This window comes from Arachis stenosperma, chromosome 6 (genome assembly GCF_014773155.1).
Source record: "Arachis stenosperma cultivar V10309 chromosome 6, arast.V10309.gnm1.PFL2, whole genome shotgun sequence".
In the NCBI taxonomy this organism is placed as follows: domain Eukaryota; kingdom Viridiplantae; phylum Streptophyta; class Magnoliopsida; order Fabales; family Fabaceae; genus Arachis; species Arachis stenosperma.
The window spans coordinates 14718978-14863156 of record NC_080382.1 but is presented as its reverse complement, the minus strand read 5'-3'; the positions used below and the strand labels follow the sequence as shown (position 1 = coordinate 14863156).

The window sequence follows — 144179 nt, the reverse complement described above, 5'->3', positions numbered from 1 at the left end:
AATGAATGGGATACCAATATACCATTTCAATAGTAACTGAAAATTCCCAATTATTAATATAGTGTTTACTTGCATTTCACCACATGCAGAGTGAATGGTAATGAAATTTAAAATTCCCTAATTATTTGTATGTGATTCCCAGAGAACAGTGACAATTTATGCCGCAGGTACCCTTTTAAATCTTGGTGGTATGTATGGGATTTTTTGCATGCATTCCTTGGATTGATTATATAATAATACTGTGAAAGGTTTAATGTCCAATCATCACAGGTTAGGTTGAAAATGATGTGAAGGCATCACGGGAAATTATGTTGTTTGGAAAGTTATAATAGGATTAGGACTATGCTCCTTCTTAAACCAACACTTCTTCCTTTTCCCCCTTTTTATTTGAAGCTAAAATATCATCCACCTACAAGCATCTTTCTTCTGTATTTCTTTTAAACACTATATATTCATTTGGTGAATATAACATATTGAATGTTGTTGTTAGAAAAGGACTCCTATGGTCTGCATTTAATTTATTGCCCTGTTACTAAAGGTACCTTTGCCACCCTCAGCCAAAAAGGAGTTGGGAATGTGTTACATTTTGGTCTAGAACCGTCCAAGGAACAAAATTCGAGAAATGAACCCTTTGATTCTAGATCCCAATTCTGAGTTCATCGAATGGTTCTAAACCAAAACTCCGCATAAACACATATCAGCAAGTATCATCTTCTAGCAAGTTGTCTAATGACTAACTTGATTTTCATGTTAATTTTAGTTTTCACTACATTGTCATAGCCATAAACCAGAACCTTGTTTAACAGCTTGGATTCTGATTTCTGAACACATTAAGATACTTGCATGACAATCCAATGCACCTTAGTTTGGTGCACTTGAGTAAACAATAATCACATAATCAATTATGGAAGAGTGTGATGTTAAACTTTCAAACTACTATGATAGGTAGTTATCTACTAGTTAACAATGTGATTGACCTACTTGATGCTAGTATATCTGCTATACACAAAGAGGTTACAGTTTCTTCTTTTTTCTCTCATGATGAACAAATGTGATGGATTATGCAGAGGAAGCTGGAAGAGAAAAGAGCAAGAGCAATGGAGAAAATGCAAAATGAGGTAGCAAAGGCTCATAGGAAAGCAGAGGAGAGAAGGGCATCAGCAGAGGCTAAAAGAGGAACCAAAGTTGCAAGGGTTCTTGAGATTGCTTCCCTCATGAGAGCTGTTGGAAGACCCCCATCCAAAAAATCCTTCTTCAAAAGTTAAGCCTTATAATGTTTTTGTTTATTTTATTTTATTTTTTGAAACAAATTTTTACACAAAACAAAAACAATAATAATAAAAAGAGAGATGATTATGAGTGTAATAGATGCAAATAGTCTGTGAGAGCCCCTTTTCCTTTTTCAATTAAAGGGTGCTAGAGGGCTTGCAATGATCAGCAATATTTAAGGGAAAAAAGAAAAAAAAAAGAGAGAATAAGGAGATATGTATCATATTATTATTGTATGAAAAGTTAAACCAATTGGAGTGTTTTTGAGTGATTGATTACATGTGTGTATGAATTATGGTGAGTGGTGGTGACATGCACATTTGAATTGTGCTTGGTTAAACACTCTCTGCTTTTTTCCTTTTTTGTGTATAAATTAATAATAATAAGTTGCTTCTTTTTATTGTAATTAGTTGGTTTCCATCCCTCACAATTTGCAATAGCTCGCACCATACCTAACTCAGCCAGTAGCCAGTGCCCACCTACTCTAAAATATTTAGATTGGGCCTTGTCATGTTGTCATAAGTTTCTTGGCAAGAATAATGCTTCTTACACGCATATCTCACCTTATATTTATATTTATATAATTTGATTAATTTCTAACTAGAAGCCTTGGAACTTGGAGGAGAATGTCGCATATTTTGGTTTCATTCCAACATTAAATCCAAATTATGTTGCAGTTAGTGAGAATAAGATTAGACCTCTGACATCTTACATAGAATGGAACAACAATGTTTTGTTAGATATAATCATTTATGTATTTTTTTATCGTCTTACATTTTTAAAAAAAATAATTTCATAATTTGGTATTATAATTTTTATAACCGAAAGACATAGAATTGGATTATTTGTTAATTTTAAAAGAAAATTTCAACACAAAACAAATAAAAAGAGATAGAAACTTTATGTAAAATTCACGCAAAGTTTTAGATTTTTGTATGAAGGATGTATTAGATATAATTATCATGTGTCTGTTTTTATTAAAAGTTGTTTGCTTTTTGAGAATTAACAAAAAACAAACTCTAGATTTTTTTTTTATTAAAGATGTTCTGACATCATGAAATTATTTTTTCTAAAATGAAACTTAAATTGATAAAAGAACGTGCATGAATAATTATAATTTTAACAAAATATTAAACAGCAATAATGTTGAACTTATTCAGTGAAAGTTGCACATTCTTCTGTCTTTAATTGTTTATTATCATTATCATCTTTATATAATTGGATAAGATGCCAAAACAGTAAACACAGAATGTAACTGAGAATTTGTATTTGTATGTGGTGGTGAATCACGAGCAGATTGAAGGGATTTTCATGGTTGCTAATCTAGAAAAAGATTGGTGACCAACAATGGACACAATGTCAAAAATTATGAACAAGGTGGTTAAATTCCACCACCACCGTACAATTTATAATCACCACCAACAATTCTTGACCATGACATGACATAATGGTCAACATGTCTTTCTCAAAGAAAAAAAAAGTTGTAGTATCTAATATACTTTCCCATGTTTTTGTTCTGTCTTCTTCCCCGTGAATGAAGATAGAATCCGAGGTCTTAGCCATTCTTGTAGGATGTTATTGTCCCTAGCTATTTCTACTTATGTTAATGGATCTCAAAAGATTTTGCCTTCACTCACAAAATTATGTTCTGTTTGTCTAATTCATACATGGATTTGATGAAAGATTTGCTACAATATTGAGTTACAAGAATGAAATTTAAAAGGTGAAAACTCAGGTGCAGTTGACTTCACGTGAAGTTGATGTCTGAGAGCCATTAGATGATTTGACTGATTTGACTAAATTTTCATCTAATGACTCTCGGATATCAACTTCACGTGAAGTCGACTTCACTTGAGTTTTCACCAATTTAAAAATACTATTTGTATATTAAAATTAATAATTTAATTTATTTTTAATGTGTATTTATATTGAATTAATTAATTTCATCATTGAATTATGAGGACATCCAAAATTGGATTATGTTTTTATTACTTTAAAAATTTGATACAACTTTGCTTCAATGTATTATAGATCATAAGTATTATAGTTTTTAATTAGTATGTTACTCTGTAATTGATTTCTAATCCTCTATCTGATACTTGGCATTGGAATCTTAAAATTCTTTTTGCTGGTTTGAGTTAAAACTCTCTAAATTATTTATATTATTATTATTATTATTAAATTTATTTTCAATGTCTTCTATGTACATGTGAGGTTTATGGATACTAGTAATAACTAGTACTTCCTTTTTGTTGATTCCGAAGAATACACACTGTAATTGCTGGAAAACTCACATAAAGAATTTACTCTATAAGTTTGTTTTTTTCACATTCCCAATTTTTCTGCATAGAGATCCATGACACCAGCTTAATAACTAGGGAACATCCTCAGATGAAATCTATTATTACTAGGATGTTGATAGTATAATATTCATTGATTATTGAGTCCAAGGCTATATACGTAACATTCTATATAATCTGGAATTTGCGTGTGTAAGTCCAACATTATTCAATAAAGCGAATATTGAAGTAAATTAATAGTAAAAGATTAATACGATGAAAACCATAGAAAGATGCAATACTAATACATTATTTTAAACAAACTTTTGGCTATTAAATACATGACTTATTAATTTATCAGGTTTCATATATAGTTCCGGATGAAAAAATATGAGTAGGTTCAGGTCAAACTGAAAGAAAGAAATTCTTAATTCATTTGCTCATTATCTACAAAGATTAATTTGTGGTGAATGTTATAATGTCTTTAATATTGTACCTAATTTATTAAAAAAAGACAATAAATAATATTTAATAAATTTTGAATATTTAATTTAAAAAAAAGTTAAATAATTTAGATATCAAAATAAAAAGTACTATAAAATTCACCTTAATTTATTTGGTTTTCTGAAAGTAAAATCATGTATTATTAGGATAAAGGTTTTTTGGATGATATGATGAGGCAACTTTCTTAGCCCACTAGAGACAGAAAAAAAGGTACTAAACATGATTTTTCAACATGGATCCATTTAAGCTGCATAATAGTGAGTTAACCACTTGTTTTTCTTCTCTCCTCTCTTTTCTTTGTCCTTTTTTCTTTTCCTTTTTTTTTATTTAATATTTTCTTACTTTTTATGATTTATATTAACATTATTGTTTTCATTTAAGGTTTGTTTAACTAGAATTCTTAGTTACCAATGAGTTATAATTTTTATTTTTATTTAAAAGTATCGAATTCGAATCTCATTTCTAATTTTAGAAAGAAAAAAAACTCTTAATTAAAAAATAGATAAATAAAATATCAAATTAAAAATATATTAAAGTTTTCAATAGGACAGAACAAATATGAAACTTTAAAAACTTCTATAATATTCTTAATTCTTTAAGCACATCAATAACATTAAAATAATTATAATATACAGTTCAAGTAATAATTGTTTAGGATATTTAAATATAATATTTTATGTTTAATTCTTTTCTAGAAGACGTCTATCAACGAAATTTATAGTTAACGTTTTACTTACTAAAAAGTAAACTCAAACAAGAATAAAAATTAATAATCATATTAGGTATATATTAAAAATAATTGTTAAAATTTATTATTAAAATAAAATAAAATACAAAATAAATATTAAAATAAATTAATATATATATATATATATTTGTATATAAATATGTAATGATTAATTTTAGTAGTTAATTTTAGTATATGAATAATATTTTAAAAAGATTAATAACTGATAAACGATAAATAACACAACATTAACCCCTAGTTATCTAAATCCATGGTAACATACATCAAGGCTCTTTTATTTAATCTCAAATAGTGGATAAAGAAGGTTCCATGAGGTACAATTTTGTCAACATATATTAGGAAAAAAGCAACCCTAAACCCACAATAAACAATAGAAAATAGAGAAGGCAACATATATAATGTGGCATGGTGTGTGGATTTATGCATCATGGACTATGTCAACCTCATCACTTCCATTGGTTTGACTAATTACACAATTGACTTTTAAATAATGGTTTAGCCAGCTTCTAGATATATAAATTAATTAATATTAATCATTATCGTCATCATCAATTGGGATTATTCTTCCACGTTTGTGGTTAACATTAATTTCTATTTACTTGCCATTCTTGACTTGGCTCACGCTATTTGCATGTGAGAGTGATACTAATAAATAAGCCTTAATACAAATAATTTATCCGCTAGATTCTAATTTCAACTTTTATCGCTATCTTTAAAAAAAAAAAAAAAAGTTATATAAAGAAATGGATAAGAATCCATCGCATGAAAAGTACTATTACATTTTAAATATTGTGCAATTAATAATCTTATAATTAAGAACAACGATGTCTAGAAAAATCTTTGGTCTCGTTGAAGGAATTGTATCCTGGTAATTTTCTAGAACAATGAATGACTTACCACTATCTCATCAAATGATTAGTTACTAAAATATTATATAAGGTTAACCATTAATTTAGTATTCGAAAGATTCAGTTGATAATTTTTAAATGATTTAAAAATAAGAGAAAAATAATTAATAATTATTATATTTTTTATAAATAACAAAAGTTTTTTATATTTAATAAGAATTTATTTATTTGTTTTTATTTTTTACGACCATATTTAAATAAATATATAAAATATCTAAAAAAATTAAAACAAAAGTTAATTTCTAAATTTTTTCCTTTTATTTTTTAAAAAATATCGTAATTTAGAATAAAAAACATTTTAAAAAATTTACTTGACATAAAATTATTAAATTTTAAAGATAAAAAAATCTTAACTTTTAATAATAGTAACAAAAATTTATATCAAAATCTAATTTTTAAAATTTTTTTAAATATATATTTAATATCTAGATTTTTTATGTTCTTAAATCTTTTAAAAATTTATTTACTCTTAACATCTTTTGAAAATTTGTTTGTGAGAATCTTTTTAGTATTATTTTAATAATTTATTCTATTATTATATATAACATTGCACCATATTTTTTAGACTAAACAAATTAAAATGAGGCAAATATTATAACACCTGAATGAAAAATTGAACCCTATATATTCCTTTTTTTTTTTCCAATTCATGAAGCCAACAACTTAAATAAATGGTGCATACGTTGAATGATTTAAATGAAGGCACATGTATGATTGTATAGAGGGAAGGTGACCAACATCCTTTTTAAGTAAGATCTGTGATAGACCAAACATCACCTGTATTGTTCAATCAACGAGACTAGGGTGGTGCCGAGAAACTTGAATATTCGTGTGTATAAAGTCAAGAGTTTAGAGTTTTAGTAAGTAACTTATACTACATTACTTTCGGCAGTGACATGAGATAGTTAATTTTAGGGGTGTTTGTGGATTGGATATGGTCAAAAATTCGATTCGATCTGCACAATTTTTATTAGATCGGATAGGATATGATATTCGCGCTTTTTAGTGCCAGATCCGATTCGATTCGCACATTTGCAGATCGAATCGGATCGAATATCGGATATATCCGCATAATTAACCCTTCTCTTTTTAATCATATTTTTATGTAAAAAAATTCAATAAAAATATTTCTTTTATACTTTTAAACTTATTTATTCCTAAAATATTTTTAATTAAACTCTTTCTAAATAACAAAAATAAAATAATACAATATATGAATAATAATTACTAACTAAAACATACAAATAAGTAAATATAATATCAAACATATATATTTATTTATTTTTAATTATTATTGTGCGGATCTACAGATCCGCAGATTGGATACGCGGATGTAGAACAGATATCCATGATCCGATCTGATCAATTTGCGGATCGGATCATATCCGTAATTTTTTAATCGGATGCGAATATTTACCGCAGATCTGCAGATACGATCCGATCCATGAACACCCCTAATTAATTTATTTGTCTGTTTAAATAAATATTAAAAATCTGAATTACATTTTATATATATAGTAATTTATAAATTTATAATAATTTTTTAATTTATTGAAGTAAAAAATATCATTTAAAAAAATTATATTATGTAAAATGATTTTTTAAAAAATATAAATTTTCAGTTTTAGTTATAATTGAACAAATTCAATCGGTTTATCAATTTTTGCTTATTTTATTCATTTTTTATTAGTATATTATGTTCGATTTTTAGTTAATAATTGAAACAAATAGTAGTTTGGTTTGGTTTTTGATGAGTTTGGAAAACTCTAATTTAAATTTGACGATGAACAAACATTATTGAAATAATTGATTGCAAAATTATTAATTCTGATTTTCATCAAACATATGTTAATTAATAATTTTGTGATGCAGGTTTACTATTGGGCCGAAAAATAAAAGAAATGTTGCAAGTCCAAATCAAAATTTACACTCAGCCTTGTTGAATGTTTCCTATATTATATGGCTGAATTGATTGTTATATTACTTGGGCCAAATTGAACTATTATTACTACAAGCCCAAATTAAATATTGTTGATACATAATCCAAGACTTGGTCTGAAACCAAGTTTAAAAGAAAGCAAATATATTGCTTCTAGCTTCCAATGGAATCCACTTCTAGTGGAATTCAAATTTCATTAAAGTAAAGTTAATACATGCATTGGAAACATGAGAGAGGTTTGGTCTTTGATTTGATGGACATCATTAAGCTACACATTGCTCAGCAAAGGGAGTGGAAAATCAATTCACCTTTATTCTCTTTCATTACTTCATTAATTATTGTTCACAACTTCTCTCTCTATCACTTCTTTCTTCCCTTCGGTCATATCACAGGAAACTATGGAAGCTAAGTTGAGCTACCAAAAGAAAGAAGGAGCTACATGCATCAAGACCATCGAGCTGATAGCAAGAAAACATAAAAATATAGTGGCTAAGATCTACAACCATGAAAGGAAAGATATGGTCAAGAGATCTCAGCTACTCCATACCAAAAACGGATGAGGAAGATTTTGGCCAGCAAGGAGAAGATCTTTGGGATGACTTGTCTCTGTTTTTGGGTTCACTCATCACAGAAGGTAGCTAGGGTGGCTATGTGAGGAAGGAAGGAAAAGTAGAGCAGATGAAGCTATCATCATCATGAAGCATCAAGGGCCAGAAATTCATCTTGGAGAGCAAGCCAAGGATGGAGCGCTCAGATTGATGAAGATTGATGACCAAGGAAGGACTAGAGGTAATTGCATGTTGGATTTTGCATGGGTTATCTCTTCTCTCTCTCTCTGGCCGAACCAGTTTGCATGGAGAAGAAGAAGTTGACTTGGTTTTTTGTTTCAACTGTGGAGGCTTTCCCCTTCTATAAAAAGGGAGAACAGCCACGGCTTGAAGCAAGGAGAAAGTGTGAGAGTGCAAGGCACATGGTTCTCAGAGCTACCTGAGCTAACAGTTTTTCTTCTCCTTCAATGTATTCTGTTTAATATTTTCTGTTTAATTTTGTCATGTCTTGAGTCTCATGTAAAAAGGTAAACAGTGAGGTTTGTATAAAAAAGCCATAAAGCGAAAAAAGACAGAGAGTACAAAATTAAAAGAAAAAGCCATAGATGTCCTTAGAGTTCATTTGTTCATCTATGTTGTGTTTCATGATTTTGTGGGAATTTTCTTGTAAGTTCGGTTAGCACTTTACAGTCTGTAATCAAGGAGATTATAGTGAAATTTCATCATTATTGTGATGGAGACTGGATGTAGGCTGCACTGCACTTAGCAGCTGAACCAAGATATATCTGGGTGTAATTTTCTCTCTTTTCTACTCTATTTCTGTTTCTACTGCACAGGAGATAAAACCGAAAAATATCTCGTGCCAAGTGACGAGATAAAAATAAAAGTCTCGTGGCTAGGGACGAGACAAAAATAAAAAGTCTCCAGAAGTTGTTTCAAAGACCATCAAGTGTTACTGAGCAAAAAAGGGGTTAAGATTCAACCCCCCTTCTCTTAGCCGCTGAAAACCATCAATTGATATCAGAGCTTGGTCTCAAAGAGATCAAGCTTTGCAGCTTGGAGAAAAGATCCAGATGGCAGAAAGCAGTGGCTCAAATCTGGTGTCCTACAACCTTACAGAATGACAGTCAAGCAACAGACCGCCTCTTTTCAATGGGAAAAACTATACCTATTGAAAGGAGAGAATGAAAATCTTTGTGCAAGCAGTAGACTATAGACTCTGGAAGATCATCCTAGAGGGTCCTTAATTTCCAACTAACACAAGTGCTGAAGGAGTAGTCACTTTTAAACCAGAAGCAAGCTGGACCAAGGAAGATAGAAAGAAGGTGGAACTAAATGCCAAGGCTGTAAATCTACTTAACTGTACTATCAGCTTCGAGGAATATCGACGGGTATCACGATGCACAACGGCAAAGAAAATCTAGGACAAACTGCAAATCACTCATGAAGGAACCACCATTGTAAAGAAGACTCAGACAGATATGTTAAACAGAGAGTATGAAATATTTGCAATGAAGGAAGGAGAATCCATTGATGAATTGTTTGAAAGATTCAACATCATCATTGTTGGCTTAGATGCTCTGAAAATTACGTATCCTGATTCTGTGCTTGTGAGGAGAGTGTTGAGATGTCTCACAAAAGAGTGAGAAACAAAAGCTTTAATTATTTTTGAGAGCAGTAGCCTAGATTCCATGACATGTGATGATTTGAGAGAAAATTTACTTGCTTTTGAAAACACTTATTTGAAAAAAGATTCAAAAAAAAGGAATTGCTTTTTCTTCTGTAACTAACCCCCTGGATGATAAATCCAGTGATAATTCCTCTGAAAATGAGTTTGTGTTGTTTGCCAAAAAATTCAAGAAAATGGTGAAGTTCAAAGGGAAAGGCAAAGGCAGCAGCTCAAGGAAAACGAAGAAAGACCTAAGTAAAGTAAGTTGTTACAACTGCAAGGAAATTGGGTATTTCAAATCTGATTATCCCAAGTTGAAGAAGGAGGGGAAGCCAAAAGGAGGAAAGAAGAAGGGACTGATGGCTTCATGGGAGGACTTGGAAAATGACTCAGACGATGATGAAGAATCAGAAACTAAGTCACAACCTTGTCTCATGGCAGATCTTATAGATCAGGTAGTCTTTCACAACCCTAACACTGAAGATCTTCATCTTATGATAGACCACCTTTTTGGAAAAATAAGATGTTTTCTATTTGATAACCAAGATCTTGAACAACAAATTATCATTCTTAAAACTAAAAATGTTTTTTTCAAGAAAAAACTAAGGGAGGCCGAAACTGCTTGTAATATTGTTGAAGAAAATAAGCAGTTAAAAGCCCAACTTAGAAGTTGTGAAAGTGACCATTCTATTGTTGCATATGTAAATTGTTTTAAGGAGAATGAAGAGTTGCTGAAAAAGTTTAAAAATCTTGAAAATGACTTAGCCAAATTTACTCAAAGTTCTGAAAATTTAAATCAAATATTGGCTAGTCAAAAACCACTCTTTGATAAAGCTGGTTTGGGGTTTTACAAATCTAATGAGAAACCTTCTTTTGAAAATAGAGTTTCATCTTCTAATGACACAAGGTTTCAAGATCCCACCTACTTTAACAAATCAGCAACTCCAAGGTTTTGTAGACTATGCAACCGAAATGGACACTTTCCCATTCAATGCTTTTTTGGTGAAAGAATGATTGGTGACAAAGTTTACAAAGTTGTTTTTTATTACAATGGCTTGGGTCATAAGAGATGTTTTAACATGAAAGGATCCAAGAAAATTTGGATACCTAAGGTCACTTGAGCTTGTTGTGTAGGTGTGCCTAGCATCCAAACGGAAGAAAAATATGTAGTACATGGACAGTGGATGTTCTAGGCACATGACCGGAAAGACAACTTTCTTCATAAAGCTTGATGAATATGATGGAGGACTTGTCACTTTCGGTGATGATGGTAAAGGAAAGATAGTGGCCGTTGGTAAAGTTAGTAAAAGCTTTTCATCTTGTATAAATGATGTTCTTCTTGTAAATGGTTTGAAACATAACTTACTTAGTGTAAGCCAATTGTGTGATTTAGGTTTTGAAGTTGTTTTTAGAAAATTTGTGTGTTTGGTTGTTTGTGAAAAAACTGGGGATATTTTATTTGAAGCTAAAAAATGCAACAATGTGTATGGATTAACTCTTGAAGACTTGAAAGAACAAAATGTAACATGTTTTACCTCTATTGAATCTGAAAAATGGCTATGGTATAGAAAGTTTGGTCATGCTAGCATGTACCAAATTTCTAAGCTAGTAAAGAAAAATTTGGTTAGAGGAATTCCCAATATCAAATTTGATAAGGATCTTACTTGTGATGCTTGTCAATTAGGCAAACAAGTAAAATCATCTTTTAAACCAAAAAATAGAATTTCAACCAAAAGGTCATTATAGATGTTACATATTGATCTTTTTGGTCTAATAAGAACTCAAAGTCTAGGAGGTAAATACTATAGTTTGGTAGTGGTAGATGATTACTCTAGATTTGGTTGGGTACTTTTTCTTGCTCATAAAAATGATACTTTTCATGCTTTCTCAACCCTTTACAAGAAAATTCAAAATGAAAAAGATTTAAAAGTGGCCCATTTGAGAAGTGATCACGGAAAAGAATTTGAAAACCAAGACTTTGAAAAATTCTGTGATGACTTTGTAATTACTCATAATTTTTCATGCCCTAGAACACCTCAACAAAATGGGGTTGTTGAAAGAAGGAATAGAAGCCTTCAAGAGATTACTAGGGCTATGTTATGTGAGAATGAGGTTCCAAAGTTTTTATGGGCTGAAGCTGTAAATACAGAATGTTATATTTTGAATAGGACCATTATTAGAAAATGGTTAAAGAAAACTCCTTATGAGCTATGGAAAGGAACCCCTCCAAATCTTAAGTATTTCCATATTTTTTGATGCAAGTGTTTTGTGCTTAATAACAAAGAAAATCTTGGCAAGTTTGATCCAAAATCACATGAGGGCATGTTTGTTGGATACTCCACTACTAGCAAAGCCTATAGAATTTACCTCAAAGATCATAGAACTATAGAGGAATCCATACATGTTACTTTTTATGATTCTAATTTAATTCTCAGTACTGTGATAGATAATGAATCAGATTGTGAAGAAGCTAGAACAAGCAAAGAAAATCTCAAGTCTATCCAAAATGAAGAATCTGCCAGTCCAGTTTTGTCTCGTCAGAATAGAGGAGACATTTTTATTTTGTCTCCTGAGCCATCAAGAGAAACTGAAACAGTGAGACCCACAGAAGCTCATCAAAGCTCAACACCAATCCGGAAGCCTAGAAAATGGAAGTCCATGAGGGGTTATCCTCATGACTTTATCATTGGAGACCCCTCTCAAGGTGTAACAACAAGATCCTCAACCAAAAGGCAATCTGAACCAAGCAATTTTGCACTCTTGTCACAAATGGAGCCCAACAATGTCAAACAAGCTCTTGAAGATCCATCATGGGTGAAAGCCATGCAAGAAGAGCTTGCTCAATTCGACAAGAATGAGGTTTGAACACTAGTACCTCATCCGGATGGTAAGAAAGTTACGGGTACTAAGTGGGTGTTTAAAAATAAACTTGGTGAGGATGGACAAGTTGTTCGTAACAAGGCTAGATTAGTGGCCCAAGGTTACGATCAAGAAGATGGTATACATTTTGATGAATCTTTTGCTCCAGTAGCTAGAATGGAAGTAATTAGGTTGCTTCTTGCCTATGCTGCCCATAAGGGTTTCAAAATGTCTCAAATGGATGTTAAATGTGCTTTTCTTAATGGCTTTATTGATAGAGAAATGTATGTGGCACAACCCCCCGGTTTTAAACATAAGGATTTTCCAAATCATGTTTTCAAACTTTCAAAGGCTCTTTATGGCCTTAGGCAAGCTCCAAGGGCTTGGTATGAAAGGCTTAGTGCCTTCCTATTAGAAAATCAATTCCAAAGGGGTACCACGGACACAACTTTATTCATTAAAGCATCTAATGATAATATTCTTCTAGTTCAAATTTATGTGGATGACATTGTGTTTGGATCGGCCAAGGAGTCCTTGTGTGAAGAGTTTGAAAAACTCATGACTAGTGAGTTTGAGATGAGTTTAATGGGAGAGCTAACTTTCTTTCTTAGTCTCCAAATTAAACAAACTCTTAGTGGTACTTTTATTCACCAAGGAAAGTATGCTAAAGAGTTAATAAAAAAATTTGGCTTAGAAAATTCCAAACCTATGGGAACTCCAATGCATCCAAACACTAAACTTGAAAAGGATGATGATGGAAAAGATGTGGATGAAACAAGGTATAGAGGTATGATAGGATCACTCATGTATCTTACATCCTCTAGACCGGACATTGTTCAAAGTTTGGGTGTATGCTCAAGGTTTCAATCTCACCTAAAGGAATCCCATTTTTTAGCCGTTAAACGCATCATTAGATACATTAAGGGAACTAGTGATTATGGCTTGTGGTATCCAAAATCTGATGATTTTTGTGCAGTAGGGTTTTGTGATGTAGATTATGCGGGAGATAGGGTGGATAGAAGGAGCACCTCCGGCATGTGTTGCTTCCTTGGAAGCTCACTTAACATGTGGTCAAGCAAAAAACAAGCTACATTGGCTCTATCCACAGCTGAAGCTGAATATATTTCTGCATCTGCATGTTGTTCACAATTAATTTGGCTGAAAACGCAATCGAAAGATTACAAATTAAAGATCAATAGTATACCCTTGTTTTGTGATAACATAAGTGCTATAAATATCTCAAAAAATCCTGTTTTGCACTCAAGAACAAAACACATTGAAATAAAATATCATTTTATTAGAGAACATGTGCAAAAGGGTATTATTGATATTCAATTTGTAAAATTTGAAGACCAACTTGCTGACATTTTTACAAAATTCCTCTGTGAAGACAGATTCTGTTCACTAAGAAAAAGCTTGGGAATGATAAATTTGAGTTCTATTGATAACTTGTGAAATTTTAATTCTGTTCAAATTTATCTTGTGGGAAAGCAGGAAATAAAAATCAGAACGTGTGGAATGGGCTTTGATCAAGGGGGAGACTGCGCAAAAATTAATTCTCATAGGCCCTACCAAATCTCTTTGACCCCACCATGACCGTTTTGTTAGTTCCTCATTTTTTGAAAATCACAATCCCTTTGTTGTGTCATCAAATCTTATTAGAAGAGGATGGTGTCAAATCAAATCTTTCCTTCTACCTAATCCCTTGATTCTAGGAAACCACCTTTTTTAGTTTATTTCAAATAAATGGAAACCTCCTTGGTTAATAACCGTGCCCTTTGATGGTCATTAACTCCCTCCACTATCTCTTTCCAATCAGCATTTAATGCCCCTCTAACCTCCCTCCACTCACCTCACCCTTCGGCCTTCTCTTCAACTTCCATCTCCATTCATCTTCTTCACATCATGAAAAAGAAAACGGCTCTAAGAAAAAGTAGCCGAACCACTCTCCCAAAAAGTTCACCATTCTCGTCACCCCAAACTCACACCCATATACACCTCCACTCCACGTCTTCTTCTACTCATACACCTCCCTCTAAACAAATCGAGACAATGCGCCAGAAAGTAATCACCCAGAAAACTTCAGGGAGAAGAAAAACTGGAAAGAACAAATAATCAAGTGTTGAAGAAGAGGAAGAGGAATCTCACACATCACCCCCCTCCATCACCACCAAAGAGGTCCACTCCACATGCATCTGGAAAAAGCTCTCAGAAGACAAAAAGCTTCATGTTACACGACACCAGAGAACCTGCAAACTTGGAATCACTGGATTTCAAGAACAAATTTCATAAACATCACTCACACTATGATCCCTCTCGGTTCTATTCTTGTGCCTTTTACGAATTCCACAATGAGGTATTAGAAAAACGTCATCATTGCTCATCCTATTTGGTGAATCTTGACTCTCTGCCTGCTAAAGGGATCAATTTCACTCTTTTGTTTGATGCCCTGAAGTGGATTCCCCTGCTCCACATTAAGAAACTGGTTTACTTGGGGCTGGTCTGGAAATTCTATGCGAATATACGCCTGATAGATGGCTCAATCAATTCCTATGTAAAACGTATTTACATGACTCTCAACCCTCAGACCATAAGCGCTGCTCTAGGGTACACGGATGAAGGATCAAAAGTATACATGACTGACAAATGGGATGACCAGATTGGAGTCACTCATCAAACTGTTCTGCAACACATTTGTGCAAACTTGTCTGGCTTAGATGGATCAATTCCCACTCATAAAGCTCTCGGTCCTGAGAATTCACTGCTACACCGGATCATCACTCACATCCTAACACCACAAAGTGGTTCTCACCACAGAGTAACGGTTTCTGACTCTATTATTCTCTTTGCTCTTGTTACCTCTTCTCCAATTTCCTTTGCTTATCTTATGATTTGTCACATGTGGAAATCGGTTAAAAGTACTAAAAAGGCTAATCTTCCTTATGGAATGTTCCTCACTAGTATCTTTGAGTATTTTAAAGTTGATTTAACTAATGAGGCTGTTGAGAATAAGGTTTCACAGATCAAAGGAGGAGGAGCTTCTGGTAAGAAAAGCAAGCGCTCAATGCCTTCTGAGCCGTCACTCAGCAACCTTGAGAGTCACCCTGCCGAACCATCTAAAGTGACTGAATCCATCAGGAAAGTCCTTAATGAATTCCTTAATATGTCCAAGTTAATAGTTCAATCACATAAGGTCGCCCGAAAGTTAGCATATGAAAATGAAAAAGTTTGGCAGAAATGTCAAGAACGGGTGAGCTTGATGATTCAAAGCTTTGAAGATGAGATGGGGACAGAGGACAAGGATGAAGATTCTGGCTCGGACTACAACCTCTCAGATGATTGATGATTGTTCTTTCTTTCTTTATTTGATATTGGCTTCTTTAGGCTCAATCTTATTTTGTAGAAGTATTGCTTGATACTTGCTGATCTATGACATTATGACACACTCTTGGTATTTTATTCTGGATATTTTTTGTGTTGCCAATGTACTCTTTTGCAGGTGCCCCTTGATGCCAAAAGGAGGAGGAATGGGCTGAAAATTGAAATCATGAAAACAAGGAATGAAATCCGTGTGGATTTATGATTGTCCTTGTTATAAATATTGTGTTTTTTGAAGATTATGTTTTATAATGCTTGTGATGTATTTATTTTAATAATGTGGCTGCCTGGTTGTTAACATGTATTCTTGTGATTGAAACAATGGATTTATCTTGATGAATATGCTTGCTACTATTGGAATAGGAATATTCTGATTCATCTTGGTAAACATGCTTGCTGAATACTTTATTTTTGGTAGTTCCTTTAAAGCATTGGGTATGAAAATAAATGTTAAAAATTGCTGTGATCATTCCGTGATTAAAAATATTTTCTCACCATAAGTATGTTGCTCTGATTTGATTGGAAACTATTTTTAAAACAACAATCTTTTTTCAAAGATATTTTTGGTTAATTATGTTGTGTGTTTGAGTAGAAAATCAAATTATTGATAACAAATGAGTTTTGATTATCATTCAATTCTGCTCATAAATTAAGCCATTCAACATCTTACATTGGATATGTTGAATAACATTGTTGCTTTAGGCTTGATAAAATTGTTACAGGTTGGAACTTCCCTTGGTAAAGAAAGTATATATTAAGGGGGAGTCATGTGACAATTAGAAAAGGGGAGAAATATAAATCTTCAAAGGGAGTATTCTTTACTCAAAATCTTAAATTTCTTTCCATTTCAATTTTAATAATGTTTGTCATCAAGGGGGAGATTGATGAGTTTGGAAAACTCTAATTTAAATTTGATGATGAACAAACATTATTGAAATAATTGATTGCAAATTTATTAATTCTGATTTTCATGAAACATATGTTAATTAATAATTTTGTGATGCAGGTATACTATTGGGCCGAAAAATAAAAGAAATGTTGCAAGCCCAAATCAAAATTTACACTTAGCCTTGTTGAATGTTTCCTATATTATATGGCTGAATTGATTGTTATATTACTTGGGCCAAATTGAACTATTATTGCTACAAGCCCAAATTAAATATTGTTGATACATAATCCAAGACTTGGTCCGAAACCAAGTTTAAAAGAAAGCAAATGTATTGCTTCTAGCTTCCAACGGAATTCACTTCTAGTGGAATTCAAATTTCATTAAAGTAAAGTTAATACATGCATTGGAAACATGAGACAGGTTTGGTCTTTGATTTGATGGACATCATTAAACTACACATTGCTCGGCAAAGGGAGTGAAAAATCAATTCACCTTTATTCTCTTTCATTACTTCATTAATTATTGTTCACAACTTCTCTCTCTATCACTTCTTTCTTCCCTTCGGTCATATCACAGAAAACTATGGAAGCTAAGTTGAGCTACCAAAAGAAAGAAGGAGCTACATGCATCAAGACCATCGAGCTGATGGCAAGAAAACATAAAAAATGTAGTGGCTAAGATCTGCAACCATGAAAGGAAAGATATGGTCATGAGATCTCAGCTACTCCATACCAAAAATGGATGAGGAAGATTTCGGCCAGCAAGGAGAAGATCTTTGGGATGGCTTGTCTCTGCTTTTGAGTTCACTCATCATAGAAGGTAGCTAGGGTGGCTACGTGAGGGAGGAAGCAAAAGTGGAGCAGATGAAGCTATCATCATCATGAAGCATCAAGGGCCAGAAATTCATCTTGGAGAGCAAGCCAATGATGGAGCGCTCGGATTGATGAAGATTGATGACCAAGGAAGGACTAGAGGTAATTGCATGTTGGGTTTTGCATGGGTTATCTCTTCTCTCTCTCTCTGGCCGAACCGGTTTGCATGGAGAAGAAGAAGTTGGCTTGGTTTTTGATTTCAACTGTAGAGGCTTCCCCCTTCTATAAAAAGGGAGAACAACCACATCTTGAAGCAAGGAGAAAGTATGAGAGTGCAAGGCACAGGGTTCTCAGAGCTACCTGAGCTAACAGTTTTTCTTCTCCTTCAATGTATTCTATTTAGTATTTTTCTGTTTAATTTTGTCATGTCTTGAGTCTCATGGAAAAAGGCAAACAGTGAGGTTTGTATGAAAAAGTCATAGAGCGGAAAATGGCAGAGAGTGCAAAATTAAAAGAAAAATCCATAGATGTCCTTAGAGTTTCTTTGTTCATCTATGTTGGTGTTTCATGATTATGTGGGAATCCCCTTGTAAGTTGGGTTAGCACTTTATAGTATGTAATCAAGGAGATTATAGTGAAATTCCATAATTGTTGTGATGGAAACTGGATGTAGGTTGCACTGCACTTAGCAGCTAAACCAGGATATATCTGGGTGTAATTTTCTCTCTTTTATACTCTATTTCTGTTTCTACTGCACAGGAGATAAAACCGAAAAATATCTCGTGCCAAGTGACGAGAAAAAAATAAAAGTCTCGTGGCTAGGGACGAGACAAAAATAAAAAAGTCTCCAGAAGTTATTTCAAAGACCATCAAGTATTACTGAGTAAAAAAGGGGCTAAGATTCAACTCCTTTCTCTTAGCCACTGAAAACCATCAGTTTTCAATTTTATTTTTGAAAAAAATATTGCCGATAATAAAATAAAATTTGCATGATTTTATCTGATTCTGTTATAAATATTTCATACTTCACATTTGTTGACACAATTATAATCAGAATTTTGTAGAATAATTTTTTTATCCACTTGATTTTACACAATTTTGTCTTTTATAATATATTTGATTTTAGCTTTGACAACGTATTTGTTGACCGGATAAAAATATTTATCTGTTCTCTATCGGTGAACTTAACACCGTGTCTTTTGTTTTTATTTTTTTCAGAACAATGAACTAGAACTAAAAAACTTTTTTCATTATCAATTTGTAAATTTGTGAAAACGACAATTTACTATCATCTTACTCTCTCCTACTAGGTATTTATAGACATTTTTTGCAAACATAAATCACTATAGATATATCGCGGTTTATACATATTACACATTTATGAAGAAATCATTCGAGAAGTATAATAATTTTGCTTTTACGCAACTTAACGTAATATATATTGCTGCACCCAACTACAATTTATGTTCGAACCTTAATCCACTATACTCCTATCGCAAATCTACAATTTCTATAATTATATGAAAGTTACATTTGCATCTTTAATGTATAAAAATTGTATTTTAGTAATATTAATTTGTAATTAATTTATTTTGATAATTTATCCGAATATATAATAGGAATTGATGTATTGTTGTTTTGTTTGGAAAGAGATAAAACAAAAAGATAAAAGTATCTTTTATCATTAATATTTACGATTTTAAAAATATTTTATTATTTAATTATATTTAATTTTATCTCAAATATTTTTTATTTATTTCAAAATTATTTTTGAATATAAATTTTATGTAAAATATTGAAATAAAATAAAAAAATTTTAAAAATAGTTTTGATATCAATAAACGATATTAAAAATAAAATAAAATAATAAAAATATTAAAAATAAAATAAAATATTAAAAATATTTTTAAAAAATTAAAAAAATTATACATTATCCTAAAATAAAAAATCAGGTGGGTAAGTGGGTTGGCTTATAATAAGTTAATAAGTAATAATATCGTTTGTTTTGTTTGACCTAATTAAAGGTATCCCGGTATCCCATTCTAATATGAGAATATAATAATATTATTATTGGGAGTCAAAATCGTCGAGTTTGACTGACCTGTCGCCAAAGAAATTGGATTTGCATTTTAGAGGCTTCTCATTGCTTTCTGCCGTTAAGTCATTTTAATTATACCTTTTTCTCTTTTTTCTCTTTTTTATGTGTTGTAAACCTCTTTATCCTTTTTCTTTTAAATCATCATCTTATTGAATCTCCAAAATACCCTTATTGATGTTTTTTTTTTTTTTGGATGAACTTAGATGGGACATCTACTCTTCTATTTTTATTTTTTCAAAATTATATTAACCTCTTTTAAAACTAATCTCTAACTAATGATTGCATAGTGTGATTGTCCAAACATGCTGTAATTAGTCTTTCAAATTTGACTCTACCCATTTATTGAAAATAATTGTATTTCAAAATTATTACAGAGAGCATTATTCTTCCATCTTTAATATCACAGTAATATTAGAAAAATAAAAAAATTTAAATTTATGTTATTTAATATTTATTAATTTTAATAATAACAAATAAATATTAAATAAAATAAATTTTGACTGTTTTGACTAATTTTTTTAAATACAAAACATTTTCATCAATATTAATACTAGTAATTTTCAACCTAACAACCTGTTATGGCTCCAATTAGTGATTCAATTAAAACATTATTTGTAATAATTAGTAAAGAAGCACACTGTAATTTTGTATGTAATTCTGGATAGAACAACTTAAAGAAGCTTCTTATTGAAGTAAAGAGACTTTGACCCCTTTTTTTGTTTGAGTTTTACTAAGTTATATTTTAAGAATATATTTTAAAGTACTATAAAAAAAATATTTGATTACAAATTATTAAAAGATTATTTTTTTATATTTTAAATACATTAAAATTTTAAGATTTTTTTTATTAACACTCTTAATATATGTTTTTAGGACATAAATTAACTAAAATTTTTTTATTAATATTATTGTTATTATCAAATGAATGGGGCTAGCTATTGCTCAATCTATGACAAAAAGTATCAACTTAATTATCATAAAAAGTTTAAATTATTGAAAATGTCAACACATTTGATCAAGCCATGGATGAGAATGTTCTTATTCCATACATTTTTAGTCAACACCTCTTTAATTTCATTGTATTTGTATCCTTCATCCACTCATTGTGGGAACTTAGTTGGAATTTGAAGTGACTTATTGTTTATATCATTAATGAAATAATCAAGAAATTAAACTAAAAAACAAAGTTATTCCGTGTGAACTTCTAGAAGGTCTTAAGGGTAGTCTTTTTCCAATATTGAGTATTTCTGTTATTTCAATATTAACTTTTCAATGAAGACATAAACTTAGGTTCCGGCAAGGCAAGGATTATGATTAGCTATAAAATTAGGTAATGATGCATTATTTAAAAATTCATGCTTAGAATAATTTTTTAAAACAATATTATTTTTCTCACAACATTTTTTCCCCATTATTACTAGTTGAAGTGAAATTAGTAGTACATTATATTTAATATATTTTTGAAGATATGTCATTGATAGTCACGGATTTTAGTCTTAATATTTGGATACAAACAAGGAAAATATCAAAAGAAAATGGAAAATGATCTATAAAAATGGCCGAAATGTTTTTTATACTATATTTTTACAACAAATAAATTAAACACAATATCTTCTCGTTTATTGAATCTAGATCTTTATCATAATATATTAATATCACGTGCATTTTTGAGCCCCCAAAATTTTTTTTATGTATTAAGAAATTTATTTTAATTTTAAGTATATTATTGAATAATAATTTTTAGGTGAAAACTCAGGTGCAGTCGATTCTATGTGAAATTGATAATTGAAAGTTGTTAGATAAAAATTTAGTCAAATCAGTTAAATCATCTAACCGCTGTCAGTAATCAACTTTATGTAAAGTCGACTGCATTTAAATTTCTACCTATTCTCTAACAACTTTTGTCATTCAAAAAGAAATATTTTTTAAGTAGTGAAAGAGACAAAAGAAAAAAGAAATGCGCCTAATTTTATTTATTTTTATGTTAAAAAATCTATTTGGTAGAAGTTTACAACACAATATATAAAGGAAATTAATATTAAATAATATATCAGTCTAACACTTGTTTATACATCAATCACCTTATAAAATACTGATAAAAATCCCTAAGACTGTGTTTGGTGGATAATTAAGAGAAGAAAAGTAATTTTAGAGTCTAACTAAATTCTTTTTATTGACAAATTTTATAATTAAAAGATAAATAAAACATTTAAAATTCCATAAAAGAAAAATATTCCATCCAAAATTCCAAACATACCCTAAATGTATTTTAATTTTTAACCAATAACATCTTTTGCTATAAATATGAACTTTACAAGTGAAGGGAGAAAAAGAAAAAAAAAGAAAAGAAAACTGTGCAAAACTGTAATGGCACAAATGAAATTACACACACAAGGAGAGGGTAGTCAATGGAACTAAAGAGCTTGCACTCACCCACACTAAATTAAATTACCTTATAAAAAATATAAAATTAGTTAGTTAAAAAAAACAAAATTAGTACATCACTTAAAGCAAAAGATTATTTCAAAAAGAATAAAAAAAGGAAACTTGTTAATCCTAGTTTGAACTGTAATTGTTTAGGCATAACAGCGTCATTAAGCTTCCAATAATAAGAAAAACAGAAAAAAAAAAAACAAAAAAGAAAAAATCTTAATTAATAAGAGAGAGAAAGAGAGGGAAAAAAAGAGGGAGAAGAAGAAGAGGAGGAAGAAGAAGAAGAACATGACAATGGACGAAGTCTCTGCGAAACAAATTTGACCCTTCAACCCCAAAAAAAATTCCAAACCCTCATTTCGTCCATAGTGCCAAAAACACGCTTAATTCCTCAATTCCTCATCATCGTTAATTCCAAAACCCTTCCTTTTAAACATTCATAGCCCCTTCTTCTCCCATTTCTCTCTGTTCCTGTTCCTCAATTTTCCATTCGTTTTTCCCCTCTTAAACCTAAATACCCAATTCGAAAAGTCATATTTTTTAGCTCAATCCATTAGCTCCATTTCTTCAATTCCATTCAAAGTAGAAAATTTAAGCTTGAATTAGGAGCTGGATCTCGTAAATTGACACCACCCTATCAACCTTGACCTAAACACCGAGACTTTTTTTTTTGTTTGAATTTTCCATGGGTAACTGTTGCGGGACGCCGTCGACTCTCCACGATGGAGAAAAGGCCAACAAAGGGAAGAAGAAGAAGGAGAAGCAGAACCCCTTCGCAGTTGACTACGGGAACGGAAACGACGTCGTTCGTGGCTCGAAGCTCGTCGTTTTGAAGGACCCAACGGGTCGCGAGATCTCGCAGCGTTACGAGCTAGGTGGCGAGCTGGGTCGTGGTGAGTTCGGAGTCACGTACCTTTGTACGGACAAGGAGACTCGCGTGGACTACGCGTGCAAATCGATCTCGAAGAAGAAGCTGAGAACCGCCATAGACATCGAGGATGTGAGGAGAGAGGTTGAAATCATGAGGCACCTTCCCAAGCACCCTAACATCGTTTCTTTGAAGGATACTTTCGAAGATGATAGTGCAGTGCATCTTGTTATGGAGCTCTGTGAGGGTGGTGAGTTGTTTGACCGTATCGTTGCCAGGGGGCATTACACGGAGAGAGCCGCTGCGGCTGTTACCAAAACCATCGTTGAAGTTGTTCAGGTATGGATTTGTTGTAAAGTTTTTATTTTTAAATTGTTTGCTTTATTGGGGTTTTGGATCTGGGGATTTTGGTGTTGTGGATGGTGTTAATTATTTTATTTTATTATTTTAAAATTGTTTGGGGGAAGTGAGGATTGTGATTTGTTTAAATGATTTAGCTTGTTTTGTTCAAGTTAGGTCCTTGGAATTTGGATAGTGATGGAGGTTAATTGAGATCTGGTGGTTTTATGCTTCAGAGATGCACGGAAAAAAAAAAAGCGTCTATCTGTGTGGTTTTAGAATGAGTTTAGTTGATTCATGTGGTTCATTAATTTGTTTAGTGCTAGTGCTGGTGCTAGGAGAGTTTTATTTACCTCATAATGGGTCTACTTGATCCAAATTATTTTGGTATCAGGTAGATTCTAGATATGAGTAGTTTGGAAGGAGAAGAAATTGTTGACGGTAAAAGTGGATGGAATAAATTGATTTGGCTTGGGTGCTTCTGATGTTATAATGGACTTCGGAGTACTTTTGGCAGCGGCCGGGGGTGAAGGGGGATAGGTTTTTAATGATGGTTACTTAGACTTGGCACGGACACAATACAGTGATGGAGAAGTACATAGACATGGACACTGTTTATTCCTTTTGTACAACAAAATTACATTTTTCTGATTCTGTGTTGGTGGTTGAGCTTGGTGATTGATTAGTGGGGTTGCATTTACTATTAACATTTGGCAAAGAGCTAGCTTTTTAAGCTCACTTGTTAGACTATAATGAACAGTAGAAGTACTATGTTTAGGACTTTAGGTTGCATGCATTTGGAGCTTAAACTTTTCGTGTTAAATGTTTTGGCTGGGTGATTTGTCTACTCTGTTTTTTGGCCCGGGGACATTCTCTTTCTATGGTGGTAAACCAGGGATTTAATTGTGAACCTGTTATGTTTCAGATGTGCCACAAACATGGTGTGATGCACCGGGATCTCAAACCCGAGAACTTTCTGTTTGCAAATAAGAAGGAAACAGCAGCTCTGAAGGCTATTGATTTTGGATTGTCGGTCTTCTTTAAACCAGGTAATGTTTCTGGCTAGCAAGTGAATGAATCGCTCATCAATGTTGTTCGATTTTTTTAGTTACAATTTGGGCTAAAGTTACCATTTTGTGCAGGGGAAAAATTTAATGAGATTGTTGGAAGTCCATATTACATGGCTCCTGAAGTACTAAAGAGAAATTATGGCCCAGAAGTAGATATTTGGAGTGCTGGAGTAATTCTATACATCTTACTTTGTGGTGTCCCGCCATTTTGGGCAGGTTAGTTTTGTCTTGTGATCTCTGTTTCTTGGTTTTTCAGCGACAGATCTTAATGGTGCACTTTAAGTCACTGTGGAGTTCATGCAAACATTATACAATGTCAACAGAAAAATGTTGTGAGAAAAATAAATGTACCTTTTTATATTTCATTTCAGTCAAGAAACAGTAGTTTTTGTAGTTATTAAAATATTTCCCTCTACCCTACAGCATCCACCTGGACTGTGAAAATAAGGACAAAAATGTCAAAGCTGTATCTTGGTTACACTTTTTTATTCATTGTTGATCTTGGAGTCATTTGCATTGTCTAACTCTAAATATAATACACTGGAAGTTCCAGCTAATATGTTGAAAGTGTCCATTCGATATCAACTTGATTCGGCCAACTCTTCTTTTTTTTTTTTTTTTGGGGGGGGGGGGGGGGGGGGGGGGAGGACCTAGTCCAATAAATTCTTCTACAACAATTAATCCAGTATGGGGGAAGATGTTTCATTCAAGTAATTATTATTTCTTGCTTATTTTTATTTCTGATTAATTTGGCTTTCTAAATCTTTTCTTCTCTTTTCCTCTTCTGTAAAATGCAGAAACTGAACAAGGAGTTGCACAGGCAATTATACGATCTGTGGTTGATTTTAAAAGGGAACCATGGCCAAAAGTTTCTGATAATGCGAAAGACCTTGTGAAGAGGATGCTTGATCCTGACCCTAAGCGTCGCCTTACTGCACAAGAAGTGTTAGGTAATATATTGTTGATCATATACAATGCTTTTGATAGGCGACAGCATACAGATTCTGTTTTCTGCTCACCAACAAAGGCGTCTTTTCCCTTCTAAAATTCTCAAGATTGAGATGCGTTGTGTATGGATGGTAACGTAATTGTTAATCTTAATGCAGATCATCCATGGTTGCAAAATGCAAAGAAGGCCCCTAATGTTTCATTAGGAGAAACTGTCAAAGCAAGGCTCATGCAATTTTCTGTAATGAACAAGCTTAAGAAGAGAGCTTTGAGGGTAATGTTCTCAGTTCTCAACAATATCACAATATCAAATACCCTCTAGGAATCATCCCTGAAGTGTTATAACGATAATTTACAAGTCGTTCGTTATTTGATGGTCGATATTGTGTGTACAGGTGATTGCAGAGCATTTGTCTGTAGAAGAAGCGGCTGGAATAAAAGAGGGATTCCAGCTCATGGATACAAGCAATAGAGGCAAAATTAACATCGATGAACTACGAGTAGGGTTGCAAAAACTAGGCCATCAGGTTCCAGAGTCAGATCTCCAAATTCTTATGGAAGCTGTAAGCTCACTATTTTACCCTTTAACTGGGGTATTTGCTCCATGGTTGGCATGCTAAAAACAAATAAGTACTATCTCTTACAACTTCTAACCTTTGGGGGATTGATTTTACAGGGTGATGTAGATAAGGATGGGTACCTAGATTATGGAGAGTTTGTAGCCATTTCTGTTCATCTGAGAAAGATGGGAAATGATGAGCACCTTCGCAAAGCCTTCCAGTTTTTCGATCAGAACCAAAACGGATATATTGAAATGGAGGAGCTGCGCAGCGCCTTGCATGATGAGGTCGACGCAAACAGCGAAGATGTCATAAGTGCAATTATGCATGATGTGGACACAGATAAGGTCAGCAATACATCTTCACATTCTGTCTTCGTTCTGTTTCTTGTGCTTAAAGATTGCTACTCGTTCTGTTGAAACATGAAAATGATAGTCCTTCACCATTCAAAATGGACATATTAGTTGTCTTGTACTCTTTCTGATATTAGTTGTCTGCATGAAATTGCAGGATGGAAGAATAAGTTATGAGGAATTCGCCACGATGATGAAGGCCGGCACAGATTGGAGAAAAGCATCGAGACAGTATTCGCGAGAGAGATTCACCAGTCTCAGTCTCAAATTGATGAAGGATGGCTCATTGTCGTTAAACAATGAGGGTCATAGATGATCTGTAGACATAATGCCAAATTTTAATTAACCTTTGGAAAGGAAGAAAGAAAGTATGATTAAAGTTTTTTTTTTTCTTTTCTTTTCTTCTTCAACTCTACCCCCTTCTTTTATTTAAATTTACCTTCTCTTAATTGTAATTCTTTTATGTATTTTTGTTACATATCCTTTGAAGAGAGCCCTAGTTTGGGTGGAATAGGATACTTATTGCCCCAAGAAGTGTCGTGTATGTGGTTTGGAGTATTGTCTGTTTTTTTTCTGGCTTGTTGAGTTGAGGGTGTGGTGTTATGGTTAGGGGAAACAAACAAGGAAAACAAACGAGAACATTGAATATTGGAAGATTATACCAAAGTCTTCAATTGTGGAATGTAAATATCTTAAGTTGTTCACATTTTATGTGTCACATGCATTCTTAGCCAACTCCATGTTTCTTTTTTAATTATTGCTTAAAAGGAAATGAGAGAGCTATGAGCTTATGAATTGTTTCTATATATTTCTTTGACCACAAATTGCTTTCAACGGTTAATATCACATATATTTAGAAGCAATTTTCTTATCTGATGTAATTGAGTAATGCGTGCCACTTAACTCTTAATTACACATTCACTAAAACTATTTGGAAGGGGTTGGTTTCACCTTGAGTTGAAGTTTTTACTTGATTTGTATTAATTGATAGCATTAATATTAAAGACAGACCGAGTAGGTTTGGTGTATTTGAAGTTAGTGACAATTTGTGTAAGTAGGTTTGGTGTACTTGAAACTAGTGATAATTTGTGTGGTGTTGCACTGTTGTGAATTTTTTTAGCAGGTGTAGTGTATGAGCTTGTGATGGTGGCCATTTATAGATTATCCTAGATATGATAAACGAATATTTTAAAAGTTGGACAGGGTTAATAATAAAAAAGGATCATTGGAAGAAGTAGTTGATAGGTTTTTCTGCTATTGTTTGGATATTTGGTTAGAAAGAAATCAAAAGATCTTTTTAGAATAAAGCGTTAGGAATTGTCCATCTTGTTCAATTTTCATTTAAAAGCTACCTGGAGTGTTTACAAAAAAAAAGAGTCTACATGGAGTAGAGTTGTGTTGATGACAATGTCAGAAAAGGAATAAGAGTTATAAATAGTCTTTTATTCTTGTTATTTTCATTTATTTTTTTTTGTGTGTAGTAAACAGGCCTAAGTATAGAAAAAAGATTACACACCTAGGAAAAAGATTACACACTAATTATACGAGATAGAGATGTCTCTTGTTCATCATCTATTAATAACTAGATTACTTCTTTAGTTCTTTAGGAGGAATATCCCAAAAGTGGAGACCTAATTCTAAATTTACACTTTTTCGTGTTAAGTAATCAGCACACATCGATTACCTTCTCTAAAAATATTCACAAAATGAATATTTAAATTCTTGTCTTTTCATTTGTTGATATCTCTAATTAAGCTATTTGAATGGTTATTGAAGTTTCTTTTGCTGTTGAGCTGATGTCTGTGATTAAACCATTTAGATGGTTATTGAGGTTTCTTTGCTGTTGAGCACCTCTACCTTGTTGTGTTAAGTTTTGCGTTTCAAACAAAAAATTACGATATTCGCTTGGTACACAACTCTCGTTAGTTTTCGAAGTCCATTTATAAACTAAGGACAAATAAAAACAAATGCATCTTCTCAGTTTGCTTAGGCAATAAAAGGAATTTGTTGAGTTTGTTGGGCCCAGCCCCGGTTGTATACCAAAAATAAATTCATTTGTTGCACTAAATTTATGAACTCTTTTTTTTTTCTTTTTTTTTCCGGGGTCGAGGGAATGGTTCAACCAAATTTCTTTGAATATCTGTTCCAATAAATGCATGTTATGGGTTGGTTGATATGAAAGTTTATTCAGCACAGGATGCTGTTGATAAAGAAAGTTTTTTATAACTTCACCAAGATAAAAAAGCCCCCCCCCCCCCCCCCCCCAACTTTATAACAAATAAAATATCACTCCTTTACCAAAAAAAAATATCACTCTTATATTTTGTTCGTTAATGTTAAATTTTGGAAAGAACAATGCTAGGGGTCAGCAATTTTTGTGATTGTTAGTCATCAACTAGCCATCAATGATAATTTGATGGCGTGAGATTGGTGTGAAATTTCATCCAATGGCTCACCTTCCTCTGCTGGTTACATGCTGGCCAAAATTCAATAAAACTGCTGGCCCTAAACTTTTTCTTTTGGAAAAGCTTCATCCAGCAGTTTGACTCGAGCCACATCCAATGATCTATGGATGATTTCCCTTTTCAATTTTTTTTGCATTTGTTTAAAAAGAACTAATACTAATTTAATCAAGATTAATACGCCAACGAGTTATAACTCAAATGGTATAGTTTTCTTATTCAAGTCTCATTTTTAACTTGAAAAAAAGTTTAATTGTTCTATCAATCTCTATAGTTTCATTGAATTTTCAATTAGGTTCCCATACTTTTTTTCTTTTCGATTGAGTTCCTATACCGTATTAGATTTTGTAATTAAGTCCTTGCTATGACAAAAATGTTGGAATTAACGAAATATTCCGTTAAACAAAACGAATATGTCTAACAATTGACTGAATATTCTATATAGTTAAATAAAATATTCTGTTAATTTTAATTTTTTGTCACAGTAAAGACTTAATTATAAAATCTGATATAGTATAGAGACCTAATTAAAAAAAAATAGAGACTAAATTAAAAAATCGATAAAACGATAGGGACTGACAGAATAATTAAACCAAAAAAATTTTGGTAAGGTTAATACTTAATATCTTTATTATTTTCTTATTTTGGTCAGCGGCAAGGTTACATATTTGTAGGTCCATATTATTAATAATTTTTAGTCACCAAAAAAAATAATATTAATAATTTTTGGACTACAGGACCCTATTCTTTCTATTTTTGGTGATACCCAATAAGAAGCCGAAGAAGGCCCAGCCCAAAAACAACCAAACTTGACTCTGCTTTCGAAACTGTTGCACATCCCAAGACCAAAAAAAATAAAAAATAAAACTGTTGAATATCCTGTGACTAAGGTCTGTCCCTGATAATTGCTGCTGAAGCTCCTGAATTTCTGTTTGCCATGTTATCATTCGTCATTTCCATTTTTGTTCTCATTCAAATTTCAACTTATCTTATCATCTTGGAATTCCAAATTGTATTCTAGTAGCTCAAAAAATAGACTAAGACGCCCAAAAGTGAATGTGTGACAGGGTTTCCTTGGACGGTTGTACCGCAACCATTGAAATTCACATAATCCATCATTTCTTAATACACATTACGCTCTAGCTTTCTTTTACCAGTATGTTATAGCTAACTAATTAAACACTTGAGTGTCAAAATTTTCTAATTCCAAAACTCTCAAACAAGTTTGACTATGCTCGATTCTTATAAATTTGTTACTATATATATATTGGTCCAAATTGTCGATACTACAACTGTCATCTAGGGCTGAATCAATCCAAATTAAAGTAAACTTATCTCACTCGGCATAATAATGAGAGGAGGCAAGAAGAAACACGTATTAATTAGTAGCGAAAATGATATATGAAAATTGTGGACTTTTAATCTAATCATCACTTTCTGATTCACAAGTTTAAATAATTTGAGTAGCCAAAAGCAATGAAAGGGACCTTTATTATACGTCAATTTCAAGTAGGTAAAAATTTTGATGCCATGTACCAACAATCATGCATGATGCATGCATATAGATCGATTGAGGAAGGGCATTGATTATTAATTAACAGGTTTAATTACTCTATTGATTTTTATAGTTTTGTAAAATTTTTAATTAAATTTTTGTATTTTCTTTTTAATTGAGTCTTTACACTAAAAATTTTTTTAATTGGGTCTTTACACTTTTTTTCATTATATTTGAGTCACTGTACCAATTTTTTTTAATTGGATCTCTATAAATTTAAGTCAATTACTTTCAAGAGAGATCTAATTAAAAAAAAATAGTATAAAAATCTAATTTAAAAAATATAAAAATTTAATTAAAAATATTACAAAATTATAGGAACTAATGGAGTAATTAAACCTAATTAATATTAATAAAAATAAATATATACCTAAATTTCAATTAGTTAATATTAATTAATTTTTTTACCTTATTTTTAGAAAATTTATGATTAAGATTTATAATTTAATATTTAGAATCTAAATTTTGAATAAAAATAAATTTTAGCTAATATTAAATTGAAAAATTTAGTTTTCTAATTCTATTAATAATTCTTCTATTACTATTGTTTTGATTAATAGGTCTCCTCTCTTTGTCAATACATGCATCAATAAGTACGAATTAATAACGATAGTACTAATCAATAATCAATCATTAATAATTGCTATAGCTGTTAGTGACATTAATTAATTGGCAACGTGAGAAAATGACATTAGCATTTTGCGGCTCTACCACACATATTTGAATTTGAATACTAATTGGTAAATCATTTTGATTTGATGCACTAAAATATTAGCAAGTGGCAGAAAACAAAATGCCATGGCACTCCGACAAATACTGCTGACTAGGACGCCGGAGACGTGGCTGAATTTTCAAATGAATTTATTCATGCTGTGGTATTATGATACACTAATTTAATTTTATAATTCTCATATAGTCAAAAGTATGCTTTAAACGTAACTAGATTATTTGATTGATCATTTATACAGAAAATTAGAAAGTGCGAAAATATAACTATTCAACAGTAATTATCTACATAATTCTTTAACGCATTGTTTGGATAGAGGGAATTTAAAAAAAATAAGAAAATAAATAAATAAAAAATAAATTTTTATTGTTTAAATAAAAAGAAAAAATAGAAAAAAAAAGAAGTAATATGAGATTATTTAAATTATTTTTTCTTCACAAATGAGATAAAGATGAAAAAAAAATATGATAAAATGAATAAAATTATATATTTATTCTTTATTATTAATAAATTATAAATATAGATAAGAGTATTAATGTAATTTTATATTATTATAATTTTTTTATTTTTTTATTCAAATATTTTTTTTATTTTTTTTCTATTTATTTTCTCTTTATCCAAACAATATATACATAATTCTATTTTTTTTTATATTTTTTTCTCATTTTTTTATTTTTTTCTATTTTTTTTATGGGACCTGCTACACATACAAGTAAAAAGGCCGTACAAGTTTTACAAGTTATCAGTCCAAACTTCATTAACACGCGCATTAACTCATTTTGAATGGAGCGTAACTACACGCACCCCACTCAAACGGTTCCTCTTCGTCTTCTTCTTCTTTTTCTTCGTCTTCGTCTTCTTCTTCTTCCTCTTCCTCTTCCTCTTCCTCTTCCTCTTCCTCTTCTTCTTCTTCGTTTTTTTTTTCGATTTTCATGGTTTCTGAAATTCTTCTTCTTCTTCTTGCTGCACGTTCTTCTTCCTCTTACTCTTCTTCTTCTCATTTTCTTTCGTTTCTGCACGTTCTTCTTCCTCGTTTTTCTCTTCTTCTTCTTATTCTTCATTTACGTCTTTTCTCTCTGTTTTCTCGTTTTTTTTTTTTCGATTTTTCATGGTAAAATCGTTTTTGAAGAAGAAGAAGCAACAGAAGATGAGGAGAAGAAAGAGAAAGAGTTCTGAATTATGCATAAGATGTACTTCAACGAATTTTGGGTGTATTTTCTTAAATCCTTTGGGTGTATTTTTTTAAATCCTTTGGGTGTATTTTCTGTAACCCTTTGGGTGTATTTGAGTGATATTTGACTGATATCTATGGGTGTATCTGACTCATATCTATGGGTGTATTTTACTGATATCTATGGGTGTATTTTTCATTTCAGAAAAAATGGCAAGCATTACAAAAATACACCCAAACGATTACATAAAATACACCCAAGAGATTACAGAAATACACCCAAATGATTATATAAAATACACCCAAGAGATTACAGAAATACACCCAAACGGTTACAGGAATTCACCCAAACGATTATAAAAATACACCCAAAAGATTACAGAAAATACACCCAAAGGATTTAAAGAAATACACCCAAAATCATGCATAATTCAGAACTCTTTCTCTTTCTCCTCCTCATCTTCTGCTACTTCTTTTTCTTCAAAAACGATTTCAGAGCTTGATGTCAAAAAACAATAGAAATCGAGAATAACGAAGAAAGAAAACAGAGAGAAAAACACGTAAATGAAGAAGGAGAAAGAGAAGGTAAGAAACAAAAGAAAAGAAGAATAAGAAGAGGAAGAGGAAGAAGAACGTGCAGCAAGAAAAAGAAGGTGCAATGAAAATGTGCCGTAACAGTATGTGGAGGAACTAACGTCAACGACGAAGAACAAACCAGTGAGAAAGGAGGAGAAAAAAACGATCGAAAAAGAAAGAGAAGAAGAATGGATGTAGCGTGTAGTACGTGGAGCAGCGCGTAATTTGATTTTATTGTTTAATGAACTTGTAAAGCATACAAGCCCTAATGACTTGTATGCAGAGCTTTTCCCTTGTTTTATATCCAAACAAAGTCTAAGGGATGAAGATTGATTTCCAATTAATCAGTATCCTTGCGTCGAATAAATTTGATATTTGTAAGTGATTTTAATGTTCAAGCCAATAATAACTTAAAAATGATAAGTGTTGGTAATTTAAAAATAATTTTAATGTTCAACCCAATAATATTTTTAAAATGATATTTTATTATTTTTTAAAAAAAATTTGTGTATAAATATTTTAAATTTAATAAAATATTTTATTTTATAATAATTAATCTTAATATATTTATATTATCTACAATAATAATAATTAGTAAAAATAATTTAAAATTTTAGAAAAAAGATAGATTTTTATTTTAAAAAGAGTGAATATAATTAAAAAAGTCTTAAAATTTTAACAATAATAGTAATGACAATTAAAAATGAATAATATTTTAATTTTAAAATTAGTTTTAGTGACCATATCAATTGTTGGTAAAATGAGTTTTAGCGACAATAGTAATAGTCATCAAAAGTGAATAACATTGCAATTTTAAAATTATTTTTGGTAATCATATAAATTGTCAAAAAAATAACCGCTAAAAGTTATATACTTTTTCAACCATTAAAACAGTCTTTATCGACAAATATTATAATTGTCGCTAAAATTATTTTAGCAACAAAGTATAAGATCGCTAATGTCTAATTTTTAATAAATGTATTAATGATTATTTTTATTGCAACTAAAAATAAAATAAATAACCACTAAAAATAATTTTTTTATGTGTCACCAAAAAAACCTAATATACAATAAAATATAATATAATAGATCAAATAATAGAAAATATTTTTCGTAAGGCAGTATACGCATTAAAAATTCAGTCTTCCACAAAGGATTACAAAATTGCTGTGAGAGGGAAAAGAAGTACGGACACGTGACCGGTCAAGTAGTTCTGCTAAGTGAAGACGCTGGAGATGTCTAATATGTCTTTGGAGGTGTAGAAAAAAGGCGTTTGATAATATTATACTGTGATTATTAGAATTTTCAAAGGTCATTTGGCAAAAATAGGATCTAACAATTTTACAATAATTTAAATTCCAGCAACTTTAGTTATTTTTCTACGGATTTTCTCGTTTACCAACCTCTAAACACGAACTTCTCTCCTTCTTAAGTTATTTTTTAGTAATATTTTCAGTTTTTATTAAAATTTTCAAAGGTCATTTGATATACACTCTAAAATAAATTGACAACTTACAAATTGTTCGTACACAGATATTATATATTTTTTGTCCTAAATAGTAAATTTTAAGGCACGACTTATCCAAATATTTTTTGTGCTATTTTTAAAAAAATATCAATTTTTTTTATTTTTTCTTTAAATAGGCCAATTTTATTTGAAGGATTAACTACAAAAAATGATCTCGAATTATTTAAATGCTGACAAAAATATACCCGAATTTTATTATCGACAAAAATATCTTTAAATAATTTAAAAATACAACAAAAATATCCAATAGTTAATATGTATTTTTAAAAAATACCTTAGAGATTGAATTTTCATGTAATTTTTTGTAAGAACGATTAAAAAAATGCGATATTATTATTCTTAAAATTTGGTAATTTTTTGCTAAGTATATATTTTTTTGTAATTTTTTAAAAGTATTATTGATTGTTAACAAAAAAATTACAAAAAAATTATAGATTTAACAAAAAATACCAAATTTTAAGGATAATCATGAAATTGCATCAAAATTCAATCTCTAATATATTTTTTGAGAAATATATATTTAATGTTACATAATCTTGCAAAAAAACTAACATTAAATATGTATTTCTTAAAAAATACATTAGAGATTGAATTTTGATGAGATTTTTTGCAAGAATAATTAAAATATTGATATATTATTATTCTTAAAATTTAGTAATTTTTTGTAAAGTATATATTTTTTTGTGATTTTTTAAAAATGTTATCGGTTGTTAACAAAAAAATTATAAAACAAATATATACTTAACAAAAAATCACCAAATTTTAAGGATAATAATATCTCAATTTTATAATTAAGTTTGCAAAAAATTGCATCAAAATTCAATCTCTAAGATATTTTTTGAAAATATATATTTACTATTGGATATTTTTCTTGTGTTTTTAAATTATTTAAAACCATTTTTGTCAATAGTAAAATTCAGATTAATTTTTGTCAACATTTGAATAATTTGAGTGAGTTTTTGGTGATTAACCCTTATTTAAATTTGTTGGTGATTATAATTTTTAATATTTTTTTAAGTTGACAAATAATTATAATAGTAACAATTTTGAGATGAAATTTATTTAATAATGTTTTTGTGTAATTTTTATCCTGCACGGCTGCACATATAAGCAAACAATATATTCAATTAAAGAATATATTGTGTAACAAATATAATAGATTAAAGAGTATATTATTATTAGATAGAGTAGATATTCTATGTATCTGATTTTAAATAGTATTTCTTAGACCAGTCGCTAACTATAATTTTTAATATTTTCCTTTAAATTTATGAATAATAATAGTAGTATTAGGAATAATAGTAGTAGTATCAGTTCTAAAGTGAAACTTATCTAATTATTTTTTCACACATATATAAGCAGACAATATAATAGATTAAAGAATATAATAAATATTTTATGTTTAAATAGTATACTTTTTTAAACTAGTTATATCTACATATGCTGCTAATATAATTTTTAATTTTTTTTAAATTATCAAATAATAGTAATAGTATCAGTTTTAAAGTAGGACTTACTTAATTATTTTTTAGGATTAAGTACTTTTTTTTATCTTTAAGGCATAGGATTAAAACCAAAATCTTTTTTCACTTTTTTTTCTTATTAAAATTATCCCCAACATTTAAAAACACTTTAAAATAATAATTTTCACCCTAAAAAGAAAAATTTACTCTTGTAAAGAATAAATTATAAAATAAAAAAATTAAATTTCACCATTTGTAGCAGTTTCATTATCCCTCTCTTTCTCCATCATTCTCCCAACCCATTTCTTGTTCCAACTAAAGACTCAAACTTTGTTCTCTCTCCAACAATCCAATAAACTCAAACTCTCAACCTAAACACCTTCCCTCATCTACCTTTCTCTTTCTATACCAACCCCCATTTTTTTTCTCTTCAAACTCCATTAACAACAAGCTTTCGTTCAACTTAACAAACAAATTCAGCACAGCAACAACAAATTCAATAACAAATTCAACAAATTCAGCAACAGCAACACACTTTCAGCATCACCAAAATCAAAATGAATCAACAGCAATAACAATATTCGCAAAATAAATTAACAGAAATTTTAGATTTAGCAACAATTTAACAATTATCACGTAACTTCAGATCCAAAATCAGCAACAATAAAAATTAAAAAATAAAAAAAGACATTCATATTCTTCAAAAAGAAAAAAAGAAGAACAGAAAGAGGAGGAAGGAAGCGACGGTAGGTATAGTGTGTTTGCCTCCGATGTGTGTTCATCATTGATTCTTTTGGTAGTTATTTTTGGGGGATTAGGTATAGTTGTTTTACCTCCGATGTGTGTTCATCATTGTTATCTTTGTCTTCAGCATTCTTGTGCTCTCCTCCTTTGTTATGACTGTGCTGCCTCTAGCGTAAAAGTTCGGCCATTTTCTGATTTTCGGCTCAGAGGGTCTCATTGATGGCCAGCAGCTCGGCAGGACTAGGGTTTGAGGGAGCGTGGCTGTGTTCGTCTGCCATGCGTCGTGACCTGCAAAAAAGATGAAGAGGTACAGAGGATAAAGAATTGTGGGGTTAGAAAATTTCGAGCCCCACGGTGGGCGCCAAATGTTTCTGTGTGAAAGATCCCGCCGAGGTATAGCTCGTTCTATTAACGCTTGAACTTGCGTTTCCTTGGAGGAATGTCGTCTTCTTCTTAGGACGGCAGCGTTAGACACCTGCAAAGGGACTCCAACGCTCAAGTCAGTAAGGTAGCGTTTGTTTTCAGGTACTGAGACAGAGACTGAGAGACTAAGACTCAGTATCGTGTTTGTTAGTTCAGAGACTGATACTAAAATTTCTGTCTCTGTCTCTAAAATTTCAGTATTTCAGTACCTCCAAAAAGTAGGGACACAGGAGACTGAAATTTTTAGAGATGGAGACTGAAACTTTAATAACATTTGATACCTAAAATACTTTCATTTCAATTAATTAATTCCAATTTTATCCTTTATGCAAATTAAATTAGAGTTTCATTCTTGTTTCAATTCCTGTCTCTCATTTTGCACCAAACAGAATACTAGATTTGTTTCAATCCCTGTCTCTTAGTCTCTGTCTCTCAGTCTCAGTCTTTCTGTCTCTGTCTCTCCACCAAACGCTACCTAAGAGTATGAGAGTATTCAAAATTAAGATAAAGTAAATTGTCTACCTATAACTGAATGAGTCACTTGTATATATAGAGTTACCTTTAGGCAATTACTTGTATCTTTTCCTTTGGTTTGACGAAGTCTAGGTGCTATTATTCCGATTGTTGGAGTTGTGGTGGTTAGGTTGAAGAGATTCTCGGAGAGCTTATTCCCTTTAGTGAAAACCGGTTCTGAAATTGTTGTGGTGGGCCAGGTTTTGAGTAACGAATTAGTAGGTATTCTATGTCCTTAGTTTTAAATAGTGTGTCTTCTTATACCAATTTTATTTATATTTATTACAAACTATAATTTTATTTTACTTTAAGTTGACTAATAATAATTGTAATATTAGTTTTTACTCAATTATTTTGTGTGCTATTTGTACAAATATACATGTAAGCAAACTTATACATTTTACAAAAATATGAATTTCTCTCAATATTTTTTTGTTTTTGGTTTTATATAATGTATTTTCTTGTATCAGTTTTAATTGCATTGCTAATTATAATATTCAACATTTTTTTCAAATTAACTAATAATAGTAATAATATTAGTTTTAAGAGAAGACAAACCCAATTATTTTTGCGTCATTTTTATCGCAATGTAAACAAAAAAATATTTTCACAAAAATAAAAAAAATTTTCATTTTTTTAAGTAATGTATCTTATTGAGCCAATTTTATCTGCATCTGTTATTAATTATAGTTTAAATATTTTCTTTTAAATTGATGAATAATAATAATAGTAGTATTAGTTTTAAAATAGGGCTTATCCAATTATTTTATTTTATCATTTTTACATTATATATGTAAACATCCTGGTACCTGATACCTGATATTTTTATAGAAACATAAATTTTTCTTTTTTTTTTGTTTCTAGTTCTAAATAAAATATATTCTTAGACTGAATTTATTTGCTAACTATAATTAAGTTGACAAATAATAATAGTAGTATTAGTTTTAATGTAGAATTTATTTAATTATTTTTTCGCGCCATTTTCATTACACATATAAGCAACCTCATACTTTTATAAAAATATAAATTTATTTTTTTTAAATAGTACACTTTTTTAGATCTATTAATTATAATTTCGAATATTTTTCTTCAATTTAACTAGTGTTAGTTTTGAGATAGAACTTAGCTAATTGTATTTTGTATTATTTTCACATTACATATGTAAGTAAATTAATACTTTTATAGAAATATAAATTTCTTTCACTTTTTTAATTTACAATTAATAATATTTTAAAAATTTTGTGACAATATAAATGTAGTCAAAATTAAAATGAATTAAAACATACATAAAGTATTATTTTTCTAAAATTTTTAGCAAATCTTTTACATATTAAAAAAAACACCAATTAACAAATTCATACTTAAACGTAGCGACTGAACAAAAATTTAACGTATATTAACTATTGGTGATAAAATAATGTTGATACTTTTTTAACACATATAAAAAAAGCTAATTCATTATTTACATTATTTCTTATGTTGTGAAAAAGAAGTATTCGTCACACATAAATATAGCATGTTATTAACAACAAATAAAGCGATAACCATAAGAAAATGATTATATAATATATTTATTTATTTATAAGAGAAAAATCTAATATATATAATATAATACAATATAATAGATTAAAGAATACGAAGTATTTTTGGTAAGTCAATGTACTACACTGAAATTTTGGTCTTATAATTTAGAATATATGAGCGTGGTTGAAAATGTAAGAAAACTAGTGGGATCACATGACTATTCAAGTAGTTCTGACTCTTAAATGTAAAGATGGTATGATATCTAATTTGTCTCTTGGAAGTGAAAAAATATTTGGACGATATTATACTATAATCATTAACTAATTTTAAATTATCTTCTCCTCTCCTGATATTTTATTTTTTATTAAGATTTTTAAAGGCGTTGGATATGTATTTTTTTATAAGTTGTAATTTGAAAATTATTCATATACGGAGTATTAGTGCAGTGAAATATTTCCTAAAATGAAAGAATATACTTTTTTTTATTCTATCAACAATGCTAGAGAAACAAGAGAGTATCAGCCAAAAATCAGCCAAATGCTTTTGGTGAATCTAAAATTTTTACGTGGATGGTGCTTATGCTAAACATTAGGACGTTGCTTCTACTAAATATCGTTTTTTTTTCGTACTAAATTTTTTTATATACTAAGGATCGAAATTGTTGAAAGTAGAGTTCCCTGATCCCCGCTCCTAATTCTCTAACATATCATTCAGAATTTTAATTTGATATGAGAAGCAATTAATATCAAATATTATAAATTAAAAACAAATAAAATTAATTAAATATAATTATAAATTAATTAAGTTATTTGTTTTTTGGCTGATTACCTCTTAATTCTATATACTTTTCCTTTTCTATATTTTCGATCCTTAATAGTATATTTTTTATGGTTAACTATAATTTTAAACATTTTTTTAAGTTGAGGAATAATAGTACTATACTATTTTTACCATGCACATATAAGCAAATTAACTGCAAATTGATAGTCTCGTAAAAATATAAATTCTCAATTTTTTTTGTTTGCATTTAATTCTAAATAATATACTTTCTTGTATTAATTTTATCTGCATTTATTGCTAACTATAATCTCCAACATTCTTTTTCAAATTGATTAATAATAATAAAAATAGTATCAGTTCCATAACAAGACTTGTCTAATTATTTTCTGTGTAATTTTGATTGTACATGTAGGAAGATATTTTTACAAGAATATAAATTTATTTTTATTTCTTTTAGTTTTTAATCTTAAGTAGTATGCTTTTATAGACCAATTTTATTTGCAGTTGCTGTTAATTATTAATTTTGAACATTTTTTCTTCAAGAAGTTGATGAATAATAGTAATAGTATTAATTCTGAAGTTAGACTTACTCAATTGTTTTATGCGTTGTTTTTTTTTTGAACTTTTATGCGTTGTTTTTACATTATATATGTAAACAACCTAATAACTGATACTTTTATAGAAATATAAAATTCTCTCTATTTTTTTTATTTTTCATTTAAACAGTATATATTTCTAGACTAGTTTTATCTGCACATAACCCACATACAGATCCGATGCTAACTATAATTTTTAAAATTTTACTTTAAGTTGACAAATAATAATAGCAATTTTAATTTTTAGATAGGACTTATCTATCTATTTTCTATGTCATTTTTATTGAACATGTAAGTAATTTAATACTTTTACAAAATATAAATTTCTCAATTTTTTATTTATTTTAAATAGTCTGTCGCCTTAAATTAATTTTACCTGTTACTAATCATAATTTCAATTTTTTTTTCAAGTTGATTAGTATTAGTTTTGAGATGGGACTTATTGAATTGTATTTTGTCCATTTTTACGTTACATACGTAAGCAAATGAATACTTCTACAGAAATATAATTTTTTTGCTTTTTTTTTTTTATTTGTAATCAATAACATTTTAAAAAATTTGTGACAAATAAATATAGTTAGAATTAAGATGAATTTCTGTTGAAGCAAACGTAAAAGTACACTATTTTTCCAAAATTTTCAGCAAGTGTATTAAATATTAAAAAAATATTAATCAACAGAATTCTTATTTGAAGATGCCATCTTAATAAAAAATTAATTTGTTTTATTCAATTTTTTTATTTCAAGCTAGAGAAAAAGATGAATAATAACTAACACACAATTTTTTAATAGTTTATGAAAATTACTGTAATATTCTAATAAATTTTTTAATGATCATAAAAATTAATTTATGTTGGATTGTAGCATCTAAAATATTTTGGATATGACATCTAAAATAATTTATTTTTACATAGATAAATATTATTATATTAAAAATACAAAAAAATTATTAACAAAAAAATAAATACATATTATCATATTAATTTTAAGTATTTTTTTAAAGAAAAAAATATTCATAAGTTTAATTATCAAGTTTCCATACTACTTAAAAATCTCAATTATTTATATATTAACATTGGATACGAATACAAAATTTATATCTTAATGAAAACACAACGATGAAGTTTTTCATAATTCAGCTCAAAGAAAACACTCCAGACGTCACAATCACACGTACCCAGATGTACTCTCCATGCTTCTCCACGTGTACTCTGCAGGCTTTGTTAACTTTCTTTTAAAATACCACGCGTCACAATCTGGATGACACTGTAAGCCAGATCTTGTTCGATCTTTAACACCAAAGTGGGTATAAAACTCCAAGATCTTCAAACTCCTCCCTACCTGTCTCACTCACAAGACAAAATTCACAGTAATCTCTCCATAAATTTTCATCTTTTACGTAAATTTTCATTAGCTGATTCGAACTCTTTTAAGTTTTTTTGGTGAGTTCTAGACTTGGAATTTTTTTTACTGATAAGTTGGTTATACTTTCATAAAATTCGTAAAATATTATATATAATTAGAAAATTATCTTCGTATCTGCGAGAAAAACTAAACTGTCTCTGAGTGATTGACCTTTGCATAAATTTCATTTTCGCATCATTTATATTCTAAATATGACGAAGATGGTAAGGGCTATATCAGTAAAATCACTAACTTGGATTCTTCCCACGTCGCAATAACTCTTAACTTTTCAACCTTTACCATCCCTTGTCACCACCATAAACAACCATCATTAGGTCCTATATTTATTGAATACTAGTTAATACTAATAATAATAATATCGTAGTAATGTATAGTTTATAAATATTGAATTTAATTATTTTGTAATATATATTAATTTGTGTGTTATTATGATGGTGGTAATGAATCAGTGGTGAAGTGTTTAAAGATGACGGTGCTAGTTAAGATTAGTGTTAACGATGGCAACTTGGTTGTTCATGGAAAGACCATACTGAGAGGGGTGCCAGACAACATTCAACTTGTCCCGAGTTCCGACAATAGCCTTGTCACTGGTGCATTTGTTGGTGCCACTGCTTCCAACAGTAAAAGTCTCCATGTCTTTCCCATGGGTGTTCTAGAGTATGTTCTTCCAACTCCGTTTTCTTACTATCTTGAGATCATTTATATCTAACTTATAGTCCTAATTAATTTTGTTTTATGTGATTTATTACTAACTACACCAATCATATCAATATGATTTGCAATAGTACATGATGTTAATGGAGTGATTTATCATAATGTTACGAACTAATATTGTGTACTTATCTCTAAGACTGTTTTAGTGCGTGGGGTAATTCTGAGACTATTTGGAGCTTAGCTCTATTCTTTATATATTTTTAGAAGAAAATAGAATTATTTTATTGTGGGTAATTATGATTTAAAAAGACCAAGAATTAGACCATTTTACTGACCGAGAAGGCAACAAAATGTATAATAGAATGCGTGTAAAATGTTCACATCATATTAGACTTACGTGCATTAAATTAATAGTTAATAATTAAATTAGTTAGTTAGAGCCATTAGTATATAAGCATGCACTCTTCTTTTACTCTTAATTTTTCATTTCAATTGAATCATTCCTTTTCATTACTACAGTTTGAACTAATACATCACGTGATGAGTAATGAGTATTAACTTGTAATTAGGGGCATGAACAAGCTAAGTAATATTTCCTTGTGCTATTTAGGTAGAGGTTTTGTGATGACTAGCATGAATCTGATGTTAGTAATTTTTATGGAAAAATTGGTTTTATGTGCAGCGGATTACGGTTCATGTGTTGTTTCCGGTTCAAGTTATGGTGGATGACCCAGAGGATGGGAAAATGTGGAAGGGATGTCCCCCTTGAGACACAATTTATGCTCATTGAGAGCAATGACAGTGAGATTGACGAAGACAATTCTGCAACAATCTACATTGTTATGCTTCCTCTCCTTGAAGGCCAATTCCGTGCCGTCCTGCAAGGCAACGACAAGAACGAGCTGGAGATTTGTTTGGAAAGTGGTGAGTACTATTTGGTTTATATTACATGAAACCCTGCTACCACAATTCCATAGCTTAGCTTATAGCTATGGAGGTCATGGTTGAATTCAGTTCAATCCCCCCTCAACCAAGTGTTGAAGGTCATGGGGAGGACAACCTGTGTTTATTACTTCTATGATTTGCGCCGGATAAACCACTCAATCACACTATCCAATGGAGTTTATAGCTTTGGAGAATATATGTATTGGATGGCATCCGAAAGAAACCGAAACGACCCTTTTCCTTTTGGTATGTGATTTTGGTTTTGCAGGAGACAAGGATGTTGTTACCAGGCAAGGCCTTAACCTTGTCTACATCCATGCTGGAACCAACCCCTTCGAAGTTATCAATCAGGCTGTGAAGTAAGTGCCACCCTTTCTCAAACCTTTGAATTTTGATAACAATGGTTTTACTAATCCCCTTTTTGTTCTACTTTCTCATTCAAGGGCCGTGGAAAACCGCATGCAAACTTTCTCTCATCGCGAGAAGAAAAGGGTAAGATCATTTTCCATGTACTATTATGTTGAGATATGATTATCACAAGTTAATAATATCTAAGGGATATTGTAATTTTGTTTTTGTTGGTTTTATGCAGTTGCCATCTTTTGTTGACTGGTTTGGCTGGTGTACATGGGATGCTTTCTATACTGATGTTACTGCCGAGGGTGTTGAAGAAGGCCTGAAAAGGTAGTTAGTGAGAGCATTTTGTATCATATATTGGTTTGTTTCTGATGTTTGAATATTAATTGAACATTGAAATCTATTCAATGTAATTGCAGTCTATCAGAAGGAGGTACACCGCCACGGTTCATCATCATAGATGACGGTTGGCAACAGATTGAAAGTAAACCAAACGAAGCTGATGATTGCGTCGTACAAGAAGGAGCACAGTAATATTTCTGTTTGATGTAATTAGTTATATTGTTTTTGTTACAGCTTACATCACATGCAATTGAGATCTTGGAAATTATCGAATCATTGCAGGTTTGCTACTAGGTTGACTGGTATAAAAGAAAATGCTAAATTCCAAAAGAAGAATGAACAGAACAATGAACAAGACTTAGGCCTGAAGCATGTTGTAGATGAAGCAAAGAAAAATTACAACGTGAAGTATGTCTTAGCATCATTAAATTCTATGAAGAAATTTTGAGGCAACAAACTCTCTTGTGAATTAGTACTTTGGCATCTCTCAATTAACCTAATCAAGTTACTTGAATTTTTCATTTTGGGACAGAAATGTTTATGTATGGCATGCTCTAGCTGGTTATTGGGGTGGAGTGAAGCCAGCGGCAGAAGGGATGGAGCACTATGAATCTGCATTGGCCTATCCAGTACAGTCTCCCGGCATACTCGGGAACCAACCCGACATCGTCATGGACAGCCTAGCTGTCCATGGCCTTGGTCTAGTGCACCCAAAGAAGGTCTTCGATTTCTACAATGAGCTCCATGCTTACTTGGCTTCATGTGGAGTAGATGGAGTAAAGGTTGATGTTCAGAACATCATTGAGACCCTTGGTGCTGGACACGGCGGCAGAGTCATGCTCACACGCAGCTATCATCATGCACTCGAGGCTTCAATTGCTCATAACTTTCCTGATAATGGATGCATCGCTTGTATGTGTCACAACACTGATAGCCTCTATAGTTCTAAGCAGACTGCTGTTGTGAGAGCATCGGATGATTTTTACCCGCATGATCCGGCCTCTCATACCATCCACGTTTCATCTGTAGCATACAACACACTTTTCCTCGGAGAATTCATGCAGCCAGACTGGGACATGTTTCAGGTAAGTTAAAGTGAATAGTTCAATGTAGTATTGGAAAGTTTCAAATTTTATGATTGTCTCCTTGTTTCTTTGCAATTCCAGAGTTTACATCCAGCAGCCGAGTATCACGCCGCAGCTCGCGCAATCGGTGGATGTCCAATCTATGTTAGGTAAACAATAGGAGAAAACTCGGTTATTTTCACGTGAAGTTGTTAGTTGAGAACTGATGGATAACATACCTAGAAATGAAATGAACAGATTTCATTTATGATGGTTCTTTGCAGTGACAAGCCAGGCAACCACAACTTTGATCTTCTTAAGAAGCTGGTTCTCCCTGATGGTTCAGTTCTCCGTGCTCAGTTACCCGGAAGGCCCACCCTCGATTGCCTCTTCGCCGATCCTGCAAGAGATGGGACGAGGTTTTTTGACTTCACTAGAGTTGCATTCATATGTTCTTTAATTTCAATGTTATTTGGACATAATTTGCTGAATATTTAAATGAATTGCTAATTCCAGCTTACTCAAAATATGGAACTTGAACAAATACTCTGGAGTAGTGGGTGCATTTAACTGCCAAGGTGCTGGATGGTGTAAGGTAGAGAAGAGAATCCGCATCCATGATGCATCTCCTGGCACTCTCTCCAGCTCCGTTGGTGCCTCTGATGTCGATCTCATAGCTCAAGTCGCCGGTCCTGGTTGGCGTGGCGATGTTATTGCCTATGCTTACAGATCAGGTTCTAGTTTCACTTCATTAATAAAATCAGATACCATCATTCTAAATACCTCAAGGGCCAGGGCACAAACACCTTGCTGTGTTTTCAGGTGACATAATTCGGCTATCAAATGGTGCTTCAGTTCCGGTGATATTAAATGTTCTGGAGTATGAGCTGTTCCATTTCTGTCCTGTGGAGGTAAAGCCTCTGTTATTGTATCCAGATACATTAATCCAATGATGTACCAAATTGATTTCTTTGGTCTAAAACTTTGCTAATCATTGTATTATCATTGGACAGGAAATTACCTCAAGTATCTCGTTTGCAGCAATAGGACTTCTGGACATGTTCAACACTGGAGGAGCTGTGGAGCAAGTTGAAATCCATAAAGTTTCTGAGAACAACATGGAACTATATGATGATGAGGCTTCATCTGAAGTGACCAATGATCCGAGTTCTAACCGATCAGCAGCAGCAACTATTTCTCTGAAAGTGAGGGGAAGTGGGAGATTTGGTGTATACTCCTCTCAACGGCCATTAAAGTGCACCGTCAGCGAAGCCAAAACCGAGTTCAAGTATGACTTGGATACTGGATTGACAACATTTTCTATCCCAGTTCCTGATGAGGAAATGTATAGATGGCCAATACAGATCCAAGTTTGAGTCACTAAATTTATTGGTGCACTGAAATATACTTACAACAGGGGATCTATATATTTCCCTTGACCATAACACATCTTCATCAACTGATATTATTCTAAATTACATCCATCACAAGTACAAATTCCATCACAACAAGTACACAAATTTGTTTGTGTGGATGGTTAGTTATTGTTACAATATATAACATAATCTAAATTCACCACTTCATACAACTAGCACAAATTTTAATCACTTAACCTACCAATGCTAATGGTAACTTCAATACCAAATTTTTTACTTTTTGACGCATTAAAAAATACAGATCTAATTCTTTTAATGCTAATAATAATTTCAAGAGAATTAGATCTAATTCTCTTCGCAAATTTGATGTTAAAGTTACCATTAGCATTAAAAGAATTAAATCTATATTTTTCAATGCACCAAAAAATGAAGAATTTGATGTTAAATTTTTCAATGCACCAAAAAATGAAGAATTTGATGTTAAAGTTACCATTAATATTAATGGATTGGGTGATTAGAATGTATGCTAATTACATAGGATGGTGAATATAAGATGGTGAATTTAGGTTATGTTGTATGTTGTAACAATAACTAACTATTTACACAAATGTTTGTGTACTTATTGTGATGGATGCAGCTGAGAATAAGATAAGTTGATGAATATGTGCTATGGTGAAGGGGAATATATAGATCCCCTCAAGAATGTAACATGTTTGTTTGTTTCTTTCTAGAATAAAAACGTTCTCATCTGTTTCCAATGTTCTTTTGCATGGTCTACATCTGTATGTTTTCTTTTTGTTGTCAACACCACTGTGAGATTAGTGTCCAGAGAGAGAATGTGATTGAAGATATTTTCTGTAATTTAAAGCTCCTTTGCAGCTTGGGTCGCACTAGCATACAGATTTAAATTTACAGAGATTCATATTATTTTGACACGTGTGCACTGGATCTCCCTTGAAACAAGCAGCTTTGTAGATAATTATTTTCAAGCAAATGAGCGGTTTGGGTTGGCTGAATTATGAAACAGTACTCTTTCTACGTTGGGTTAGATTGCCTTAAATGTGTATGGATTTGTTTGCATTTTGAACTCACATGTAATTTTTATTTATTGTTAGAAAAAACTTGAACATACAAGTCCATTGTTGGGTATGGGTACTCAGTACCTTTACTGCCGTAAAATGGTTTGTATTACTGTAGCCCCATGACCACAAAACGAAAAAATATATATTGCAGCCCTATAAAAAACAAGAGATTTAACTTGATTTATCTATATTTTCCAACACTATTTAACTTGTAGTTTATTTAAAGATTTATATTGACAATTCTTTTTATTTTCATACATAATTTTAATAAATAACTAAAAAGTTTTTATTTTTAATTATAATCAACTATAGTAATATAAAAAAGTAATATTTAGCTAAATAATTTCAAAAAAAAATAGCAATTTGGCATTAAATTTAAAAAAATAACATATTGGTTAAAAAAAACTTTTCTATTTATTTTAAAAGTTGAAAATTAATGTTAAAAGATATTATGTTTTTTAGGGGTATCAAATCATCTCTTGAATATATAGACGTTGGAATCATTGTAACAGGAGATCTTGAGACCTTAAAATGTTTACTTTTGAAAAAAAACACACTAATTAATATTTTAAACAATTCAATTAGGTATCCTTTAAAAATAGTATAATATTCAGTTTTTTATTATAATAATTAAAAAAAATTAAAATAAACACATCTAAAAATTATGGATAGATTTAGTGTCTTTTTAAAATTAAATACACATTTAAAATACAAATTAAATAAAACTGAAAATTTTTAAATTTCTATTTCAGATTTAATATATTTAATTATTAATATATTATAATTTAAATACATATCTAAAAATCAAATTATTCAAAATTCAAAATTTGGATTTTAAAATTTTAAAATAAACCTTAAACCATCTAATTATTAACTAAACCAATACAAAACATTTAAAGAAGCAAAGAAGTTACATTTGCCCCACATCGAAAACTGAGGGGCGTACATCGAAAACTCATAGGCGCACATCGAAAATATAGAGAAGTTATTCTCCACCGCCGTTCTTCCGCGCCACCTTCCTCTTCCGCGCTCATCTTCGACACTGCATTCTTCCTTCTCGGCGCTCATTCACAACGCCGCACTCCCCCTTGGTCAACACTCATCTTTGTCGTCGCCTTCCTCCTCCTCGTCACCGTTCATCCGCATCAACATATATATTACAATATTAAATTATTTTACATGTGTAATTTCTGTATTTTAGAAGTGTTTCAAAAACATTTTTTGCATAACTTCATAATTTTAGATATGTTACAATTATTTTTTAATGTTTAAATTTAAGTTTTAGATTTATGATTATGGATGTGTTTCAAAAATATTTTTGGTATAACTTGGATGTGTTGCAATTGAAAAAAAACTACAATTGAAATATTTTAGTTTGTGTATATAATTATATTCGACCATTCATCACTAGAAAGTCATAAAACAGATCCTGTATTTTATCAAAAATACAATAAGTAAGGGATTAATTTTTTTCTAAATCGATCATTAAAATTATTCATCATAAAATTTGTATATAAATATATGTATAGTTAATTCATTTTAAAAGTGTATTTTATATTTTAATATATATTCTACCTTTATAACTAATTTTAATAGCTAATTTTAGTATATACCTAAACATTATTATTTTTCTATTTTTTTATGTGTCTCCTTTTTTTTGTATGTGCTTATCAATTATTAAACTAATTTAATTAAATTTAATTGTCGAACGATTTTATCATGTAATATTACTAACATAAAATATCAATTTATAGTTATAAAAAATAGCTTATAAAATTTGTATATTTATTTTTAAAATTTTTTATTCTTAATTTTTAAATTATTTTATTAAATTTAAAATTTTTTAAAAATAAATAAAAATTAATCTCTTAAAAATAATAAAATACCTATTGAGTTGGTAGTAAATAATTTAATTACTTTTATTATTTTATGTAAAGAAAATTTTGTTTATTATGGTCTAAAAAATATATTAAAATTAGTAGTATAAAAAAATTATTTAAAATTTAATATTATGAAAAAAAATTATATAAGAACTAATTTGATTAATTTTTAAAATTTTAGGAATAAAAATAACTTAGGTGTATACTTTTAGAGACTATTTTGATTATAAACAGTTCAGTTTAGAAAATTAACCCAAGTAATGACCAAACATTATTATGTAATTTTTAATTGTTTGTTTGATGGTATTTTGTAAATTTTGTGTTGATTTCTAATTTTATTGTCAATTGTAATAAATTTTAATTTCTAAGTTTGTCTTCTAAACTTCTGAATGTAATTATTGATTGTGTTATGAACTTTTTGATGTATTTTATTAATTGTGTGTTGATTTTTTATTTTATTGTTAAATTGTAATGGATTTTAATTTTTGAATTTGTTTTCTCAACTTCTTCTGGATGTAATTGTTGATTGTGTTATGATGTTACATGTGTTGTTAGTTTGTTGAAGTAACTAGAAATGGTATAAATTCAGAAACTATTTTCGTTGATGTGTTGGTAGTGTTGTTAATTGTATTTGATTTGTGCAAGTTTGTGTTGGTGATAATTACTAATTAAGTAATTATAAATGTTTATTTTTGAAAATAGAATTTTTAATAATTTTATTTTATATTTAATTAAATTGGTTAAACTATTAAATCGTTAAATCAATTATTTTACTGGTTTATTAATCGATTTGGTTTTTAGAACCTTTATTCTCATAGCTACCTAAGCTGATTGAGTTCTTCTTCTTCATGTTATTCATTTAGTATTTTTTTCTCACTTTAGTGTGTTCGAGTCTCATTGAAAAAGGCAAACATAGTAAGATTTGTAAGAAAAAACTAATGAAAGGTAGAAGACAGTAAGTTAAACGGTGAGAAAAAGGCATAAGATGTCTCAGAGGTCCTTTGTACATCTTTCTGTTTTGTTTCATGATCCTGTGGAAATTTCCTTACAAGTTGGGTTAGCACTTGGCTGTTGAAAGCTAGATTGAATCCTAGTCAAATTCAAATTGGGTTAGAATCTGGATTTGTCCCAAATAGAATTGGGTAGATCTTAGGGAAGCATTGATGTTTGTAATCTTGTAAAAGATATAGTGAAATTTTATCATAATTGTGATGGAAACTGGATGTAGGCTACATTGCACTAGATAGCTGAACCAGGATACATCTGTGTGTTACTTCTTCTTCTCTACTTCGATTTGGTTTTGTTACTCAGGAGACAAAAATAAAGTGTCTCTCAACTTGTCACGAGACAAAAACAAAAATATCTCTTGAGTTCTTTGAAAAAGCAAAAAAATGTATATTTGGAAAAAGATAACTAGGATTCAACCTCCCTTTTCTTAGCCACTAATAACCATCATAAACAAATAACAAGTGACATGCCACATGTCACTAATCTGACACATCAACCAATCATCTTGTGACATACAGAACTTAATGTGACACATTATCATCTAACTGATGGAAATACTATGTTGACTTACATTTTATTTTTCAGAGAGTAATATGACTAAAAAAATTATTTGAAAACCAATTTAAAAAATAAGTGATCTTTTAAGAACGAATTTGACTATTACTCCTTAAAATTCAATAAAAATACTTTAATTTTTTAATTTTTTTTAAAAACAAGAAAACCAATTAAAAAAACACCAAATATGTTAGAATGGCTAGATATATTTACAACCCACACAATTCTTTTTATAATAGGTATATTTTTAAATTTTGAAATAATTTATTAATTTAAATCTACACAAATATCTCTTTCTATAAATTAAATTTAAATTTTTAATAATTAATTATCTAGAAAATAGGTATATTAATCTTAAATAACAAAAAAAATAATTTATAATTATTTTCTTTTTTATTTTCAGCATAACTAAATATTTTAATTCTCTATGTATTTTTAAATAAGTTTTAATTATTTATTATTCTCTATTCATTTGCAAAATTTTATTCATTATTAAAGCAATTTATTTCAACACAAATTTGATAAGTCTGAAGTTGAACTTTTTTTACAAAAGTGTATTGCCCGAAACTATTATATTAGATAAAACGACCCCACCTATCATAATTCCGTTTTAAAAACATGGCTTTAGCTACATATTCCAGAGACACACAGCCAGCTGAAGCCTTATTTCTTATACTACCACGTGTCATCATCTACGAACGCGTCAAAAATATCTGTAAATAATCATCTGTACGCTATAATTCACCTTGCAGGTTATATTGAGATGGCGAGATATTTTGATTAATTAATTTTGTTCATTATAACTAGTAGATAGAGATGAGATTGGGCTGGTTAAAAAATTTTTTGTAATGGTCCAATAGTTCAACTATAAATTAAACTTTACGTACCATATATCATTATCAAAATAATCTTTTCACATTTTATATTTTAAATCATCTTTCAATAATAATAATAATAATAATGTTAATAATGTGCATAAAAAAAGATGATCAGATCTTTATTAAAATAAATATTGTCACTTTTATATATTAATCCATTAATAAAGATCAACTAGACTATTATCGATATTTATTATTAGATACAGAATGATATCATTTATTTATATAATTATTTAGCTCGTTTTTTTTTTTGTCACTTGGGTTGTAATTTTGTTATTTTTTGTATTTTGTACCTTTTAATTTTAATTTATTCATAAAATTATGAAATAATAAGTATTTTAATAAAAAATGATGTTTTCAAATAAAAATTTTATAAAAAGTTTTAATAAATTATTATTTACTTTCTATTTTTAATATTTAAATAAAGACTAACATACTAAAACTGGATTGTAAGTTTTTTAAATTTTTTTTATTTTATTAATTTTAAACTCATAAATAAAATAATTTAGTATTTAAAGTTTAGTATTGTTTGATTTCGAATTTAGTGTAGGATGCTTTAGGATTTATGATTTAAAATTAAATTGGTTAGAATTAAATGGTTTAAGATTTATAATTAAAAACTAAATTACGGTTTGTGATTTTTTGTTTAGAGTTTAGAGTTGAATGGTTTAAGATTTTGATTTTAAGATTAGAGAATTTAAAATTTTAGAATTTTAAAAACTCTTCAACTCTTGGTGTTGAAGTTATCATTAGCATTAAGAGAACTAGATCTGTATTTTTTAATACGCCAAAAAATAAAGAGTTTGGTGTTAAAGTTATCATTAACATTAATGGGTTAGATGATTAGAATTTGTACTAATTGCATGAGGTGATGAATTTATGTTATATTATATGTTGTAATAATAGCTAATCATTCACACAAATAAGTTTGTGTACTTGTTGTGATGGATGTAGCTAAGAATAACATCAGTTGATGAAGATGTGCTATGGTCTCGGGGAATAATATATAGATTCCCTCAAGAATGTAACATGTTTGTTTGTTTCTTTCTAGAATAAAAACGTTCTCATCTGTTTCCAATGTTCTTTTGCATGGTCTACATCTGTATGTTTTGTTTTTGTTGTCAACACCACTGTGAGATAAGTGTCCAGAGAGAGATTGCGATTCTAGATATTTTCTGTAACTTAAAGCTCCTTTGCAGGTTATATTGAGACTTACGACACGTGATAGCTAGATATTTTTATTAATTAATTTTGTTCATTATAACTAATCTGGTTAAAATTTTTTTGTAATGGTCTAATAGTTTATCTACAAATTAAACTCTACGTACCATATATCATTATCAAAATAATCTTTTCACATTTTATATTTTAAATCATCTTTCAATTATAATAATAATAATAATAATAATAATAATAATAATAATAATAATAATAATAATAATAATAATAATAATAATAATAATATGCATAAAAAAAGATGATCAGATATTTATTAAAAGAAATATTGGCACTTTTATATATTAATCCATTAATAAAAATCAACTAGACTATTAACGATATTTATTATTAGATACAGAATGATATCATTTATTTATACAATTATTTAGCTCCTTTTTTTTGTCACTTGGATTGTAATTTTTTTTATTTTTGTATTTTTGTATTTTTATTTTAATTTATTCATAAAATTATGAAATAATAAGTATTTTAATAAAAATTGATGTTTTCAAATAAAAATTTTATAAAAAATTCTAATAAATTATTTTTTATTTTCTATTTCTAATATTTAAATAAAAATTAACATATTAAAATTGAATTATAAACTTTTTAAATTTTTTTTATTTTATTTATTTTAAACTCATAAATAAAATAATTTAATATTTAAAGTTTTTTGTATTGCTTGATTTAGAATTTAGTGTAGGATGCTTTAGGATTTAGTGTTTAAAATGAATGAGGTCACTTAGATAAAGACGTCTAAAATGTCTTTTTTTAAAGATGTTTTTATGTTGTGTTTTAATTGATTTTTGTATAATTTATTCGGTGTTCCTCATCACATTATCACATGTTATTAAATTCCTCAAAAAAATTTCTTTCCAAAAACAATAAAAAATATTTAATTTAGACTAAAATAAAAAAATAATAGATTAACTATTAGATTTTTTTAAAAGATTATTTACATAAAGAAATATATCACATTCATATATATATATAACAAACTCAAGCCTCTTAAAATTTTTATAAATAAAAAAATAATTAATTTATATTCGTACAATATATAAAATAATTACTAGGGCAATTTACTTAAATAAATAAAAAGAGGAATTTCTTTACGTAAATGTGCAAATCTGTTTGTTGTTACGATTTTGTACAAAACGGATTTATATGTAAACCGTGGCAACCCACCACGGTTTCTAAACATGCATAAACCGTGGGAGGTCACCACGGATTAGGAGCAAATTTTTGTAGAAGAAAACCGTGGTAGGTCACCACGGTTTATGAAGGAAATTTGACATGCATAAACCGTGGGGAGTCACCACGGTTTATGAGGAAAAGATATAAGCACATAAAACCCGGTGGGTTACCACGGTTTATGTAGAGTAATGGGCAAAAAACGTGGTGGGTTGCCACGGTTTACTATGACGGAAAATGTATATATATGTGGGTGATTCAATCCCCAGAAGAGATCATTCTCACAATGGCTAGTGAGGAAGAGAGCTTTCTTGCTCTGGTGCATTGCTCTGGAAAAATTAAAAAAAGCAAAAGGCAAGGTGTGAAGTTCACCGACAGAGAACCACTAAGTATTTTTATCAGTTCGTCTATGAGTTTGTCGGACTTGAAGAATAGCATCTTGGAGAAGCTTGGCGTGTTGGGTTGCAAGTGGGTGAAGAAACTATTCTACAAGATTCCCATGGCGGTTGTCTCAACCGGTGTTCAGTATGAAACCTTTGCGGTTAAGTCTGATGAAGATATTAGGGTTCTGTTCTACTGTGTAAGGAGCTTTCCAGAGATCAGAATCCATGAGTTGTTCGCGAAGTTGGAGGTTGGTGTCGATAGTTCTGGGGCATCCGCTCCAGTTCCTTGCGTAGGTTCCGCGGGTGGTGCATCTAGTTCGATGCCTGCGGTCAGACCGCATCTTCCGCCGGTTCAATCACCTTCTTTTGCGGCTGACTTAGAACAAACGGAGGTTGTTGGTTCTGTCCCTTTGGACCATGCAGCAGTCATGGAGCCTCCCAACGTTGTGGGCACCGGTGGTGGCCTCGTGCCTTATCTTGAAGACTTTGGTGGACCTGATCAAGTAGAGAATGCAATGCGTGACGATGAGTCTGACCAGGAGCCTGTTGATATCGATGGTGACAGCGACGAAAACACAGGCGGCGATCCACATGCGCAGCATCGGCCTTCAAGTTCTGCTTCTCATCAATACCCTCCACACTTCTCCACACTAAACTTGGAAGCTCTTGGTCAACAGGAAGACAGTGGTAACAGAGTGGGTAGATCTTCTACAGAATTTGAGATTGGGCAATCGTTCCAGAGTAAAGATGAAGCTGTGCTCAGTGTGAAGGACTATAGCATCCGGCGAGGTGTTGAGTACAGAGTCATCGAATCGGATCATTTGAAGTATCATGGAAAATGCAAGGAATTCGGCAAGGGTTGCACTTGGTTGATTCGTGTAGCGCTTCGTGCACGAAAGGGAACTTGGGAGGTTAGGAGGTACAACGGGCCACACACGTGCCTCGCAACTTCTATTTCAAGTGATCACCGTCAGCTGGATTATAACGTTATATGTGCGAGGATTCTTCCTATGGTTAGGGCGGATGCTGCGGTTACGGTAAAGGTACTTCAACAAGCGACCGAAGCTGAGACGGTCAGGCCGCGCAGGTGGCCGTCTGCCTCTACGTCGAGGAACATGGTAGTCCACTGGATCCCCAGCCTCAGCTCCAGGAACGTCATGCTCCAATCAGTCGGCAAACTCCCTCCACTCGCGATCGGTGGTCCGGGTCCCAATACGGCGACGCCTATCAACTCGTCTGTTATCTGGTCTGTCATAAACATGAACTCTAGGAGGTGCCTGGGACGACCCTCTGTGACGCGCCTCCTCAGTCAACACAATCGGTCTCGGATCCTGAAATGCTACATCTGGGGATAGGAACCTGTGCGCCACACGGCACCACCACTCTAGGTAATCTGATGATGGACCAGGGTCGAGGACACGATCGACCCATATGACCGACTGATGCCGATTCTCCCAAAACTGGTGCCACTCCCGATAATATGTAGGAAACCACCGGTCCCCACCCCTACCATCCTTCGCATGTAGCCAATCTATGTTCAGAGCTACATCTGGGAGAGGCTGAACACCGCCGAACTGGGGTAGAACCCTATCCACCTGATGCCACTCGATCGCAGCAAAATATATCAGGCTAGTGACGGCCGTCCATAGCCGTCGGTGCTCATCAACTAGTATCTCCGGATGAATAACAGCAGCAGCATCAGCAGAAGAATAAGGCTCCCACACAAACTGCATAGAAACAGTAAGACGTTCCTGAGGCAGTGCCATGTAAGAAAAACTAGTTCGACCATCAGTAATAAATAAATCACTCACATCGTGGACACGCAAACGATCAAGTGCAAGGCGTGCGGAAACTAATCTCTGTGCCCCTGCATCGTTCCTCGGAACAAACTCCGCCCACCTACAATTTAAATTGAAATGATGTCAAAACAAACCATAACACTAGCAATTTTTACAATTTATGAACGCATATTTTTAAACCATACCTAGAAGCAAGCGGAAAACCAAACCGGTCAAAACCAGTGGGCCTCAGAGTGGGAAACCTCCAGAAAATCCAAGACTGTAGTAGGTGTAGCGGCCCAGCCAAGTTAACGACGTTTCTGTTCGTACCACGACAAAGACACCTATACAACCAGGCTAGTGCAGCGGAGCCCCAGCTATATCTGCCCAAGTCATCCAATGATGCCAAATAAGGCAACCAGCGAAGGTGTACCCTGTTTGCATTCTTGTCCGCAAACAGCTGAGACGACAACAGCATCAGGATATAAGCGCGTGCGTATACACGCACGGTCTCATCAGTAGCATCTGCAGGGAGAACACGAAACCTCTCGTGGAACCAGGTGTAGCACACTGTCATCTGCTTCACTTTACTCTGTGGAGGTAACTCCCCGAACAACTCCCGGAACCACACCCATGCTGGTCTACCGTGTTCCATCAGATTCTCAAACTCAGTCAAACACCCACTAACGGGTGCACCATCAATCGGCAAACCCAGCTGATACGCAACATCCTGTAAAGTAATGGTGCACTCACCAAACGGCATATGGAACGTGTGGGTCTCCGGACGCCACCGCTCAATAAATGCGCTAAGCAGAGACTCATCAACCCAGAACCACTGACTGTTTAGCCTAGCAAGATGATACAAGCCCGCAGTCTCCAGATACGGTATAATCCGGTCATGTAAGGGCATATTCTGCTGCCGCCTAACGGCTGTAATAACCCTACTAGGCTGCAAAACGTTGGTAATAAAATCCCTTAACATACAACCATTACAAACAACAACATACATAATACTGGTGCTAAGAGAACTGTGCACATTAAATTCATGGATTCTGTTATCCTGTATTAAATACTAAAGCTAAGAAAACTGTGCACTCACTACAACAAATTAACAATTTAAATACATGAAAAAAATCTTTGAATAAAATAAAATAATGGTAATAAAATATTCTGCAAAATTACTAATAACCACACTAAGAAGATAAATAAGCATAATAAAATATGCATTACTAACAATACCGATAATAACATTAATATTTATGTAAATAATATTAATCAGAATCACAAAACAAATAAACGTAATAAAATAAAAATATTCCTACTAACATATCAATTGCTATATTAGAATTAAATTTAATTACAATAATAATAACAATAACAGTAACTAACCTCTTCGTCGATATATCCGGCCACGTGAGCGATGCCATTTAGTCGGTACAATCGATCCTCATCCTCCATTGGCCCCACCACCCACTTCTCCTTCGCTGCCTCCAAACCTTTTCCCAAATTCTCTCTACAACAATCAATCCACTTTCTTCCTTATGTTGCAAATGAATCCGTCCCTGCCTGCAGCGGATTACATATATATATAGATACACGTAAACCGCGGTGGGTTACCGGGTTTTACGTTCAACATTGTTTCCTCATAAACCGTGGTGACTCCCCACGGTTTATGCACGCCGATTTGCCTTCGTAAACCGTGGTGACCTACCACGGTTTACATGTAAAACCATTTGCTCCTAATCCGTGGTGACCTCCCACGGTTTATGCATGTTTAGAAACCGTGGTGGGTTGCCACGGTTTACATATAAATCCGTTTTGCACAAAATCGTAACAACAAACAGATTTGCACATTTACGTAAAGAAATTCCTCTTTTTATTTATTTAAGTAAATTGCCCTAATTACTATATTATTATATTATAGTTTAAGATTCATTAATTTATTTTTTTTATTTTTAATATAAGCATTAGAAATAAATAAAAATTTTATAACTAAATGTAGTGTAACAAAATATATATAATATTAATTAGTTCTTAAAAAATTCTAAAAAAATAGTTTCTTTCATTTTAGTAAAATAACTATTTATTAAAGTAGACAAATTAATTATTTTCTTGTCATATACAGTTTTTTTAAGACATAAAAGTAATTAATTTGGACATTGGTTAAGATAATTAAAGTCACTATTTCATTAAATTTTTAATTTAAAGAAAAATCCTAGTTAATTTTGGTATAGAAATTTCGAATTTGAAAACATTGATAAAAATTATGTTGAATTTTGATTTATTTGATTCTCATTTAAATTAATCACTACATAAGTTAAAGTTCTATTTTGAAGTTATATTCGAGCTTTAATCTGATTTTTAAAGTTTCAATTTACTTAGTTTGATTTTTTAACTTAGGTATCCGTGACTCATATTAGGGGTTTTAAGTGTTTAGTTGAAAAAAAAGGTAAAAAAAAATTTAATTGTCACATCAAATAGTCGCTAGAATGTATAATGTAGCAGTCGTTAGTCCATCTCAGCATGTCGTTAACGATTTTGTGAGACAGTGACAAAAATAAGATTAGGAACCAATGTGAGTCATAACTATTAAGTTGGGAGACTAAATTGAGTAAATTGAAATTTTTGAAATTAGTGAAACATAGTTGTTAGAACCGAACCAGTGATCGAACCGGTCAAGCTACTGGTTCACTGGTTTATTAGTTCAACCGATAAATCACTTGTTGAACCGATAAAACCGGTCTCACGTAAATATAAAATATAAAATAGTTAAAAACTTAAAATTAAAATTAAAATTTGAAATACATATCTTCACTAACATTTTAATATTTTATGAAGAATCAAGTCTCAACTTCTAAAAATAACTAATATAAAAAATTATAAAATTTTAATACTACAATAGTATCTTATTTTGACACAATAAAAAAATAATTAATTCACAAAGCCTATCATCTAACTATAATATCAGTAGATTTTAACACTAACATCAAAACAAATAACCTTAATCACAATACTAGCAATAAAATAGATCAAGTAAATTAATAAATTTTTAGTGAAATTTATATTATATTAATAATGGTATATAATTAAAATATAATTAATTTTAAAAATAGAAAAATAAAAATTAAATTAAATTAGATATTTATGTATACTATATAATTAGTATTTGTCAAATATAGTATTTAGAAGTGCAATGGCTAAGTGGCAAGTAGAGGCTGCTTTTTCTCCAAGGTTCTTGGTTCGAGACCTTGTGGAGACATTTTAAAAAACTTTTCAAGCAGACCAGTTCGGTTAGACCAGTTCTTATCGGTTCACACCGGTTTTATTCCTTAAACGGTCTAAAGAGTAAACCGAACCGGACTAGTCTGGTTCACTAATTTTTCGGTCGAACCAGCCGATTCAGTTTGATTTTTACAACTATAGATTGAAATACGAACATAATTTCAGAGATCAATAAGTATTATCTATTTGTTGACAATTAAGTTATTTTAATGGTAATTAATATCTAATAATGGTTTATAATAAAAGAAGCATTCTTTTGCAACAATGAACCTATAGTAATAGTTAGGGGTGTTCATAGATTATATCATATCCATATAAATCCACAGTATTTATCCGTATCTGATCTGTAATTTGAGGATATGATATGATCTGTAAGATGATCGGATTGGATCGAATCGAATTCATACTCTAATCAGATAGAAGTAAATATGTTTAAAAAAGTAAACAAAAAAATTATTGACGTTTTTTATAAAAATAAAATTTTTTAATATTTTTTATTTTATGGATATATTTGATATCTGATCCAAACATAGAAGTGCGAATATCGAATTTGATCTAATGAGTTTAGTGCGGATTGGATCGAAATTTCAGCCATATTCCATCTGTAAATACCCCTAGCAATAATAACTAAAAAATTATAATAATTATATTTTTAACTAAGAGAAAGTGCCAAAAAAAAGTACTAAATACAAGAACATTTAATCAAATATTAAAAGAAAATTTTATTTTATAACAGTTGAACTTTTTTTGCTCATATATATATATATGATGTAATCATAATAATAATATGATAATTGTTTTATATATCACACAAATATAAACGTTTTTTTTTCTATGATCTTAAGAAAGGTTTTGTAAGTCCCTAACCTTGTTATCGATTTTTGTAGTGTTAGCCCTCATATTATCAATTTGATTCATATATAATTCGGATGATAAATTATTTGGTGATATGCTTCCTTTTTTACTGTGATATACTTGTTTATTATTATTATTATTATTATTATTATTATGTACATTAAAAAATAACAGACCAAATTATTGCCATAACATAATAGAAGTATGAAAGTTTATCATTCTTCTCTAATGGAGGAAACAAAATTCTTTTCAATAGTTTATTTAACGTTTAGTAGAATAAAAATAAATGTTAGTACGAGTTTAATATTTTTATTCATCCTAAAATATTTATAGAATTACTCGTAGATAAATTTTGGAAAAAAAACCATGATTTTTAATTTTATTTTTAAATAAATTTTATTTTTAATTTTAAAATAAATTTTATTTTTATTTTTTAATAATATTAATTTTTTACTATATATAACTATTCAACTATTTTTTAATCATATATAAATAAATTACTCTTAATAAGACTTTTTTGTGTTATTCAATTATCTTTTTTAAAAAATAATTAATTATTAAAATAATTAAACTTTTCACAACAAAAATAATAAAAAAATTATGAACAAAAAAATTAACCATTCTGATAATTTTTTGTATTTTTATTCATATTTTAATTATAAATATAAAGATAATTTAATTATATTATTTATGAAATGTGACTATAGATATAGATAAAATTTAGTTATATTACTTATATATAGTTTCATTATATTGTATTGCTTATAAAGTTAGATTATAATTATGACAATAGAATTGTTCTTGTATTTTTATATGTATGACTAATTGGTGGTGTTAAAACATTACTCTTAGTTATAAATAAGGTTTATAATTTAAAAAAAATCAAAGACTCAATTAAAAAGATACGAAAAAAATGATGTTAAAATATTCTAACTCTTTAAAATAAAAATATTCAAAATTTAATTAAAAATTATTTAAAATTTAAACTCAATAAAAATTTATATTCAATGTGTTTTATATTAAATATATTTAATAACCTATTATATCATATTGGTTGAAATTAGTTTTTATAATGTTAATTTTTTAATAACACTTTATTAAAAAAAAAAACATCTTTTCAGAATTTTTTAAAAACTAATTAATATTATATATATATTTTTTGTTACATTACATCTTGTTATAAAAAATTTATTTATTTCTAATGCTTATATTAAAAAAAAAACAAAAATTTAAATTAGTAAATTTTAGTCTATAATATAATAACAATATATTAATTATTTTATATATTATACGAATAAAAATTAATTATTTTTTTATTTATAAAAATTTTAAAAGCTTGTTTTTTATATATATATATATATATATATATATTGATGAATGTGATATATTTTTTTATGTAAATAATTTTTTTAAAAAAATCTAATAGTTAATCTATTACCTTTTTTGTTTTAGTCTAAATTAAATATTTTTTATTATTTTTGGAAAGAAAATCTTTTGAGAAATTTAATAATATGTGATGAGGAACACCGAATAAATTATACAGAAACCAACTAAAACACAATATGAAAACATCTTTAAAAAAAGACGTTTTAGGCGTTTTTATCTGAGTGACCTCTTTTATTAAATTGGTTAGAGTTTAGAATTGAATGGTTTAAGATTTATGATTAAGAAATTAAATTAGGATTTGTGGTTTTTTGCTTAGAGTTGGATGATTTAAGATTTTAATTTTAAGATTAGAGGATTTAGAATTTTAGGATTTAATGATAAGTGATTTAGAGTTGAAGATTGACAATTTGATTTAAATTTTGAAAATTTAATTTTTATCATAATATTTATTTTACATGATAATATTAATTTAGTTAATAAATATTAATGAGGTAATTCGTTAACGGAATTTTTCATAAATTTTTCGGTTAATTGTTAAGTTATATACATAAATTCAATTATCATATAGTTAGTTATGGTAATGTAATTTACTAAATGTGTAGATTAGTTGTTAATGTGAAGAAAAATAGTTAATTAATTATTATTTAATTTGTTATTATCTAGTTTGCTAGTAATTAAATGATTTATTTGAATTTTAATTTTATGCATGTCACTTAAATTTAAAGTAGTTAATGGCGCCTTGAAATAAATATGAATTTGATAATAGATGATACTCATCCTTAAACAACTAACATTTCATCAGCCTTAATAAATTAAAATTTAAATTTTAAAGGGCCCAACCGGGTTCGAACCGGTGACCTCTTGATCTGCAGTCAAATGCTCTACCACTGAGCTATGGACCCTTATTTAGTTTTCAATTTGTATAACTTATTTTTTTGAGTTGAAAGCTACATAAACTTTTTTAGAGAAAAAAAAAAACAAACAAACTATCAGATGAAGCCAGAGCAGAGCTAAATAGAGAAGACACTAGCAACAAAAAAAAAAAAAAATCAACCCATATATATTTGCTTCAGATTCTTAATAAGACAAGGTTAGTTAGATACTTAAATTGTAGTTCAATGTATAAGCTGGGCTAACTAAATGCAGTTAGCTAAGCCAACCCTGACTCTAAAACCCTTAAGCAAGAGTGTAAGACAGATGCATGATTATGTGTTTATGTAGTACGTTGCACGGATATGTTAACAGTTAACACTTGATTACCAAAAAAATAAGACTCAATTTATTGATAGTTTTTCTTAGATCCACAACAACTAAATTTACTGAAAATATTTTATGCACCTTAAAATTTTTATATCTATTAGAAGTACAGGTGAAGAAATTAAATAAGAAAAAAAAAGCGTGTGACCTACAATTTGGTCATAGAATTGGTATTTAATAAGTGTGTGACACACAGAAAAGTTTTTTTCTTTTTTTAATTTGTATAGGTTTTTAATTTCTTTATACTTATCTTATGCTAAAATTTATTCTTTTTTGGGTCAATAAAAATTAGATTTTACATGAAACTATTTGTCCTGCAAGATTAAGTTAATAGACAGTAACATTAAAGAGTAAAGAAAAAGAAAAAACCTCGGCAAAATTAAATTTTCCATGAGAACCAACACTGATAACAAATAAAATAGCAAGAATTTAATTACATATATAAAAAGAACGATCGCACCTTAGCTTGTAGAATAATTAAGCTAAGGCCATCTATCCCTTTCTAGAGAGGCACAGAAAGGTACCATTGTGGTCTTAAAATAAATAAATAAATAAATAAAAACTTCCCTTGCTTAATTAATCTTTCTTAAAACAATCGGTTATGCCATGCACATTTATTAATGAATAATTTAGATATATATAGAAATATTATATTCAAGTAAATGTTCAAAGTTTGTTTATCCAATTTTGGACGATCCAACTTACTTGTTTCAGTCACACACAATATTCAATGTTTTTGGTTCCACAAATAACAAATTTATATTTTGCAAATAAACATACATAAAGTAACTAATTAGAATTCATATATATATATAGTACAAAAGCAAGATAGATGATATGATGTGATCCAAGTACATAAATCAATTGATACCATATATATCTTTTCAAATTAAACTTAGTTTTCTCAACCTCAAATTTCTTAACTTGGTTAAGTTGCCAAATAAATGAGGATTGTGTTCTACATTAATTAACGACATCTCTCATGCTTTGATGTCCTGAAACAATCTAAGTTTTAATGATATCATCTCATGCGTCAATCCAGCACCACAATCATAGTATTGTAGACTTCTAATATATGCATATTGTCCTACTGCCACGTGCGAGGATGCAAACATTTTATGGGCTTAGGAGAAAATATTTTATATTTTTTTACTTCCTCTATGTTAGAGATACGAATGTGTCTCTTTTTACCGGTTTAATTTTTTTTTTTTTTTAAAAGTGACATGATAAGTTGATGATATGATATCAAAAATTCTATAATTTTAAAATCTAAAGTTTAATTTTTATTGACAAAAAGAATTAGTATAAAATAAATAAAAAAAATTGGAAGCTTGTTAGATATATAACCCATTATCCATAACCCCTTCAAATGATTTTTTTTTCATTAAATATATTAATTAACACAAGAGATATTAGAGAATTGAACATGAAAAACTCCCAACTCAAATAAAATACTCAAAATGCTTTAATCATTAAACTGTTGGCTTACTCCCTACATTTTTATCGAGTTACAAATTATTTTAAAAGTTCTATATATAAAGTAAAAATTAATTATTAAATATATAAATCACCATGTATTTATATATGTATATTATACATATTAATTTATATAGGTTTTAACTAAATAATCTGTTATGATGAGAAATTGAGAATAATATCAAATTTGTCATAATAAAATAATTAAATTTGTAATAAACTAATAATTAAATTTGTTTGTAGTAGTATAATAAATTTTTTTATAAAATACTAAATATATATTTTTGTACACAATAATTGGTTAATATCTGATTTCTTTGTGTATACGTGGGATAATTATTGTTATTTTAATTCTCATGGATCCATTTACCCTTATCACTAATTATTAAATTAAATCGTAGATGCCATACATGTGCAATTTATTGAGATGGCTATATCATAAAATGAAGACTTCACATTTTGCACATACTCTTTGGGGTCTAACATATCATCATGACATTTATGATAATAGTTAAGGAAAGTTTAGGCCATAAAAGGTTAATTCTAAATTAAGTTTCAAATAAAGTGATAGATGCTACATGAATCATATAGTGCCTTCTACTCCAAAGCCAATCCCTTACCCATAATAATCTTCTAATAATAAAGCTGTCATTATTATTTGATGATTCTAATTAAACAAAATGTACAATGCACATGCACATATATATAAAAGGATAGGATTAAGATGTGTGTGGCTCTTTACTAATGTGTACTGACCCATTCTTATAATGAAGTGATGATGATGACAAGTGTCTATATCTAGGGTTACGTTGTTGCTTCATAGTGTTAATTACCATGTTGATTAATAAGATCCACATTAATCGATTATTGCAACATCACGGTTTGAAAAATACTAATTATATTACATATATATAAATAATTAATTAACCATATAGAAATAAACTAGTTATGTATTCGTGTGATGTGTAAAAAATATTTATTTAATTTATATTTTTTAATTTTATTTTTTATTAATTTATTTAATTTATATAAAAATTATTAGAAATTTTAATTTATCTTTTTTATTATTTTTTTAATTTTTAAATAATTTTTATTGTATTTTTTAAATATTTTTAAAAATATATATATTTACATTTTTATTCATTTAAGTATTAGGAGGATGATTAGAATGATAAAATAGGTCTCTTAATCATTATTTATATTTTATTATTCTAAAATTATATTTTTGTATCAATATTTTTCAATAATTACTAAAGATATATAAATCTATATTACATATTCATATATGATTAATAAAAATATAATTAATATGTTACAATGCAATGATTTATAAAGAAAATGGTTAAAATAACAGTATTGTAAATTAAATGAGATAAACATCTATATTATTATATATTCCCTTAAATAGATAAATATGAGGAAATCAATTCGAAAACATCATCAAATTTGTTTTCTAATAACCCTACTTATTATTCAAAATCTCAATTTTTATTGTTCAATTTTCATCCTATCTTGATTAAATTCTTTAATTTAATGATTTTTTTTATTTTTAATGGATATTTGACTAATTGATTTAAATAATGATATATATTATTTTATAAATTATATTAATTAAGGTTGATACACAATAAAAAAAATAAATTAAATTTATTATAATGATTGATAATTATTAGAATTTTAGTTATTAAATACCAATTTTCATATAATTTCAAAGAAAATACTTTTTTAAAATATTATGAGAAGAGAGCAATATACATACTGACACCAAAATATGTCACGTCAATATTTTTAGCATCAAAATATTACTTGTTTTAAAATAATATAAACATATTTTCATAATTATAATTAATCATAAATATTTTCATATTTTTTTAAATATCATTTTGAAGAATATTTGAAGTTTATTGGAGATTTGACCAAAATCAACAAACTTTAGCTAACCCCTATCAATATTATGAAAATCAACATAATTATAATTCATATATTTGAGGTGCATATTATTATTTGTAGGTTTTATTACTTAATGAATATTTAATTAATCAATTCAAATAAGGAAATGTATATATTTTATTTGCAAATCATATTAATTAAGGTTGATATATAATAAAAATATATATAAATTAAATTTATTAAAATATTAAAAATTAGTAGAATTTTAGTCATTAAATATCAATTATTGTATAATCCTAAAAAAATACTTTTTAAAAAAAATTCTAAGAAAAGAGAGATATACATATTAATATTAGAATGCGCCATGTCAATTATTTTTGACACTAAAATGCTACTTATTAAGATAATATAATGATATTTTGTAATTCATAAACTAATTTACTTTATTTTTATAATTTTTTTTGTTTTTTCACAGTATCTTCTAATTTAATATTAGACTAAAAATTAATCTATTATAAATCTAAATTTTATTATATTTAAGAGTTTATTGTTAGTTAATTGGTTATTGTAGGTACAAAATATAATTTAAATATTTGACACTTATTTAAATGGATTAATAAATTAATTACTAAATCAATCTAAAATTATTTTTTGTAAAGATATTTGATTTTGCTTATTATATATTTAATTATACAATAACTTTGATTATTCTGTTGATTGATTATTTAGTTAAAAAAAGATGTGAATTAATTAGTATGTATATATACACAAATATATAATAATTGATTTTATGATTGATTTTTAATGTGTATAAAATAATTATTAAAAAAGAAAAAAAAAGTGAAATCTTATTTTTGTTTGAAACTATATATGTCATAATATCTAACAAATAATAATAATAATAATAATAAATACCTAAAATTCTATAATTTCTACAGTAATCGTCTGAAAAGAAATTGCACAATTATCCAGCACACACAAATACAATGAACTATATGATTATCATCAACTCTACTGTGACTTGCACTCGTACGCAATGCTTGATATCTTAAAACTAAAAATAATGCACGAAAAAAAAAAACCAAACATCTCACGGAATATCTAATTAATAAAACTCTTTAGAAACACAAAATGATAACACTCAGAGAAAGAAAGAACAAGAATATATATTCAGATGTGTCAACAGGGGTAATAATTACATATATGTGTTTTCTTAATACGCAACATATGTAATGTGCATCGTGAATTAATAATATCATTTACGTAAACTTTATAATTATCCATATAGATATATTATTTGGTGTATTAATTAATGAATATTTCATGCAATTATATCCATATATTATTTGGTGAAAAAGATTATACTATACCATGAAAACAATAATACTACTTATTAATTACATGTTTTTGCGTTTTAATACTACTTATCAAATAAAGCGTGATGATCATTCACAGTTAATAGCTTAAGATTTTCAAACGTACGTGCATGGACTCCTATAGTGTAAAACAAAATTAAATATATTTTTGTTATCTTCGTTAAACTTCACATATATACTAATTATTGTTCATATTATTCTTAAGGTTTTTCCCTAAACAAGAGGATATACATAATAATGTTGAGGCATAATTACACATAAATACGTAGATATATATACATGAATGTGAAGTACATGAAATGTTTGTGATTGCAAGGTATGGTGAAAAAGACAAAGAGGGATAGGTTTTGAGTGATAATTTCATCTTAATCTCATCATTCCATACCATATATGCCCATATTGTAGATAAAGATTTAAGAATGAACCAACATATATTGAATATTTTTCTCTCTATTTCATCCTTTCTTCTCTATAAATACAATAAGCTTCCTCCCTCATTAGACCCAAACACATACCAAACTACCAATTTCTATATCCATTTTTCATATATAAAAAACAATAATAAATTCCCCATACATACCCTATTTTTATTATTATTATAATGGCCATCATGAATAGATATCTTCTTCTCTTTTCATTCTTTGTTAGTAGCATAATAGTTCCTTTTGTTGGTTGTTATAATGCAAAATTACAAAAGGGCCCACTTGTTGAGAGTACAAATGTTGAAGATGATTATAATATAAATGATAGATCATGGTGGACATTCAAGGGGTTATTCATGCAAAGCAAAGATGTTGTTGGTGGCGATGGGACTTCTTCTTCTTCTTCTTCACATTTGCGTAAAGTTATTAATGTAAATGATTATGGAGCTTGTGGTGGAGGGGATGCTTCTTCTAATACACAGGTAATAAGCACCTATGGCTAATAGCTCAAATTAGTAGAGATATATATATAAAAAAAAATGTAATTCATGATGAGTAATATTAGAGTAATTAAGATGAAGTCAAGTCTTTGTTTTATTATTTCATGTATAAAAGGACATAAATGGAATTAAACAAAACGTTTTCATATTTTATTAGGATCATATAGAATAATTTATCAAAATAATGCTCTATTTTTTATTCTATTTTTTAACATATATATATATATATATATATATATATATATATATATATATTGGTTTTGTATCATAACTGAAAAATGACATTGATTGATTTTTATAACCCTGTTTTGGTCCTAAAATAATATGAATGAAACTACATTATTAGTTCTTTAAAAATCATTGTTACACTATAAATACCCAAAATTTAATTAAAAATAATACACCATATCTTATGCCATTTTTGTAGGATTAAATTGATGACACAATGGATTAATCTGTCAAATTTTAAAAATTCATGTTTGCTCAATATTCTTGATGTGTTACAATATATATGCTTGAAACACTTAATAAGAAATTTTCAGTTGTCTAACTACTTTGAATACTTAGTTCATGTATCTCTTTATAATAGTTTAATTTTTTGGAAAGAGTGATTTTATGATATAATATTAAAATTTTTATAATTAAAATATCTAAAATCAATTATTATTATTATTTTCTAAAAGATAAAAAAAGCATAAAATAAATAAGAAGAGAAAAAGAAAGTTTATACAAAAATATTTAAATAAATTTAAAAAAAATTCTTACTCGAAGAAACGTATTAAAAATATAATTATTTGCGTATTCATTTTTACCAACTTAAATATTGAAAGAAATAATTCTATGATATAATTAAAAAAATTATGCTAAGTGCTAATAATAATATCTAAAATAAAGACTAATAATTATTTATAATATTATTTGATGTGTGTATTTAAATTTGATGAATAAAATAAGATATTACTCAATTTTCAGGCGTTTGAGAAGGCATGGCAAACAGCATGTTCTAGTGCCCAAACAATTTTTTTGGTACCTAAAGGAAATAATTACCAACTCAAACCAATCAGATTCTCTGGTCCTTGCAAATCTGACATCCAAGTCCAGGTAATTAGCTAGTAATTAATACTCAAAATAATTAATTAAGATTATTATACATGATCATTACTAGATTCACCCTGTGAAGAAAATTAATTAATAGAATCAATGGTTGAAATTAATTGTGATCAGATTGAAGGAACAATTGAAGCAACAGATGAGGCATCAGATTATTATAGCAATGATAGCAAATACTGGCTTGTATTTGATAATGTTAAGAAACTATTAGTCCATGGTGGTGGAACCATTGATGGAAATGGCAAAATATGGTGGCAAAAATCGTGTAAAAGGGACAAAACCTTGGTAACACATATAATAATGTTGAAAGTGATTTATTTATTTATTATATTGAAAATCATTTTATAAAATTTGAAGCTTATAAAAAAAATTTAAATATGATGAACTGATTTGAAAATGAGTTTAACTAGTGAACTACTTTTTTTTTTCAGTATTAGTAAATTTTTTTGAATTTTTAGTTTTAAAAAAAATAGAGTAAAAAATATTTTTATAGTAAAAAATTAATTAATATTAATTAATTAAAATCTGATTCTTTAATTTATACTTATTCACATTTTTAAGAAATAACCACACTTATGGTTTCTTTAATTTAATTTGCAGCCATGCAAGGATGCCCCTACGGTATGTATACATGTTATTAACTAATTATTATTAATCAAGTATATTAACTGGACATTCAAAATCATTATAATAATAAGGTGAAAATTCAAGTAAAATTGACTTTACGTGAAGTTGATACCTGAGAGCCGTTAGATGATTTGACTGGTTTGACTGAATTTTCATCTAACGGCTCTCAGATATCAACTTTACGTGAAGTCGACCGCACCTGAGTTTCTACCTAATAATAATAATAGTAATAACAACAATTAACATTATTATTATTATATTATTGCAGGCTTTGACATTCTTAAATTGCAGTAATTTGAGGGTTGAGAATTTGTATATATCAAATGCCCAACAAATGCATGTTAGAATTCAAGGTTGCAAAAATGTTATAGCTTCTGGGCTTAATGTGACGTCACCAGGGGATAGCCCTAACACTGATGGAATTCATGTCACTAATAGTCACAACGTCCAAATCTCTGATTCCGTTATAGGAACTGGTAATTAATCATATATAATTAACCTTCATTAAATTAAATATATGCAAATATCTTTTAGTTAATTTGATTGAATTTAATTAATAATATGTTTCAGGTGACGATTGTATATCAATTGTAAGTGGATCAAAAAATATTCTATCTACAAATATAACGTGCGGACCTGGCCATGGTATCAGGTAATTAATTACTCAATTAATTCTGATTATCACTAATAATAATAGGGTTTATTTATCATATGTCCTGATTAAGGACACTTGTTAAGATTACAAAACAAAAATAATTTTATTAAAAAATATAAAATATTTAAGATAGGTTTGGTTTGCATTTTTATTTTTAGTATTTTTTGTTTTTTTTATTTTGTGAAAGAAAAAGTAAAAATAATAAAATTCTGTTTTCTGTTTTTAATTACCTCTTGTTTTAACTTTTTTTCTTCACAAAATCCAAAAAACAGAAAACACAAAAAATAAAAATAAAAAATAAAAACCTAAACCAAACACATTTCAATGTATTTATTAAATAAAAACATTTAAAATTTTTTACTAGCGATAAATTTATCATATGTTCTTAAGACACATATTAGCTAAATCCATAATTAATTACTCAATTAATTCTGATTATCACTAATAATAATAAGATTTATCTATCATATGCTCTAAGAATACTTATTAAGATTACAAACAAAAAAGTCTTTATTGAAAATATAAAAAAAGTTAGAGTATATTTAATTTGTATTTTTATTTTTTATTTTTATTTTTAATTTTTTTATTTTCTGAATTTTATAAAAAAATAAAAATAATAAAATTTAGTTTTTTGTTTTCATCTTTAAAGATGAAAACAAAAAACTAAATTTTATTATTTTTATTTTCATTTTTTCTTTCACAAAACTCAAAAAATAAAAAAATTCTAAAAATAAAAATAGAAAATAAAAATACAAATTAAATACACCCTAAAATTTTTAATACATTTATTTTATATTTATTAAATAAAAATATTTAAAATTTTTCACTGATAAATCTATTATCATGATAGCTAAATTCATAATAATAGCTTCAATTGGAAACACCTTGATAATTAGTTTGCAATAATGGTTGTCAGTATTGGAAGCTTGGGCAAGGGAAACTCCGAGGCATATGTTTCAGGTGTAACAGTGAAGCGAGCTCAGATTTCTGGAACTACAAATGGAGTTAGAATTAAGACATGGCAGGTAATTAACTAATTAATTTCTAATTCATTTATATGATTTCTAATTATATGATTTTATTAGTGATTAATTAATAACGTATGCATTTGCAGGGAGGGTCAGGACTTGCTAGCTACATCCAGTTTAAACATATTGTGATGGAAAATGTGACCAATCCAATTTTGATAGACCAGAATTACTGTGACAAACCAAATAAGTCATGCACAAAACAAGTAATATAAATTATAAATTCTTATTCTTATTAACTATTCCCTTATAAAACAATAAAACTCAACAAAAAAAATTCCGTATTTAAACTTAACATATTTAGACTAGATTGTTAAAAAAATTGTTAAAATAAAAAAATAAACGAGTTAAACTAGTTTATTCGTTAAAGTCTCATTTTCATAGGTTTATTTAAAAAAAAAAAAAAAAATCCGTCTATTTAAGCTGGTTAAATAGAATAAATTAAAAAATTCGATTTATTTTTATAGTCCTACCAAAAACTTAAATTAGAAGATACAAATAATTGTTACATCGGAGACAAAAAAAAATAACGATCTGAATTTGTCTTATTTAATATTTATTATTTATTGCAGAATACATTAAATAAAATTAAAAATAATAAATTTTGATAATTTTTTATTAATATTTTTTTATTACTGAACATTTCCGTATTATTATATACTCAAAATTTGTTTGGTGTGGATGTACAGAAATCAGCGGTTCAGATATCAAATGTGTTGTACCAAAACATATCAGGGACAAGTGCTTCAGATGTGGCTGTGAAGTTTGATTGTAGTGACTCAGTTCCATGCCAAGACATAATATTGGAGGACATTAATCTCCAAAGTTTTGAAGGAGACAAAGATGCTGAAGCTTTATGCAACAATGTAAAGTTGACTTATTATGGAGACGTTAACCCTAGCTGCTGCTCATAGAAATCTATATAATTGCCATGATGAGATTAAACTAATAATTCATGACATGAATTATTGAAGCATGAATGTATATCATTGCATGCTTTAATTTGCAATGACACTTTATCATTGCATATAGGGTATGTAGTGTGTAGTGATGATCAATATAGTTAACTAGGGTGATTATTATTAATTAAAATTAGTCTTTAAACAATGATTATATTGTCATGATGATGCTAATAAAGATATAGTTGTACAGTACACTCAAATAGATGTATCATTGATTGAATTAAGAGTAGAAGAAAAAACAAAATAAAATAAATAATAAGAGTGTCTGTAATCCTTAGTGATATTATTCGAGAGTGTAGAGTGTAAAATTAAAACAACTATCTAGATATTAAAATTCCATATTATTTCTTTCCAATAAGTGGATATATACATATATTGCTATTAATTATTATTTAATTTGTCACTTGATTCTACATAAATATATAAAATCCAAAGTATTATTATGTTGTTCAATCCGTTGATCATGCTTAGCTTGTAGCTTTTAATTTATATACGTTATATGTTATAAATGAAAATATCGATATAAAAAGATCTCTTAAGATTGAGTTATATTCACTTAGTTATATAATTAATAGAAAGAACATTTTAATTTAAACATTATATACTACTAGCAACGGTAATAAGATATCATGATAAAATGAAAGAAAAGCATGAAAGCTTTGTTAGGCTTTTTAATAGCTAGCAATAGGTAACGGCTTGAAGAGCTTTTACCTTTTTCTTCTTCTTCTTTTTTTTTTTTTTATAATTTACAATACAATAATATTTAAAAAACAAAAAAATAATCTAAATTTATTTTATTTAATATTTATTAATTATCAATATAAATAATAAATATTAAGATAAAGTATACTTTTTGTCCTTAAAGTTTGGCAAAAATTTTAAAAATACCCATAAGTTTTATTTTGTTTCAATTTTGTCCCATAAGTTTTCAATTTGCATAAAATATACCTCGATGGCTAAATTTTCAAAAAATTTAAGACAAATCTAACAATAATGTATGAAAATAATGTTTGATTTACTTGTATTGAGGGGTTATTCTTATGAAATTGTTGTTGAATCGGTCTTAAATTTTTTGAAAAATTAGCCGCCAGAGATATATTTGATGCAAATCGAAAACTTCTAGAATAAAATTGAAACAAAATAAAATTTAGGGATATTTTTAAAATTTTTGTCAAACTTAAAGATAAAAAATATACTTTACCCTAAATATTAAATAAAATAAATTTAATTTTTCTTTTTTATCTATTCCTAATATTATCCTAACAATAAAAGCTTTTGCTTTGTGTAATTGAATATGAGAATTCATGATTTGGTGGCGTGCATGCATCTTTATTCTCTAGTCTTTACTCTTTAGAGCACAGATTTCAGATTATTTTATGCCAAAAGTTAATTATAGATATAGGGCCCAACGGAATCGCCACAAGATTTTTGGTACTAATATTAGGTCCTACTCATCCATCATATAAGTGGCTCCACTTAATAACTATGAATGATGTCTGAATTGTACCTAAAAAGAGGGGAAAAAGAAAAGAGGTAAAATAATAATGTTGCCACTCAAAAATGGATTCATAGTTTGAGCATGGCTTATGGGCAATGATAGTCAAACTAAAGAGATAGAATTTGAGAGACAAGGAAAAAAATATGAATGAAAAGTAATGCATGTTTGGCTAGCTACCATTATCATACTAGGTTTGCAGGTGCTACCTATTTTATGAATAAATATTTAAATTAATTAAAAAAAATCAGACTATACACTTATTTTTTAACAAATTTTTAGTCCTTATAAATTTTTAAAAATTAATTATGATCATCAACAGCTTGGTCTCTATATTATTTTATAATGACATTTTAGAAAATCTAATTATCTTATAATAAAATTTATTAAGAACTTATTTATTAAATAGGCATATTAAAAAAATTTAATTAAAAAAATTTTTCAAAAACTTCTAAAGAGTAAATTTTTTAAGAACCCAAATATTTAATTTTAAATTCCTTAAAACCAATTTGAGTATTTACTCTCATCTTTTGTTTTTCCTTAGTATTTTTTTAATTATTAAAGAGAAATTAGATGCATTTTATTTTGTTCATGTATCTAGCAAGAAACTTAACAGACAAAAAAAAAACAAATTTATTCTATATTTTGAAGATGAGAGTCTCAATAATGAGATCTTTGGTAATGGATAAACAAGAGAAATAACTTGATTAAGATGAACTAATAAATAACATAAAACAATAAGTTCCCATATTAAATTTCCTTGATTGAAAAAAAAGTGCAGTGACAGCAACTAAAGCAGTAATAATAGTCTAACATCAATGGTAGATTACTATACTTTTAAGGTTCTACTAATTAACATAACTCTATACATACATAATCAGCATGAACTTGTATTATTATATATATTATTATTGTAGTAACAAACTTACAATAATGTTTTGTGTTAATTTCTTCATTTACTTGCTGCTGCTTCATCAGTTGTTGTTGTTGTTGTTGGTGCTGCTGGTTTTGGTGGTGGTTGTGGCTCTTCTTGAGGTGGTGGTGGAGGTAGTCCTCCATCAATGCAACTTCTACACTTGTTCTCAACCCAACCTTCAATGTCATGGTCACCATTGAAGTGTCTTCCACCACATAACCTTGCTATCATTCCAGCAATGACACCTACTATTGTGATCACTGCTATCACAACCACAAGTGTCTCTATTGATCTATGTGAATAGTAGTTATAATTATTATTGTTCCTATTGCTATTAACAACAAAGGGTTGCATCTCATTACTACTACTCCCTTGCCTTGTTGTGTCCATCATACAGATTCTGATGAACAACAACTACTTTCTTTCAAATTCAAGAAGCTAATAATAAGGCTGAGTAGTTAATAGCAAATAGAGAGTAGAATGGTGAAGATAATGAGATTGATCATCAAAACTTTCAGACACTGATGAGTAATAGCAGTAGTACAGTATTAGTGTCAAACTGAGTTTGCTGCTATCATTAATTAATGCTCATCAAAAAAGGGTACTCTGTAATATATAATAGATGGTGGGGTATATTTATATACCTTTAATTTACTTAGTTAAGTAGAATATTGATACCAAAGTACATATTATATATTGGCAAAACAAACAAGGTAGTTTTTTAGTTTTGCTAAGTGAAGTTGACTACTATGTAATAATGTTATATATATATCAGATGAGAATTGTATTATATTGTATTTAAAATATATTATTTGTATATTAAAATTATATATTATATATTTATGTATAAATATATGTGTAACTTATATTGATAATTAATTTTAATGGAAATCCAATGGCTACTGTAATGAATGATTTATATTGCCGTTTGTTACTTTGATTATGTTCCAGTTTTTCAAAATTTGCTTGTTTACTTTATCTGACTACTGTTTTTCACCTTATAAAATTAAAAAAAAAAAGGGAGAAAGAAAGCAGGGTGTGACTTTTGAGGAGCTAAGACATATATTGAGGCCAAAAGTGTTTCTGAGTACCCCATTAACTCATTAATATAATTGTCAGTGAGAGATCTTAATATCATATTGAATTGCACAGTAATAAAAAAGAAGAAAAAGATTTTCTAATTTTTTTGTCCCAAGTTTGTCCTATGTGGTGTCACATGTTAATGTTTAATCTGTGTGAGACTGGTGATGTTATTTGTTTGTATTGTATTATTTGTCCTTTATATGTTCCCAGAGCAATGTAAATAAATCATGTTATTATAAGAGAGCTATATATGAGTTTCTGCATTCACCTCAATAGTGTCCCAAATTGGATTGGTTTGTCAAGTTGCAGAAACACTTTAATGGTTGTGAGTGTGTGAATCTGAAGACTGAAGGAGTGAAGAGGACTAGTGTGTAGGACACACTCCCTTTTAGTAGTGTCACTCTTCACAATTATGCTTTTCTTCATCACCATAGCTTGGACCATCACAAGTTCAGAAATTATTTTAAATATAAAAAATTAAGTAGTATTTTTATTAAATATTGGTGTTTGTGGTGCTTTACATAAATGTGGATTATTTGTCAGATTCACATTGATAACACGCAATTTACGTGATAGTTTTAGCAGAGATTCAAAGTAGCTTTAACAGGAATTCTCAGCAAAGATTCGCCACATGTCAAGCTCTCATTCAACACGCACCATGCGTGATAGTTTTACAGAGATTTTGCGCACTTTTCCAAAAACACTTTAGCAGAAATTCTCAGCAGGAATTCGATACGTGGCAGCATCCCAGCAACACATAGGCTGTGTGATTTCACGTGACTGCTCTCCACTAGCATGCAAGTCGCATGTTGATTGTGCAACGCAGGCTGGTCCAAGACACGTGGCAGCCTCCCAGCAACACGCATGGTGCGTGTAGGCTGCTGCTTCCCAAGATGTCTTCATGCAGGAGATAACATATGCAACCGGAAGTGTCTTGAGTAAATGCATGTGATGTTGGTGAAGGGTAAGTTAGTGTATTGGCGTGTATAAAAGGGTAGGGGTGTTGGGGTTTTTGTTGCGTGTGCGTGAGGGTTGAGGTTTTGCTGTGTGTAAGGAAGTTTTGTTGGATGGTGGAGTTTTGTTGTGTGTGAGGGAGAGTGGAGGGTGGAGGGTGGGTGGTATAGGATTTTGAAGAGTGTAAGGATTTTGGTGAGTTTGGAGAGGGCTGAGTGTAAGGGTTTAGTGTTAGGTTTAAACTGAAAGTGACTTTAATACGTCTAACATGGTATGTGATTATACGTCTTTGGAAGATCATATTATCAACTATTTAGGACATTCTAATTATGAAAGTTTGTTATTTCTATTAATATGAATGTGTAATATAATTAATAATATTTTGTGATATTTCGAAAAATAAAATGATTATATTAATTTTGTAATTTTTTAGAAATTAATAATATTAAGTTTCAAATTTTATATTAATATTTTATGTTGTAATGTTATTTTTATTTAGTTGTAATATGTATTTTTTTAATTTTTAATTACTTGTAATTTGTGTTTCAATTGTCTTGTACCCATGCCAACAGGAATATTCTGCCTTATAAGCTTGATTCGCCGAAACAATGGCACCTGACGGTTGAGCAGGCTTTACGAACCACAAGATTCTACCATGTATCGAGAGTGGGTAGATTAGAGGGCATTCCAGCTTGCTATTTGTTCTTGTGAAAAGGTGGAAGCCGGAGACTCATTCCTTCGTATTGTCAGCTAGTGAGGTTACAGTGATACTGGAGAACGTGTTACACATATTTGGCCTACCGATTGACGGAGAGGCTGTGACCGGTTAGACCGATAGCAGTCAGGACTTCTTGGTTAGCAATAGCATGGCAATTTTTGGCACCGAATCCGTCTTGAGTAAATAATCTAAAAGTTACATAAAGTTGTCCTGGGTTCGCCATATCAGAGACACACAACCTCTAGACACTTAGGATTTTGTTCAGCGATACATTAGGTGTCATATCTTCTATCTGCTGGGAACTACCCTCTTCATAGATAAGTCGACTATGTATGCCCACGCGAAGTATCTACCACTTCTCCAGAATTTTGAGCAAATCAACAGTTACAGTTGGGGGTCAGCAACTCTCGCACATCTTTACAAGGCATTGTGTCGTGCATCACGGTACAATTCCAAGGAGATGGACGGCTTGCTTGATTTGTTGTTTATTTGGGCGTGGGAACGAATGTCATTTCTTGCGCCCATTCCGAGACATCAGCTTGGGCCCCCTGAGATACCAGTTGCACGCAGGTAACACCGTACCAGTACATAGTTTATTGTTGTTTGTCTTGCATTTTATTCATGTTTCACTATCAAGACGTAATTTAAACTTTGTTATAACGTTGTGTATTGCAGGTGGAGTCATCATCCACGAACCAACGCATGGATTTCGAAGAAAGCGGCGTCTATTAGGCACGACGTAGACTACATGGAAGAGGTCAGTATTGGTATCAATTTATTAAGAATAATTTACGGTATTAATAATCTAACTTAGTCCATTCAATCTTTTGGCAGTTTATGTTTCGGCCATATCTCCGTTGTATCTAACTTAATTAGCCCATGAAACATGTGTGGCTTTCGTTGTATCTCCAAATCTCCCCGCAAGCTTTTTTCTGTATCAAGCTAGCTCGAATAAGCCAATTGCACCCACGTCCATAACTATTGCATTTTGCATAGAACGTCTGTGACTCAGATTCGTAAACAAGGTAATTGACTCCTCTGGAGATAGTGTAACTCTGAATTACCGCAATGACTGATTTTCTAGAACCGTACTCCATTCCAATCCGAAACTCCCCGGCCTCAGGGTCAGCAACACCTATAACAATAATAAGTTGTTGCTCATTGATCCATCAAAACAAAATTAAGGAAACATACTACCCACTGCTCACCTACCTATGTTCGCATATTCGGAAAACTTCGGTGCATACATGGCGTCAAGATCCAAACTACGCATAAAAGGTGAAATGTCCATCGGTTGACTAACTGCGAGTGGAACCACTAAGATTTCCGCGATTGCCTCACCCCTCCCGCCCCATCTTCATCATCGTACTCGTCACCGGCTTTATAAGTAGCTTTGAACTCCTCGTCGCTATCATTATTCATTCCTTCATATGCTTCAGTTCTGTCATCTTGCACGTCTGGGTCATGTTAAACCTCATCTACAGTTATATGTTGAAACTCAACATACAACTCAATCCATGGATGTTGCACCTGAGTTTGTTGGTAAATATGAAACATTCGCTGAATACTTGTTTCGTCCACGATCGGCATAACCTCAAACTATACCAGGCCACCAAATACCACAACTGGACTCCGGTAGAGAATGTTGTTCACCCTCTTTAAAATATCACTCTCTATGCTCTGCAAGGTTCTAAAAACTGGTTCGGACCGGCCGGTCGAACCGGTTGAACCGTGAACCGCAGAGGAAAACGACTCGGACAAATGTCAAAACCGCAAATTTTAAAAACCGGAATTGAACCGGTGAACCGATCAGGAACCGGTCGGTCGAACCGAACCGTGACCCGACCGGTTTTTGAATGGGGAATGAAACGTCGCCGTTTCAGCTGCTGTACTTAGCCCTAAGTCCATCCTCGATGCCCAGATCCAGATTCCTCCACTCCAGAACGCCTCTGCCTCTCTCACACTCAATCTCCATCCTCTGCACTTAGCCTTAGCTCCTGGCCGTCCCTTACCTCCGTCCAGCCACTGCCTCGTGCCGCCGCCGTCGTTCCCTCCAACAGCCACCGTCTGCTCACTCACCTTCCCTCCATCGCGCTGCAGCCATCGATATCAACCTTCCCTTCCATCGCGCAGCCATCGCAACCTTCCTCCGTCGCGCAGTTGCGCAGCCACGCCGCCGCCGGCACTAGCTCTGTTCTCCGCAACCATTATCCCAGTTCGAAGCCTGTTCGAAGGTACTCCACTACTTCTCCTTGTCTTGGTCACTCGGTCTCTTTATCTCCCTCTTGCATGCTCTGTTCTCCGCAACCACTATCCCAGTTCGAAGCCCGTTTGAAGGCTTCTTCTAGCTTCTAGGTAAATTTTTTATTAACTATGATTGAACCATTGTTGATGTTTGATTCTGCGAAGCTCTGTGAACTATGAAGTCACTGAAGTGTGAACTGAATTACTCATTTACTGAAGCTTCTATCTCTGTGAAGTCTCTGATTTACTGATTTACTGATTTTTTATTGTGCGACGGGTGTTTGATGAAATGCCTAAGAGGGATGTAGTCTCGTGGACCACAATGTTATCCGCGTATTCCCAGGGCAAGCTTCCACAGGAAGCGTTGGAGTTGTTTTGGGAGATGAGGCATACTGAGGTGAGGCTAGATGAGGTTACCATGGTGAGTGTGATCTCGGCTTGCACAAATTTGGGAGACATAGAGCAGAATGGGTTTGCACTCTGCAATTCCCTGATCGATATGTATGGAAAATGTGAACTGATTTACTGATTTATTGAATAATTGTTTGATTCTTCTAGCTTCTAGTTCTAGGTAATTTTTTTTATTAACTATGTGATTTACTGATTTTGTATTGCTCTGTGAAGTGTGAACTGATTCAACTGAAGTTACTGAACTGGATTGTGAACTTTGTTTAATAGTTGTGAATAATTATTATTAGTTAAGCTGTGAAGTGTGACCTACTGAAGTCACTAAAGTGTGAACTGATTTACTGATTTACTGAAGCTTTTAGCTCTGTGAAGTCTCTGATTTACTGGTTTATTGAATAATTGTTTGATGCTTCTAGCTTCTAGCTCTAGGTAATTTTTTTTATTAACTATGTAATTTACTGATTTTTTATTGCTCTGTGAAGTGTGAATTGTAAAGTGTGAACTGATTCAACTAAAGTTACTGAACTGAATTGTGAACTTTGTTGAATAATTGTGAATAATTATTGTTAGTTAAGTTGTGAAGTGTGAACTACTGAATTTTGTTGTTTGTTGAATAATTGTGAATAATTTTGGATGTCGTTTATTGTGATCTTGAGATTATTGGGTTGGAGTGGGTTGTTGTGATATTGTAATTGGAAAAAAGTTAAAAAAACCATTATTAGCTGGTATCAACCAAGAACCATTATTGTATTTGAATGAGATCATAATATTCTGGTTTATATAGTTCTTTTAATTTGAATGATATTTTAAGGTTTATTTTAGACTATAACTATATTTTAACATGTTTATTTGTATTTTATTTATTATTTTATTATAAAACGGTTTTTTCGGTTTAACCACGGTCGAACCGGTTGAACCTATAAACCAGTGAACCAGTAGCTAGAGCGGTTCAGTGACCGGTTCGGTTTTCAGAACCTTGATGCTCTGATAGAGCCCGTACTGTAGTTCCGCAAACGTTATAGTGCACGGAACCACAAACAAAAATGTACTTTCACAAGCAAAGCTCGCACGTTCATATATATTACGTATAACCTCACCATTGTGGTAAACCATTATATTTGCAGTGCCCTCTATGACACAAACAGAAGAGAAAAACACCTCGCAAAAGACTCAACTCCTCTTGCAATGTAGCAAAATAGTTACGACTTCTGATTTTTATAGGCAAAGGACTCATTTCGCAGGTTCCATGTTGCAAAACGATCCAATCAGCGACTGCCACATGTCAAACACGCACGATGCGTGTTACATGGATGTACTCCACGTGTCAATCTCGCATGCTGCGTGTTGACTCAACACGTTACTTGCGTGTTGCACTGTACTCTTTGCAATGTCTACTTATTTGTATATACACTCAAAAACTATTTTCAAATATTACTCAATTATTTTTTTATATTAAAATTATTTAGCCTCACAAGTTCATAATATAATTTACAATGCCAATAAATATTATTTTTTTCTCAACCACAATTTTTGTTAATAATTTAAGAAACTTTTTATTTGGATCAATCCAGATAATAGTACTAATTTTGTTAACCTTTTATCTGCTACTATTACTTGTTTTTTTTAATACTTCTTTAGATTTTTAACACGAATATAAATTATAGGAAATTGGGCTGCTTTGGGAAACTTGGAGAATATAGACATTGGTTATTGGTACTTGTCTTGTGCTCTTTCTTTTTTTTTTTAAATAATAATAATTTTTTTAAAAAAATCATTCATCGTTCATGTATAAGTATAAAGAAAATTATCAGGGCCAACATTAAACTTTTAACACTTTGTTGTATTTGAAATTTTTTAGATTTGTTATTTGCGTACAAAAATATTAATGCTGACTAATTAATAATAAAAAATATAAAATTTATTGACTTTATAGTACCATTGTAAAAATAAATAATTTTTAAAAATATTAGGTATACATTAAAATAATTACTAAATTAGTTATTATATATTTTTATATAAATATATATATTATTTAATTTATTTTTTTATAAATATTTTATATTTTAATATATATTCTATAAAAATAATTATTTAATTTTCTGTATATATATAGTATACAAGTATAGTTGATAATTGGTTTAATTATTTTGTTGGCCTTTATAATTTTACTAAATTTTTAATTAAGTCTTTATATATTTTTTTTCAATTAGTTTTTATACTACTTTTAATTTTGTAATTAGGTCACTTTCATATATCAAATACGGTAAAATTAACAGAATATTTCTCCCAAAATACATACAGTAAAAAATCTAATTAAATTTTTAATTATGAATATCTTTAATTTACAAAAAAAATTCAATTAACTCTAACATTTTTTATACTAATAAAGATCTAATTATAAAACTAAAAATATAAAAAAATTAATTAAAAAATACAAAAACTTGATTAAAAATTTAATAAAATTATAATAACCAACTAATTAAACATTGATAATTTCATAAACGAATACAACATTAAATCAATACATTAAATAGTACATATAAGTTAGGGTTAAGTACTGAAATCGTCCTAAGCTTTGGGGTGAAAATCAAAATCGTCCCCAACCATTTTTGTTATTAAAATCATCATCAACATTACAAAACGTTATAAAATCGTCCTTTTTCACTTCAATTTTATTTTTTTTACCATATTACCCTTCATTATTAATAAAAATAATTAAAAATAATATTAAAAAAATTAAAACAAACTCCCCCCTCCCCCCTTCCCCTCCCTCACCCCACTCCCTCACTTACCCTCCCGTAACCCCTCAGCCCTCACTCCCTCACCCCATTCCCTCACTCACCCAATCTCCTTCCACCTCCTCCCTCTCCCTTTTCTCACCATCATCACCACTGCCACCATAGCCATTCATTACTCATAACAAAACAAATTAACAATAACATTCACAAAATAAAATAAATCAACACAAAAATCAGAGGCAGAAGAAGCATAGCAATTTTAATAATCACATCAATTTCAATTAACAATAATTCAATAATCATCAACTACAATTTCAGTTTTCATATCTAAAAGTTCAATAATCATCAAGTTACAATTTCAGAAGTAGAAGTTCAAGCTGAGAAAGAAGCAGAGGTAGTCACAGAAGAAGAAGTAAAGGTAGTCACAGAAGAAGAAGTAGCGCCGGCGGAGTCCCCCTCCCGATGACCACGCGACGGCGGTGGCGGCGGCGGCGAACCCTAGAAACGAATAAGTAGGGCAGCGGCGGCGGCGAGAAGAAAAATCTTCTCCCTCAGAGCCTTATGCACCTTACTCCCATCAATATCCCTATACCCAAAACTATTCCCATCGTAACCAACCGGTGCCTGCAAGTCACCTTTCTCAGTGGACCACCCCAACCGTGTATGCCCTGTTTCCCCCAAATGCAAAACCCTAATTTCGAAGTACCACACTCCTTCAACCACCCCTCTCGTTGGCCTCACCATTCTGTAGCCCTTCGTGCTCCCTGCCACCATTCGGTCCTCGCTCAACTCAATCTTCTCCGCCTTGTACACCTTCGAGAGGCAGATCTTCATCTCCACCGTGTCGTCGCTCTTGTCCGAGAATATTGGCACCAGCGTTATAAGCATTGTGTCTTCGCCGTTTGCGCTGTGGTGATTGTTGTTATTATTGCTAGCCTTGTTCTTCTTCTTTGAGGGAGGTGAAGGGTGGAGGGTGAGGGAGTGGGCTAAAGGGGTTACGGGAGGGTGAGTGAGGGGAGTGGGGGTGAGGGAGTGAGGGAGTTACGGGAGGGGAGCGGAAGGGAAGGGGGAGTTTGTTTTAATTTTTTAATATTATTTTTTTAATTATTTTTATTAATAATGAAGGGTAATATGGTAAAAAAAATTGAAGTGAAAAAGGACGATTTTATAACGTTTTGTAACGTTGAGGATGATTTTAATAACAAAAAAAGGTCGGGGACGATTTTGATTTTCACCCCAAACCTTAGGGACGATTTCAGTATTTAATCCTATAAGTTATGTCTTGTTTATGATATCTGGTGAGTTTTAGCGTTAGACCTATGTATTATACTTAGACATTACATCTATACATCACACACCTACATAATACTCTCACACACTGTATGAGTATATATTGTCTGAGACTTGAACTCGGACGCAACTTGGATTGTGAGAAGCATATAGATATGTTATTTGTGTTAGAACGTTAGGTCTTCGCTATAAAAGTACTTGAAGAGTGTTATATTATAAAAATTATTCATTAGGCACATATAAAAAAATATCTAAATAATTTTTATATTTTACTAATTTATTTTCATCTCTAGCAATATCAGAATTCATCACCTCCCCTATATTTTTGTTCGTATCTTTTAAAAAATAATCAAAAGGTAAAGACAGAAAAATCAAAAGCTACAGACTCTCTCACCTCTTCAAAAAAGAAAAAAAAAAGAAAACAAAAGTGAATCTAGTGGCCCTTCTTCATCTCTCTCTGACTTCTCACCTCATTCAACTAAAAAACCCTAAGATCCAACTTTTTTACAGTCAAACCGCATAACCTCCTACCACATATGAAGGCGTCGTCGACTACAGTGCATGCCAGCACCCGCGACTCGTCTGATAACAACGTCTCCGACAACTTCTTTACAGACAGCGTTTTTCTTTGGGTTGTTGACAGCTTGAGACTACAAACTTCGTGTTGTCATCAGGACTCGAGCATCTTCTAAATTGTCAGAAAATCGAACAACAAGGTGAAGTTTTGCCTGATCATTGTACTCCCAACACACAACCTTTTATTCGCTGTTTTTTCTTTTGCATGTCTTTTCTCTGTTGGTAACTTTTCTTTCATTAATTTGATTAAGTGATTTTTTGGGTTTTGAAAAGATTGATTTCATAAGTTGATTTTCCAAGTCTGAATATGTGGAGTCCAAACATATTTTGTGACAAGGTGGAATGCTGCTTTTTTGAAATAACTCGTTTGTACTGTTACTATTATTATTACATTTTTTGTTATAAAAAAGTTACATTAATAAAAAGTTACTGTTGTTCCTTTCTTTCTATTTGTTTGCAGATAAACCAAAGAAGTTTTTTAAACACTGTTCTCCTAACATGAGGGTTGTTGCATGTAGAAGTGATCGCAAAAGGTAGACAGTGTATTATTTGTGTTCTCTATTAATGATTTTTTGTTCTGTGTTGTAAACATACTGAATGGAGTTGATTTAGGCATTTCTTTGGCACAAAACAACATTGGTCACTTATTAAAGAATCAAGAATTACATTTGGTGCATACAAAGGACGGGTACACATTTAAATTAATATATAATTTGTGCTTTTTTTAATAATCATGTAAAAATAGATAAATTATATATAACCGAATTAATAAAATTTATCATAATAAATTAAATGTATGTGATAAATGTTTTTTTGTAGGCTGATGTGTTAGTTTCAGATAGAATAACTGCTAGATATGGTTCTAATTGATCTCTGTGACAATTGTATCAAGCTTAAAATAAAAACTCGAGAAAAAAAAATCTGGATACCTTCACTTGAAGTAGAGAAGTTTTGCTTTTTATAACTTCAGAAGCATGGTGAGGATTTGTTTAATGTATGTCACAAGTGGAATATTTTTTATGACTCCTCTGGATAAGCGAAATAATTCAATTTATATAGAATTTTATGAATCTCACTATGTTAAAGATATTATTGGGATATCTTTGTTAAAAGTTATCCAGGATAAGTTAGGTTAAACTACTTTAATGCATTGGATGATGTTGCTTCTGGTATAGAGGATAATAGGATGCATGAGAATATGAAAAGATTAGAATTTATCATTTTTTTAATTATTATTAATTTTGTACATGTTATACTTCAATTATTATATTTATTAACATATTTATTTTAAATATGTCTATAATTTATTGTATAATATCATGTTGCTATTTGCTTCTTCAGTTGTCTGTTTTTTCAATTATTTTTTATTTTTTTATTTTTTTATTAATTGTATTTGTAGTCCTGAGATGTAAAGAATTGTCAAGAACAATTCAAAAGCAAGCACTGTCCAGAATAGATCAAAGACAAAAAAGAGAGGATATGCTCATTTTTTGTTCTGATTTAATATTATACTGGTATTACATGAGTTTTTGCTTTTGTCATTCTCTATATAAACTAATTGGTAGTGCACTTTGTTACAATAAAAATGTATTAGGTACAAAAATTATTTTCTATTTCAGAATATTTTGTATAACAGCATTTTACATGTTTGATTGTTATCATTTTTAATTTGATAATATTTTTTATAAATTATTATTGAAACAAATAGATATGTTGTTCTACATTATTGCAAGACATTGATTAAGCATGATGTCAAGGCTGATCGAGTTGTAAGTTTGCATAATGATAATTTCATATTTATTAGTAACTTTAATTTTTTTTGGAATTAATTTTTTTTTTTGCAGTATATCCCGTATCAATTTGCTAAGTTACTACTTGAGTCAGGAGGATCAAAAAATTAGAAGTTTGTTGTTGAGGAATCAAAGATTACTACAAAACTTTGAAATGAATGTTTCGAAAAGTAAAGGCAAAGAACGAGAATACAAAATTGGTTCTAAATGAAAAGATTTTGTGAAAATGCACAAACTTAAAACCAGAGATTCATGTGTGTTTGAGATGGTTTCCAAAAAGGATAAACTGATTCGAATTTCTGTAACTAGAAAATAGTACATTAGCTGGTTTGAAACTTTTTTATGTTATTTTGGGATATGTATTATATTTTGAAGTTTAGGCTTTTCATGCTCTGAAAGTTAAAATATGTGCTGTGTGGGTGAATTTGTGATTTAATCTATATAATTTTTTGTTATATGATGTAAATAGTTGCTCTAAACAAATGTGAAGTATTTGCTTTTATTTTTTTTATAATGACCATCAAATTATTATGTTTTTTTTTAATTATAATATTAAGATCAGGTATGATTCTTTGTCCAAGATATTTTAGAGGTATGATTCTTTGTCCAAGATATTTTAGATATATTGAATAGTTTATTTTTTAATATGTTCAGGTATGATTGAATATGTTTATTTTAGATATAGTTTATTTTTCAAATGATGGATGTAATGTATAAATGTGAGTTATTGAAAATTTGAAATAAATTTTTTTTACATATGTGTGATGTATTTGGGTCTGGACTTTTTTTTATGAAGGACTTTGGATTAATCAAAGGTAAAAAATGAAGACCTTTCAAATAGATACATTTCTTTTTTGCAAGGTGTGATGTGTTTAGGTTTGGGCTTATTATGAAGAAATTTTCTTAGCCTATGTTTCTTGACTACCTTTAGCAACTATATGAAGGCCTTTAGATAATGCAAAAAAAAAAAAAAAATTAAGTCCTCTGGGCCATTTGGGCTGAATAGATTCTTACAAAGCTTTTAAAATTGGATTATGAAACAAGCAGGGGTTGCCCTTGTGTGAGTATGCAGGGACACAATAGGAAGCATAGTTGTCAACCGAACTAGTGATCGAATCGGTTAGGTTATTGGATCAATGGATCACTGATTTAACTGTTGAATTACAGGTTAAATTGATTAATTCAGTACTATGTAAATAAAAAATAAAAATAATAAAAAATTTGAAATTAAAATTTAAAAAATATATTTTTACTAATATTTTAAGAATATCAACTTATTCTAAAATAATATGGACCAGAAATAGTAAATATTTTGTTATTTTTATTTTATCATAAATAATTTTATTATTTTTATATTAAAATAACTATTATTTTTAAATTTTAATAATTTATTAATTAGTTTATATTTATTACACTATTATATATTACAAATATTTATTGAAAAATAATATTAATGGATATTATATAATTATGAAAAAAAAGTGACTTTATAATTGTTAAATAAAAATATAATTAACTTAAGAATAAGTGAATTTATAACTAAATTTAAAATAAATTAGATAGAAATAAATTATTTGATAATATATATATATATATATATATATATATATATATATATATATTATATAATTTGCATGCATATTAAACAAAAATTTTTAGAGGGGAGGTTCGAATTCCATCTCTAATATTTTGGTAAAATTTAAATCCTAATCGATTCGGTTGGACCGGTTTTTATCGAGTTTGACCGATTTTTTATCTCATGCAGTCTAAATATCGGACCGGATCGATAGAAGATCTGATTCACCGATTTTTTGGTTGAATTGACCGATCCGATCTGGTTTTAATAACACTGATAGGAAGGATAGGATAAGGTTTGAATTCAACTCTTAACTCTATTCATGGGTCAGGTTGGTATGGCCTATGTCCAGTCCAAAAAAAAAAAACTCAACCCATAAATTAAGAACAACAAGTTTAATCACCCGTGCCATGCACGTGATAAGATTAAAATTATAATTTTAAGTTGTTATGTTAAATTTCATTTTAATTATAATAATTTAATTAATAAAAAAATAACTTGTATGCGTTGTTTTTCTTTTTTTAATATAGTATTAATTGTATTAACTATAAAATAGTTATTTAATCTACTTTTTTCAATAAATCAGGCATATATACTCAATATGACCATAAATAATCTAGTAATAGTTAAATCTACCAACAAAATTTTATATGTTGGTTTACTGTGAAGTAAGAAAATATCAAAATCAGCTCAAAATGAAGAACAAATTAATAGAGAATCCTAATGCAGAAAGTTTTGTAATAAACAATAAATAATTTAAACCTACTGAATAACAATTCAATGCTATCTTTTGATACCTGCAAAATATATACATGAAACAATACCGTATCAATGTTTGTATATAAAATTATACGAATTTTAATGATAATTTTAATATTTTCAAACTATTAATATATAATAAGAATTCATCTATTAGTTCCTAGAATTTCTAAATTTTTTTAAGTGATAGTAATAAATTTTAATAAATAAATAGATTTAGTAAGACATTTTGTTATTACCTTTTTATTATAGGCTCTCAAAAACTTCTCTATATACCACATTCATCATGCAGTTATCTTCCAAGTGTCCATGATCTTGCAACAGCACTCGCAGACCATCTTTACTCGTTACCCTTGATAACGTAACATACAATTGACCATGGGTGAAAACTGGCCTTGGAAGTTTCAATAGAGTTTGTCCATGGGACTTATTTATTATCATTGCAAATGACATGATAATTGGGAATTGTCTTCTTTGAAACCTGACCGGCAATGTTTCATTATTTGGAATTAGATTCACTCTTGGGATAAGAACAATACTTCTAACTTTGTTACCAGTTAAAGTCTTGCATTCTATCACATGATTTCCCATTCTTCTAACTTGCATCCTCCTTCCATTGCACAAACCATTAGTTTGGTCTATATTCCGCAGCAACATAACAGGAGCGCCAACCTTCAGAACCAACTTGTGTGGTGGTAGACCTGAACAATTTATTCCATTTAGAATCTCCGGCGAGAAAGCATCTAACTCAAGTTCCATATTTTCCTCTTCAGCACACACAGAGTCTGAACTTAAGTAGACTATTTCTTGTCCAGGTAGCCCTGCAGTCATCTTGTTGTTGACATCAGTGACACAAAAATCCAAAGTTGGTGCAAGAATTGCTCTATCCTTGAAATAAATTTCAACGGATAAATTGGATAACATATTTGGATACACGAAATCAATGAGGTCATCCAAAACTGTCTCAGAGTTCTTAATCAAAATGTCAGATGGTATATGAATGATCGATTCACCATCTGTTGTATCACCAGCCAAACCATCACCAATTTTGAGTAGCCATTCTGTAAAATTTCTGAGTTCTTGTATATTATTGTTTTCACCTAGTGACAATCTCATGTTTTTTGTAAGCTTCAAAACCTTACAGTTATGCCACAAATATGAAGAATTAATAGAAGACTGAATTATATCTTGCCTTGAGCCTCTGAGAATTACAGGTAAAATTTGTCTAAAATCTCCTCCGAGAACAACAACTTTACCTCCAAATGGCAAATGAGCATTATACAAATCTGAGCACCTTAAGATGTCTCTGAGGCATTTATCTAAAGCTTTGTAACAATACTTACTTATCATTAGAGCTTCATCCCATGTGATTAATTTGGCCTTAACTTGGATATTAACCTTGCAAGAGGACTTCGCTGTTTAATGCTACACAAAGAATCCTCATTTATGGCAAAAAGAATTTTAAACCTTGAATGTGCAGTTCTTCCATTAGGCAACAAAAGTGCAGCAATCCCACTCGAAACAACATTTAAAACTATACCTCCTTTAGACCTAATTGAGCATGATATAGTTGATCATAAAAATGTTTTTTCACAACCACCTTGACCGTATAAGAAGAAAAATCCACCCATATTACCGCTAACAGCACCAATTATTTGATCGTATGCAAATTTCTGCTAATTAGTTAGCCTTTTTAAATACCCACTTAGTTCATTCGCAAGAGCATTAACGTCAAAATAATTGAAATAATTGACTATTACGACTTATATATATATATATATATATATATATATATATATATATATATACTAATTACAAACGATATGAATTTTTAATGAAAATACTTGATACTAATAAAAAAATTATATAAATAGAAATTATTTAATTTCAATTTCAATTTCATATAACAAAACAGTGGTTTTCAAAAATTATGGAATCTTTTTTTAACATATGTACTATGCCATACGTATAAATTATACGGGTTATTATATAAATTCATATATATGCATAACAAAACAGTTTAATATTATATATTTTCTACATTAATTATATGTCAATATTTTAAAAAAAGAGATAAAAGAAGAGATATATAAATATGTATAATATTATTGCTATATATGAAGCAGTTTTATATTGCTTTAATTATAGAGACTTACTATAATTATATAAAATTTAATTTGAGGAAATAATTTCCCTTGTCATAAATAATATACTAAAACTGTTAATATATTATCTTCTTTATGATTAATTGAATTTATCAATGATTTTCCCGTGTAAATCGTTATTACCCAATTTTTAATAATTACTTAATATACAAAATTTGAAATTGGAAATTGTTATTACTAATTCAATTAACTGGTTAATTGAGTAATAATTGTCAAATTATTAAGGCACAAAATCATTGATTTACTCAATTGATTTTCATATATTATTTATATTTCAAGTAATAATTTGAAATTATATTATTTACCCAGTTAATAATACTATTATTAAAAATTATATTTTGCATTGATTTTTAAATCAATTATTAAATAATTATTTTTGTTAAGATAATTGTTTATAAATTATTTCAAATTATATTTTGTTAAGATATAATTATTTAGATTATTACTCATGACACGGGTATAATTTCATTTTATACCAATTAATCAATTATAATTATATGACACGGGTGTAATTTCAATTTTATCTACGAATTATTTTTCGTAATAATATACAACATATTATTTACCGTGATAATTTAATTTGGTTGATTTCTAATTATTTACGTACATAAATGATTAAAATATATAACATAAATATCGTAATTATTATAATTCTATGATATAATTATAATTAACATATTTTATCATAATTAAATATTGATTTGATATAATTATAATGAAAATACTTTCCCAAAATAATATAATCTACTATTATTCATCCACTAATTATTTGGAAATAAACCTTAATATGATTTTTTACATCTCCACTATAAAAAATAACTACTTAGATATACCAAATAATATGTAACATATTACTACTTGTATAAGTTAAGGCACAAAGACAGGATTTAATTAAGGTGATTAAAACTTTCACCAAATAGAATATGACCTCAATCGAATAAAAAAAGATACTCGATTTTGCATTAATTAGCTAGTCGAAGAAATAACATACTCATTCATTATTCATGTTTCATTATATTTTTTAAATAATATATAGAAAATATATATCTTGTGTATAAAAATGTGACTATTAGTAATTTTATTAATAAATCTTTTTTTAAACTATTACTAATTTCAATTTTAATAGAAAATATGAGAAAATAATTTCGCTTGCCATAAATAATATACTAAAACTGTTAGTATATTATCTTCTATATGGTTAATTGAATTTATCAATGATTTTCCTGTGTAAATCGTTATTATCCAGTTTTTAATAACTACTTAATATACAAAATTTGAAATTGGAAATTGTTATTACTAATTCAATTAACTGGTTAATTAAATAATAATTATCAAATTATTAAGGTGCAAAATCATTGATTTACTCAATAGATTTTCATATATTATTTATATTTCAAGTAATAATTTAAAATTATATTATTTACCAAGTTAATAATACTATTATTAATAATTATTTTTTGCATTGATTTTTAAATCAATTATTAAATAATTATTTTTGTTAAGATAATTGTTTATAAATTATTTCAAATTATATTTTGTTAAGATATAATTATTTAGATTATTACTCATGGCACGGGTATAATTTTATTTTATACCAATTAATCAATTATAATTATATGACACGGGTGTAATTTCAATTTTATCCACCGATTATTGGTAAATAAATTTTATTCCAATTATAAATAAAATCTGTTTTTATTGACAAATAAATTGTCTTTAGGTCAACGATTTAATATATGTGTAGGTTCATTTTTTGTCAAATATAATGAAAATACAAATAAAGAAATAAAGGATAAAAATAAAGTTAATAATATCTTACACTACTTCATTTTATTAAATTATTTAAAAATAGAACATCCACAAAAAATAATCGTAATATATAAATTGAGACAATAATTTAAAATTCTATAATTATAATTTAATCAAATACTAATAGTAAAACCAAATTACCTAAACAATATTGAACCTATTCTAATCCTTATTCACGTATAGTATAGAATCATTCTTGTAACAACAACCAACTGAAATAACATTGTAAGTTTTAATATTTAGAATTCGTGCAAAATCAGACCATCCTCTTGTTAGATAAGTTTCATCATCCGCTATCCATGCAATGCGGCAAGGTATAGAATTGCCACACCAAGAAACCAAACTAACTCTTATTTCCCTCAATGGCATTGCATACATGCAAAAGAAAGCTGGTAATTTCTGAAAAAAATTAAAATATGTTAAAAAATTATTCTAATAATGAACATCTTAAATTAAGAAAATTTAAATATATTACCAATCGTTGAAATTGCATATCTGAATTTGTCATGAATTTAGCAAAACTGAACGCTTACATCCTTCGGTAAAGTAGAGACTATTGCCTCTTCTTTGAACGCTTACATCCATGTAGTTGGAACCCGAATCAGTGAAGACAACTCGATGAGGTATTTTATGGATGTGATGCATTGTAAATGATTGTGACAAAAGACAATCGAACTGGAACATTAGACGATAAGAATAACTTAGAGTAACAACAAATAAAAAATTATCAAAAGAATAATATAATAGAATGAGTATATAAAAAAATATTATAAAAAATTATAAATTGTACCTTAAAAGGATCGGATCAACTTCAATAAAAAACGAAGAATACATTCTTATTCTATGAAGTAATAAAAAAAACACTAAATATAAAATTATGAATTGACTCTCAAATTTAGATTCATGTACCATAGGAAAACACTATATATAGACTTTAGTAAAATAAAAATAAATATGTAAATTATCTATTATTAAGGTAATTTTTTAATAATGCATTAAATTTTGATTTGATACAATTATAATGAAGATATGTTTCTAAATTAGTATAATTATATATTATTCATTAAATATTAATTATAATATAATTATATTAAAGATATTTTTTATAAAATAATTTAAAAAATTATTTGATATACGTGAATTGGGTAACAAATATTTATTATTATTATTATTATTACTATTATTGATATTATTATCATCATTAAAATTATTAAAAGTATTTTTAATTGATAATTGATAAGTAATTTAATAGTGTATTAAATATTGATTTGATATAATTATAATGAGGATATGTTGCCAAATTAGTATTATTATATATTATTTATTTAGTATTAATTATAATATAATTACAATAAAATAATTTAGAATAGAAAAAAAATTTATTCGTTTTTGGAGGGAAAACGGAGACATGAGAGATCGACACGTCACCTTTAGTAGCTAGAGGAAAACTCAGTTTTAGTATATTAAGTAGATATAATTCTAACCTTATTCGCAGTCAATCTATGGCTATCCAACTCTATCTACGGATATACAATATTATTATATAACTTAATGAGCATGTAAATTAAAAATTTAATACAAACAATACAATCATTCTATAAATAACATAATCGTCCCATAAATAACATAATCATCAAATATTTAATTTTACATAAAAGTGTTTACTTAAATTAATAACACGAACACAAATAAAATATTGTGATATAATGTTATATTTAATTATTTATATATTACTAAAATAGAATTGATTTTTATATAAATTAAGTAAAATTATTAATTGATGATCTTGACTCAATGATAAAGACTTTTTATTCTGAGTAAGAGGTCCTATTGGTTCAATACCCATCTATAACATATTTTTATAACATATACACTATGGTGCGGGTTGGTTAGGTAGGATTGACACTCAATCCACACTCAAACACATTCTGTACTCAACTCTATTCGTAACGGATCGAATTGGCAACCTTATCTGAACGGGTTGGATATCCGCGAGTATAGGGATGGCAATACTACCCGAACTCGCGGGTACCCACCCCGCACCTACCCGCAGTTACCCGCCCCCTGCACTGGGTGGGATTTTAGTGGGGTGGGTTCTTGGGAGGGGCGGGGCGGGATCGGATTTAGGTAATACCCGCTCCGCTATATATATAATATATGTAAAATAATTAGTAAATGATTAATAATATTGTATCATATTTAAATTTTTATTTTAATTTATGTTATGTATGTGATGATAGTTATATAAATTTTGAAATTTAATTTTATTTATTGGATTTTAATAATTATAGGGGTGGGTAGGGGCGGGGCGGGTATCCGCAGGGACAGTTAGAGTTCAACGTTTTACTATTTACGGGTAAAAATGGGGCAGTGACTATGTGAGTTGTTGTACGACGGGACGGGATCGGGTAGAGCAAAAACCCGCCCCTACCAGTCTCGTTGCCACCCCTAGCGAGTAGGGTGCATGTTACTACCTCTAAGTTTATATATTTTTTAATTGACTCTTTACACTATTTTTAATTTTATAATTAAATTTTTTATATAAAAAATATTAAAATTAATAAAATATTTTTCTAAAAAAAATTTATAGTCAAAGATTTAATTAAATTTTTAATCGTAAACACCTTTAATTTATAAAAAAAAATATTAAATTTAGTCTAATATTTTTATGCTACAGACTTAATTAAAAAAATAATATAAAAATTTAATTATAAATTTAGTAAAATTATGAAAATGGAATAACTAAATCTAATAATATATATTTTAAAATAAAAAAATTTATAATTGCGTTTTGGTCTGCCTTGGACTCCGTCTCGTCAACGTGAATTATACCACGCATAATAGAAAATAAAAATCTTATTTGTTCTTTACAAAAAAAATTATTTCATGAATTATTCATTTTGGCTAGTTTTTCTAAAAAATAACTACTATTAAGTATTAATTAAAAAATAAAAATAGTAGAATTTGTAATTAGTAGGTGGGATTATCCGATTTTGTTGTATTCCTGGATTTTGTGCTCTGAGTTTGTTTTGATCTATATACGCGGATTTCAAAATCCGCCCCAAATATTCAGATTCCATTTTTCTTTTTCAAATCTTGGTGCCTATTTCAATCCGCTTTCTTTCTCCGAAGTGAGGGAGAGAACGATCGAGCGAGCTGAACTGCAATCGGAATCGGAATCCGAATTCGGATGGGGACTCCGGAATTCCCTAACCTAGGCAAGCATTGCTCCGTTTCCGATTGCAAGCTCATCGATTTCTTGCCCTTCACTTGCGATCGCTGCAATCAGGTTTCTCAATTTCTATTCCTTTTCTTTATTGCTATGATTTTGTTTCTGTTGTATTTTACCTGCATTTCTTGGTTACTTTTCGATTTTGTGCCTTGATTTTAGAATATAGAAATTTGTTTTGTGGAAATCTTGTTTTGACTTTGATTAAGGAGAGTGGAAGAGATTAGCGATTGAGCTGAAAACTGAGATGTTCTCTGCCAATAGGAATAGAAATGTTTGTTGAATTGAAATGCGAATGTTGAAGGAAAGAAATGTATTGAACCTAAACTGGATGGTTGGTCAACGAGATCGTGTGGATATTGATTATTGAACTGATATGCTGAGAACTTATAGATCACCATTGGTATGATGCTTGTCGAAATGTTAGAACTTAACAATCTTAGTTTGACCATTGTTTGCTTTATCAAATGCATGTTATGAGCATATAAGCAATGGACTTTTATTTCAAAAATTGAGAAAAAACCACCAATTTAGTCTCATGAAAGACTGGAACACCAACATTGTAGTTTGAAAAGGACTAAACAAGTATGTGGTACTTGAAAGATGTAGTCTAATGAGGCATATCTTTTTCAGGTACCATGGGTTTGTTTAGTTCTTTTGGAGGTAAATTTGTTGATGTTTTAATCTTTCAGGAGAAGTGCTGTCAGTGTTAGTTGAAATTTGTTGTTTTGAATGTTAGGAGCTTTATCCATCTCTCTGTTTCTTGAAGTGAACAACACTCTTCTAATGGTATCTTGTTCAGCACACAAATAACTTTGAAGTTATGATATCGAGGCCACCATCCGTTTGCTCTTACCTTTGTTTGTCTGCCTTTTAACTTAGACATCATTTAGGTGCTTGGTTTATATTTGAAAATGAAAGTAGTTCATATATATGTTTAGCCTTTTTGACAACTTGTATTCAGGTTCCTGTTAAGCTCGCACCAAATCCCTGCAGGTTGTTGTATACTGGATAATATTTATAGGCATGTAGTATTTGGTAGTTAAAATCATCGTGTTTGGCTGCATATTTAGCCAAGAAGTTCTTTTTTTCCCCTTCAATTCTAATGAGCAGTTTGACAGCTGTAGTTCATTGGGATTTGAATATTGAGTAGTGACTAAGGATTATAGCTTTCTGAGGATCTTCAAGTATCGAATTATGAATGAATTTTCTGCTCGTTTTGATATTAAAACTTTGTTTGAGCTAACTATATCACTATATCTGCCAATCTCCAACAGGTATATTGTTTGGAGCACCGAAGTTATATTAAACATAATTGTACAAAGCCCAACAAACATGATGTCACTGTTGTTATATGTCCTCTTTGTGCCAAAGGAGTTCGCCTAATTCCAGATCAAGATCCAAATATAACTTGGGAGAATCATGTTAACACTGAATGCGATCCATCAAATTATGAGAAAGCCACAAAGAAGAAAAAATGCCCTGCCCCTGGATGCAGAGAGGTGTTAGTATTCTCAAACACCATTAAGTGCAGGGACTGCATGATAGACCATTGTTTGAAGCACCGCTTTGGACCTGCACACAAGTGTCCTGGTCCCAAAAAGTTGGAAACAAGCTTTTCATTTATGAGTCTTGTGAATAGAAATAGAAAAGAGGAGCCAAAACCCAATTTGGCTTCAGCCTCATCATCTAAATGGACAACAGGCCTTTTTAATGTAGCTTCTAGTATTATGGCTTCAGCAGAAGCAGGCATTTCCAAATTGAGCGGTGAAACTAACCAAAGCCAGCAGACGACAAGGAATGGGACGGGACAAAGCAGTGGCAGTGGAAATAGAAACGGTTTAGTGGAGCAATGTCCTCAGTGTGGTGCTAAGTTTTCCTCGGTCACCACCTTGGTCGATCATGTGCAAAAAGTTCATGAAAGGAGTGGCAACCGTCCTGGGGCAAAGAAGGTGACAATTGATGCATGTCCGAAGTGTAGTAGGGGATTTGTAGACCCAGTTGCTCTTGTGGAACATGTTGAGAGGGACCATGGTGGTAGTTCCAGAGCTTAGATGTGGGGTTAAGACACCGTTGAGGAAATTGCACTGGATTGTTGAGTTTATAGACATTTTTTCTACCAAATTTTATAGCAAAAGGATGTCAAATTGTCAATACCAATTTGAAGATGTAATTTGTTCAGAGAGATCAGTTGTGTAATTTTAGCCTTATTTGACAGCTTGATTATTTGATAATATAGATTCTTTCTTCATGCTTGGAATTAATCTGACTTCTTGAATTGTAATTTTAGCATAGAAAAAGGTTAATTCCTGAGTAATCCTGTCAATGCAAACATTTCAAACGGTGGTGGAACCATCTTTGTTGCACTTTGTTTTTTGCGGTTCAAATTCTATATTTTATCATCATCATCATTATTGTTGTTGATATTATTATGGTCTGAGTGGTTCAAATTCTGTTGTATAAGACTATGTAGGTAAGTTTGGTATGGGCGTAGAGATGGGGGCAAAATATTTTATGGATACATTTGTATAGGACTGTCTAATGCTTTGTTGTCCTTCCAGCTATGCAGAACAAGTAGAGATGCTAAATTATCTCAACACTTAAAGAGAGTATAACACTTTTAATTATCTGTCATGGCATTATATTTATAAAGCATGTTAGTTGTGTTTGTTTCAAGAGAGACAAGCCCATCAAGTTCTTGCTGTTTAACATCCTCATAGTTTTTGTTTGTTAGCCTCCAAAGCTTTCTTTTAACAGTGCCATACACCTTTTGCACAATAAATTTGAATCTCCAAATGAAATAACCAAATTCAACATTTTTTCCCTCATTTTCAGATGAAAGAAAGTAGAAATTTAGATAAGAAACTTCTAAGATAAAAAGTAAAAACCAATCAGAATGTGCTGACTTAGTGCAACCAAAATCATTTTGAATAGTGAAATCTCAGCATGCCAAATGCTGTTCCCTAAACTCATGTGGCCCTGTCATTAATGATTATTATATATTGTATTTATTTATACTTTATTTCCGTGTACATAAGATGTATGCGATATGAGTTAGAATAATAATATTAAACAAAAGAAAGGACTAATTTATCCAATAAATATTTGTCATTTTTATAATACAAAAAACTTTAAGCTAAAATATAAATAAGCAACTTCACTTTCCAACCATTTTCCCCCACAATATGCATGCGGATTGGTGATTATGCCATGCAAATTGCTGAATTCCCTTGTTAGAATGTTAGTGGTGTTGTGTAATAATGATAAGTCATGAAGACATTGCTCCTCTACTTGTTTGTTTCAAAAGTTGGCAAGAAAGCAACATGTGTGCATGTTTGATGTTTCCTCCAATAATAATCAATGCAAACCGGTTTCTTTTGTTGCCCTTTCCATGAACAAAGAAAGTTGGCTTCATTCACAATTGAAAAGACTATTTAGTATTGTTTTTTGAGAGAATCTTGCATTTGATTGTGAAAGGTATGATTTCTATACTCTAAATTTGTTCATCACTTGCTCAAAAGGTAAGTGAAGTGGAAAAGAAATCCCAAAGTCTAGTTGTTGAGAAATTTATTTATCAAAAAATCGTTCTCAAAACTTACTTGTACGAAGAGACAATCTTAATCCATCAAGTAAGAATAATGTTTGGAGGAAAAAAAAATTGAGGATCTAACTTTTCATTAATATTGGAATCCTTAATCGTTTAACTAAAAGCTGTTATTCCTTAAACAATTTAAAACTAAAAATTGTTACTAACTAGATCAAATATAACATATATAAAATTCCTTACGATATGATACTAATTCATCTTCATTTAATTTGCTACATTAACATATATTTAATGGATCAAACTAGGGATGGCAAGCGGGAAAACCCATTCCGCTAGAAGCCCGTCCTTTAGCGGGCTGGCCTGCCCCGCCCCGCCTAGTGAGACGGTCCCAGAATTCTAGCCCGCCCCACCTAACGGCAGGCTGGCGGGCCGGCGGGGTAAGCCCGCCAAATAATCTCTTTTTTTTTTTCATTTTTTTTACTTTTAACTATTAAATAATATATATAAAGACAAACAAAAATCTTTTCTATTTTTTATTTTTAACTATTATAATTTCTAAAAGTATAAACAAATTATAATTTTTATATTTACAAACATTAAAATCTTTGTAATTATAAATATCTAATAAATATAATTATAAACCAAGTTTTTATCCAAAACATAATTATAAATATTGTTTCCAAAGTAACATAAACATAATCCAAAACATAATTATAAATATTGTCTCTAAAACAAAATAAATATAATTCAAAATACTCAATTTTTATATTCATTCTCTTGTAAGTTGGGTTGGAGAAAGTTAGGTTTTGGTAAAAAAATTGTAAAAATACTCCCTTGCTAAAAAAGTTCTAAGCCCGCCCCGCCTCGCCAAAGCCCGCAGTTTAAGCGATGCGTGTTAGGCGGGCTTTTACTATTTGGCAGTTCTAATTTTCTAGCCCAACCCACCTTTTTTGCCGGTTACGCGGGCCAGTCCGGCAGATTTAGCCCGTTTGCCACTCCTAGATCAAACTAAGGACAAAAACGAGTGTAGACAATTTTTTAATTTTTATTTTGAGAAAATATTTAAGCTTTTCAAAAAATTTATTTTATAATTTATTTTTTAATGATAAAAAAATTGAAAATGATTTTTTTTCTTAAATACTCTGGCTATAGTTTTAGATTACATGAAAATATATTTTCTTAAGAAAAAATAATTATTTTATAGAATTTATAAAAATATGAAAAAATAAATAATTAATTGTTTTTGCTGAAAAAGTTGAGACACACGAATCCTAAATTACGTATTCTAATAGTAGTAGTATAATAAAAATTATCGTATAGAAATAATCATATTACTCTACAATATCTTTAATAAAATATTTTGAGAGTTAAGAAAAATCTGGCTCTTTGTATTTTGTATGGATAAATAATTAATAATTAATAATTAAATATATCAATAATGAACCACTTATAGGAAGGTAAATAGGACCCACCTCCACCTTAACCGTTGCAAATGCAATGCATTATAGTTATGTAAGGCGCCGCCGCCGCCGCCACCACCACCAGCAGCAGCAGATACTATTAATATCATTTCAATTTTCAAACAACTCTGCCTCTTTAAATTAAATTCTTAGTACTTACCATACTATCATTTCATATCAATATATTTTTCTTTTTTCTTTCTTTCTTTTGAGGGTATCATATCAATAACATATGCATAGTTGCATACCATAACATCTCATTTGTTTTCTCATATATAGAAATACAACCAAAAAGAGATTTTTAAAAAAAAAGAAAAAAGAAATAAAAACACAGACATTCTTCCTTGTATTGAGGGATTCCCCCACCCTCTTCCTCCCCCTTTTGCATGCATTTGTAATTTTTGTACGAGGAGGCAATGCATTCCCCCTCCTCCTTAAATCTTCACATTATTAATTATTAACATCAATATCAATATCAATATTAACATCAAACTATAACATTGATCAAATTTCTTATTTTTTTGTTTCTAGTTTTTCCTGGGGGTTTTCAAATTCCAGTGTTGCATTTTCTTTCATTTCATGCCCAGCTTGATGACCTTAAAATTTGCTATGTTGAGGCTGCTGGTTGCATTTGAAGGGTGCCCATTTGAGATTTTAGCCTTTCTTTCCCTTCTCTGCGTTCAAAATTAGATTTTTCTTATTGGGTCAGGAGGGAAAGACAGCACAATTTGAAGCAAATTTGTTCTACCTTCTTTTCTGTAAAAACTCTAAAAAAGAAAAAAGAATAAATAAATAAATATATATAATATATATAAAAATCTCTTCTTTTCTTGTATTGTGATTGATTTTCTTCATCAAATTCAAATTGTAATTCAACAATGACTGTCTCTGGTGTAATCTCCCGGAAAGTTCTGCCAGCTTGTGGGAATCTTTGTTTCTTCTGCCCTTCATTGAGGGCAAGGTCTAGACAACCTGTGAAAAGGTACAAGAGGCTCATTGCTGATATTTTCCCTCGTAACCAGGTATCTTGTCTATCATTTTTCTCTTAATTCTGTCTTTGTAAAGGTTCCATGTTTATCTGATCATGTCACATTCTCATTGTAAGTCATGTTAGTTTAATGCACATTAAGCTGTTAAAGTAGGAAAGTTAAGTTGTAGGCAAACATTGTTCATTCCAGAAGACTAGGCAGCATGTTATAGAGCACACTAGACAATTGTGAAGCGGTTTATCGGTTTCTTGTGTTTATATGTTTTTGTGTTTGATTCTATGTAGCTAAACAATTTAAGCATGGTCCATGTTAGTTGAAAGATCTATGCTTCTATAGTGATAACTTTATAAATGTCTCTTTAATAGACTTATTTGTTCTTTATGAACTAATATTAAGACTGCAAAATGCATGGCATATTGATTTTTCTTTTCATTTGGTTTATGAGTTGATAGGAAGAAGGGCCAAATGATAGGAAAATAGGAAAACTATGTGATTACGCTGCCAAAAATCCTTTGCGAATCCCAAAGGTATGGAATCTCTTACAGTATAGGTTGATTCTTGTATATGTTTTACTTAGATGAGTTTGTATGTTGTTACATATAAAAAATTGTCATAGAGAATACAAGTCCACCGTACCCTCTACTGTAATATTTTACAGACATCAAATCCTTCTTTTCTGACTTTTAGAAAATAGCATATGAAAGACTTATGCTTCTAATTCCTTAAGGTTTGTTACTATGCTCACTGAAGATAACTAATTGGTGATCAGATTGTGACCGCCCTTGAGCAAAAGTGTTATAAGGAACTTCGAAATGAGAATTTACATACAACAAAAATAGTCATGGCCATTTACAAGAAATTACTATCTTCTTGTACTGAACAAATGTAAGTTCGTGCCTCTCATATTAGATGCTGTTCTTTCTCATATCTGTGCCTAACTTCCTGGAAACAAAAAGATTTAAGACATGTGGTGCATGTATTAACTTGTTTATCTCTTGATAGGCCACTATTTGCAAGTAGCTTGATAAGTATTATTCACACACTACTGGATCAACAACGGCAGGATGAAATGAGAATTATAGGATGTTATCTTCTTTTTGATTTTGTAAATAATCAGGTTGGTTTCACTAATGCTTCAACTGTTCCAATTTTCAACTTTATGGATTTGACATTTCAATATGATCTTCTGTTTCTTACTATCCTTCTATATTGACTGGAACAACACTAGAGAATCACATATGTTTAGCATTTTTCAGACTGATGCAAGTTACCTATTCAACTTAGAAAATGTTATTCCAAAGCTATGTCAGTTGGCTCAAGAAACTGGGGAAGATGAGAGGGCAAGAAAAATTCGTGCGGCTGGTTTGCAAGGCCTTTCGTCTATGGTATTTGTTTTATAATTGTTAACTTTTCATTAAAGAGTTTTACTTTAACAACAGCACGATACACATCTCAAAGGAAGCAGATGAGCTTCAAGCTTGTGCAACAGAATTATGTTTTTCATAGTTTGCAATCAATTCCAGAAGCACAAGAAAGGAATTTTCCATTTTTCTATCAAATAATATTCATGTTTTCTTTTTCGTTGAATACCTTCAATTGGATATCAAGCAATTTTGCCACCTAATTCCTGCTTTCTGAATAACTTCACTTCATTCTTTCCTTTAGCATGAATTATATTTGTCTGTTTAGAATGAAAATGAACTACTTTTCTATGTAGGTGCGGTTTATGGGTGAACACTCTCACATATCAGTTGAATTTGACAATGTAAGTTCAATTTAAATTCTTAATAGCAACTTGCATATATATAACTTTCTGTGGTCTGATTATTTCAACAAAATACTCCTTATTGCCATTACCACATAGGTATGCCACAATAAATTGATAATGGATAATATGAGGGTAGATCCTAAACAGCTTTGATACATGAACACTCTTAGATGAATAGTACTTTTGCTTGGAATTGAAAATGATCATAAGAGTATATTAATTATAGTAATGAACAATATTGGGGTGAGGCCGAAGGAGATTTCAGACAAAAGCATTATTTTAAGACTGGGAATTGTTTCAAAGTTGAAGGTGACCATTTTTTTGTTGCTAGTTTGAAAGCTACTTTATCCATTGTTTTTCTTAATCTACACCAGAAGCCATGCCAATCTGTTGGTCAATATAGAGTTTCTTGCAAATTCCATTACTATATATGAGGAGTTTAGAGCTAGTGTTTCCCTTTGCATAAATTTATATGCTTAATCTCCCTGAAAATTTTTTAAGATTCAACTCAAAAAGGACAAAGTTTCATACTATCATGTATTCATGTTCATATCTGTATTCTCTTTTCAAATGGAGTGTTCTATTCGGCAAACATCGGGCTTGAATACTTAGCAGGAGAGTATTAAGACAAATTGAAAACTGATAGTTTAACATACATATAAGAATCGAGTCTGTGTCAGTTTCTATGCTTCATAGATATCCACCTATTATGCACTGTTTCCTTGCTCATTTGCAAGATAACTCATATTATATATTTATTCTTGTTTTCTCTAGAGTAATTTTCCTTCTCAATTTAATTCCAGATTGTTACTGTTGTCTTGGAAAACTATGAATGTCCTGGGCAAACTTTAGGCAGCTTTCATCATGAGAGACAAGATTCTGACAATATGCATGGTGAAGAAGCAATGACGAATGAAAATAACAACTCTACGTTAGTAGATGTCAGAAAGAGAAACAGATCCTGGAGTGTAATTGTTGATGACAAACGTGAATTGCATGTGTCAATGTAATATTTTTTTATCATTAGAAGCTCCATAAAGTAGCTTTGTATTATCTTCTTTCTATTTCAATGATTAATGTGTCATAAACTCATTCAGGGAAGAAAACAGTAATCCCTTCTTCTGGTCTGGAGTTTGCCTACATAACATGGCCAACTTAGCCAAGGATGGTTCTACCATACGCCGTGTAATGGAATCTATATTCCGATACTTCGATAATGGAAACTTGTGGTCTATAAATGATGGCCTTGCCTTCTCTGTTTTAAAGGATATGTTGTTTTTAATGGATGATTCTGGTATACTATTTCTCTTATTTGATCATATATAATGTCATACAATCTTTTTCTTGATTAACAAGGCACTTTTTGCTTTAATTTTCCTTCATTCTTGCTTTTGCAGGAAAAAACACACATGTTTTGTTGTCAATGTTAATTAAGCATCTGGATCATAAAATTGTCCTTAAAGAACCCAAGATGCAGCTTGACATTGTTGAGGTGACCACTTCACTTGCTCAATATGCAAAGGTTCAACCTTCTGTATCAATAATTGGTGCTCTAAGTGATGTGATGAGACATTTGCGGAAGAGCATACAATGTTCCTTAGAAAACTCAAATCTAGCAAGTCATGTAATCGAATGGAACAAGAATTTTAGAGAAGCTGTGGATAAGTGCCTTGTACAGTTATCAATTAAGGTACCTCACATTATCCACACTTCAAATCAAATTTATTCCTTAACATTTTAAGAATAACTGATTGATAAAATGCTTTGTGTGATTATCACATTTGGTAGTTTTATCTGGTCTTTTGAACTTTATTTGCATTATTGGACTTATCACAAAGGAACTAAGCTGCCATACATGAATAGGTTGGAGAACCAGGCCCTATTCTAGATGTTATGGCTGTGATGTTAGAGAATATCTCAAATATTACAGCAATATCCAGAACCACAGTCGCTGCTGTATATCGGACTGCTCAAATTGTTGCCTCCTTACCAAATTTATCCTATCAAAATAAGGTAAGGAGTGAGTATTCATAGTCTATCTATATCATGTTGTTATGCTACTTTGAGTTCTGTGGATAAATTTGATACTAAAATCATCTTTTTTGATCCTCAGGCATTCCCTGAATCATTGTTTCATCAGCTACTCCTGGCTATGGTCCATCAAGATCATGAGACACAAGCAACGGCTCACCGTGTCTTTTCAGTAGTTCTTGTGCCAACCTCAGTTTCCCCTCGGTCAGGCATGCTTGCTTCCAATAAGGCATCGGATGTTCCACGAACACTCTCTAGAGCAGTCTCTGTCTTTTCTTCTTCAGCTGCCTTGTTTGAGAAGCTAAAATCAGAGAAACGTTCTTCAAATGAAAATTTAAGTCAATATAACAAGGAAAATAATGCTGGAGAGACTGAACCAACTAATGGCGTTGGCGGGTTCCTAAACAGATTGAAGTCGACTAATAATCGTGTGCATCATGGGAGTGGGAGTGGGAGTGGGAGTGGGAGTGGGAGTGGGAGTCAGCTACCTACAGTGGATGAAAATAGTACAGATGATGACAATGGGAATTTGGTGAGTCTTGCATTGATGAATATGTGTGTTTGAATTTAGTCCTGCCTTCTAAACAAACTTTGAGTATCTCGAGTATGTTAGCTGTAATCTGGTTTATAATCATGGTTACTTGGTGATCTTCTTTTCACCTGAATGCAGGAAATTGCAGCCCTCAGGTTAAGTAGTCTTCAGATAAATCAATTGCTATCATCAATTTGGGTTCAGTCTATCTCTCCTACAAATTTGCCTGAAAATTATGAAGCCATTGCTCATACATACAGCTTGGTGTTGCTTTTTTCTAGAGCTAAGGTATTAACTGGACTCAGTTACATGATTGCAATATAAAAGAGGTTTAAGGTTGTCTACATTATTATTGGCACTGTCATATTTGCTTCTATTCTCTCTTTTTAATGAGTAAGACTTCCTTTTCCTTTAAAATAACTTCGCAAATTTATTGCCTTTGCAGAATTCTTTTCAGGAAGTCCTAGTTCGGAGTTTTCAGCTTGCTTTTTCTTTGTGGAAAATTTCTCTTAAAGAAGGTGAGTTTTCAGTCACATCTAATAGGCTTTTTGGTATTTCTTAGAAAACTTGAGTTCTTAGTGGATAGCAAAATTATCTTTGAGATGTAGTGTTTCTTAAGCAAGTCTTTTCATAGTATTAATTAATATTCTTGATAACTATTTTGTTAGAAACCAGATATATATGCCTCAGGAGTGGGTTTGAAAATTATGCCAAGAATGAATAAGTTCCTAGTTTTTATTGCAGGGTCATTGCCACCATCTCGCCGAAGATCTCTCTTTACTTTAGCACTTTCGATGATTTTGTTTTCTTCAAAAGCCTACAAAATCAAATCTCTTGTTCAGAGTGCCAAGGAAACACTTACAAAGAAACAGGTGAGATCTTCTTCTTTTTACTGTTATGATAATTGAAAGATAAAAATGTATTATTTTGCTTTAATGGTTTCATTTTATGTATCCAGATTGATCCCTTCCTTCGTTTGGTTGATGATCATAAGCTGCAAGCTTTCAGCACTGCATGTGATGGTTCGACCATTGCCTATGGATCGAAAGAAGATGATTACAGGGCCTCAAATTCACTTCCAGAGTTAATGACTCTTACACAGAAAACACAGGAATTCTTTGTTTCTGAAATCATCCAGAACCTGGAAGTGTTGGAAGAGGTAACACTTTTACTTCTTGTGTATATTTCGGCTGTGAGAAGATATAAAATATTTGTGAGGTTCTAGATATTATGATATGAGCCTTTTGTTTCTTTGTCCAGGATGAACTATCCTCAATAAGAGAGCAGCTTCTAGAAGAATTCTCACCGGATGAAATGTGTCAAATTCGTTCGCAGTTGATCACAAAGAAGCCTGAAAAGGTTTGTCAAGTGGATTTTGTTTGGAGTCAATAACCATATCCCATGACTTCTGTAAAAAGGTTCTTATTTTGCTTGGTTATTCTTGCCTTTTACAGGATGCTTCAGTTACTTCAATTGAGGATGACTCTTCTTTCGATTTTTTCGAGAATCAAATGAAAAACAATGCAAGATTGTCGACAGAAGCCCCTAGCCTTTTGAGTGCTAACCAACTGTTAGAATTAGTAAGTGACTATCCATTTCTTACCATCATACATTTCTTGGTTCCTTGAATTGTGTTTTAAGTTCTTATGATATCTTTAACATGAAAGGTTTTGGACACGCCTCAAGCTGGAAGGGTTTCTGTATCAAATGTATATAACATGCCTTATAAGGATATGGCTGATAAATGTGAGGTTCTTCTTATGGAAAAGCAGAACATGTCCAGATTGATGAGTGCCCAAACAAAGCAAGAACCTTTGATGGATTTCCCTTTAACAAATCCTCAGGATAAATTGCCCAATTTGGATTTTACTTTCCCCGTCGATCCGAAGGTAAAAATTCCTTGCTTGCATTAATATTTCATAACAATATAGCATGCTTCTTTTTGCCAGAATTAGGTGTGGTGTTAATGGGGTAGATACATCATATTTTCTTGCAGCTCATGATTTCCATATCTCTATTCTGTTATTCTAAAATATTGACACATTATTCTTGCTAGAAATTTGGCTGTGTTGCATTGTTGTTCATTACAATATATAGATGAAAATGTTGTTAACCCTCAGCTTTCAGTTCTAAGGCTCTAATTCCCATTTTTTTGAGGCCATTAAACTGTTAGAGATGTAACTCATTTCCCTTCTCCTATCAACTTAAACTTTTGGGAGAAGCAGTTTCATAACATGGTACAGTTTTTATAATCTAAAAGTCTAGAGTTTGATCTTTGACCTTAAAAAAAAAAATTGACATAAGGCAAATAAAAATTCATATACTTGCATGAGGAATGCGTTAGAGATATAAATTATAATCATATACTTCCTTTTTATCAGCTTTTGAAATAAGTGGTTTGGTGATAATAACTTCGTTAGGATGAATGCATTGACCTCATCTAAGGTTGGATGATATTACACACAACACCTATCTTTTTTGTAAATGCATGCATTAACCTTTTCTAAAATTAGTTACAAAATGTGACATGACCTCCTTTATAGACATGAAACTGTTCTATATGTCATATCTAACCAAGATATATATAAGATGCAGTTAACCAATCCTTTTATCGGTGAGAATACCGATATGGATTTGTACCAACCAAATTCTGGTCCTGTTCCAATGCCATGCACAACTGACTATCAGAACCAACCTCCTTTGTTCAAACTGCCGGCCGCAAGCCCCTACGACAACTTTCTGAAAGCTGCTGGTTGTTGATCCTTTGTAGTAATTAAAATATATTCTAGCATGTAGTTACAAAATCATAAGTAGTTGATTGGAATTGGAAGGCCTCAAAGCACCCTAACTTCGCCGGTGCGCAAGGCCTAGATGTATCATGATGTGTTACGGCTGCTGTTTTGATCATATGATGTGTTTAAGTTGGTAGAGGCTCATATGCAGTTGTTTTCATATGAAGTTGATAGTTGAAAACCATAAGATAATTTGACATGTTCGACTAAATTGTAAACTATCAACTTCACATGAAAACAACTGTATGCGAGTTTTTACCTTTAGTTTCTAAATGTTGACATCCAATTTGCTTCTTCACCTAAATATGTGATATCCAGCAAAAAAAAGTCTTCATTGTTATGCAGTGCATGTAAAGTATAATATGTTTTGGTTTTTGGTTTTTTCATGTACATACATAAACAGAATATGCAGATTTTATTTTATTTTTATTATAATAATATAGCATTTACAGAAGGAACTTTTAATTCTGTACATCTAACAACTGTTTTTTTTAATATTAAATTTATATTCCTTTATTATTACATTAGTATGTTAATCTCTCACTAATTACTATACTGAGTTTTATGAAAATAATGACTTACTAGGTTTGATATTAAAGTAATTTAGTTAAAATTATGTAAATCAATGATAACTAAAACAAAGAAAAGAATGAAAATGAAGCATACAGTTGAGATTATTGAAAATTATAGATTGAAATTACTAAATATGAAAAAATTTGTTAGAGAATTCTTAATCATAGATGAGATTACAAGAAAAGACCAAACAAAAAAATATAAAATAAAAATATATTACATTTAACCTAAAATATTAACATATTAAAGATAGAGATCTCTCTTCTCATAAACTCCACTTCATTTTATTCACTTTTATTTGGGATTTGGATTTTTTTTAATAAATAATTTAATTATTTTATTTATCGAAATATGTAATTTGTAGTATATCACTTGATTTATCTCGTGTAAACGAGATAATTATAAATAGATAACACTAATAATTATATCTCTAATATTTCCTAAACTTTCATTGTACACATTGTACAAATATTCCATTGGCTCCTCATACTTTTTAATTATAAATATATACTGTAAACGAGATAAGCCAAATTTTATTTTGGACTTGTCTCTTTTGCAAAGGAGATATATCGTATTATTATAAAAAAACGATTACAATAATCCAAATTTGTAATACTTAAAACGTATATAAAAATTTTATTTAAATTTATTTTTAAATTTATAACCGGTACAAGAAATAGGAATATTTAAATTTTTTATATTTAGAAGAATACATAAAAATTTTATTTAAATTTATTTAACTTTTAATCTTTTTAATTTAACATATTCTTCCATCAATTATTTAAATTTTTTATTTATTGGTTTTTTTTCCTCTCTGAATTCTATTTAAAATACCTGCATGCTAAAAAAATTAAAATCCTGGTTTCAATTTCTTGTACTCGTACGTACTCTCACTCCTGTTCTTTGCTCTTCTAGAAAACGTGGGAACATGTTTCAAATTTACTTGATTACATGATTTGTTTAATTTTGTTTCGGTCTCTCTCTAGATTAATCTCTTTTGAATTACTTGATTTGTTTAATGTTGTCAATTTACTTTTATTCTAGGATGGCTGATTTCAGGATCTAAAATCCAAAAGATGATAATTATACACTGGATTGTGATAAATCAATTCATCAACGTAACAATTATAAGATTTCTAGCAATTCATTTTCATACCGCTGTCTCACTAGACCATCCTTTGTTGGGAATTGCCGTGGCAGGGCAACAGTTTTTTATGCTTGCATCGTGCGGGAAATATTCTCCAACGATGTCAAGAAGTCAATAATGGTGCTGGTGCAATCAACATGGTGTATAGTTCAGATATAATTTTGAGAAAAGGTAACAATTGTTCTGTGCCATATCCTAAGCTTTTTAAATTGATCACTATTTCATTATTTGTGTTGACAGGTATAGTAGAGAAAAACAGAATATAATGTGATCAATAAAAATACATTTCAGTTTATTAGTAAGTTAAAATTTCGGTTTATTTATATTTTTGCTTTAGATTTTTTCAACAAAGTTAAAGAAGGATTAATTTTTAATTTGTTTTATGTTTTATGGAAGGAATAGTCATTTTTAGTTTTTCAAAGCAAATTTTTTTTTCCAACAATGGAATATTTAGAAGAGTACATAAAAGTTTTATTTAAATTTATTCAATTTATTGATTTTTCTTCTTTGAATCCCTATCAATTAGATTTGAAATCGTCCATTGTTTTATTTAAAGTAATTTTGTGTTAAAAATTTAAAATATTGGATTAATGTAGAGATTCTCGCTCTTTATTCTTTTTACTGTTTCAAATTTTCTTGTACTCTCTCGTACTCCCGATCTTTGCTCTTTTAAAAAATGTGGGAACGTGTTGTTTCAAATTTTCTTCAGGAAATAGTAGGTGCTTTTAAATATATCGATTTTTTTGAATTAATCTAAAACAAATCATTAATATTTTTATTATTTTAAAAATTAAAATTTTATACTTTCAAACATATATCTCGTTTATAATATAAACGAATTAATTATGAATGTTAACGAGATATATAGAATACGTTAATTTTTATGTATCAAAGTGTCTTATCTTATTTAAATAAAATATCTTTATAATTAATTTTCTACACGATAAACAAAATAAATAATAAAATGTAAAAACATAAATTATATTTAAATTATATATATATAATAATAAATAAAATATTTAAAATATTTATTTAAAAAAATTCCTTAGAATTTTCCTTCACTCCTACCATAACTCATTTTTTTTTGGGACTTGTCAAATGAATGATATATATATATATATATATATATATATAAAGAATTTTCCTTCACTCCTACCATAACTCATTTTTTTTTTGGAACTTGTCAAGTGAATGATATATATATATATATATAAAATAATATCAAATAGAATACCTTTTATATCAGCGACAAGTGTAAATAAATTCGTCGTGTTTTTAGAATTTTTTATTCTTTATGAACGAAACATGTAAAACCGATGTTTAAAAAAAATTAAAAAAATAAAAAATTTAAATTAATTGAACTTTTCATAGTAATATAATTTAATTTTAATACACCAAGACGGACGTAAAAACTTACACATGAATATTTAGTCATATTTATTTCTGTAGATAATATCAATGTAATACATAGTTGAATAGTATATTAAAATTAAATTTTAATATTAAAAAATAAAAAACTAGAAGCCCATATAAAAAATGGGCCGAGTTGGAAGCCATATGAATAATGGGCCGAATGGGAAGCCCATATGAATTTAGAAGCAGCGAAAGATTTCCATTAGCTGCGTCTCTTTAAACTCAATCATCGCTGTTTACTGTCTCTTCCACCATTCTCTCATCAGATCTCAAGCTTCTTCCCTCAGACCCTCAGGTACCGTTACCAACTCGCTAACCATAATCCTAATCCTACTTTTCCCATTTCTTGTTAAATGATTGATTTTTTAGATATTTGTATCCGGAGGTTTTGATTAAGTAGTTCTCATACAATCTGACCCTATTTATCGTTTCCAAAATTTGCCCTAAATTTTCATTTATTTCCCCTATAGATGTTTTGTTATCAGATGTATCTAATTTTGGTGATTTTGATGCTCCGTTACGTTCACATGGAAACTATGATTTGAACGCAAAGCTACCCGTTTTAAATTCTTATATTCTGTAAATGTCGTATTTAATATCAGTGATGCCCTTTAGACGGAGAAACATAAAATTCCCCTTAATTCCATTATGTGCTAGATTGGAGAATGCATAATCCACCTTCTGTTATGTGTAGACATAATCGGTGTTTTGGTTTCTGGGCGGTTATAGATGTTAGCAGAGTATTTTTTTCACAAAATTCAACTGAAATATCTCAGTGCTTTGACGTATTTAGTTACTGTAATTCATATATTGTTTCATGTTGATCCTTGTAGTGTTTCCCCGAGCCCAACATTTTGGTTTTATTTTTAATCTTATGTGTGGCTAGAAATATAAAGGATATTCACTATGTGTTGTTGAGAATTTATATAGGTTATTATATTCATGGGTGACTAGGAATTCAATTGTTCTAACATGGCGGTGGTTAATGATCCGGTGCATTTAGAACCTATGGTTATATTTGAAATGGGTCTCAACTTGTCGACTTTACAATTTTGATATATTATCTGTTGCATTGTTTGATTTGGTATCCTCTCTGTTGAGTTATTCCTGATGTTTTGAGTTTTGGCCCTACTTAATTAGTTACTGTTTTGTGCAGTTTACTCTCTAATCATGTCAGCCAAGTATATCATATCTGCTATTGTTGGATCATTTGGAATTGCATATGTCTGTGATTCTATAATTTCAGACAGAAAGATATTTGGAGGTAGGTAGTGCTGCCGTAAGAATTAATCTGACCTGTGGCCATTTTTAGCTGATTGTAATTGCTAACTCCTTTTTTGTTGGTTCAGGAACTACCCCTGGCACTGTTGCAAACAAGGGATGGTGGGAAGAGACCGACAAGAAATTCCAGGCATGGCCACGCACTGCTGGTCCACCAGTGGTCATGAACCCCATTAGCCGCCAGAATTTCATCGTGAAGTCTCGTTCCGACTCTTGATTCCTGAATTTTGTTAATTGATTTTTAGTTGGCTGGTTCACCTTGTTCATGGGATCCATGAGCTATATGTTTGAGGCTATACTCTTGTAGTTCAATTAGTGATGCCTACTCTTTCATTACCGACCTTAGTGTCGAATGTTTTTATGTCTAAATAAAATGTTACTGATGAAATCTTGAATTGATTGATACGTATTCTTGGGTTGGAATTATAAATTTGTTTTGCCTTTACCATCCCACCATGGTATCATTAGGAATCAATGACTACAAATATGTTTGGTAGGGATGTGGAAAATTTGTCATAGTAATTTTGGTCAGAGACGATGTTAAGTATGTTGAGAAAAAGGATAAGGTTATTTATGAGGCTTTAATGTAGCTGCTGCTTGACTGGTTTACCTCTCCTTTATAATTAAAGAATAGTTATTTAAAAAATAAAAGAAGCAAAGGATAACTTGATGTGTTTATATTATATCGACTAATTCAATTGGATCATACCATAAGTAAGGAAGGATTGAGTCCTACCTCAGGAAGAGCAAGAAGCTAACCTTGGTTCAAATGCATTGAGTACAATATGAGTTGCATATATGAGGCAATTCTCTCTCTTTCTGTCTGTCTTTGAAGGAGATGGTCAACACTCCACGAGGCTTTAACAGTGGTAGCACTTAACTGGTGCCTTGCCTCCTTAGCCATGGATTGGGGAGTAATTGTTACATTTCTTTTAAACCGTGTATGAATGTCAAACTCTATCTGTTTTTCTTTTCCTTTCATAAGTTGGAGTCAGTATCATCTCTTGTTTTAGACTCTCATTCTAATTTTGCTGAAACTATATTTGGCCATGAAAGAGTTGATTCTTTGTTAAAACAAGAATTTAGTTCTAAGTATGGTGTTAAGAAATCTGTATTTTTCCATATTAGATGGGGTTGTGAAATCACTTCAGTGCAATGACTAGAAACACACAAGGCTCTGCATGCATGGACAAAGTTCAGATTTACAATATGCATCTAAAAAAGAAAACAAGTAGAACCTTCAATTTCAATGGGAAGAGATTAAAATTGAAATGGATTCATCTCCCAAATGAGTAAAATACAACATGAAAACTGCTGGCTAACTCGTGAAAGAAGGAACTGATATATCATGCCTCAAGTTCTCTTCTTGCTTCTGTTACCTCTCCCCAACCTAATTCTTTGGTCAAACTAGAAAGATGAAGATCTACAGTGCCAATGATATTAATTTTACTTTGACACAACCTTCATCTGTTAATAATTCCTGATACAAGATTACTATTCCAAGTTGCAAGTTTGAACTCATCAGTTTTCTGGTAGCCAACTAGCCATGATAGTTTCACATTCATAAAGCCTTCGATGGTGTAGACGGAATAGAAAACTTGGGCGGCTTGCTGTCCTCAGTTTTGCTTTATCTCTCGGAGCATTTCAACCACATTCTTCATTTTTGGTCGCTTTGCCGGCGTGGTGTCCGTGCAGAGCAACGCAACCTTAAGAGCAGCAAGCATTTCTTTCCTCCAACCAAAGGATACAGTGCTGAGCCTTGCATCCAGTATCTGCTCTGGAGTTTCCCCTCTTACCGGAGCACTTTGAACCCATTTCACCAAATCTACGCCTTCACCGAAATCCTCATCCACTGGCAGTCGAGTAGTAAGGATTTCCAACAGAACAACGCCATAGCTATAAACATTTCCCGGTGCTGTAACTTGCATTGTATAAGCATATTCTGCAACACAGAACAAATGTAACATGAAGCTCACAAAACACACTAAATAGGAAGAAATATAGAATCATAGCAAGAACTGCATGACAGAAAATAGTATACCTGGTGGTATGTAACCGAAGGAACCAGCAACTGCACTAATACTGGCCGTGCCCTTGGTTGGATCAAGGAGTTTGGAAATCTCAATCTCACCAACCAATGGCTTGAAATTTGCATCTAGAAGTACATTGCCAGAAGAAATGTCAAGATGGATAATTGCTACATGATGAAGAAAAGCCAAACCTTCTGCGACTCCAATGGCAATGGATAGCCTAGAAGGCCAATCAGGCTGATATTCTGGTTGCCTTGAAGATTCATGAAGAAGCTGAGCCAGTGTACCATTTGGAAAATAATTATGCAAGAGAAGAGCAACATCTTCATATATAACATAGCCAACTGGTCGCACTAGATTATCATGACAAACTTTGCTCAGCCTTTCGAGTTCTCTAATCATCTTGTTCTGGTGGTTCATTATTGTCTTGTCGACGGACTTCAGTCTCCTTACGGATAAGACCACTCCAGAAGGCATGATGGCCTTGTAAACAGTGCTGAAAGTTCCACTACTGAGCTTATTAGAGTCTTTCAGAGTCGCTTTAACAACAGCATCAAGGTCTACTGCTTGTTTGAGATGATCAACAAAAATGCTCCCAGCTATTATAGTTGGTTTTTCAGTGGTTCCATCGTCTATGATCCCGGCAGCATCTTTGGCTACTTTTTCTTGCCTCTCTCTGATCATAAAAAGCAACACAACTATAGTTACCGACATAAAAACTGCTAAACCAGAACCAATTACAGCCAGTATGATTCTGTAAGAAACCCTGTGATGGTAGGCCTTGTGATCATCATAAAGATCTCCGCATGAAGAGTTCAGTGGCTCTCCGCAAAGCCCTTTATTGCCGATGAAACTTGAAATAGGACTCTTCTGAAATGGTACAAATTCTGGTACAGGGCCTCCAAAAAGATTGTTGGAGAAGTTGACCTCAATCAAGCTCAACATTCCCTTAAGCTCAGGTGGTATATTACCCGAGAGCCGGTTGTTTGAGACATCGAGGGAAACAAGTTTGTCCAGTCTTCCTAATTCAGGGGGCAGTGGTCCATGAAGATGATTGAAGCTCAGATTTAGTGCTATCTGTAAGTTTCTAATGTGGCCAACTTCAGGAGGGATAGTTCCAGTCAAATAGTTGCTGCCCAATTGTAGTTCAAGAAGTTTTGCACAATTTCCAATTTCATGAGGGATCTCTCCTCTTATGGAATTCTGACCCAAGAGCAAGTACTGCAACCTAGAAATATTGCAGATTTCACTTGGAATTGTCCCATTGAATCTGTTGTTGCTAATATCAAGCTTGTTAAGACTTTTGCAACTCAGAATCGACCTTGGGATATCTCCAAACAGGCTATTTCCAGAAAGAATTAGTTCCTGAAGGTTCATAAGTTTTCCAAATTCTGCCGGAATTGCTCCCATAAATCGATTTGAAGCTAAATTCAAGAGGGTAAGATTCAAACACTGAGCAAATTCAGACACTACTTCACCGGAAAGATTATTATTGTCGGCCTCAAAGTAGGTTAGGCTACTAAGATTTCCAACTGTCTTTGGAATATTACCTACTAGATGGTTGTTTCCGATTCGAACACTGGAAAGGGCATGGCAATTCCCAATTTCCTGAGGAAGATCACCACTAAAATTATTCTGGGTGAGAACCAGAACTTGTAGCTTCCCTGGGACAAAAATGCTTGCCGGTATAGGGCCTTCAAGCTGATTTGAGTGCAGGTTAAGTATTTGAAGATCCGGAATTGAGCCTAAATTATCCGGAACCTTGCCACCTAAACGATTCTCATAAGCAGAAAAAACCCTCAGGTTGGTCAAATTGCCCACCCAAGAAGGTATTAAACCACTCAAATGATTACTAGAAATTTGAAGATCTTGCAAATTCTCTAAGCCATGAAGCTCTATTGGTATCTCTCCAACAAGCACATTACTAGAAAGGTTCAATGATCTGAGGCTTTTGAGAGCACCTAATTGCGGCGGAATTGAGCCTGAAAACTTATTTGAAGACAAATCTAGGACTTCAAGATCAGATAACTTTCCAAAAGCAGGAGGAATCAATCCATCAAAGTTATTATTTGACAAGTCAAGCCACTTCAATGCTTTGAGCTCAGACATCAAAGTAACATTACCTCGAAGGTTCCGGTGAGCAAGATCAAGCTTCTCCACCATTGAATGATTACCACAGCTTATTCCTTGCCAATTACAGTAGTTTGAGTTGCTGGAATCCCAGCCAGGAACTCCAAGCTCTTTGTTGATGGCAAGTAATATAGCTTGGTCTTGTAGCTGAGCATTAACAAGGTTAGAGTTTGAGAGATACCAACCTAGCAGAAGATGCAAGAAGCACAGAATTTCCATCACCGAACACTGTTCTCTGCTGAAGTGAAGTGCTTTTAGAGCTTTCACCCCCCACATTCTCAACAGCGTTCTTCCAAAAACAAACCCCAAAACTGTGATCAATGCTCTGCCACAACAACAACAACAAAAATTGCAACTTTCCTTCACAATGTACCTTCCCTTTTTCTTTAATGTGGAGATTTGGAAAGAGATGCCACAAGTCGAAACCATCAAAAACCGCTTGCTTCAATGAAAAATCTTTGGAAGCTTTCTAGTAGTAATAGATAGCCCTGAAATGCAATAACCCCAGATCAGAAACCAACATTTTGAAGAAAATAAAAGATCCCCATATGCTACTACCAAGAACTGTTACTCGCCAGTGCTACTCCCTAGAAGAAAAAAGACATTTTTATTTTCAAGAGAAAAAAAAAAGAAAAAGAAAGAAAGCAAAGTTCCCAAAAAAAGGAAAAAAGGTTTAACTTTGAGTCGGGTCCAAAACTAAGGCATATCTGAAGCAAGAAGAAGAAGGACAAATTCAAAAAGAGAAAACAAAAGGGAATAGTGCAGTGCATGGTGCATACTTTGGCAGCAGAAGATAAAAGTGATGGAAGCAACAAAAGCAGAGAGAGTAGGCAGAGTGATTGATAAGTGTGAAGCAATGCTGAGTGAGTTGAGTTGGTGACGAAAATGAATGAGAGAAGGAGGTACAGTGCTCACGGAGCAGGTGTTTCTGCTTCCACCAGAGAGAGAGAGAGAGAGAGAGAGGAATTGTTTTAGTGTGTTGGCAGTGTAAAAATGGCGTTTTCACGAGAAATGAATGCAGCGACGAGAATGAATGAATGAATTAGCTGAGTTTCTTGCTGATTAAAATTCTTTTAAGTGCAAATTCATGGTAACCATAAATGAAATTTTTTTACTTTTTTCTTTATATTAGTGCATGTATAATAACCATGAATATGTAAATTTTACAATAGCTTAATTTTGATACAAAGTAAAATTTGGGTCATTATTTTATCATATCTGTTATTTTAAAAAATATGTATATGTTAATATAAAAAATAATTATTTTTATTGATATATTAGACTATTTTATTTTTGCATCAAAATTAAATTTATTTTAAAAAAGTTTTTTATTTTTAAATGTTTAGGTAAATAAATAAAAGGTGCAAAAAATTCTAGTATTTTCTATGTGACTACTAGGGGTGTGCATGCAGGGGCGGAGCTAGATAAAATATTAGATGGGGGCCAAAAATATTTATCCAATAAACTAAGACTAAAATAAAATTTTAAGGGGGGCTAAACTAAAATTTACATATAATTTACATGTAAAAAATTAAAATTAGGGGGGTCATCGCCCCCCTTTCCCACCACCTAGCTTCGCCCCTGTGTGCATGGGCCGGGTGAAACCGGGTTTGATGTGACCCAGACCCGGCCCGAAATATGTACCGGGTCCATTTACGAGACCCGAACCCGACCCTAAACCCGATGAAATCTATACCATTTCGAGCCACAATTATACCGGGTGAAAACCGGGTGAAAACCGGGCCGTTAACATTATATTACCTTGATACCTTCTTGTAAGTTAGCATGTAAAAATATCCAAATTTCCAAAACTCCAACCATTATTTGACATGGTAAAATCCACTTAGAAAAATATAACAAGAACCAACTCTTCTCTAAAATTAAAGCATAACCATAATCAATACTAATATTACCTAATAACACCAAATATTTAAATCAATATAAATAACACAATATTATGCATTAGTCTAAAGTCTTATGCATTTTAAATATAAAACATTAACTTATAGTCTTATATATAATGACTAATAACACAAAATATTAAGGTTTACAATACTTAAATTCCACATAATAATAGCCATCATCCATCACTAATAATACAAAATATTTATTGTGTATGGTGACCGGGCCACCGGGCCGATTTCGGGTGACCCGAGCTATGGCCCAGACCCGATCCGAAATAATGACCGGGTCTATTTTTGAGACCCTAACCCGGCCCTAGACCCGATGAAATCACACCAAATTAGCCCCTAAAGTGTTCGGAACCGGGCCGGGCCATGCACACCCCTAGTGACTACATGTGGGCCATATCCTTCTCCAAACACACCACTTGTGTGTAGTGCATTCAACAAGGGAGTGAAGGGACTCACTAATCTATACCTATCATATGTTAATGAATTATTGTTGTTGCTTACATTTCTTTTTTTTTTATCTTTTTTAATTTTTAAATGGTGTTTAAATTTCAAGTGATAAGCAGCATGTTGTTTTTGGTGTCAGTGTTACACTTACAACAAGTGAGATGTACTTTTCATGGGGAGATGTAAATCATTTCTTTATGAGTCAGCAATTAAAATTATTATTAATATAAAATATATATTAAAATATAGATATATATTAAAAATAAATTAAACTACATATATATTTATATATAAATATATTAATGATTAATTTTAATGTATAAATAATATTTTTGTAAAGAAAAATAATTACGGAGTGAGTATAATAATGATGTATTAGTTGTAAATTTGTAATAGTTTTCCTGCTTAGATACATGCTATGGGTTCTGCTATGTATCTGATGTTTGGCACTTTGGGTTAAGATTTTTTTCCCAACTAATAATGAATCATTATTCTACTATTTACGTGGATTCATAAAGATTGTAGGATTTGTTTGGCTCAATTTTCTTTAAAAAAACAATATACTTTTTTAATGATTTATTTTAAAAAATATTTTATTAAATCACTCTTCTACTTCAGCCCATGACAACAATAAAGACATCTCACGGCCCACAAATTCAGTAGGAGATGCCATGAATTGACTTAATTGTTGAGTTGCATACATGATGTCCGGTCGAGTAGTGGTGAGATAGATAAGACGGCCAACCAAACGGCGATATACAAAAGGGTCGGATAGCAGGGGACTTTTGTCTTGATATAGTCTTGTGGTATTATCCATTGGAACAGAAGCAGGTTTAGCACCTAATAAACCAGAATCCTCTAAAAGATCAAGACAGTATTTTCTTTGAGATAAGCAAATTCCCTTTTCTGATTGAGCAACTTCAATACCCAAAAAAATATTTTAATGGGCCCAAGTCTTTAATTCTGAAGTGTTGGTGCAAAATAGACTTAATGGTAGCAAGTTCAGAAATGGAATTACCAGTGAGAACAATGTCGTCAACATAGACTAGAAGGATAGAAATTTGATCACCAATGAATTTAACAAATAGGCTATAATCAGATGAGGTCTGCTGATATCCATGAGATAGCAAAAGATGAGAAAGTTTGTCATACCACATACGACTAGATTGTCGTAAACCATACAGCGACTTTAGTAGCTTACAGCATTGATTCGGTTGAGGAGATGTAAATCCGGGTGGTAGAGTCATATAAACATCCTCAGAAAGATCCCCATGTAAGAAAGCATTGTTGACATCCAACTGATGTATGGGCCAACGCTTCATAGAGGCCAATGCCAAAACTAATCTGATGGTGGCAGGCTTGACAACAGGGGAGAAAGTTTCTAAAAAATCAACACCTTCAGTTTGAGTGAACCCTTTAGCCACAAGGCGTGCTTTATATCGATCAACTGAACCATCTGGCTTGCGTTTGATGCGATAGACCCATTTACAGCCAACCGGCTTAACCCCTGCAGGGCAATCAACAAGACGCCAAGTTCTGTTCAGCTCAAGAGCATCCAACTCATCTTTCATAGCACTACGCCAATTAGAGTGTTGATTGGCGTCCTTAAAAGACTTTGGCTCAATGTCAGAATGTAGAGATAAAAGAAACCTTTTATGTGGAGATGAAAGAGAAGAAAAAGACATCACTGAAGATAAAGGATACTTACACTTTGAGGGAGATTGATTTGTAGAGATGAGAGAGGAATTACACAAGTAATCAGAGAGATATGCTGGAGGTCGGTGAGGCCGGTCGGAATGACGAGGATGGGGTTGCTCAGGTGGTGAAGAAGGTGACGGGGGATGAGAAGGTGATGGTGGATTGGTGTCTAGTGCGGAAGGAGAGATGGGTGTCTGTGTTGAAAGTGATTCGATGGTCATGGGTTCAACTTGGCTAGGTAACGATAGTGAGGAAGAGGGAGAGGTTGTTGGAGAAAATAAAGAACTAGGTGGAGTTGGGTCAATGGGTATAGGTGAGGGTTCAACTGGAAGACTAACTGAATCTTGTTTTTGAGAAGGTGTGTTTGGTAATGTTGGGCTGAGTGTATGGAATTGGACATTTTTTGTGACTAAGGGCAAGATCATTTCATAAAAAATCACGTTTCTAGAAATCTCAATTTTTTTATCTTCTAAAACATAAATAATATATCCTTTAAAATCACTCTTCTACTTCAACCCATGACAACAATAAAGACATCTCACGGCCCACAAATTCAGTCCAACAGAATATACAAATTCAATTATAATTTTAGTCTTTATCTTATCTTATAGTTATCTTTATCTTTATCTCTATTTTATCTTTATCTTATCTTTTATCTTTCATAGACTAATGCTCTATATATACTTAGTTTTACCTTCATAGTGAACAATTCAATCAATCAACAATCAATAAAATTTCTTCATCTTTTCTTTTCTTTCATTATTATTCTTTCACAATTTTATTATCTTTGTATACTCTTTCCGTTTTATTATGGTATCAGAGCTCCTCTTGAGCTCTGCTGACATCCATGGATCAAGGAGAAAGTGCACAACAGCAACTTCATTCGGAGCCTCTCTTGGACCTTTCGTCAATCCAACACTTTTCTTTCATGGCACTTCCTTTCAATGAAGAAGCTCGTCCTTCAAACAAACTTGAGCTTTTGCCAAGTCCAACTACCCATTATCTTTGTTCTTTCAATACTTTTTCTACTGTTAACAATTCTTCAAATCGAGATTCATTCTTGAATACTTGGATCATTGATTCTGGTGCCACAGATCACATTGCATCAAATTTGTCTTGGTTTATTTCTTACACACAAATTTCTCCTATTATTGTTCATTTACCAAATGGTTCTCAAGCTACTGTTTCTTATAAAGGCATCGTTCAATTTTCACCATCCTTAGTTCTTCATGATGTTCTTTATTTACCTCATTTCAACTTTAATATTATCTCTGTTTCAAAAATTACTTCAGCACTCACATGTGAACTCACTTTTTCATCTTCTTCTTGCACTTTACAGAGCAACAATTTGGGGACGATTGATTTGGCCAGAATGAGAGAGGGATTATATGTCTTTGAACCCAATTTCGGTAAAAATTCATTCACTACACACTCCATAAATTCCATCCAATCTCCACCCATTACACCTTCCAATATATGGCATTTTCGTTTAGGACACCCTTCTGGACAAAGACTTAATCATTTACATAAACAATTTCCTTTTATCTCTATGCATCATGATGAGGCTTGTGACATTTGTCATCTTTCTAAACAAAAGAAACTTCAATGGATACTAAATGTGTTACAATTTTTACGCATCTCCCCTATCCGCCCACCAGTTTTATATTGTGATAATTAGAGTGCTCTTCATATTGCTGCTAACCCGGTTTTTCATGAACGAACCAAACATTTAGAGGTTGATTGTCACTTGGTTCGACAAAAAGCTCAAGCTGGAGTGATGAAACTTCTCCCAATTTCCTCTTCTAGGCAACTAGCCGACATCTTCACCAAGCCTTTATCTCCTCAACCCTTCCATCTTAATCTAAATAAGCTTAGTATTCTTGACATCTTTCATCCTCCAGCTTGCGGGGGCGTATTAAATCACTCTTCTACTTCAGCCCATGACAACAATAAAGACATCTCACGGCCCACAAATTCAGTCCAACAGAATATACAAATTCAATTATAATTTTAGTCTTTATCTTATCTTATAGTTATCTTTATCTTTATCTCTATTTTATCTTTATCTTATCTTTTATCTTTCATAGACTAATGCTCTATATATACTTAGTTTTACCTTCATAGTGAACAATTCAATCAATCAACAATCAATAAAATTTCTTCATCTTTTCTTTTCTTTCATTATTATTCTTTCACAATTTTATTATCTTTGTATACTCTTTCCGTTTTATTAGGTCTCCCAGTCAACTACATGATCAAAATTTTCTGCTTCACTAATAGTAATGACTACAGCATGTTACTTAGGTGCAAACTCACATTTAATTATTCTAATTAGTTTCTAGAATGCATGAATATAATATATAAGCCTCTTTAATCATAAGTTCAATTTGGATGAGTAGAAATTCAATCATGTTTGAAAATAATAAGAATTTGGAAGATAACATTAATTATTAGTAGAAATTGTGATTATGTATTATTATAGAATCAAACATAACTAAAAAATAAACTAAATATTTGGCTTTGTATTTTTTTTAATTGTGTTTAGTTTATATTTTATATATGTCATTAAATTACATTATACTCGATCTACTTGTAAAAAAAAATTTATAAGTTATATATGAAAGCGATATCTTAACATGTATGCAAGAAAATGGATTTGAGGTTTGTATCAGACAGATAATTTGTTATACTCGGTTTAAATCACAGATTGTGATTAAGTACACCATATATAAAACCTTTAATGGTTCCATCTCCAAGTTATAATGTCAATTATAAGGTAATTGGATTGTATGTAATTTTGAACTTTTCTTAATTCATATACAAAGATTCAAGTGTAAACTAAAAGAGTTTACATTATTCTTAAATTAGATACTTGCATTTGTATAACTTCTGAAATAAAGTAATTAAGTTAAATTATGATTGTTGATAGAGCAATTAAGGTTATGATTAAGCAATCAAATTAATTAAACTATCCATTAAGTCTTCCCTATAGGGCTTGATTTCCACCTCTCTCCATTCATGCAAGCCTTATTTTTATTAATTAATTTATTTATTTTCTCCCCTCTTCTGCAGATCAGACATCACTACTATATATGCAGAAACTCTAACACCTTATTGGATTCTCTGCAATATTGGGAAAGAAAATTTTATTGAATCTCTACAAAGTATAATACTCTTTTTTGTTTTATCGTTTTTAATCTGTTGTTTTCATCTATGTATTTTTAGTATATAACTAGATTACTAAATGTTTCTAAATAAAAAGAACAATGGGAATAATAAGGAAAAAATCCAATAGAATGCAACATTATAACAAGTGGCATCATCATAATTTAATATATGTGCCTTCTCTAGTGTGTATTTTTAAATTAAAGTATTCATCACAATAATTAGCTACAACATTAACAAATCATGCTTAGTGAAAGAAAAAATTATTGGGAATCAACTTTTAGTTACTTGATATTAATCAATTTAGAATTTAAAATTAAGAGTTTATGATTTAAAATTTATAATTTAAAATAAATAAAATAATTTTAAAAAATTAATTAATATTAATTAAAATGTTTAATTATCTAACTTTATTCTTAGTGAAAAATCAATGTACAATGTGGTGTCAAAAAGCATACTTTAGAAAGCACATTTTGTCCTTTAATTGTTCCCACAATTGTAATCATCATTACCTTCATTGATTACTAAACAAGTTACCACTATACTTTGTGCTAGGCATTGTATTATTTAATATAGAAATAGATATAAATATATAAATATGGATAGAGATATAGATTCACTACATAAAAGTTTTGTACAAAGTCAATTACAATGAATATGCTTGTGGACCATTGGCCTGCAAATAAAGCGGAGAAAGAGGAAAGGTGTTGATGTTTTTGCTTACAAACCATAATATATATATGAAAATTACACCGAAAATTTTGAAAAAAAATCCATCAAAAGGCAAAGGGAGAATGAGCTCAAAAGTGAATTTTATATACATCCATTAATTATAAGGATTTTGATGGATGTAAATATAAATTTTACAATGAAGGGTGATTTATTTCTTGATTAATTTTAAAAAAAAAGTTTATATTTTATTTTTGAGTATATTAATACAACCAACAGTTAAACATTTAAGTATATTTTATTTTTGAGACCATTAAATAAGTTTCCTATCATGGTACTAAATTACTAATGTGATTCCTTTTGCTCTTTTGGTCATTTTATGCACAAAGAAACAAAGAACAAAAATAGAAAAAAAAAAGATGCAAATTAGAAAATTGAATTATTTCTTAGGGAGAGTGGGGGCCCTTAAGAATGGGCAAAGGAGGATGCATCTTGAATACAAGTAGGACCAAAAAACAACAAGGGTGTGGCCACCTCTCTATCATATATGAAGAAAATTTAGGTAAGAATGCAACCTTATATGACCAATTATATTATTGATGCCTACTACTTCGTTTCACTTTTTTTTTCCCCATGAATGTTTACTAATAATGATTATTATCACTTCATTTATTCGTTTACAAATATTACTTCCATAAAAAACAAAAAATATTTGAGAAAAGGATAAATAGGTCCCTGACCTTTTGTCCTGCGAACATTTTCGTCCCTAATCATTGAAAAATACTTTTAAGTCTCTGACATTCACAAAATTTGGACAGATCAGTCCCTGACAGAGGCATTTGAAGATCAGAAATTTAAAAATATTTTTCAATGATTAGAAATAAAAATGTCCACAAGACAAAATATCAATAACCTATTTGTCCTTTTCTCAAAATACTAAGATGAAATCACTAAGTTGTGCATATAGCAAAATCATGCCATGATTTATGATTATCAGCAAAACGGGTGTCATCTTTCAATAACAATAAAAAAACAATACATAAATTTAATTTTGATACGTTGTCGATGATATAAAATAATTTTATATGTATTAATGTATATTTAATTACGTATTTCAACAAAAATAATTAATTTTTTATTAATCACATCATAAATAATTATTAAAAAAATATAATTAAAAAATTATATAAAATATTTTACATTAATATCAAAATTAAACTCTTAATATATAATCCTAAAGATATCCACCACTATTTATATAAGTATTAGATATCATTGCTAAAGATGCCTAATATTTCATATCTTGAAGAGATAATAAGGATGATAACAAGTTAATACTTATATAAAATATTTATAAATATTATTTACTTATTATGACATCATTAACACTATTTATTTATTATGACATCATTAACACAACATAATTAAAAAAAAAGGAGAGAAGAGAAATTAGTGAGAGGAACCCTGGCCTCCAAAATAAAATAAGACTTGCACTTTATGAAGACATGACTCCACTCTCCTCCTTTGCATTGTAGCAATAAGCATGTGCATGGATGATGGGGTGTGGGAGAAAGTGATGATCTTGGTGATTTTATTGTCATGCATATGGCCCCATCATCCAAAAAAGTACTGAGAAATAAAAAGCATATGATATGATGGTATCTTATAGTGATTGAGATTGGGCTCTCTCTTTGCTAGACATGCATTATTACCCTTCTATCTATCTTTTCTTGTCTCACCCTCTCTCTCTCTCTCTCTCTCTCTTATTTGGAACTTTCTTAGGTTCCCCAACCCCATATTACTATCTCTTTTTAATTATTGCATGTGAATTGTTTGTTGCCACCCATAAGACATTGAAGAAAAGATTGGGATGCATGTGTTAATCCAATTCTTTAGTAAGTGATAATAGGAATTGAATATTAGCAATTTAATTAAGGAAAAAAAAAGTAAATTTATTAATTAGTTAACACAAAACTGGAATTTACTCTTTTTTTTTTTGGCAGTCTAGAAGTGACCAAATTTCATCGGTTTAAACTTTAATGTCTAAACAATTAAGTTAATTTTGGAATAATCAGTTTAAAATGTATTTTAAGAAAATTGACTAGTAAAATACTATGTAAATGATCTCTTTTCATTCTAATTTCTACCATTAAATTTTTATGCTACTACTATGTTGTATTTTTCGAACAATATTCTCAATTCATGCGAAGTAAATTGACACTCCATAGATTACAATAACACCAATTTTTTTTTTGGGTCATGACATTAACAGCTCTATGTCTCTCAATTCATTGTACCAATCTTTTTGGTTTTATGCATTGGATCCATATTAATACTAGTGTAAGTCATGGGCCTTTGGACTTGCTTTTTCCCTTAACTCTCTGTGGGCTGAGGGCTCTAACGAGGAAAAGTTTTACTAAAAATTTATTTTACTTTGAAGAGAGAAAAGAGATAATTATGATTTAATAATTATTTACTAAATTTGTTTGCTTGAAGATAATAATTAAAAATTATTAGACAGTTTAATATATTTAATTAAATTAATTAATATAATATATAATAATATTTTAAATATTATTTTCACATAAAATATCATTATGTAACATAGATATAATATCATTATTGGTGACTAATCTATATATTGCATATTTGCAGCAATTATTAGTTTATTATCATTGACGTTGATTGATTCTATACATATAAATAAAAGATTCTATCTCCTCTGTTTCTCTCCAACTTTTTCTCCTCTTCTTTATAGTTTGATGTTTTAATTCAGCACTTGTGAATAGGTCAAGAAATACAAAACATATATAGCAACACATTTAAATGTGTACAATCGGCATATCAAAATTATGTATAAGCTTATCACCGTTAGCTTTATAAATTATAAATTACAAGTGATTATCATCAAATAAAATGGAGCGACCACTAAATTTATTCATAAAAATTTCACAATATTTAACTATCAATGCTAACTATTTACTCAAATATAGTTGCTAGTATTTGTATTTGTATTATTCATATTTTGACTAATTCTGTTCTCCATTTTTCTCATCCTATTGATCTTATCCTTACAATATTTGCCAGCATCCATTTTTCTTTTTCTGTCTCGTCTTTATTTTATATCTAATCAATATTTTGCTATGCTTTTGCAATGTACCTACTCACCTGGTGATCATCACACCAAATAAAATGCTATCCAAGTTCTTGAGAAATTCCACAATTTCAATTACCTGTGCTAAGTATTTACTCAAGTATGTTTCAGCAACTTAGATAATGTCATGCATGCATTTCCTTCCTTGTGATTGTAACTTAATATCTAATTTCTAGAGAATTTCATTAGAGACAACACTAAATCAGACTTCATGAATTACCATTTTGAATTACAAAAGAACATACAGAAACTTGAAAAACCACTAAAGACATATAGTTCGAAACAAAACAAGCACAATAGTGTACATTATGGAAACTGATGAAGAAACAGAACGCAGTTTGACTCCAATCCGGGTTGTCAAGACAATTCTTCTTCATCTTCCATTAGCTACTCCATCTTCAATTCTTCATTACTTCCTAATGTCAGTATGCTTGATGTGAGATATCATGGGCCAGCACTCTCCAACTTGTGGCTCGTATTTTCTATATAACTCGGTGCAATTTAAGATTCGCAAAACTTGGAGACTTGTTAGACGGTGGATATCACTGGGAAGAGACTTCAATTTTGGACAACCGGCCATAAAAAGAAATTTCAAAGAACTCAGATTTGACAGCCATTCGGGCAGTACCTCCAGCTCGTAGCAACCTACAATCGCCAAAGTTTGTAATGTGCTTGCATATTGTTGGAGAGAATGAGGCAATGTTACCATTTCTGAAAGAACAATGGTTTTTAACCTCAAGACAGCATTAGTATCCTCTGATCTATCAAGCCAATCTTCATTGGCCACACCGCTGATTACCAAAGTTTCTAACTGAGGAAAATGGTGAGTATCAAGTGGCAAAGACTTTAGATTCACACAGTCAATAACTTGCAAAGTTCGAAGTGTAGGCAATCTTGTCTCAACAAACAAGGACTCCAAATTATCACAATCTTCGACACACAAAGATTCAAGACAATTCAACTTTGCAATGTCACTCTCTGGCAAAATAGATTGCTTTGTGGTTATCTCCAATCTTTGCAGGCTGATCAACTTTCTTAACTTTTTCGGTACAGTTTCAAGATTTGAACACCCATCAAGAAGCAGAACTTGCAAATTTTGGAGCTTGCAAATAGAATTAGGGAGCCTCTTTATTCTTTTATTATTCCAAAGAGAAATAAATCTTAAATGTTTCAACTTACCAATTGACTCAGGCAAAGTCTCACATGTAGAATCACTTAAATCCAAATATCGCAGGTATTTACAGTTTAACACCCATGCATCCAAGAAAGCTTCACTGGCTCCCTGATTGTCAACTGGAAACAGAATGCTTCTCACACCTTGTAAGCTTGTCTTGATGGAACTGTAAGGCAAACCATTCTCAACAAAAGACAAATGCAGCACATTTTCTGATATATCCTGCGTGTTTGAACTGACCAATTGACACATATCTCTTGCAACATATACTGCAAGATCATGCACTAAATCATGCAGTTTGAATCCATAAAAGGTGCCAAAGTCAAGAGCATCATTGAGAAAAGATCTTGTCATTAAGTCACTCAAATATTGGTGTGCAACGTCTAGCATTGTTTTATCTTTGCTTTGCAATGGAAGCAAACCTGCTGCCCCCCAAAGTGAAGCAACGTCAAAAGAAATAAATGCATGATTCTTTGGATAAAGGGAGAGCAAAGCAAAGCATTGCCTCAAATGGGATGGCATTTCATCATAGCTTAATTTTAAAGCAGGTAAGATATCATCCTCTTTTTGTGGCAAATTCCAAATCTCCTTGTCTCTCAATGATTCCCACTCTTGTCTCTCGTGTTTGGAAAATAGTGAACTTCCCAACGTTCTCACCGCTAAAGGAACTCCTTTGCACTTGTCTACGATTTCTCTTGCAATCCTTATCAAATCTGGATATTTTCCCTCTTCTCCTTCTTTAAAAGCCCATCTAACAAACAATCGCAATGAATCCTCTGGAGAAAGACTTTTTAAATGGTGCGAGTAGGCAACGGTACCCATCATGGAAGCGATGGACTGGCTTCGTGTTGTGACTATAACTTTGCTTCCTTGAGCACCCACTGAAATGAGATGTTGCAGCTCAACCCATTTAACACGATCTTCATTCCATACATCGTCCAAGACTAGGAAAAACTTTTGACCCACAAGCATGTTTCTTAGACGATATTGCAATTGATCAACCTCTAATTCTTTTAAATTTTGCTGGCCCGGAAGAGCACCAGTAGAAACAAAATTGCTAGCAGCATTGATGATCTTAATAATCAATTGCTTGATATTAAAGTCATCAGACACACACACCCACATTTTCAATGGAAAGGAGTCAATTATCCTTTCATCATTGAAGACAAGCTTAGCAAGAGTGGTCTTTCCCAAACCTCCAATTCCGACAATGGGAATCACAGAGATATGTTTAGAGACAGCATTGTTGTCAAGACTCGGTTCCATCAAGAGCTTTATGATCTTTTCTTTATCATAATCTCTTCCTATGACATCAGACTCAACAACATGGGAGTAAGTCATTTCCCTCCTATGCACAACTCGCCTATCAACATCAATTACTTGAAGCCCAAACTTATCTCTATCAGCCGCGACTCTATCTAATCTCTTGCTAATATCTTTGATCTGAAGAGCAAGCTTATAACGAAACACAAGTGGATTAGAACTCGAGAAGAAGCGGCCTACCTTGTCCTTGGAAGTGCCGTAGTTTCTGATGACTTGCTTCCGCAGTGTTTCGCTGTCAACTTCGTCAAGCAAGTTCTCAGCATCATAGAAGATGAGTTTGATATGCTTCAGCCACTCCCGCAGTTCGTGGTTGTGCTCCTGCTTCTGCTCAGCATCCAACAGCACAGCTTTCACATATGAGAGACTGCTTTTCAAGTCTTGGAGGTCATCGTAGACACCAACCACCCGAGACGCTTCTTGGTATGCACGAGAAGCAAGCTTAGTTATGAGTGATTCAGCGATGCTGAAGATGAATGATTCAGCCATGATGGTTAATCTAAGAAAATATGAGAGAGTATGCAGAAGTTGTGAATGCAAAAACACAGTCAGAGTCTTCAATCTTTATAGCAGCTAAGTCTATGAATTACAATTTTAAAATCCAAAGTCTTCTTGGATCATTGGATGCTAATGCAGTTTTTTATTTCACTAGAGTTTAAAGACTTAACCAATCACATATTAAGAGATTAATGTAATTGCCGGAAACACGCCATCATCACATGAAGCAAACTCAAGTGTCTTTAAAATATTCGTTAAACAAATTATTTAAAACATGTTAAATTAATATCACAATTCATAACATTATATATTTATATGTATTTTCAAAAGACTAAATTATAAATTGATATTCTTTTTTCATTATTATTTAATTATTCGTATGAATACTATGTGCACATTTTAACTAAAATAAAATCCTTTGTTTTAATACAAAGAGATAAATAATTATAGCATGACCCATTGAACTTTTTCTTTTTTATTGGATTATTAGATGTGAAATCTCCGACCATGATTATGTGTTATACATTGCTATGCACATTTACAACATTTTGTGAACCAAGAAGGATATTACCCACTGATTTACGAGATTTTTTTTAGATAAATAAAATAAATATTTTAACTATTGAAATAGATGATTCGAAGAATTTTTATTGATTTTTTGTAACATTATTTATCTAGTTTACAAAATAAATAAGATAAACATAGGCGTATTTTATTTACACTATAAACGAAACAAGACATACTCAGATCAATGCATTACATGTGCACACATATTATGTGAGGAAGAACGAACTCCACATATCTCGTTTACACAAAATACGAACAAACTAATTTTGTTTATTGTGTAAACGAAATATAGTACGATAAAAATCAATCCTTCTTCAAACATCTCATAAAAACCAATCCTTCTTCAAATGTTGGTATTCTCCACAAACATCTCAATCCTTCTTCAAATGTTAGTATTCTCCACAAACATCTCAATCCTTCATCTTTTTCGTTTTTCTTCTAAAAATTTAGTAAAAATGTCTAGTGCTGACCATGAAGGGATCTGACACTTAGGAGCTCCTCTACGTACTCCCATGTCGGACGCCAGTACCAAGTCTGGAAGTCACGCAAGCACTCACCCACTGGCTCTCCATTTGTGCGTAACCCGAGGTGGTACGCAACATCCTGCAAGGTGATGGTGCACTCACCCGGTGGTTGGTGAAAAATGTGGATCTTCGGACGCCAATGCTCAACGAATGCAGTGATTAGGGAATTGTCAAACACGAAGTTCTTGAGTTGTACCGTGTCGCCAAACTCAGCTTTTCTCAGGCAAAAAACAATGACGTTCGACGGTGTAGGAATGTGACTCACCCGCCTAGGTAGTAGTAGGCGAGGCCTCTGTTTAAAAAATAAAACTTTGTAAAAATTTAGATTTCAACCTAAGTTCTTTAGCATATTCAAATTTAAAACTAAAAATATAAAATTCGACTTAGAAATAAAAACACAAAAATAACATAACATAATAACCAGGAATAAACAGTAATTAATAACATTTCTTTTATTTATTTAAAAAAATTAATAAATAAATAAATAATTAATTAAATTAAATTAATTAATAAATTAACTTTTACAATAAATAAATTTGACACCTAACAAATGTTAATAACTTACCTACTAACCTATTTTATGTTATTTAAAGATAATCCATTCTACTCATGTGTCAACACTAAATCTATAAAAATACTCTAACTATAATGACATACGCTTATTAATTTAAAAGATGAAAACAATACTAACTTCAAAATCGATTCTCACAATGTAATAACTATCGTTCAAGCAGTTGATATGTCTGAGTCCCGTGCGTCTACACCTGTCATAACAATGTAAATAAATAAGGGCCAACACATATTTCTTTGCACTTTCTCTCATACTCATAGGTTTCTATTGTTGTAGGCTTGTAGCGAATGAGAGGAAGAAAGATCATATAAATAAAAAAAATAAATAATTATAAAAATGACCAAAATTTTAAAAGGAATATAAATCATTGATATAAAGATTATAAAAATAAATAAATAAGTAATTAAAGATATATGTGTATTTTTAACAAAAAAAAATGGTTTTTTTTAAATATTATAAATATTAATTTTTTAAATAATTTTGGTATTAAATTTTTTTTAATAATTAAATTTTTCTAACAATTTCTTAAAATAATTTTTCCTAATTTATTTCTTTTTGAATAATTTAAAAAGCAAGCTTTGCTGTCAGTGATTCAGCATAGCTTGAAGATGAGTGATTCCGCCATGGATTTGAAAGAAGAAATCAGATAGTAATGTAATGCAGAATAAATTGAAGATGCTAAAGTAACTTTAGGTATCAAAAGTAGTGTTACTCAACAATGGATTCAATGTCAAAAGTGCATGAACTGAAATACCAAATAGCGTTGATACCATTATATTCCACAACGTGAAACATGCCCATGCAGAAGTTGTGAATTGATTCTAGTGCTTTTTCTTTTCTTTTCTTCTTTGCTTCTTCAGTGTATTTTTGCTTCTTGATTGTACTTTAAGCCAAATATAGTATAAGAGGAAAGTAACGCATCTAACAGTAGAGCCTGTCATTATATTTTTCTGAAAAATTTTTACTTAATAGCTTCGAATAATTTTGATAAACGAAAGAGAAAAAAAACTAATAGCAACAATGGAGATGGATCATAGATGTGAGAACTTTTTATTTTTGATATTAGAATAGTAATGGTGTTTTTTTAAAATGTTAACTGTTGGAGTGTTATTCTCAAATGTGAAATGTTTAAATAAAGAAGTAGAAATTAGATTGTCCCATATGTTAGAAGTACAGAAATTAGACTTTCGATTTGTGTTAAAAAAATAAAAAATTTTGAGATCGAGAAATCAAACCCTCCTATTTGTGATTTTTGTACATCCCATAATTTTAAAAAATACCAAAAATTACAATGTTAGAGTATATCACTACTTCTACTTTTATATAAAAAAAGAATACGGTGAGAAAAAAAATTACCCAACTAAAACCATTACCATTACTTTCAACTAAATACACAGTTGTTAACATTAAAAACCATAGGTCCAAAAAAAACATTAAAAACCATTAAGATCATATATAGTTAGTTAACCATTAAGAATAAAATGGCAGTTTTGGACTAATATGCTCAGTTTGAGTTTATGTTAACCATCAAAAAATAAAATAAAATAAAATAAAATGGCAGTTGCTAGTAGATACCTATCTCCAAAGGAAGTGAAGCTGTTCATAACTAGCTAATATAGAACAGAATTAGGAGATCTCTTTATTCGTCATCTTAGTGTATTGTTCAGTTGTATAAGCCAAAATAGGCTTTTTTATTTAAATAAATTAATAGGAGAACTAAATTACTTGATTCCTCTAAATGGATTTTAAAAACGTAATTCTCCTAAATCATATAATATATAAATCGTCTTAGATTTTTGTGTTTTAAATAATATATGAATCATGTTACCTTGGGACGATTTATGCATGAAATGCATTATTCAAAAACACATAAATCGTTCCAGGCCTTTGTGTGTTACAATATATATATAAATCGTCCTAGGTCACCATGAATTATGTTTTTTATCCTAAAGCTCATTGCCCTAGCACCATTTACGTACAAGTAGCCACCCCTCAAGACCCTAGCACGATTTATATGTTACTATAATAAGACACATTAGACTGGGACGATTTACATTCAAAAACACAAAGCTCATGATCATGGAAGATTTATGTGCTAAAAGAGACTATAAATAAACGAGAACAATGTATATCGAGCCATAGTTAAGTTGAGGGTTTTGGAAAGATAGCTGAGAGTGTGTTTTTGCTAGCTCATCACCGAAAAAAATGAATGAAAATACAAGTAAGGGTGTAACGTTTTTTTTTTGTGTCTAAACAAGGAAAGAAACAAAGCAAAAACTATCCTAAATCCGAGCGGATGATTTGTTGGAAATCAACACAAGGCTCAAACCAAATAACATGATTAGAGTTACTCTTGGCACCATATTTAGCTATCCAATCCACAGCTCTATTTGCTTCTCGGGGCACCCATTCAACGTGAACAAGCCAAGGACGAGATAGAAGCTCCTGAATCTTGTGAACCAAATCTGTTACTTTAGATGAATACCCACTTATAAGCTCATGCATGATGGGCAGAATGTCAAGGCAATCCGTTTCTCATATAATATTCCTCAAACCGCAATCCCAAGCTAAAACCAGCCCCTCCAAGAAGCAAATAATTCACATCTGATGATAGACCAATGGGGAATGCTTCCAGAGCAGCCCGAGATCCAATCTCCCTTAGAATCTCTAATAATACACCCAAATCCCGCTAAATTTGAATCCATATACAATCTTGCATCACAATTAACTTTAAAACTATTGCCTACCGGTGAGTTCCAACACAGGCAATTTCGGAGAGACCTAAAGGCATTGTTTCGATTCCTGTAAACCTGTAAGTCCTTGGCAGTAATTCTGGCCAAGACAACAACCTTGTGGTCTGTCCAAGGGTTGTCAATATTGAATATGTCATTGCACTTATGTCTCCATACCCACCAAAGCCCTGCACCAAAGGACGCCTCATTGTTAGCCAAGGCCTTCCGAAACCACTCTTCAAGAGCAGTACCAGCCGTCGAGTCCAGGATACTAGGATCCAACATATACCAAATTGCCTTTGATCGTTCACAGTCTCTAAGGCAATACTCCATAGTCTCCTGCGCCTTGTTACATCTCTTACACATATCTAAAGAAGCTAAATGCCGCTTGAATCGAAAGGTCTCAGTTGGTAGAGCATCATGTAAGCCAAGCCACATAGTAAATTTGAACTTCTCTAGAATGTTTGTATTCCACAACCAGTTCTAATTACTATTGGCATTCCAATTTAATGTTTTCTTTAATAACCATCTGTAACCCTCTCTTGCACTATACTTTTTTGTTGCTGCAGGCCACCACTCCCACTGTGGCTCCAACTCAGTCGAACTAGGATATCTCAGACCACAAATAAACTGCTTAATCTCATGCGAAATAGGTGTGATAACACTATCAACCTCCCAATACACCCCTTTCCACAAGTCAGCCACCATGAAATCTGTTTCAGAAATATGTACATAAGGAACAAGGTTGCAAAGCTTACCAAAAGGAGTCCACTCATCATACCAAACTGATTTGTGGACATCTCCAATATTCCAATGAAGCCCTTCCTTGAGATGCTCATAGGCACTAACAATGTTCTTCCAGGTAGCCGATGAAGAATTTCTACTATTTCCGTTCATACCAGATTGATTCCTGAGATATTTATGCTTCAGAACCTGCACCCATAACTTCTCACTATGATTTAAACAATCCCATACCAATTTTTCCAGAAGCGCCATGTTAGCACAGGAAGTATCCCTAATACCCAATCCTCCTGCTATTTTAGGAGTTATGGCGATCTCCCACCTGACCAGAGGTAGCTCTTTGCCAGTCGCTTGGCCTTTCCACAAGAACTGTCTCATCAAGGAATCAATTTTATTACATGCATACTTCGGGAGAAGAGAAATTTTTATTTCATAAACCAGGATAGAGGCCATAACCGATTTAACAAGACAAAGCCTCCCTGCCTTATTCAGCAGGCATCCTTTCCAACTGGAGAGCTTCCTCGAAATTTTTTTAATAACCTCCTGAGCCGTCTTCCTGGAAGCTCCGGCATGACCGATGTTAATTCCCAGGTATTTACCCAAATCATTGCAGAACCGGATGTTAGAGACCCCTGAGATAACCTCTTTTCTCCTCTTTGACACCCTCTTGGAACACTGGGCCTTTGACTTATGAAGATTTACCTTCAAACCTGACGCTCTAGAAAACAAGTCCAAACAATGCATGACCTCTATTACTTGAGCTTTCGATGCCTTACAGAAAAGCAAAAGATCATCTACAAACATCAAATGAGAGAGTCGTGGTCCGTTCCTAGAAACCGCAACTGGGTTCCACAAACCTTGGGAAACTCTATGAGAGATAAAACAGGCAAGCATTTCCATACAGAGTACAAATAGATAAGGAGACATAGGATCTCCTTGCCTCAACCCTCTCTTTGGATTGAAATTTTGGAGCCTGTTCCCATTCCACAAAACTGCCAACGAAGAGGAAGTCACACAATTCAATATAAGATTAATGGTAGCCTTTGGAAACCCAAACTGGACCAAAGTAGCTTCCAAAAAATGCTAGTCTACCTTGTCATAAGCTTTTTCCAAATCAATCTTGAATGCTGTGGTCCCTTTTTGAGACTTGGTGTTCCTCATGAAGTGCATAATCTCCTGAGCAATGATAATATTCTCTGTGGTTCCTCTTCTTGCAATGAACCCTCCTTGCAAAGGACCAATGATCTCCGACAAGAAAGGTCTAAACCTGTTAACTAGAACTTTTGTGACAATTTTATAAATTACATTACATAAGCTAATAGGCCAAAACTCCCGTAAGGAAGAGGGAATTTCCACTTTAGGAATTAGAACAACGAGAGTATCGAAAATAGCTGCATTCATTGGCTCACCCTCAAAGGCTCGCTTGACCAGTCCACACACATCGTTGCTAAGAGAGTCCCAGAACTCTTTGTAGAAAATTGCTTGAAATCCATCTGGCCATGGGGCTTTAAACAAACTCATGGTCATCACAGCTCTTTTAACCTCTTCAGACGTCACCGGTTCCACTAACTTTTGACAAGCCTCAGTACTAAGAGACGGGCAAGGAAAAGGCCCCATGGCGTCCAGGTCAATATCCTCCCTTGTAGAAAAGAGTTTTTGAAAGAAAGAATTTGCCACCATTTCTAGAGTCGTAGTCTCCGTTGCCCAAGACCCATCCTCCAAAAATAACCCATGAATTTGTTCCTCTTTCTCCTGATTGCAGATGAAAAAAATTTTGTATTTCTGTCTCCACATCTCACCCATTGTTCTCTAGATTTTTGATACCACAACAGTTCTTCTTGAAGAAGGACAGCATTCAGTTCCTGATGCAAAACTTGCTCTTTGATCCTAAGCTGTTGATCCTCCCGACTCTCCAGAGTAATTTGAACGTCATTCAAAAGCCTCTCCAACTCCCTTTTCTTAACAAAAATATTACCAAAAACCTTTTTATTGAAGCTAGTTGCATCTTTTTGAACCTCCAACAAACATTTGACTACATCCGGAGCTCCTCTATTCCAAGCTGTATCAACAACATTCCTAAAAAGAGGATGAGTCATCCATGCAGCCTGGAATCTGAACGGACGATGGCCCTTGGTAGCCCTCTCTGCCATCTTGCACCTAGTGAACAACGGGCAATAATCAGAGTGAAGGCGCGCCAGCACTTCAGTATAAGCCTCCGGAAACATTAGTCGTCAGTCCTGGTTGATGACTGCTCTATCAAGCTTCTTAGCCACCTGCACCCCACCTTTCACCTTCCTGTACCAAGTGAATCTTCTCCCAATAGCCCCCATATCAAACAGTCCACAATCCTCCAATGTTTCCGCAAATTATTCTGCTCTAGCAAGTCTAAACTGCCCCCCTCTAACTTCACTCTGCAACAGAACATCATTAAAGTCCCCTAACACAATCCAAGGTCTGTGGATCATATTAGCAATCCTTGTCAAGTCACCCCACAGTTTTTTATGCCGATGCATATGCGGATTAGCATACACCGCACTGCAGTAACTAGATGTATTGCCCATAGTGATTTCAAAACTGATACATTGATCAACTACATCCAATACTCTCACAGAAATATTTGAATTAGAACGTAGAACCCAGATACCCCACTATGACCATTAGCCTCAACAATATCAACACCCCGGTAACCTAGATTATTACAAAAAGTTTTCATCCTCTCGAAAGCAACATGGGTTTCAAACAGAATGAAAAAAGTAGGGTAAAATTTATTCACTAACTCTTTACTATGAACCCGGGCCAATTTATTAGAGGCCCCTCTAATATTCCAAAATAGAAAGCTTAAATCTAAATAATCCATAAAACAATTGTATTGTAAAAAGGACCAACCTCAGCCGAAGTCCCTAACGAGATGATGAAGATCCACCATCATATCCCCCTGAGACTTGCTTGTCCTTGTCTGGTTGTTTCCTGGTTTGTCTGTGTCCCTCCACTGACAACCCTTCCAATTCGCTGATTTGCTGCTTGCTGGTGTCGCCAAAGCAGTCCGGAGTCGACGGTAAATTCTGCAAAGAAGAAAGGCGCAACCTCTTGTGTCCGTTTTTGATAATGGCAGTGAAAGTCGGCACCGCAACGGAGACAGCTTTGCCCTTCACCCCTTGCTGTTTGGAAGATACCATGCGTGCTTTAGATCCGCTAACTGACCCGGTCTTCACCCCTGATTCGACTCCTCTCATACGTAGCCCAAAGTCATGGTTCTGGTCAATTTTCTGATTTGAGCGCACCGGCACTTTGTCTTTAGAGGTTTGTTGGGCTGTGTTTTATTGGCTCAATTTTCCTCTTCTTTTTCCGCTGACTTTGGTCCAGCCAGCCTCATTTTCTAAATGCTGGGACCCCACTTCCTTCCCATGCAACGTATCACCTAATTCCTCCCCAATTTCTGCAACTATCACTGAATCTTTGGGATTGCATCCAAATTCAAAAATTTTTTTCTTTGAGGCTTCCTGTTGCTGCACCACCCGGGTCGCTGTCTCGGTCACTGATGTTTCCTTTCGATCTATCCTTTCCGACTCTATCAGGGTCATTCTGCAGTTAGTTGCTGGATGCCCGAAACAATTGCACTTGTCACAAATAAGGTGTAAGTATTCATACTCCACCTTATATTCAAACTCATCGGCAATCACACTCCGGACCACCGGCAAACCAAGATTAATTTGCACGCAAGCCCGAGTAAATTTTTCCCGCTCCGCCAACTTAGTAACCAAATCCACCTTGACTGGTCTCCCCACAGCGGAAGCAATTCTCATCATGGCTTTATCCTGATAGTACTATATGCTCAAACCAGAGATTCGAATCCAAACCATAGTCTCTCCGAAAGTGTCCTCACAAGGTTAAAATCCGGTGTCCATGGCTTGACCGCAATATAGTGACCGAAGATCATCCATGGCCCCCCTAGCAAAACCTTCTCTCGATCGTCCATATGATCAAATTTAACGAGGAAGTACCCAAAACCCACATCCAAGATTTCATATCCACCGGTGATCCTCCATACCCCTTTCAATTTGTGAAACATGGCCATGTAACTAAGGTTTTTTTCCAAGAACCTTAATCACAATTGCTTCCTTGTATGGTTCAGAAAGGATGTTCCTAGCCTCTTCGGAGAAGCAAACTCTTGGAGGCATAGGATCTCCTTGTTTTCCAGTGACCACTGCCATGGAATCCTCATCTATCTAGAGCGTCAGCCCGATTTATCCCTGGCTGCCGTAGAACCAATAACCTTGTCACGGAATGAAATCTTGGAAGTCACCCTAGAACTAAGGTCGCCCTTACTTGATCCCTCCTTCACAGATGCAAACCCTCCCACCCTTTCCCCCTTATCGCTTTCGATGGCATGGCTATCTTCTTCACCGTGTTTCACCCTCAAACGCTCTTTTCCGTTCTCTCCTTCTCTCATTCTCTTTGGTAGTGTTTGTTTTGAGGTACTGAGACAGAGACTGAGAGACTAAGACTCAGTATCGTGTTTGTTAGTTCAGAGACTGGTACTAAAATTTCTGTCTCTGTCTCTAAAATTTTAGTATTTCAGTACCTCCAAAAAGTAAGGACACAGGGGACTGAAATTTTTAAAGATGGAGACTGAAACTTTAATAACATTTTATATCTAAAATACTTTCATTTCAATTAATTAATTCCAATTTTACCCTTTGTGCAAATTAAATTAGAGTTTTATTCTTGTTTCAATTCCTGTCTCCCATTTGCACCAAACAGAATACTAAGATTTATTTCAATCTCTGTCTCTTAGTATTTGTCTCTCAGTCTCTGTCTTTACGTCTCTGTCTCTCCACCAAACGCTTTGAGTACGGAGTACGTGGGTGTAACGTTTAATAATAAATCCTTCAACGAATTTAGAAGATCTACGAAATAATATATTATAAAAGTAAATAAAATTACAATAATAAATAAATAAAATTCATATGAAGAAAACTAAATAAAAAAATAAAAAATTTTATACACAACATAAATATAGTACAATAAAAGATAAAAAAATATATATAAACAAAAAAATAAAAATAAAAATTTATACAACAATATTATCATATGAAAAAAAATGCAATAAAAATAAATAAAAAATCATATAAACAAAATCAAATAAAAATAAAAAAATTCATAAAAAATATACATATAAAAAATATAATATAGTAAATTATGAAAAAAAACTCATATGAATTAGGAAGTAGTATGTACTCTAAAAATACAAGATCAGAACACTAAAAAATAATATAAAAAATATTTATCATATAAATAAAAAATACAATAAAAAACATGAAAATCAAAATATGAAAGAGAGTATTAAAAGTAATAACAAAAATTAAAATATTTATCTTGACAGTGATTGAAACAAATATGAAAGATATTGATCGAAAAAAAATTGAAACTAATATTACTTTTATTATTTTTAGTACTTTCTTTCATATTTTGATTTTCATGTTTTATATTGTATTTTTTATTTATATGATAAAATATTTTTATATTATTTTTTTAGTGTTTTGATCTTATATTTTTAGAGTACATATTATTTCCTAGTCCATATGATTTTTTTTATAATTTACTATACTATTTTTTATATGTATATTTTTTATGAATTTTTTATTTTTATTTGATTTTGTTTATATAATTTTTTATTTATTTTTATTGTATTTTTTCATATGATAATATTGTTGTATAAATTTTTTTATTAATTTTATAATATTTTTATTTTTTTGTTTATATACATTTTTTATCTTTTTTTATTTAATTTTATTCATATAAATTTTATTTATTTATTACTGTAATTATATTTACTTCTAGAATATATTATTTCGTAGATCTTCTAAATTCGTTGAAGGATTTACGAACATTCTGACCTGCCTTTTATTATTAAATGTTACACTCTCACTTGTATTTTCATTCATTTTGTCCGGTGATGAACTAGCAAAAACACACTCTCAGCCATCTTTCCAAAACCCTCAACTTAACTATGGCTCGATATACATTGTTCTTGTTTATTTATAGCCTCTTTTATCACAAAAATCTTCTATGATC

At 30.9% G+C, this 144179-nt stretch overlaps 12 protein-coding genes and 1 non-coding gene across 13 annotated transcripts in view; 8 read left to right on the top strand and 5 right to left on the bottom strand.

The window, feature by feature from the left end:
* LOC130935755 (remorin 4.2-like) overlaps positions 1-1669 on the top strand; it is a 3205-nt gene extending 1536 nt beyond the window's left edge. The window contains exon 2 of the mRNA XM_057865637.1: positions 1068-1669. Coding sequence (XP_057721620.1) covers positions 1068-1265 — 198 coding nt within the window. The 3' untranslated portion in view covers positions 1266-1669. The remainder of the gene's footprint in view (positions 1-1067) is intronic.
* A 20891-nt stretch (positions 1670-22560) lies between these two features.
* Positions 22561-27177, top strand: LOC130933304 (calcium-dependent protein kinase 32). Its single transcript, XM_057862886.1, has 8 exons — positions 22561-23540; positions 24466-24589; positions 24683-24826; positions 25408-25560; positions 25717-25832; positions 25954-26121; positions 26235-26465; positions 26629-27177. The coding sequence occupies exons 1-8, from the start codon at positions 23019-23021 to the stop codon at positions 26785-26787; spliced, it is 1617 nt and encodes a 538-aa protein (XP_057718869.1). The 5' UTR covers positions 22561-23018; the 3' UTR covers positions 26788-27177.
* Positions 27178-41821: 14644 nt separating this feature from the next.
* LOC130932415 (probable galactinol--sucrose galactosyltransferase 2) lies at positions 41822-47628 on the top strand. The gene is made up of 14 exons (XM_057861739.1): positions 41822-41974; positions 42407-42614; positions 43294-43535; positions 43825-43915; positions 44000-44048; positions 44149-44240; positions 44333-44443; positions 44538-44663; positions 44788-45340; positions 45422-45489; positions 45604-45738; positions 45836-46053; positions 46142-46230; positions 46333-47628. Exons 2-14 carry the CDS (start codon positions 42424-42426, stop codon positions 46693-46695), a joined length of 2328 nt encoding a protein of 775 aa, XP_057717722.1. The 5' UTR covers positions 41822-41974; positions 42407-42423; the 3' UTR covers positions 46696-47628.
* A 7285-nt stretch (positions 47629-54913) lies between these two features.
* LOC130933726 (uncharacterized) lies at positions 54914-55956 on the top strand. The gene is made up of 2 exons (XM_057863345.1): positions 54914-55798; positions 55906-55956. The coding sequence occupies exons 1-2, from the start codon at positions 54914-54916 to the stop codon at positions 55954-55956; spliced, it is 936 nt and encodes a 311-aa protein (XP_057719328.1).
* A 7062-nt stretch (positions 55957-63018) lies between these two features.
* On the bottom strand, positions 63019-63090 carry TRNAC-GCA (transfer RNA cysteine (anticodon GCA)). The gene has a single exon. It is a non-coding gene; the product is annotated as a tRNA-Cys (tRNA).
* A 5661-nt stretch (positions 63091-68751) lies between these two features.
* On the top strand, positions 68752-73710 carry LOC130936737 (polygalacturonase-like). The gene is made up of 9 exons (XM_057866881.1): positions 68752-69091; positions 70082-70210; positions 70334-70504; positions 70820-70840; positions 71115-71322; positions 71417-71498; positions 72418-72526; positions 72616-72735; positions 73219-73710. The coding sequence occupies exons 1-9, from the start codon at positions 68789-68791 to the stop codon at positions 73441-73443; spliced, it is 1368 nt and encodes a 455-aa protein (XP_057722864.1). The 5' UTR covers positions 68752-68788; the 3' UTR covers positions 73444-73710.
* A 2098-nt stretch (positions 73711-75808) lies between these two features.
* On the bottom strand, positions 75809-76460 carry LOC130936772 (uncharacterized). The gene has a single exon (XM_057866924.1). It carries the CDS (start codon positions 76293-76295, stop codon positions 75939-75941), a length of 357 nt encoding a protein of 118 aa, XP_057722907.1. The 5' UTR covers positions 76296-76460; the 3' UTR covers positions 75809-75938.
* Positions 76461-90284: 13824 nt separating this feature from the next.
* On the bottom strand, positions 90285-91388 carry LOC130933725 (uncharacterized). The gene has a single exon (XM_057863344.1). The coding sequence runs from the start codon at positions 91386-91388 to the stop codon at positions 90285-90287; it is 1104 nt and encodes a 367-aa protein (XP_057719327.1).
* Positions 91389-96914: 5526 nt separating this feature from the next.
* LOC130936441 (zinc finger AN1 and C2H2 domain-containing stress-associated protein 11-like) lies at positions 96915-99505 on the top strand. The gene is made up of 2 exons (XM_057866508.1): positions 96915-97301; positions 98519-99505. Exons 1-2 carry the CDS (start codon positions 97203-97205, stop codon positions 99293-99295), a joined length of 876 nt encoding a protein of 291 aa, XP_057722491.1. The 5' UTR covers positions 96915-97202; the 3' UTR covers positions 99296-99505.
* Positions 99506-102175: 2670 nt separating this feature from the next.
* LOC130932781 (protein SEMI-ROLLED LEAF 2-like) lies at positions 102176-110767 on the top strand. The gene is made up of 19 exons (XM_057862196.1): positions 102176-103270; positions 103690-103764; positions 104007-104122; positions 104240-104354; positions 104494-104622; positions 104955-105002; positions 105809-106011; positions 106103-106299; positions 106403-106695; positions 106869-107018; positions 107119-107568; positions 107707-107856; positions 108014-108086; positions 108313-108440; positions 108527-108727; positions 108829-108927; positions 109023-109148; positions 109236-109457; positions 110164-110767. Exons 1-19 carry the CDS (start codon positions 103127-103129, stop codon positions 110326-110328), a joined length of 3084 nt encoding a protein of 1027 aa, XP_057718179.1. The 5' UTR covers positions 102176-103126; the 3' UTR covers positions 110329-110767.
* Positions 110768-113688: 2921 nt separating this feature from the next.
* On the top strand, positions 113689-115219 carry LOC130935440 (uncharacterized). Its single transcript, XM_057865188.1, has 3 exons — positions 113689-113788; positions 114650-114757; positions 114843-115219. The coding sequence occupies exons 2-3, from the start codon at positions 114664-114666 to the stop codon at positions 114989-114991; spliced, it is 243 nt and encodes an 80-aa protein (XP_057721171.1). The 5' UTR covers positions 113689-113788; positions 114650-114663; the 3' UTR covers positions 114992-115219.
* A 762-nt stretch (positions 115220-115981) lies between these two features.
* LOC130935439 (leucine-rich repeat receptor-like tyrosine-protein kinase PXC3) lies at positions 115982-119942 on the bottom strand. The gene is made up of 3 exons (XM_057865187.1): positions 119714-119942; positions 116816-119422; positions 115982-116716 (listed from the first exon to the last, which is right to left on the bottom strand). The coding sequence occupies exons 2-3, from the start codon at positions 119361-119363 to the stop codon at positions 116391-116393; spliced, it is 2874 nt and encodes a 957-aa protein (XP_057721170.1). The 5' UTR covers positions 119364-119422; positions 119714-119942; the 3' UTR covers positions 115982-116390.
* Positions 119943-130182: 10240 nt separating this feature from the next.
* On the bottom strand, positions 130183-133019 carry LOC130932628 (putative disease resistance protein RGA1). The gene has a single exon (XM_057861986.1). It carries the CDS (start codon positions 132958-132960, stop codon positions 130387-130389), a length of 2574 nt encoding a protein of 857 aa, XP_057717969.1. The 5' UTR covers positions 132961-133019; the 3' UTR covers positions 130183-130386.
* Between the last annotated feature and the right edge of the window lie 11160 nt (positions 133020-144179).

Bases quoted from the DNA above. Each gene is read 5' to 3' on its own strand.
- LOC130933304 (XM_057862886.1), top strand. From the start codon at position 23,019: ATGGGTAACTGTTGCGGGACGCCGTCGACTCTCCACGATGGAGAAAAG. The intron at 24,590-24,682 runs GTAATGTTTCTG...CATTTTGTGCAG, and splicing joins GTCGGTCTTCTTTAAACCAG to GGGAAAAATTTAATGAGATT. The intron at 24,827-25,407 runs GTTAGTTTTGTC...TGTAAAATGCAG, and splicing joins TGTCCCGCCATTTTGGGCAG to AAACTGAACAAGGAGTTGCA.
- LOC130932628 (XM_057861986.1), bottom strand. From the start codon at position 132,960: ATGGCTGAATCATTCATCTTCAGCATCGCTGAATCACTCATAACTAAG.
- LOC130932781 (XM_057862196.1), top strand. From the start codon at position 103,127: ATGACTGTCTCTGGTGTAATCTCCCGGAAAGTTCTGCCAGCTTGTGGG. The intron at 105,003-105,808 runs GTAAGTTCAATT...ATTTAATTCCAG, and splicing joins TATCAGTTGAATTTGACAAT to ATTGTTACTGTTGTCTTGGA. The intron at 107,569-107,706 runs GTGAGTCTTGCA...ACCTGAATGCAG, and splicing joins ATGATGACAATGGGAATTTG to GAAATTGCAGCCCTCAGGTT.
- LOC130936737 (XM_057866881.1), top strand. From the start codon at position 68,789: ATGGCCATCATGAATAGATATCTTCTTCTCTTTTCATTCTTTGTTAGT. The intron at 70,211-70,333 runs GTAATTAGCTAG...AATTGTGATCAG, and splicing joins AATCTGACATCCAAGTCCAG to ATTGAAGGAACAATTGAAGC. The intron at 70,505-70,819 runs GTAACACATATA...TTTAATTTGCAG, and splicing joins GTAAAAGGGACAAAACCTTG to CCATGCAAGGATGCCCCTAC.
- LOC130935439 (XM_057865187.1), bottom strand. From the start codon at position 119,363: ATGGTTTCGACTTGTGGCATCTCTTTCCAAATCTCCACATTAAAGAAA. The intron at 116,717-116,815 runs GTATACTATTTT...TCTGTGTTGCAG, and splicing joins CTTCGGTTACATACCACCAG to AATATGCTTATACAATGCAA.
- LOC130932415 (XM_057861739.1), top strand. From the start codon at position 42,424: ATGACGGTGCTAGTTAAGATTAGTGTTAACGATGGCAACTTGGTTGTT. The intron at 43,916-43,999 runs GTAAGTGCCACC...TTCTCATTCAAG, and splicing joins GTTATCAATCAGGCTGTGAA to GGCCGTGGAAAACCGCATGC. The intron at 44,664-44,787 runs GTATGTCTTAGC...ATTTTGGGACAG, and splicing joins AAGAAAAATTACAACGTGAA to AAATGTTTATGTATGGCATG.
- LOC130933726 (XM_057863345.1), top strand. From the start codon at position 54,914: ATGAGTTTGTCGGACTTGAAGAATAGCATCTTGGAGAAGCTTGGCGTG. The intron at 55,799-55,905 runs GTTAGGAGGTAC...TCCTATGGTTAG, and splicing joins CACGAAAGGGAACTTGGGAG to GGCGGATGCTGCGGTTACGG.
- LOC130936772 (XM_057866924.1), bottom strand. From the start codon at position 76,295: ATGATGGACACAACAAGGCAAGGGAGTAGTAGTAATGAGATGCAACCC.
- LOC130936441 (XM_057866508.1), top strand. From the start codon at position 97,203: ATGGGGACTCCGGAATTCCCTAACCTAGGCAAGCATTGCTCCGTTTCC. The intron at 97,302-98,518 runs GTTTCTCAATTT...AATCTCCAACAG, and splicing joins CTTGCGATCGCTGCAATCAG to GTATATTGTTTGGAGCACCG.
- LOC130933725 (XM_057863344.1), bottom strand. From the start codon at position 91,388: ATGATAAGTAAGTATTGTTACAAAGCTTTAGATAAATGCCTCAGAGAC.
- LOC130935440 (XM_057865188.1), top strand. From the start codon at position 114,664: ATGTCAGCCAAGTATATCATATCTGCTATTGTTGGATCATTTGGAATT. The intron at 114,758-114,842 runs GTAGGTAGTGCT...TTGTTGGTTCAG, and splicing joins AGACAGAAAGATATTTGGAG to GAACTACCCCTGGCACTGTT.